General features: G+C 49.5%; 5 protein-coding genes across 8 annotated transcripts; 3 read left to right on the forward strand and 2 right to left on the reverse strand.

Moving 5' to 3' along the window:
* Positions 1-4,210: 4,210 nt before the first annotated feature.
* Il22ra1 (interleukin 22 receptor subunit alpha 1) lies at positions 4,211-29,606 on the forward strand. Of its 2 annotated transcripts, XM_028875249.2 has the most exons (7): positions 4,211-4,347; positions 7,945-8,065; positions 8,862-9,040; positions 11,897-12,072; positions 18,837-18,975; positions 21,765-21,886; positions 26,337-29,606. In XM_028875249.2, exons 1-7 carry the CDS (start codon positions 4,305-4,307, stop codon positions 27,288-27,290), a joined length of 1,734 nt encoding a protein of 577 aa, XP_028731082.1. In that variant the 5' UTR covers positions 4,211-4,304; the 3' UTR covers positions 27,291-29,606. The 2 variants fall into 2 exon arrangements, with proteins under 2 accessions (XP_028731082.1, XP_037058965.1); XM_037203070.1 differs by lacking the exon at positions 4,211-4,347 and having other exon boundaries at positions 7,987-8,069.
* A 7,057-nt stretch (positions 29,607-36,663) lies between these two features.
* Myom3 (myomesin 3) lies at positions 36,664-91,949 on the forward strand. 3 transcript variants are annotated; one of them, XR_005090934.1, is made up of 38 exons: positions 36,664-36,803; positions 39,636-39,811; positions 40,578-40,658; positions 41,898-42,057; positions 42,697-42,854; positions 48,244-48,339; positions 49,112-49,200; positions 51,108-51,152; positions 51,465-51,605; positions 53,746-53,907; positions 55,129-55,270; positions 55,983-56,182; positions 57,443-57,496; positions 57,861-57,988; positions 63,243-63,426; positions 66,261-66,435; positions 68,112-68,233; positions 68,599-68,786; positions 69,002-69,128; positions 70,483-70,661; positions 72,780-72,894; positions 73,974-74,130; positions 74,553-74,662; positions 75,054-75,098; positions 76,249-76,385; positions 79,032-79,176; positions 79,374-79,433; positions 79,738-79,805; positions 80,890-81,000; positions 83,723-83,810; positions 84,270-84,308; positions 84,548-84,656; positions 85,830-85,993; positions 86,796-86,832; positions 87,006-87,028; positions 89,049-89,104; positions 90,509-91,207; positions 91,247-91,949. XR_005090934.1 is itself a non-coding variant. In XM_037203071.1 (37 exons), exons 2-37 carry the CDS (start codon positions 39,651-39,653, stop codon positions 90,770-90,772), a joined length of 4,320 nt encoding a protein of 1,439 aa, XP_037058966.1. In that variant the 5' UTR covers positions 36,664-36,803; positions 39,636-39,650; the 3' UTR covers positions 90,773-91,949. The 3 variants fall into 3 exon arrangements, 2 of the variants coding, with proteins under 2 accessions (XP_037058966.1, XP_028731080.1); XM_037203071.1 differs by having other exon boundaries at positions 90,509-91,949; XM_028875247.2 differs by having other exon boundaries at positions 39,649-39,811; positions 90,509-91,949.
* Positions 91,950-99,870: 7,921 nt separating this feature from the next.
* LOC114697148 (heterogeneous nuclear ribonucleoprotein A3-like) lies at positions 99,871-101,596 on the reverse strand. The gene is given in 3 exon segments (XM_028875246.2): positions 99,871-100,251; positions 100,384-100,722; positions 101,110-101,596. Coding segments are annotated over 3 exon segments (1,080 nt in total). The 3' UTR covers positions 99,871-99,997.
* A 14,538-nt stretch (positions 101,597-116,134) lies between these two features.
* Positions 116,135-116,688, forward strand: LOC114697162 (60S ribosomal protein L27a-like). The gene has a single exon (XM_037203350.1). The coding sequence runs from the start codon at positions 116,200-116,202 to the stop codon at positions 116,686-116,688; it is 489 nt and encodes a 162-aa protein (XP_037059245.1). The 5' UTR covers positions 116,135-116,199.
* A 5,025-nt stretch (positions 116,689-121,713) lies between these two features.
* Positions 121,714-122,398, reverse strand: LOC114697161 (60S acidic ribosomal protein P2-like). The gene is made up of 2 exons (XM_037203351.1): positions 122,388-122,398; positions 121,714-122,104 (listed from the first exon to the last, which is right to left on the reverse strand). Exons 1-2 carry the CDS (start codon positions 122,396-122,398, stop codon positions 121,714-121,716), a joined length of 402 nt encoding a protein of 133 aa, XP_037059246.1.
* Positions 122,399-142,186: the final 19,788 nt, after the last annotated feature.

Raw genomic sequence — 142,186 nt, forward strand, 5'->3', positions numbered from 1 at the left:
ATTCATTTAACCAAAGCCCAAGACATAGAGTGAGTGCCCTCTTGCTCTTGTGGGCTCTATGTGTGGGTACACGTCTGTCTGTCTGTCTTTGCTGTGTCTGTCTGTCTGTCTCTGTGTCTCTGTGTGTGTTTCTCTGTCTTTTTCTGTATCTCTTTCACACACAAAAAATAATGTTTCCATTAACATTATTAAATTACATTTAATAATTTTTAAATTACATTGTTTGTTTGTTTGTGGGGGCTGTGTGTGGTGTGGCACCTGAGTGTGGAGTTCAGTAGACAATTTGGAGGAGTTGGTTCTTTCCTTCCACCCTGGAAGTCCCAGGAATCCAACTCAGGCTGTCTGGCGAGGCAGAAAGTATCTTTACCTGCAGAATCATTTTGCCAGTCCCCCAATTCTTTAACATCTTATTTTCTGTTCTAGTTTGCCTTCCATTACTGTGATGAACACCATGACCAAAAACAACCTGGGGAGATAGCTCAGTGGTTAAGAACACTGGCTGCTCTTCCAGAGGACCTGAGGACCTAAGTTCAATTTCCAGCAACCACATGGTAGCTCACAACCATCTATAATAGGATCTGATGCCTTCTTCTGGTGTGTAGGGATACATGCAGAACACTCATACATAAAATATAAATTAATTAATTAATTAATTAATTTGTTTATTTATATTTTTAAAAAACTGGGGAAGAAAACATTTATTTCAGCTTACACTTCCAGGTCACAGTCCATGACTGAAGTCCTGATTGAGTGCTGAGTGCTGGCTCACTCACTGGCTCATTCTCAGCTAGCTTTCACGTACAGCCCAGGCCCACCTGCCTAGGAATGGTACCACCCACAGTGGGCTGGGGCTCTCCTATATCAATCATCAACCGAAACAATCTTTCACAGACATGGCTGCAGGCCAATCTGATCTGGACAATCCTTCAACTGTGACTCCCTCAAATGAATCTAGGCTATGGCAAGCCCACAGCTGGTGCTAACTAGGACATGTCCCCTTCATTCCTGTGTGACCTAGACAATCAACAGCTAGAATCACATCAGGTTCTGTAGTTATATTTGTCAGGATTGCAGCCTGTAAATAATGACATACAGACTTATTATAAATTATAAAAACTCAGCCTTAGCTTGGCTTGTTCCTAACTAGTTCTTATAACTTAAATTAACCCACATTTTTAAATCTATGTTCTTTCACAAGGCTCATTACCTCATCTCTGTACTGTCTATTGAAGAGTAAATCTAATTAATCTTATCAATAAAAACCAGCTTGGCTGGCGATTTCACCTTTCTTCTCCCAGAGGTCTCTCTGTCCAGAAGTCCCACCTATACTCTCCTGCCTAGCTATTGACCATTCAGCTTTTTATTACACTGATCACAGCAATACATCTTCACATAGTGTACAAATATCTCACAAGAAGGTTCCTTCCGGGCTGGAGAGATGGCTCAGTGGTTAAGAGCACTGACTGCTCTTCCAGAGGTCCTGAGTTCAATTCCCAGCAACCACATGGTGGCTCATAACTACCTATAATGAGATCCGGTGCCCTCTTCTGGCCTGCAAGGACATATGCAGATAGAACACTGTACGTATAATAAATAAATAAATAAATAAATAAATAAATAAATAAATAAATAAATCTTTAAAAAAAAAAAAAAAGAAGAAGAAGAAGAAGGTTCTTTCCTCCTGCACCCAGGAACCCCAAGGAAAGCCTTCCTGCTCCACAGATCTGGTGTGGCTGCCACTTGTCCTAATGGCCAGTTGCCTTGGTCCACCACTGTCTCCTCACACCATGGGTATCTTCTTGGTGCTTTGTAGCCCAGCCCTCTGGATACAGTCTTCCCACTCCAGCTTGTCCCTAAAGTCATCAAAGCCCCCTTCTCCACCAGGGTCCATTCTCAAGGGACTTTACTACAAAGGGTTGGTTCCCAAGGGGCAAGAGACTGTGGGTCCAGCCAGAACTGGGAAGCAGCCAGCATCCCCACAGAAGAGTACCCCAGGACTGCAATACCTGTGCTGCTTAGTTGTTTTGGGGTTTTAGGGTTTGGGGTATTTGTTGTTGTTTGTTTGCTTGCTTGCTTTTGTCAACTTGACATAAAGTCAGGTCATTTGAGAAGAGGGAAATAACTCCATCAGATTGTCCTGAAGAACCATTTCTTCATTAACAGTTGGCACGAGAGGGCCCAGCTCAGTGTGGGCAGTGCCACTCCTGGACAGCAGGATGGTCCTGGGTCTGTAAGAAAGCAAGGCATGGAGGGCAAGCCAGTAAGCAGCTCTCCTCCATGGCCTCTGTCAGCTCCTGCCTCCAGATTCCTGACCTGTGTGAGTTCCTGCCTTGGCTTTCCTCAACGACGAACTATAACCTGTAAGCTAAATAAACCCTTTCCTTCCGGAGGTGCTTTCAGCCATGGTGTTATCACAGCGTGGAAGAGAAATTAGGGCAGTGTCAGAGCTGGTCACATGACAGAGCTGGGAAAACAAAGTTGGAAGAGTCCCAGGAGCGATACAGCCACTGCTAGGGTGCCACCCAAATGGGGTCCCCGTGAGTGAGAAGTACCTGGCTTCTCCAGTGTGCCCCCAGTGCCTCCCATGGGCTCTGCCTGTCAGGAGGCCACTGGCAAATCTGAGGCATGTAATTTCTACAAATTATGCATAGGGTATACCTGGTTCTCAGGTTAGATAACTTTAGCAGAGGTTCAGGATTAAATCATAACACAGAAAAGAAAATTAGCTGGGGGGGGGGATGGTGGCTCATGCCTTTAATTCCAGCACTCAGGAGGCAGAGTGGATCTCTATGAGTTCAAAGGTGGCCTGGTCTACAAAGCAAGTTCCAGAACAGGCTCCAAAGCTACAGAGTAAAACCCTGTCTTGGAGGAAAAAAAGGAAAAGCAGGAAGAAAGGGAGAAAGGGAGAGAGAGAGAGAGAGAGAGAGAGAGAGAGAGAAACCCTTACATCGGAGCCCATTCCATCTAAAAACGCCAATGCCAGGGCTGAGGGCACAGCTCAATGTAACTTACTACGTTCTCATGTGAGGTGGATGGGTTTGATCCCCTGGGTTTGCAGATGACAATGGGGCCAGGCAAATGTGCACAGGGCAGGGTCCTCTATCGTGTGCACCCTATACCTAGCCCGAACAGACTTCTCCCATCATCTCTGGGGCCCAGCAAGAAGGAGAAAAACATTTCTTGAACACTCACACCTTCGATCCCATGAAGTTCAACTTCATCTCCACGGACACTGCTGCCCAGGAGTGCTCTTTGAGGTGGAATAAGAGCTGGGGGAGGAGTCTCAATCCTCACTAGCCCAATCTAAAGTCCTATGGTACTGCCGCTTCTGGCTTCTCCAACGCAGCAGAAAGAACCCCCTTGGTGATTATTACCTTTTTCTCTGCGCATGCGTGTGTGTGTGCATGTTTGTGTGAGTGGGGGCAGGCACAATGTGTGGAGCTTGGAGGACAGCCTCAGCATCAGCACCTGCTTCCACTTTCTGTGAGACAGCATCTCTTGTTGCTCGCTGCAGCATCCTCAGGCCAGCTGGACCACCAGTGTCTGCAGATCCTCCCGCCTCTCGCCCACCCACCTACAGGAGTTCAGGGATCACAGACACTGGAACTGCATGTCCATCCAGCTTCACTGAGGTTCTGGGGGTCTGAACGCAGGCCTTCATGCTTGCTTGAAAGAGTCCTCTCCACCCCAATTTCCCCCTACTTTTTATAGCTTCTTCATCCAAGATTCAAGTTTAAGATCGCCTGGACTTCCCACCTCAGCAGCCTTGCCAGGAGGAGGCTGTTCCAAGGGCACTGTTCAGCCTAGGGGGGGCGGGATAGGTGCCTTAAGCCCCCTGGCATTTCCTCCAGCCAGAATCAAGCCAAGGAGTCATTGCTGAAGGAGCTCTCTGATTGCCCCTCACTTGCCCCACTCTTTTCTTCTTGTAATACATTCTTAGGGCAGGCTTTGATAAGTGCCGAGTGCCGTCTGATAGGACTGTATCTGGGCTTTGCCTTTCCCTCTCAGTGTGCTGATACACCACCGGGGGCCTTGGGATGAATCAGTCACCAGGACCAGATAAACAAGCTCTTCTGCTGCTGCAGCCTCATCAGCACCCAAGAAGGGAACCTCCCTTGGATCTCACCCAGGCCCTGGAATTCCTCAGCACCAGACTAGGTACCTTTGTACTCCTGCCCCCACAGGTCTCCTTTCCCCGCCCCATGCCAGGCGGAGCCAGCTGCCAAAGCGGCAAGACTTCACACACAGCCCAGCCTCCTTGCAGGGTCCAGAGCCGAGGTCCAAAGGGGCCCTGGGGGGACCCAATGAAGATACTACTGACCATCTTAGCTGTGGGAACCCTAACCGGTGAGTGCTTCCTAACCTGTCCTCAAATCCCCCTGCCCCAGCAGCCAAGGAGCACATTTGCCCCAAGAGGCTCCTAACAACCAGTTTCGTTTTCTTCCTTGCTGGCACTGGACTGGGTGCCGGGTGTTTTTCTGGAGACAGAGATGGCCTACTCCAGGTAGCTGGAGGGGACGCTGGAGTACCCCTAGACCCTAGCTTCTTGAAGGGACTCAACTGACCTTCCAGTATGCAGGCATTGGCCAGCTGTCTGAACTGGGGGTGCTGAGTCCCCACCCTTCAGTAGCTAGAGTCTTAGCCTGGGGGTGGGTACCCACTTTGCGTTCAGCTTCTGACTGAGGAGAGGCCGACAGGCTAGACAAAGCTCGAGTTGGGCCATCCATTGCCTCTGCCCTTGTCTCCTCGGGCCCCTCTGGCTGGATCAGTAAAAGCACTTTCCTTCAAGAGTGGCCAGATGGGTTGAACTAACATGCCGGGGTGTCCATAGAAATGAGACCACCACTGTGAAGTCCAATAAAGTGGGGTTCATACCTGTGAGAACTTCACATGAGCTGTGGGCATAGTCTGTTCTCCTGAAATGATCCTCAGAAGTCAGAGCTCAGGCATGATGGAAGGAAGTGGTCCAGCCGTCTCCTGGACCTCCTCCTTGTTTAGTGCAGAATTCTGTCCCTAAAGAAACAAACCTGCTCTGGCTCCTCTCTCCAAACAGTACAGATGGGCCCTTAGCATCAGCATGACTTCCTCACGATCCAGCCTGTGACAGGCTGTGGAGATTAGAAGCAGCAATCCACCACCTCCGCAATTCCCCAAAGCGTGTTCTCTGACGTCCCACTAGTTGTGGTGTGGAGCTGTGACTCTCCTGATACTTTAAGAGGGGTGGGGGCCCAGAAAGGAGCCCTGAGGTGACAGGTCTAACACTAGCCTCAGACACAGGCTCCCAACCCAGCTCTCAGGCTGGCTCCAGGTCACTGTGCATGTTGGCTATGCGTTTGTTTTTGTTTTTGTTTTTTTTCCTTAGCTCCCACACCAGCTGATACATTATTTTTCCACGCAAATGTGAAACCTGTCTTTTATAAAGTGGCTGGACAGTCAGACTCCTCACCGTACATCTCCTCCTTTCCCCAGTTTCACAATGTAGACTTTCAACCAGGAAGTGTAGAGATGACGCAGGCGGGAAGGGGAGAGCAGATGGATTTCAAGAGGGAAAGAGGAGAGAGAGAAGCCTCATTGACCCCCTAAGTTAGGAGGGGCTCTGCCCACGTCAGAAAGCCCACTCGGGTCCTCCCCACCCTGCTTCAATCAGGGATGCTCCCAGTCTCTCCCGGCCCAGACATCCTCCCCGGGGACTGTCCCCGGTAGCAACCTGCCCTGCAGCAAAGTCTAAGCCACCTGGAGGGGACAGACAGACCCCAGCCTTCTCTCAAATCTACTCTCTCCTGCATGGGGCTCACCCCCTCATGTCCACCCAGACGCCTCTACTGAAGTCTTTATTACTTCTGCTGGTCTCTTGTCCCCAGCCAACGATCCACCCCAATAGAGAACTCTAGAACTGGCCTCGAATCTGCCCAGCCCAGGATCCGAGCAGAATGATAGTCACATCTCAGGCTCAGCAGCACAGCCACCACACTGGGTAGAGGCAGTGGGAACACTCGAACCCTGTCCCCAAGGTCCCACTGGGAAAGCCTGGAAAACAAAGATTGCCACAGCTGCTGCCCCAGCCTGACCCAGATTTGGGGAGGTGTAAGCAGGGGACCTGCAGTAATAGGAAGGGGCTGTTCCGATCGTCTGCCCACCCTCACCCCTGCAGCGCACAGATCCCTCTTGAGAAAGCCATGTAGACTTGGACTACCCTCCCCTCAAGCCCTCCCCCTGCTCGTGGCTGTAGTCAGGTGTGGGGGAGGCAGGCACGTACACATCAAAGACATACGTACTCAAGGCCTCCACTCAAAGCTCTGCACCTGTCCCTTTTCCCACCCTCGCCAACCAGGCTGTTCTAGTATGTTCAGAGCTGGAGCAGCTCGGCCGCCATCATCTGCCCCTTCTTCCTCACCACAGGTGGGGTCTGGCGCTTCAGAGGCAGCTAGCCCCTCCCTGGTCACCCTGGGACCCAGGCCTGTCCGGCCCTTTCCTTGTCTAAAGCTGAGCAAAAGGCCTGAGCTGGAAACAATGGCTGGCAGACAGGTTCTGTTTTAGTCTGGGGTTGGGGCTTGGGGGACTAGGGGTTGAAGCCCTGCTCTGTCTCCGAGCTACACCCCCAATTCCCTAGCCTGTCTTCTGTCCTTCTCCCTCCTTCCATCTTCCTTGAACTGGTGCCCCCCCCAGGACTCAGATCACTAACGCCCCCACTTAGCAGAGGTGGAGGAGGACACTCCTTCCCCCCCACACTCCTGCTTTCCAGCCCCTCCCTTACACTCGGGACAGGCAGAGTCCTATGGAGAGCTGGTCACCCACCTCACTCCACTGCTCAGTTGAGCAGTCCGTGTAGCCCTGGGACCCTGTCAAATGCTAACTGTGACACTGGTCAATAGCACTCATGACTAGCTCATTCATGAAATGGAAACAGCAGTAGTCACCATCTCATAGGGTGGGCGTTCAGTGAGTGGAGAGGCTGGGGCCGGTGGCTAGCGGTGGCACATCCTTCCCAAGCGGCGGTGGCGGCGGCTGCTGTTGTAATCGTTGTCTGTTGCTAAGTAAGTCAAATTGTCCCCATCCTAAACTGAAGGAAATGAGATCAAATTGCTTAAACAGTTTCCCCATGGTGACCCTGTCCGTTCGTCAGCATCCTGCGTCCTAGAAGGTCTCAATGTAGAAGGCTCCTTTGCCACCCAACATGGCTAGCAGGTGGGGACTGACATGGGAAGAATTCGCAATACCTTCTTCACCACTGTGTGAAAGGATTGACTTCAGACATGTGCTGTCTTGGGGCTTTTACCTGGAGCACTCTAAAATAAGATTAAAGATGCCAACCTCAGTGTTGAAAAGTGAATGGGACAGTAAGTATTCACAGGGTGTAAAGAAGTCGGACAGCTTGATTACTGCTGGGAGCGGGGGTAGAATTTAATGCTTTAGGAAACCCCTTGGTAATTCCCTCAAAAAGTAAGAATAAAGGCCAAGGCTCAGCAGCAGAATGCTCACCTATCAACATCTCAGACCCTGGGTTCCATTGTCAGCAATGCAGAAGATAAATGAATAGGTAGGTAGGTAGATAGATAGATAGATAGATAGATAGATAGATAGATAGATGATTGATAGATAGATAGATAAATAGATAGATGATAGAGAGATAGATAGATAGATGATAGATGATAGATAGATAGATAGATAGATAGATAGATAGATAGACAGATAGATAGATGATTGATAGATAGATGATAGAAAATGTTCTAGAATAGGTAGTAGTGACAGCTGCACAGTGTGAGGATGATCTCAGAAGACACTGACCTGAACACTTTAATGGTGATGTCTTGGGGTGTAAACCATGGCTCACTAAGCAGGGTGAGAGCAGGGATCAGTGCTGAAGAATGAGGTGCCCCTCTCCTTGAGGGGGGGATCCTCAGTGTGCCAACCTGCTAGCTCACCCTGCTTTCTCCTGCACTGCAGAGGACGCATTTGGTCTCCTTCGATACGTGAAATTCCACTCCAGCAACTTTGAAAACATCTTGATGTGGGACAGTGGAGCAGCGAGCACCCCGGACATGGTCTACAACGTGCTGTATAAGAGGCAGGTATCTCATCCTCCTCTGCCCTCTCCTGACCCTGCTCTGCAGTACCTCACCTCTAGGCCATCCCCAACTCCAAATGTCCCCACACAGAAAAAGCTCTGCTCCTTTTTATATATAGATATCCCTCTCAAAGGGAAGACACACTAGAGTTAATAGTACAGGCAGTGGAGTCGGACTGAGTGTGAGAGCCAGCTCCAACCATGCAGCCTTGGACAGTCAGGGAAGCCTCAGTTTCCCCATCTGTCAAGGGTGGGTAATGACAGTGTGCTCATCACAGATCTCAGGTGGAGTAAGATGGCATCACTAGAGTGCATGCCCTCTGTGTGATAAAGTACTGACAACTGATTGTCATGGGCGCGTCTGGGTCCACGGAAGCCGCACCCATGCCTCCTACCTGCGTCCAGCTCCAGCCCCTCCACAAAGCCTAGGTCTCTTCTTGGTCCTGCCACTTCAACATGTGGCAGGTCACTCTCCATCTCTGAGTCTCTGTCTCCTCGCCTGTAAATTAGGGCCCACGGGGGCTTGTGAAAGGCTAGGTGATAAGGAGCACAGACCAACTCAAGCTGGCAGGGTTCCGTCTGGTCATCAGATGCCCACGTCAAACCCTTGGTCACAGCTTTCTCCTCTAAGTGCAGCTTCCTCCCTTGAGAACAACACAAACACACCTATAAGGACCATTGTGAGAGCTGACCACAGCGCAGCTTTGATGCTGAGTAAATACCAGATGTCCTTATCACCATTAATAAACCACAGGCCCAGTGTGGCTCCTCATTCCCTGCCTGCCTTCACCCACAGGTACGGAGAGACAGAGTGGCTGGCCAAGGCAGGCTGTCAACTGACCAAGCAGAAGTCCTGCAACCTGACTATGGAGACAGGCAACTTCACCGAATTTTACTATGCCAATGTCACGGTTGTCAGCTCAGGAGTTCAAATAACCTCCAAGAGAAGTGAACGTTTCAACTCACTGCAACACAGTAAGGGGGGGGGGTGCTCACTTCAGGGAGGGGAGAGGCTGGCCACACATCTGGGGGGAGGGGAGAGGCTGGCCACACATCTGGGGAGAGGGGAGAGGCTGGCCACACATCTGGGGGGAGGGAAGAGGCTGGTCACACATCTGGGGGGAGGGAAGAGGCTGGCCACACATCTGGGGGGAGGGAAGAAGCTAGCCACACATCTGGGGGGAGGGAAGAGGCTGGCCTACACATCTGGGGGCAGGGGAGAGGCTGGCCACACATCTGGGGAGAGGGGAGAAGCTGGCCACACATCTGGGGGAGGGGAGAGGCTGGCCACACATCTGGGGAGAGGGGAGAGGCTGGCCACACATCTAGGGGGAGGGGAGAGGCTGGCCACACATCTGGGGGGAGGGGAGAGGCTGGCCTACACATCTGGGGGGAGGGGAGAGGCTGGCCACACATCTGGGGGGAGGGGAGAGGCTGGCCACACATCTGGGGGGAGGGGAGAGGCTGGCCACACATCTGGGGGGAGGGGAGAGGCTGGCCTACACATCTGGGGGGAGGGGAGAGGCTGGCCACACATCTGGGGGGAGGGGAGAGGCTGGCCACACATCTGGGGGGAGGGGAGAGGCTGGCCTACACATCTGGGGGGAGGGGAGAGGCTGGCCACACATCTGGGGGGAGGGGAGAGGCTGGCCACACATCTGGGGGGAGGGGAGAGGCTGGCCACACATCTGGGGGGAGGGTAGCGAAGGGAGAGTTCTCAGACCTCCTGGAGTGGATGGGGCCCCAGTCGATCTCTGCACTCAGAGATATGGCTTTCAGAGAAGGTATTTCCAGGCCAGGGCACATCCCGGGGGTTGCTCCTTTTCTCTACCTCTGTTCAGAACTTCTTAGGTCAGAGGAGGCCCCACCACCACAGCTGGGGCTCCGAATTCATTTCCCCACTCTCTTGGTAGCCCTTGTCCATCCTCTCAGGATGTAAAGCCCCCCAGCTCTTCCTTGGCTGCTGAGTCTTAGACAAGATCCGGTTCCGATAGAACACAGGAGGTTATTCCAATTGTTTTGTATCTGTTGAGATTTGCTTTGTGGCCAAGTATGTGGTCAATTTTAGAGAAAGTTCCATGGGGTGCTGAGAAGAAGGTATATTCTTTTTTGTTAGGATGGAATGTTCTGTAGATATCTATTAGGTCCATTTGGGTCACGACATCAGTTAAGTCCTTTATTTCTCTGTTAAGTTTCGATTTGGGAGAACTGTCCAGTGGTGAAAGTGGGGTGTTGAGATCTCCCACTATTAATGTGTGGGGTTTTATATGTGGTTTAAGCTTTAGTAATGTTTCTTTTACATATGTGGGTGCCCTTGTGTTTGGGGCATAAATGTTCAGAATTGAAACTTCATCTTGGTGGATCTTTCCTGTGATGAGTATGTTGTGCCCTGCTTGATCTCTTTTGATTGGGCTCAGTCCGCTCTTGATATATAGCTGTGAGGACTTGGTTTGAATCCCCAGCACCCATGTAAAAAAAGTAAAAATAAAAATTGTCAGGCATGGGTGTACCAGCCTGCAACCCCAGCACTGCGGTGCTGACAGGTGAGGTGTACCGGCCTGCAACCCCATCACTGCGAGCTCAGTGGCCAAGCAGCCTGACTGAAATGACGACTTCCAGTTCAGTGAGAGGCCTAACACAAGACACCCAACCCTCTGACTGACAAACTAGTCAGCAATCAAGAGCACTGGCTGCTCTCACAGAGGACGCGGGTTCAATTCCCAGCACCCACATGGTGGCTCACAACCGTCTGAACTCAAGTCCAGGGGATCTGACACTCTCCTCAGTCTCCTTGGACACCAGGTACACATGTAGTACATAGACAGACACATAGGTGCAACACCCATACACATAGAATAAACCCAATATCCCCTCCACATGTACACACACACACACACTTTTTTTTTTTTTTTTAAAGGTATTGTAAAACAGAGAAGTCATTTGGAAAATTCCATCCTGAGAGAGCAGAGTCTTGGGAGTAGATGCGATAGCATTGGACCGGGTATTATTTAGACTCTGTCTGGACTCAACAGCCATTGATTGTAGCATGAATCTTAAAGGTTCTTACTAATAAAATCAAACCCGAGGCCAGTTATTGGGGTCAATGCTCGTAGATCAGAGAGACAGAACAAGCCACAGCTATCTTACCTTGCCAATTCCTCAGCCTGGTCCTGTTTCCTCAGACTGGAAGCTTCTGTGTCCTCATCCCAATGGGTGTCAGCTGAACTGCTGCTTAAAAGCCTGAATGCTTAACCAGCCAAATGCTGAACCAGCCAAATGCTTCTAGTTTCTGGTCCTCACACCTTATATATCTTTCTGCTTTCTACCACCACTCTCTGGGATTAAAGGCTGGCTTTCTGGGATTAAAGGCGTGTGTCACCATGCTTGGCTATTTCCAATGTGGCCTTGAACTCACAGAGATCCAGAGGGATTTCTGTCTCTGGAATGCTAGGATTAAAGGCGTGTGCTATCACTGCCTAACTAGTGGCTTTTCTGTTCTCTGACCCCAGATAAGTTTATTAAGGTACACAATATTTTGGGGAACACAATACAACCACAATTGACACCCCCAAAATTGTCATTGCAGCAGACTAAGGGGAAGGGTGTTCCAGGCACATATTGGGGATGCCAGGGCTAGGATGCATCGAGGCGGAACTAAAGGCATCAGGATCAGGGCTAGTTCCCTTCCTGCCTGGGTACCTCCCATCCACCCTCTGTCACCCCCAGGCAGCCTCACTCTTGACCAACAGCCACTCAAAGGCCTCTTTTCACATGTTGAATTCATCGCTGCTCCATAAATCATTCCGAGCTTTTCTCTCTCCCCCTTTCTAGCTACCATCAAACCACCAGCTGTGACCTGTATCCCCAAAGTGCGGTCCATCCAGATGCTAATCCACCCCACATTCACACCTGTCCTCTCGGAAGATGGCCACCAGCTAACTCTGGAGGAGATTTTCCAGGACCTGTTCTACCGCTTAGAACTCCACGTCAACCACACCTATCTAATGGTAAATATAGGTCATATCCCAGACCTTCCTGAACCCCCTTCCCTCCCAATAAGATAGATCTGCTTTCGGCAAAAGTGACACATTATATAAAACAGCACTTCCCCAAAAACGTCCTTGTGGGGTTCCTAGAATCCTAGTGGGGTCATGAGCCACGACGGACCTCTGTAGGCTCACATATTCCGTAGCATGCTCAAGGGAGGTCCTCCAGAGCCAAGGCTTCGGTTTTGTACCGTGCAAACTTTTCATATTCAATTTTGTATCGTGTAAACTGTTCATATCTATTGGACCAGATTCCTTTGCTTGGTTGGTACATTGATTGGTGTTTGTTTGTTTGAGGCAGAGTATCACTCTGTAAGCCAAGATCGTCTTGAACTCACTACAAACTCATAGCAATCCTTCTGCATCAGCGCTAGTGTTACAGGCTTGTGTCACTGGGCCTCGTTCAGAAAGCTTTATTATTATTATTATTATTATTATTATTATTATTATTATTATTATTGTTTTTTGCCTAATATCCTCCAATATCCCAGAGAACAATATCGTTCTATTAATATCTCCAGTCCTTCTCTTTCTCTCTCTTTTTTTAAAATTTATTTTATTTATTTTTCAAGATAGGGTTTCTCTGTGTTGCCCTGGCTGTCCTGGAACTCACTACATAGTCCAGGCTGGCCTCAAACTCACAGAGATCCACCTGCCTCTGCCTCCCAAGTGCTGGGATTAAAGGTGTGGGCCACCACCTCCCAGTCAGTCTCTTTAGAAAATGTTGGAGCCATGGGGCAGCAGCCATACCTTTGTTAGTAAAGTCCTTGCCTCGCATGTGCAAAGCTCTGGATTTGGTTCCCCAAACCACAGAAACAAAGTGTGCTGGTGTATACTTATAACCACAGCTCAGAGGTGGAGGCAGGAGAATCAGGAGTTCGGGACCATTCTCAGGCAGCAGGTTTGACCTGTGTGAGTCTGTGTCTAAAAAAGAGAGAGAAAGGAAATTAAAATCCTGGAGTGAGCCCGGAAGTGTTTGGGGAAGCTGTGTGTCGGGGAGTGACTTAAGATGGGTCCTAACAAGAGGTCAAAAGGCCACAGTGGCAGACAGTATGCAAATGATCCGACTGTATACACTCCCCTGTGTACCATTAATCCATGACTCAGTTGGGTGAACCTTCATTTCCTTCTCTGCAGTTCTGGAAAAAAAAAAAAATCCCTCAAAGAGTGAATGACCTAGTGGGTGGGGGAGGGGTTAAAACAAGAATTGGAACAGGCAACGAGGCATGTCAGCTCGGCAGGACCTAAGAGACTGCGGAAAACTATGGGGTGTCCATGCCACTTTCTGAGGCAGGCAAGCATGTCGCTTATCTTCACCACAGCTCCGTGAATGGGAGCTAGCATCCCCATCTTTGAGATGAGAAGACACACACTCAGAGAGGTCAAGACACTCACTGGACAGGGTCACAGATGCGAGCAAAGCCTGCAGTTACCCTGGAGGGCCTCCATCTGTGGCGGCACCATGATCAGAAAGAGAAGCAGGACCATGCACAACGTTTTTGGAAAGCCCAAAGCTGGCTGTTCTGGCTGGAGCATGAAGCCACAGGAGGCCGACTTCCGGCACATGCCTTGGACCAGTGGCGTCAGAACCTCCCAGGGAGCTTGGTCAAAGCCAGCTCCTGTGGGCCCAGTCAGAAGTAACTAAAGGGACAATAGGAGTCTCAGAGGTGTCAGGAGGGGTGTGGCAGAGCTGAGTGCTGCAGGTCACAGAAGCAGGAAACACAGAGAGAGGACACAGGAAGAGGCCAGGGCATGACTCAGGCGGGCTTCAAGGACACACATCCCGTGGCCTCCTTCCCCAGAAGACCACTTCCCACCTCTCACTGCTTCCTAGCGAAGCCATCAGATTACAAACCCATTAAGGGATTGATCCATCCATCAGGTCAGAACCCCAGCAATTCCATCCTGAACACACTCTCACAGACACAGCCAGGGACCGCCTCTCTGTCCCCTAAGTGGCTCTTAATTCAATCAAGCTGATGAGACAGACCATCGGGGTCCCTCCCAGTCTGCTCGGATGTTTCAGCAGCCTGTCTGAGACCCGGATTGTAGTGAGCATCTCATAGGGCACTCCTCCCTCGCCTTGAAGCGGGAGAACCTCGGGTATGGAAGGACTGTGGGAGAGAAGCCTGAGGAGCCTGTTGGGACTGTGCTGTGGGGGCCAGGGGTGCAGGTGGTGGAGGATTCCTGCAGTCGTCATGGAAACAGCTAGAGATTAGCCCGTCATCAAAGCAGCTCCTTCTGATAAATATTTGGGTTGGACTAAAGATTTTATGATTCCTGATTTCTAATTTAATTTGGCCTGTGGCCCATGAGCCTGCTCTATCTGAATTAGTCTTTTTTTTAAGCTCATGAAGGTTTGTTTTATGGCCTGCCATCTGCTTGGCTTCTGAAGAGAGTGAGTGTGTTTGGAGGTGTAGGGCAGTATGCTCTGCACACACGACTAGATAGTGGAGCCCAATGGAGCTTTCCCATCTGTATCTTTTCTGACGGGGGTGGGGTGGAGCGCCTGTATTGTTCTTTTAGCTAATAAGAGTACTGAACTCTTCAGGTAGGCATATGAGCTTACTTATCTCCCCTTAGTTCTGTGCATTTTTCTGTCATGCATTTTGAAACTCTTATTAAATATACGCATGCATGATTCTCACATCTCCCTGATAAGTTGGTCACTGATCACGATGACACCCTCTTTTTGTCTCCTGCTGAAGTCCGCTTTATCTGACATGGATATCGCCACTCCGGTCTCCTTATAGTGTGTATGGTATATACATACATATATATTTAAAGATTTATTTAATGTGTACGAGTATTCTGACTGCACATATGTCTGTGTATCACATGCATGCTTGGTGCCCCTAGAGCTCAGAAGAAGGCATCAGATCCCCTGGAACTGGAGTTATGGATGGTTGTAAGCAATTATATAGGTGTTGAGAACTGAACCTGGATCCTGCAAAATTAGTGGGTGCTCTTAACCACTGAGCCATCTCTTCAGGCCCCCAAAGAGAAGCTGGAGAGATGCGCTCTGACGTGGGTCTCAGGAACCTAACTCTTGGAGTTTTGGTTGTAAACTGTAGCCTTTATGTCTGAGCTATCTATCCAGCTCTGGTGCCTTTCTATAACCATTTATCTTTAGCCTGTGTCTTTATGTTTAAAATACATCTTTGCAGACAATATCCTGACAGCTTCCCTTTCGAGGTTTATTTTGTGCATGTGTGCTCGTGTAGGGGCATGCATGTGTCACGGCGCATGTGTGGAGGTCAGAGGACATCTTGCAGGAGCTGATTCTCTCCTTCCACCACTCAGGTTTGAACTCAGGCCGTCAGCGCTGGCGGCAAGCGTCTTTACCCACTGAGCCACCCCGCAGGCCTGTTTCACTGATAGGTGACTCACGTGCCATAAAAACATATTCTTTTCTCGCTATTTTTGTAGCGTGTGGACTAGAACTCAGAGCCTTGCAGGTACTAGGTGAGTACCTAGCCACATGCCCAGACCTAATGTCACCTTTTTAAGGTAGAGTCCCGGGGTTTTCAGCACGCCACAGAGGGGCACCACTGTCCCTCCTACTTACTGCGGTTCATCCTGTCCATTTGTCTTCAGGCTTCTGTCTTCTCTCCTTCCCAAACCGTTGTGAAGGCCACTCTGCACTTTTTTAAAATAAGATATTGTTCAGTTCCGGTTTCCAATATTTCTATTTACCAGACACTGCTGAGATTTCTTTACTCGCTGCATTTTGTGCGTGTGTAAAGGGGCACAGGCACAAGTATGCAGATCAGAGGACATGCGGGAGTCGGTGCTCGCCTTCCTCCATGGGGGTCCCGGGCATTGAACTCAGATCCCCAAGCTTAGCAGCAAGCACCTTTATCTGCTGAGCCATCTCACCAACCCTCATTTATGCATTATGAACATATTTTCTTTTACTCCCTTGAACACAATTTGACAGCTAATTCAAAAGTGTTGTGTGTTAAGCCCAACATTCTGGCCATGTTGGGGTCACAGTTTTTGCTCTCCTTGTGTGTTGTGTAATGTATCCTGAATATTATGAATGCCACATTGAAGTGACTCTGGATTGTGTTAACACCTCCAAAGGGTGTAGATTAGCTTTTTTCTTTGAAGGGGGGATTTTGTTGTTTGTTTGTTTTTTTGTTTGTTTGTTTGTAACAAAGTCTCCCACTGTAGCCCAGGCTAGCCTGGAACTTAACGTGTAGCTAAGGTTGGCCTCGAACTGGCAGCTACCCTGTTTCTGCCTCCTGACTGCCACCGTGCTCGGCTTCCTGGGGTGTTTTTGCATTAACTCAGCTAAACTTCACTCTCTGATGTCTCCACTCAGTCTTTATTTTATTTAGGCCTGGAGGCTGCCTCACGCATGCAATGTGTATGTGAAGGCATCCAGGGGTAGGGCTGAGTTCACACAGAGAGCCTGGGCCTCCGCCACAGAGTGTTCCCGTCTCCGGTTTGCCCCCACTTTCCAGTCACTGGGATCACCCCAGACTGTCCTCTGGTTATCCTGACAAAATGGCACGGCCTCTAGGCTTCGGCCACCCCACAGAGTGCAGGTTGGAATCTGCCTTCAGGATAAAAGGCATTAAAAGTTCGGCTGCTGTTAATCCTCCCTCATGCCCTCTGTGGCTTCTCCCCAGCACCTTCAGACAGTTCTTTTTTTTTTTTTTTTTTCCCATTTTGGTCATTTTATTAATTACTTTCATCACCATGACCAAAGTACCCAGCAGGACAACTTAAAGGGAAGAATTGGCTCTTGGGCTCACGGTTCCAGAGCACTCAGTCTGAGGTTGCTGGTACCGTGCACTTGGGCAGAATTCATGGTGGAGGAATATATGGCAGAGAAGGCTTTTCATACACAGAAAATAGAGGGAGAAGAAGGAACAGGAGGGGAGGGGAGGGGAGGAGGGCTGGAGAGATGGCTCATGGTTAAGAGTGTGGCCTGCTCTTGCAGAGGTCCCAAGTTCAATTCCCAGTTAGGTGGCTCACAACTGCTAGAAACTCCAGCTCCAAGGGATCCTGGCTTCCAAAGGCGCTGCATTTAGGCGCGCGCACACACACACACACACCTCTAATTTTAAATAAATGAATGAATGAATGAATGAATGAATGAATGAATAAACAGACAAATAAATAAGTAAATAACTATGAACGCAGGGTCAGGGACATAATATCTCCAAGGACCCACCCCTTGACCCTTGACCTACTTCCTCCAGCCAGGTCCTGCCTCCTGAAGTTTCCAGAACCTCTCAAAATATTGCACCCATCTGGGAACCAAGCAGTCAAAACATGAGTCCGTGTGGGACAGCTCATGGCAAGCTGTCAGAGTGTCATAGACATGTTAATAATAGTTGTTAAATCCCTGGAATCAGAGTGAAAAGGGATCAGATATATGAACAGAAGAGCGCAAGGTGGAGAGCCAGAGGGTGACATGCTAAGCCAAGACAGAGGCAGGGAAAGCTTGGGAAGGGCTTGCGGTGCCGTGATGACGGCCCCGGACTTGTACCACAGGATATTTGCTGTATGAGCTCCACAAAAAAGTAATTTATAAAATAAAGCCACATAGTCCACCCACTTCATGCAGACATCCCCGTCCCCACCAGCCCAGGCCCCTCCCCCATCAACCAGCACAGGACCTTAAACCTTGGTTCATGTGTCCAGGAAAGAGAAAGCATGGCTGAAAGAGTTAAAAAAAGAAGGAGTCCTGCTCCTTTAAGGGAAGCTGTTAGCCACAGAGGACGAGTTAAGTTCGGGTCTCCAAGATGAGGGAAGTTAGAAGTTATAAAGAGAATTTGAGAACAGGAAGCAGTGTTAAGGGTGGGGACTGGGAACATCAGGGTGGAGGTGCCTGCCTGGTGCCACCCAGAAGGGGTTCGTTTTGTCCATCAGAGTCTTCATCAGTGACCGTAGAGGCCACAGGTCCCGACAGGATCATTAAGTGACCGACAGAGATAAAGATGGTGAAGAGTTCATCCTGCATGGCACAGAGGGGCAGGCACAGGTGACCTAGGCGCAGAGTGACAGGAGCCCCCGCAAGGGAGGCACCAGGCAGGCAAGCTGGGGGAATCCAAGGTAGGGGAGCTAGAGAAACCTGGGGCGAGAACCACAAGCGGTTACCGCAGTGGGACAGCAGACGGAAACGAACCCCAGCTTAGTCAAGTCAGGGGTTCACCAGAGGCCCAGGGGGGCCCTGCATGCCCAGAGCTTTGAGCCGGGGGCTGTAGATGGGGTTTGACTAGGATGTTGTTGCCTTATGCATACGGGCCGAGCAGCTGAGGCTCTGGAGCAGCTTTTAGAAAGATCACGGTGGTACCAAGATGAATCGTGCCAGTGAACAGGGGCCATGCCAGAGGTGAGTGACCAGCCAGGGGCCACGGAGGAGCCCAGGCTGGGGAGAGCAGGGCAGGAGGGGGAGGAACAGAGAGTGGGGGCGGGGTTGGTGATGGAGGGGGCAGGGGCGAGGCAGGGATGGCCGTGGCAATCATGCTGTCACCACAGCAGCTGGTATCTGTAGGCGCCGCAATGTGACAGACCAGGTTCTCTGAGAAACGATAAAAGAAGATGGAGCAGAATGAAAGAAAGGCCATCAGCTGAGCAGCCCGGTCAGGCCGGCTGAGGAATGAAGAGGGGTGTTTTGTACATGTGTATGGTGTGTGTGTGTGTGTGTGTGTGTGTGTGTGTGTGTGTGTGTGTGTGCGCAGTCACGCTGGGTCCTCTGTCCATTTCAGCACCTTGAAGGCAAACAGAGAGAATATGAGTTCCTGGGTCTGACTCCCGACACACAGTTCCTCGGGTACATCACAATTTTGGCTCCAATGTGGTCCAAGGAGAGCGCCCCCTATGTGTGCCAAGTGAAGACGCTGCCTGGTGAGTTCAACTGAGGTCCTGGGGGGAGGATTCCTGAGCGCCCAACTTAACATCATTCCTTCCTCCCTGTAACCAAGGGGATGCTCGGCAGGCCTCTGAGAACCCTTGGAGACTGGTGGTGTCGTATTAAGATTGATCTTTGTTTATCCATAGCTGAGTTGTCTAGAGGGTTCACTTAGTGAATGTTTAATCACCGCCCTCAGCCAACGCCCGAATTTCTTGCCTCTGGCCGGCTTTGTGTAAACTCTGGCAAAGCAAACATGTGCATTATCAACTCAAGGAGCATATACTAGGGGAGGAGGTGTGCTGGGGTGGGACAGAGAGGATAAAATGATCCTCCATACCTTCAAAGCCAAAGAACCACAAAGGTGATAATGGTAGCTCGAATTTCCGCTAAGCGGACCAGGGACTAGTCACTATGAACCATGACTCCCCCACAGTCTTGGGGGGCGGGGGTTGGGTACTTCAATCTCCTTCATTCTACAGAAGAGGAAACTCAGGTTCAGAGTGGTTACATAATTTACCCAAGGTCACACAAGAATGATGGAATGAGGCCCAATTCCAGTGACTCTGTTCTAAGCACTGTTACTGTACAGATAGTTTTGAGTCATCTACTTGGGGAGATAGTGGCATGGCCCCTTCCTCTAGCACACTTTGGGAACTTGGGCTATGGCTCAGTAGCAGAGCGCAGGCAAGGTTTGGGGTTCCATCCCCAACTATGGGAAGTAAAACTATGAAAAGACATGGAGCATCTGCTCTTTGGTTAGGCTCATGTTCCCAAGCAAGTCAGAAGAGTCGTGATGCTTCAAGCTTCCAGCTAGAGCAGGACAGTGACGTCAGTCAGTGAGGATGTCTGTGAGGGTGGGGGTCCATCCGAACGATCGTGTTCAGGTGACTTCTGCCAAGTGTCGTCTCCCTCAGAACTCAGTTTGAGAACTGGACAGCAGTGCATGGCACTGCCTGAAAAATGGCCCCTGTCCTCCGCTTTGTCTGGAAACTCAGCCCATCAGAACCTGCAAGAGACTAGCTTCTCTGCCTGAATCCCAGAGCATTATCCGGCAGGAGACGCAGCTGGAGGGCAGCCAGCCCTGGCCAACATGACGGGGCATGCCCTTCCTTCGTGAGGGACCCGGGCACCAGAATAGAACCTGGCAAGCAGGAGGCTCGGAACAGAAACCACTTTGCGGGTGCCAAGCTGGGGCGTGTATAATGTGATCTTTGACCTTCACCCCAACCTCATGGAATAAGTGTCACCTGTCCTCAGGCACCCCACCCCACCCTGCTCTGGACAGCAGACGGGCCACTCCTCATCCACCCTCCTGGGGGCTTGATCCCATGTGAGCTGGCTTGCAATACCACACTAGGTTTTGTTTGGGTTTGGCTTTTTTGTTATGTTTTAAAACAGGGTCTCCCTCTGTAGCCCAGGCTAGCCTCTAGCCTCCTGAGATGACAGGCATACTTTCACCTGAGACCATCGCTGCTTTCAGCTGAAGCTTGCTTTTCTTGGGTGTTTCTTGCCCGTGGACCTAAGATGCTTTCTCCTTAAAGAACAAAGTATGTTACAAACTTCCTGCTGTTATGAACGACTCCGTGGCCAACATGCCAGATGCTCTCTTTATACATTCTTCTTTCATCTTTATGATTGCATCTATTTCTTAATTTTTAAAACACTAACTCCCAAATGTTGGTAGCATAATCCTCATTTTACACAGGAGGAACTCTGGCTCAGAGAGGTTAAGTAACTTGCCCAAGGCTACACAGCTGGTCAGTGAACCCAGTTAGCTTTGCCTGACTCTAACCATCTCCTCCTCACAATCTAGTGTACAGCTAGTCTCTTCTGCCTCAGGCTTACTTCCATTCCAGAGTGAACCACCTGCCCTTGACCTTAGTCTAGGTTTGCCCTCTCCCCAGATCCCAGAATCCCCTCTTTATTTCCTCAGGATGCCTGGGAGTTACAGAATAGCATCCCAGCATCTTGGTAGGGGAAAGGGGCGTCAAAGTTGTCTCACCTCATATATTTCACAAATGAGGAAACCGAGGCATAATTGTACATTGTCTGGGACCCTCTACATCAGTGGTTCTCAACCTTCCTAATGCTGCAACACTTAATTATAGTTCCTCGTGTCGTGGTGACCCCCAACCATAAGATTAGTTCCGTTGCTACTTCATAACTATAATTTTGCTGCTGTTATGAATCATAATGTAAATATTGGTCTTTTCTGAAGTCTTAGGCGACCCCTGTTTGTGGCCCACCCCACGCCCCAGGTTGAGAACCACTGTTCTAGAACCTTCCAGACCAAACTCTGAATGGCAGACACTTGGAAGTCCCCATGCCTATGACAGAGCTTGCATCCTGACCAGGCTCACCTCCTGCTGAAGGAAGATATTGGCTAGTATACAGATGCTTGGCCCAGAGAGTGACTAGAAAATGTCTAGATGTGGGGCCTGAATGAACTGACTGCGTGGGCTGGGACATCGGTGGCCATCTGGGACCCCTGGTTATGTGAGTTAGAGCCACACTGAGGAAAGAGACCTGAAAAGAGGCCTTCCTTAGGTCCGACTTTTGTTTTTAAGGCAGGGTCTCGTGTAGCCCAGAATAGCCTTCACTCACCTTGTACCTAAGGATTGCCTTGAGCATCTGATGCAGTCTCTGCCTCCCAGATGCTGAGATTTCAGGCCTGCACCCTGCTTACATGGTGCTTTATTGAGTCCAGGGCTTTGTGAATGCTAAGGACGGGGGGCCAGAGGCCTCCAAGCCTAACACAGCCTTCTCTTGTCCTCTTCTGCAGACCGGACGTGGACCTACTCCTTCTCAGGTGCTGTGCTATTCGCCATGGGTTTCTTCGTCGGCTTGCTCTGCTATCTAGGCTACAAATACATCACCAAGCCACCTGTACCTCCTAACTCTCTGGTGAGTCACCCACCTGGGACTAGAGGTGGGTATCTTGGGAAGATCCTCCAAGTCCCAGAGGAGAGGGGAAGCCCCTGAACAGTGCGGAAAGTTCTGCCACAAAGCAGATTGGGTTTATAAAGATGGTCTGGCAGGTTCCAGGGTGTGAAGAAGGCGTATGATCAGGGCAGTGGAATTGAACGGGGGTGCCCTTGAAAGCATCGGGGCCAAGTGGGAACACAGGTCCTGGGGAACACCAAGGGCTGAGCAGTGGGGCTCTATGGGGCTGCAGAACACCTCACTATTTGACTAGAAAGTCAACGCTCAGTGTATGGGTACAGTCGGGTAATCCCAGGACAAGGGGCCCTGATACAGAAAAATCTCAAGGTCCCGGCCAGCCTGAGATGCACAGTGAGACTTTATCTTACAAACCCACCCCGACCACCAACAAAGAAAAAAATTAAAAAACAACAACGAAGAAATGAATCAAAAACCCAGGCAGAGTGGTAGCTGTCCCAGCACTCAGAAGGTGGAGGCAGGAGGATCGGGGTTTCAAGCTCATCCTTAGCTACAGAGTGCGTAAGCGCCTGTCACCAAGTGTAACAAGGGCTGGGGACGCAGCTCAGTTGGCGGAGGGTTTCCCCAGCATGCACAAGAGCCTGGGTTTGACTCCCAGCACTGTCATCCTAGCACCCACGGAAGGGGACGCCAGGAGGGACTCGAGGTCATCCTTGGCTACATATCAAGTTCAAAACTAGCCTAGGGTACATAAAACCCCGCCTCAAAGAAACAAAACCAGCCAGTCACGATGGCCCACATCCTTAACCCCAGCACTCAAGAGACAGAGGCAAGAGGATCTCTGTGAGTTTACAGACAGCCTTGTCTACATAGCAAGTTCCAGAACAGCCAGGCTGCATGGAGAGACCCTGTCTCAAAACAACAACAACAAAACTAAACAAAAAGCCCCTAAATGGCCAGCCCAGGTCTGCCCTGCAAGGCCACCCTCTGCCACTTTTTTTTCCCCCATGAGAATCCAGGCTTCAGATTGTAACATGAAATCTCTAATTTCAAATACTGACATCTAGTTTTAGCACCAAGTCCCTAGGGAGTCAACACATCTCATCAGCGGCCCCACCTGGCTATGGGCCTGGCCTCGGCTCCAGCAGCAAGGTCACCATCAGAGCCTCAGGCTGAGCAGTGTGGCTCTGGAGCCAACTCTCCATCTGCAGGGCTCAGAGGGCATTTCACATAGTGTCACAGTCCTGGCTGCCCAGTGTCTCTCAACCTCTTCTGGCCCTCCCCACATCCACATCCGTTTCCACCTCAGTCCCTCATAGCCATGCAAGCCACAACCTTGAGGAAGACCAAAATCTGGGGTCATCTACTTCCTGGGCTGTCAGTCACCTAAGTTACTCTACCAGAGATGTAACCCGGACCTTAGATGCCACAACATCCATTTACTTGTTTGGTTTGGTTTTTCAAAACACGGTCTCACGATGTAGCCCAGGCTGACCTCAAACTCAAGATCGTTCTGTATCAGCCTCTCTAGCATGAGCTGCCTCTGTGGGCAGGAATGGATTGTGTACATCTTGAATGGACCTCGGTGGCTTCACAACCTACATAGAGGGCCTTGCCTATCTATATCCCAAAACAGAACATGAAGCTGGCTTAGTGGGTAACCACTTGCCATGCAAACATGAGGACCTATTAGGACCCCTGTGCTCACATAAATGCTGGGAGGGTGTGGCAGCCCACCCTTAAACCCAGTGCCCTAGAGGCAGACACACACGATTCTCAAATCAAGGTGGCTAGTTAGACCAACCAAATTGGTGAGCTCTGGGCTCATTATCAATACCCTGCCTGCTACAAGCCGCAAAAATATATGAAGTAGGATTTCAACTGATTACGACAAAGCTAATACCTGGAAGAAGCCAAGGGCCTTCCAGAAGTCAGGCTGAGGCTCAAGGAGCCTTGGTGATATTTGGCTTTTGATTATCAGCCGTTTCCTACTATGAGTTTCTTGTGTGCTATTGCAGGTTTTCCATCATTTATTGGGCACCATTCCCCTCTACTAAAGGAATATTTAGATAATCTGTGCTGACAACTATGTACAGCCTGAACCCTAGTTCAAGCCTCCCTGTAATTATCATCATTGGCAGCATCCAGCCAGGTCCATCCCCAGACGGAGCAAAGCACCTTATCAGAGATACCTCTGTACTAAGAACAGACTTAAGTGTCCAGACTACCTGTTTGAGAAGGCCTGGCAGATGTGCCAATTAAGTCTAACTTCCTCCTTTCCCAAACCTTACCTCTAGTCCCAGATCTCCCTCTAACTATCACCAGAGGCATCTAGCTGTACAGGTTGCCTAGCGACCGAGCACACTCTCCCCCACTCTGCAGAAAAATGGCAGATAGCTTGGACAGATAGGAGCCACAGGAAAAAAGAAGACAGTTTTATTTTCTCCCATTGACCTAGCAACTTATAGATTCTTAACAATTTTCTACCAATAACGTTTAAGGTTATAGTTGAGCACATAAGATCCCTATTCTTAGGTATTACCTGAATTTAGTCTTTAGTTAATTCATTAGTCACTTCCCTTTTGGGTTGCAAATGATAATTAATAGTTACTGCCCCTCTATGTGATTCTTATCACCCTCCATTTGACCCTGGAAGCCTGGTGGTCACTGCCTGAGGAAACTCTTACCTACCTTTATGATCCTGTAGAATTCAAGCCTGGTGACCTTGCTCGACCAGGGGTCTGCTATTGCTTGGGTTTATAACTGGACTCCTGTAAGACTTGGGGGTTCTGAGGAGGTATGTAGAGAACTGAGAGAACAGAGAGACTGAGAACGGAGAGGAACAAGGAGGATTTTGACCAGAGAGATTGTGTGGACAAGATGGAAGATGAGGAAGAATCAGATGGGGAAGTACTAGCTGGGTAAGAATGAGGTGAAAAGGTCCTAGATGAGGCCAAGATAATTAAGATAGAACTTAGAGGGAGCAGTAGATAAATATAGAGAGAAATCAGGCAAGAAAGGAGCTAGACACGAGAACAGAACTGAAGCTGTGTAAATAGGATGCTATTCCAGAGGAATTAAAGTGAATAGACTAAAGAGCTCGGTGTGCTGAGATTCTATTTTCCCAAAGATAGTCCTCGCTGTTTGTAGTTTCTCTCCTGAGTCCCTGGGATTGTGGTATTAAGGCTGGTCCCTCTAATATTATACAAGACCTGCCTTGATATAGAAGATGAAGAATGGCCAAAGATACTGGGTGTCAGTCTCTGGCTTCCACACACATATGCATGCATACACACTCAAGCACCCATGAGCACACACATCATGTACAAGATCATCAGAGAGAGAGGGAGAGAGAGGGAGAGAGAGGGAGAGAGAGAGAGAGAGAGAGAGAGAGAGAGAGAGAGAGAGGAAGGGATGGAGGGAGAGGGAGGGAGAGATGTGGAGATGTGGTGGTAATCTAATTGTACTGAAATATTATTTTGATTGTATGTTAATAAATAAAGTTGTCTGGGGGTCAGAGCTATTAGAGCCATAGCAAGAGTGTGGCGGTGGTGGCACACGCCTTTAATCCCATAAGATCTCTGTGTGTTCAGGGATACAGTCAGCATTGGAGACATATGCCTTTAAGACCTAGGGGGCTGTACATTCAGACAGTGACGAGGCAGTCATGTGTTTGGGTTTACAACCAATGAGAAGGCAGAACAACATACTATAAAAAAACGAACCGACAGGAAGTAGGCCTCTTTTCGCGAAGCTGGGACAGCAGGAGGAAGGGTGAGATTTTAGCTCTGAGCTCTGACCTCTCGGCTTTCTCTTTTACATTGTTTCTGTGTTTCTTATTTAATAAGACGGTTGGATACATCAATATCTGGCGCCCCACGTTGGGCGCCATTTGTAGCTAGAGTTTTCCTGCCTTGCCCACAGTCAGGACAAATCTTTGTCACCCGCCAGTCCCACAGCTGCTCAGACCCAACCAAGTAAACACAGAGACTTATATTGCTTACAAACTGTATGGCCGTGGCAGGCTTCTTGTTAACTGTTCTTTTATCTTAAATTAACCCATTTTTATAAATCTATACCTTGCCACGTGGCTGGTGGCTTACCGGCGTCTTTACATGCTCTTCTCCCCGCGGTGGCTGCAGTGTCTCTCTCCTCAGCCTTCCGCTTCCCAGAATTCTCCTCTCTCCTTGTCCCACCTACTTCCTGCCTGGTCACTGGCCATCAGTGTTTTATTTATTGACCAAACAGAGCAATTTGACATACAGACCGTCCCACAGCAGAGAGAGAGAGAGAGAGAGAGAGAGAGAGAGAGAGAGAGAGAGAGAGAGAGAAAGAGAAAGAAAGAAAGAAAGAAAGAAAGAAAGAAAGAAAGAAAGAAAGAAAGAAAGAAAGAAAGAAAGAAGGAAGGAAAGAGCAAGCATGCCCTAAAGGGTGGATTCTTGTCTTCCCACAGAATGTCCAGCGTGTCCTGTCCTTCCAGCCGCTACGCTTCATCCAGGAGCATGTTCTGATCCCTGTCTTGGACCTCAGTGGCCCCAGCAGTCTGACTCAGCCCATCCAGTACTCCCAGGTGGTGGTCTCTGGGCCCAGGGAGCCACCTGGAGCTGCACAGCGGCACAGCCTGCCTGAGGTCACCTACATAGGGCAGTCAGATGTCTCCATCCTCCGGCCCACCAGAGCGCCACCTCAGCAGACATTGTCCCCACCATCCTATGCCCCAAAAGCTGTCCCTGAGGTCCAGCCCCCTTCCTATGCGCCTCAGGTAGCCTCTGATGCCAAAACTCTAGTCTACTCGCCACAGCAGGTGATGAAGACCCATCCTTCCACCCACAACACGCAAGGCATTCTGGACAGCTGGCCTGCTTCCTACGCTGTGTGTGGGGAAGACACTGGCAAAGACTCCGCTCCTGAGCTCCTCTCCCATCCCAAACACCCCATGCCAAAGGGTCAGCTTCAGGAAGACACTCTTGCTGGAAGCTGTCTCCCAGAGGACCTTTCTCTGCAAGGAGTCACCTCCTTGGCTCAGGAGGAGATACAGAGACCAAAGTCACTCCCCCTACCTCTGGAATTTTGCACAGACAGAGGGCCTGACCTTCACACACTGCACAGCAGTGCACCAGACACACCACGGTACCTGAAGGGGGCGCTATCCCTCCTGTCCTCTGTCCAGATCGAGGGCCACCCTGTCTCCCTCCCTTTGCACACCTACTCCCTCTCACATTCCCCCTCCAGCCAGGAACCAAGTCCCTGGGGCCTGCTGGACTCCCTCGTGTGTCCCAAGGACGAGGGTCCAGGGACTGAGGCTGAGGCCGTGAGCCACCGTGCTGAAGCCTCTGAGCTGGAACAGTCCACAGAACTGGACTCTCTTTTCAAAGGCTTGGCCCTGACTGTGCAATGGGAATCCTGAAGGGAGATCAGAGCAAGCAGGCCAGGGCTTCCTCCTGCCCGACCCGGCTGACAACCCCACACCCACTAGGCCACACACTCCAAGGCCAGCTCCAGGTGCGTGCCCTGGCGAGAACCAGCAAAAGGAAGATTTGGGGCCCAAGTGGGGATACAAGCGTATGGTGAGGGCTCAAGCGGAGAAACCACAAGCAGGTGGCATGCGCAAATGGCCTGTGCCACAGAGCCAGGCAGGTAGGACAGAGTGAGGTCATGCAGGGAAACCTCCTGGAGACCCACCCCACATCACCCCTCAGCTCCTAGGACATGGGGCTGGAGGCTGCCTATCTTCCCTTGCTTCCTGGCCAGCTCCCTAATGTAGTTTAACTAAAAGTGAGGCACCCACCCTCTCTGAAGGAGCTTGGATTGGAAGCTGGGAGACCCAGCCCAACAGGCACTTCTGCCAAGGCCAGAGACAGCACCGTGACAAAACTTCAGGGCACAGTGTGGCTCGGGGCTCACTCCCTGCCGGAAGGCCCTTCTTTGCTCCTCTGTGGGGGGCTTCACCCCGGAATGGCCTGTTAGTCCATCATAAGGTGAGGGGTGTGCTGCACAGAACTTCTCTGCAGGCAGGGGTCCAGAGAAAAGCATTTCAACGGGGCATGGAGCCTCAGCATGTCCGGGCTCACGTTCCGGCCTCTCCACATGTCTATCATCTGTATGACATCAAGCAAGTGAATTAGCTAGCTCAGACCTCAGCTCCCTCATCAAAGAAACCGGGATCATCACACTTGTCTTATGAGGCGGTGCCAAGGATGGCATCAATGTCTAGGAGGTGCTTTGTGGCAGGGTCCAATGCCCGGCCACCGTCTTCCGCTGGGAGGATTTTTTGTTTTGTTTGTTTTTAAGTCTGGGAACACAAGGGGGGGCTCCTCCCATTCGTGTTGGCTCATGGGCGTTTTCTCCTGGGATGGAGACTGTCGCTGGCAAGGACTTAGCTATCTAGAGCAGACAGGAGGAGTCTCTACAGGGTTTTCTGGAAACAGGCCCAGAGGCAACACATGGCAGGGAGCCTTCTCTTTGAGACTGTGGGGGGAAGCTGTTTGGACAGAGGCCATCTCACAGGGCCTTCTCGGCGAGGAGGAAGCCCCAGGCCTCTGTCTGCCCCATCTCATGACACAGTGGCAGTACCGTACCACCCTGGCCCCTGACCCCGTACCTGTACCCAGGAAGAGGAAGCATCCTTTACTCTCTGCTGTCAGGAAGCTGTGCCCTTTATACCACTCCGTTCTCAGATGGGCCTTACAGGAGGAAGCTGAGGCCTGGGCCCAGCCAAAGGCCTGCCGTGGAGCCCACCCTCAAATGCAGGGTCTTTTGTGTCAAGAGTGGATGCTCTCTGCCCTGTTGAAATTCTGGGGGGCTAAGTCTGGCCGAACACAGAAAAGGAAGGGCCCCTAAAGGGCTCCTGAGAGATAAGCGCCCTCCCCATCACCTTCTTGCCCCAAATTTCTGAGACACAGCACCACACTCCATCTGCGTCATCGTGGCCCTCCAGAAGTACACCGTGCCCTTCCGCTGTGCTCACCTGTGTTTCCCCCCTTTTTCCCCACTACACCCCCTTAATGACACATAGTGACAGGTGGGGCACTTATCTATATATCATTAATATTTAACCTCCCTCTAAGGTCATTGACCCAGTATCTCCGGCCAAAGGTTAACTGCCTTCACTTTGTTTAAGAGTAAAAAGTCACTGAAAAAAAAAAAAAAAAAACCAGGTAGGTCTGTTCTTACTCGGTCAGTGCAACCAGAGGTGCAGAGACGCTTTTATGGAAGGCCATAAACTGGCTGCCAGCTCCCAGAACTATGTGTGTAGCAACCATAACAGGAATGAGGGAGAAACAGGAGTGTCTAAGGAGGAGCCCATGGCCCCCCTCAGAGGGCCCCCCTGAGGGATCACGACACAGACGCTGCTCCCCTGGCATCCCAGGTCTAAAGCTGGGCTGGATCCTGCTAGAAGGCAGGCTGTCGAAGTTCCACAGTGTCTCAGGTGAGCTTGGCTTTCCTGAGAGCCCTACCCTACCCCATAACCTGGAAAGTCTCCAGCTCTGCCTGTGGTGCCCTGTCCCACCCAGAGAAAGGTGAGTCTCCGAGTCGCCTGCCTCACAAGGAATGGCAGAACCAGGAGTACGAGACTAGTGATCACGGCATTCCCCCAACCTTATCCTCCGGGGACAAGTCAAGACCCCAGACCCCTGTCCAGCTGGAACCCACAAGCTTCGTGCAGCCAAGGAAAGACGTGACTGCATCCCAACACGAAATGGTAAACTTACTTAAAACATCACGACATGTTTCTGTCTTTTTTTTTTTTTTTTTTTTTTTTTTGGAATGTAGTTGCCTGGTTTTGCAAGTATGAAGATAACAGTGTCATATCCAGAGGATGCTTGAAAACGCAGGAGCTTCCAAATCCTGCAGATGCTCTGGTGTGTTACATGCCTGTGATAAATCTTAATTTGTAAACTGGGCACCTGAAGAGACAACAAACCACAGGACAGAGTGGCAGCTGTAGGAAGCAGGATAAAAGTTACTTGAACACAATACTTAGTTACCAGTAACCAGTCTGACTGAGTGATGGGTGTGTAGCACATGGAGAGTGGATACACCGGATCACGGGATGATGCCCGTCTATGGCCAGATGGAAGAGGATGGCATGACATCTTATCATGTCAATTGGAATAAGAGGCCACATAAAACTTATAGATTATGGAGCTCAGTGGCTAAGAGCACTGGCTGCTCTTTCAGAGGACCCAGGCCTGATTCCCAGCACCCACAAGGTGGCTCACAACTGTCTCTAACTCCTGTCCCAGGGGATCTAGCCCCCTCCCCTGACCTCTGGACACTGCGTGCATGTGGAGCACAGACATGCATGTAGGCAAAACATCCATACACATAAAATAAAAACGAAAGAGGGGGAGATGTTTTAAACTTATGAATTATTTCCGGAAATTTCCATGTAATATTGTTGAAACCAGGAAAAGCAAAACCATGGATGAGGAGAACTCACTGTAGCAGCTTCGGTGAGGAAGAGAAAGGGCCTCGACCTGTCACTTAGTGGATTTCCGTCATCGTCTATCCTCCTGCTCATCTTCATTCCGTGATGCACTGTGGTGCCCATCCTTTCCAGGGAGGAAAATGTGGCTCAGAGAAGTGAGTTTTCCTCCTCTCAAAACTTGGGACTGAGAGGTAGGGACCTAGATAACTCAGCAGGTAAGAACATTTGCTGCACAATCCTGAGAGCCTGAGTTCAAATCCCCAGCACCCGTGGGAAAAAAAAAAAACGAGTGGACCGGTAACCCAGCTTCAGGAGAGGGAAGCAGAAGAGGAGCCCTGGGGCTTTGCCGGCCGCTAGCCCAGCTCCAGGTTCAATGACAGACTCTATCTGAAGGGAGAAAACAGCCAGTGACCGAGCAGGATGGTTGATGTCATCCTCTGTGTTCTGCACACATGTGGGCAGGGCACACTCACCCACATGAGTGCATTCACCACATACCACACTCACATTCACATACTCACCCACATGTGTGCATTCACCACATACCACACTCACATTCACACACTCACCCACATGTGTGCATTCACCACATACCACACTCACATTCACACACTCACCCACATGAGTGCATTCACCACATACCACACTCACATTCACACACTCACCCACATGTGTGCATTCACCACATACCACACTCACATTCACACACTCACCCACATGTGTGCATTCACCACATACCACACTCACATTCACACACACACACACACACACACACTGTGCCAACAACGACAAAACTTGGCGATTCGGCTCAGTCGGTAGCATGCTTACTTAACATTCACAAACCCCCTAGCACCCATAAACAGGGCATGGTGGCATATACCTGTGACCCCAGCATGTAGGGGAAGAGGCAGGAGGATCAGAAGTTCAATGTTGATTGGGTGTGATGGCCCCCACCTTTAATCCCAGCACTCAGGAGGCAGAGGTGAGCAGATCTCTATGAATTAAAGGCTAGCCTGGGCTACATAGTGAGACACTGTCTCAAAAAGAGGAGGAGGAAGAAGAGAAGTTGTTCAAGGCCATCCTCAGCTACGTAGTAGGTTTGAGGCCAGCCTGGTCTACATGAAACCTTGTCTCAAAAAGGAGAAAGAGGAAAAATTTCTTTTGGCTCACGGATTCTGAAAAATGTTCTGTCGTGGCGGGGAGTGTGTGCTGGAGGGAACAGCAGCTCCTTCTCTCGTGGTGGGAGTGAGGTGACGACAGATGCCCAGGCCTTGTTGAATCAGGAAGTGCAGAGCTCAAGACAGCGAGGAAGAAGATATGCCTCCTCTAAGAGACCCACTTATGCTAGCTAGATCCCATGCCCCCACGGTCCCATAACCCCCCAAAACAGCACCATCAGATGGGGACCTGGCATCCAGGCGCCTGGGCCTATGGGAGGCATTTAGGCTTGAATTTTAACAGGAGTTTGTTGAAAATATAACTTCCCAACATTGCTCTGGGAGAGAGACAGGCAGGCAGACAGACAGACACAGACAGATGACAGAGTGACAGAGAATACACGTTTTGTCATCAGTATTTGGGACAGAGTCTTGCTATATAACCCCAGCTGGCCTGTCTTTCATTACATAATCAGGCCGGCTTTGAACCCATGACAGCCCTCATGAACTCATGGCCTGTGTCTCCCAAGAACTGGGATTACAGGTGTGCAGTACCAGGCCAGGCTTAAGAATGTGTGTGTTAGGCCGGGCGGTGGTGGCACATGCCTTTAATTCTAGCACCTGGGAGGCAGAGGCAGGCGGATCTCTGTGAGTTCGAGGCCAGCCTGGGCTACCGAGTGAGTTCCAGGAAAGGCGCAAAGCTACACAGAGAAACCCTGTCTTGAAGAAGGAGGAGGAGGAGGAGGAGGAGGAGGAGGAGGAGGAGGAGGAGGAGGAGAAGAAGAAGAAGAAGAAGAAGAAGAAGAAGAAGAAGAAGAAGAAGAAGAAGAAAGAATGTGTGTGGGGTTATGTTTTATTTATTTTTCGTGTTCAGGCCACACAGGAGTCCGTTCTCCCCTCCCACCATGTGGTTTCTGAGGATCAAACTCAGGTCATCAGGCGTGGCAAGAGCCTTGACCTCAATGAACCATCTTGCAGGCCCAAGAATTTATATTTTTAACAAACTCTTGTGAGGTTTCCCCTCAAGCAAATTAAAGTAATAGTGTCTCCATCCGCAGCCTCAGTTTACAACCTTTCAACAGCCCATCACAGGACAGCAAGGCTGGGGTGATTAAAACCCTTAACCTCCAAGCCCTCAGCTCTGTGAACAGACAGGACTTGCCTGGGTTTCTGTCCTGAAATAAGGCTAAACTTCTGCAGGTCTCTAAAAGGCCAGGTCCTTCTGTGTTCCTACTGAGTCAGGGTCAGCCCAAGCAAAGAGGCTGTGACCACTTCTTCCTCCAGATCTCCACCTTCCAGACAGTGCACTGGGACAGGCATGACCAGAGAGGGTCCTGTTTGCTTCAGATCCTGGCTGCGTTGAGAATCAGAGCTCTGAAGCCCCAGCCCACACACTCAGCCCGCCCTGGAGACTGGAGTAGATCCAGAATCTCCATGGACCAGGAGGAAGGAGGCATCTAGGTAGGCAATTCTCCACAGCAACCAGAAGTTGGTCCCATCAGCCATGGACAGTTGCTCTCTGAAAACAAAACAAACAAGCAAACAAAAAATGGTTGTAGACTGAGTTGTTGACAGAGATGACAGAGCTCCAGTGACCCTTGGCTTGGTCATGAATCCAAGAAGATAACGGACAAATAAAAGGGAGAAAGAAAGAGGAGAAAGACGGAAATAGATGGGAGATACGGAGCCAAGCAAAAATGCATTTCTTGCGTTTTGATCACAATTTAGTCTTGTAGCTATTCTGCAATAGCTGTGGTCTGAATGTTGGTGCCCCCACCCCACCCCCAAAAAAGTGTGTGTGTGTGTGTGTGTGTGTGTGTGTGTGTGTGTGTGTGTGTGTGTATACATGTGGGGGGGGGTGGCACATGCGAATGTGAGAAGGCCAGAAGTCAGCATCGGTGTCTTCTTCAATCACTTCCTACCTTAATTTCGTACAGGCTCTCATTGAACCTGGAGCTCGATGATTGGCTGGACTGGCCGGTCAGCGAGGCGGCTCCTGTGTCTGCCTCCCAGTGCCGGAATTACAGGCCCATGCCCTGCTGGGGTCCTCACATGTGCTCATCAAGCACTTTACCCACTGAAGCATCTCCGGAAGCCCTCACAGGCTGGCACTTATCCCTTTTGCAGCTGGGTCAAGAGCCGGGAACGTTACAACCTGATTAGGTCCTGCTGAGGGGTCGGTGGGCAGTCCTAACCTCTTCAGCTCTTCTGTCGCATGAAGACACAGCAAGAAGAATTGAGACGTGCTACACTGGCTGGTTTTATGGCAACTTGACACATGCTAAAGTCATCTGAGCAGAGGGAGCCTCAATTAAGAAAATGCCTCCATGAGATCAGGCTGTAGGCAAGTCTGTCAGGCATTTTCTTAATTAGTGATTGATGAGGGAAGGCCCAGCTAAGTTGGTGGCCCTGGGTTCTATAAGAAAGCAGGCTGAGCAAGCCATGAGGAGCAAGCCAGTAAGCAGCACCCCTCCATGGCCTCTGCAACAGCACCTGCCTCCAGGTTCCTGCCCTGTTTTGAGTTCCTGTCCTGACTTCCTTCAGTGGTGGACTATGATGTGGAAGTGTAAGCCGAATAAACACTTTTCTCCCCAACTTGTTTTTGGTTGTGGTGTTCCACCACAGCAATAGTAACCCAACCTAAGACACACAGAAAATGAGACTTGACCTTGAACTTTCATACCTCCAGAACTATGAGAAATAAATTTCTATCCTTTTTAAATGACCTAGTGTATACCAGGTCAAATAGACTGAGACAGTATTTATCCACTCATTTTTTTTGTTTTCTATTAATTAATTAATTAGCTTTGCTTTGAGACAGGGTCTCATGTAGCCCAGGTTGACCTCAAATTTGCTATGTAATTGAGGCTAGTCTTGAACTCCTGATCCTCCTGCCTTGACCTCCAAAGTGGTATGATTATTGGCATGCACCTCGCTTTCCATTCATTTTGAAAGACAAGTTGGGGGCCCGGCTGTACTCCAGGCATTATTATTTCCTTGGGGCTAGGGATAGAGTGAATGTAGGAATGCTATCTAAAAACCTTTTCCAGTCTACAATTAAGGAACCTGAGGCTCAGGAAGGAGGCTGAAGGCTGAGCATGACGCCACATGCTTGTAATCCCAGCACTCAAGGTGCTAGGGCCGGAGACTCATGGATTCGAGGCCAGCCTCAGCTACAGAGTGAGACTTGTCTCAAGATTTAACAATGAACTAAAAACACAGAAAGGAGGTCAAGGCCCCTCAGAGGCCAGGTCGCCCTCGTTAGTGAATAGAGGTTCCTATGACCAGCATCAAGGCCGAGAGCTGTGTAACTGAAATCATCTTCCTGCCACTCTGTTTCCCGTCTCAGGGTTGACTATACTTACAAAGGACCAAGTGATATGGGGCTGCATCACCGTGCATGATGGGCTGAGGGAGACAGGGGAATGGACCCCATGTCCAGATGGATGGGGCAGTGGTGAGACAAGACCTTCAATGTCCCCAGAGTTCAGGAGAGGCCAGTAGAGGCCTCATTTGTCAGCCATCTACGGTATGTCTGGTGCTGTGGGGGAAGCCGAGGACTCTGCCGGGATCCTTTCCAGTTGGAGACTGGAAAGGTCTCACTGTGTAGCCCAGGCTGGGTCTGGATGCCTGGGTCCATCTGCCTCAGCCTCCTGAATGCTGAGATTACAGGTCTGTACCACCACGGCCTGCAGGCAGACCATGGGGCAGCCATTACTGTCCCCTGGAATATAGATAAACCAGAAAAAGGTGACTTGCTAAGCCAGAAAGCCAGGGGACTGGTCAGGATCCTGAACAGTCACTCTGAGGTGCCCCTGACTCTGGCGTGTGTCTGAGTTGTCACTTCCGGCTGCCTCAGAGGGCAGGGACAACAGGGCCTATTTTAGGGCTGTGTTCTTCTGAGAAGAGGTGCATCTCACTTAGACATCACAGCAAGTGTGTGGACCCAAAGAAGCTTTCTAGATGGGAGAATAGGAGATGAGGAGGCAGAATGGTACATACTTGAAACCATAGCACTTGGAGACTGAGGCAGGAAGATTGCCAGCTGCAAACTAGCCTGGTTTACCGTCTCTCAGAATAGTAACAACCTTGTGTCAGAACAACCAAAAAAAAAAAAAAAAAAAAGGGTCAGGCTGAAATGATTTCTCAGTGTTAGAGGCCTGGCTCCAGTGAACCCGGGTTCAATTCCCAGCACCCACAGGGCAGCTACAACCATCTGTATTCTCCAGTTCCAGGGGAGCTGACGCCCTCTTCTGGCCTCTGTAGTTAGCAGGCACACATGTGGTGCCCAGCCATACATGTAAGTAAAACACTCATACACATACATTTTTAAAAAAAGGAAAAAAAAGTGTTTAAAGAAAAGGATGTTGGAGCCAGGCACTCCAGCATCCTCCCTGGGAGCTGCTATGCCCCCGGCCTGGGGAAGAGACAGACTCAGGGAAGCTCACAGAGGGCTTTGCAAGTGCAGCAGGAGATTAAGATTAGGACCAAAGAGCTCAGTGCCACTCACACCCTCTCCCCAGGGAACAGGCTCCCAAGTTCTAGGAAGAGCAGCCCGTGACATAACCCTGGTGCCTGTGGTCCCGTGAAGAGGCCCATAGAGAAGCCATGTTCTCCAACCTAAAGCTGGCACACTCTTCCCAGACCTGCTCACGCTCTGGAGGGTCATGACCCTCCCTCATGGCTCCCCAACTCCTCTTCTGGGCCTGCCTCACCCGCCACACACAACCGTGGGCAACCCAGGAGCAGGACCAGTAGCTGCTAGAATGACGGACCGGAAGAAGCCACACGTCTCTGCCTTAGCCGAGGGAATCAGAGTTTTCACATTCGGGTCACACATCTGCATGGAGCCCGGTACCCGGGCACGCTGTCTCTGCCTTTCAAGAAGGAATTCAGATCAGGGAAGCTGGAAGCCGTCCCCAAGGTACCCTGCAGCTGGAAGGAGAATTGAGAGCAAACTATAGCTGGGAACGCAGCGTGTCCACCTTCCCCAACCCAGGCTGGAGCTCTAGGCGTTACTGTTCGCTCTAGGCAGGGAATGGGGTGGGGTGGAAAGGCTAGAGGTGGGGGAGGGGCAGCGTGAGTAGTGGGGGCCACCCCACCTGTTGCTGCTGCCCAGCAGCGCTGGCAGGAAGGCACGGCCCTCCCCTCTGCCTCCACCCTCACCATACTTCCCATCCATTGTCATCACACTGTCTCAGCGCTGCTATATTTAAGACGGTGCAGGGCTCCAAGATCACATTCTTCACCCGTCCTCACTGAGCCGAGGGCAGGAAGAGACCAGGGACCTTCTTCCTGTCCTGGAGACATTTGTGTGGACACTGCTGTTTCCGTGAGTCACATACAGGGATCAGGGTCTGAGAGAGCCCTGCTGAGAGAGACCCCAAGTCTCTTTCCACAGGGGAAGGCCTATGTGGGGGTTGTATACAGTGTATGTGTAGTGTACATGTCTGTGGTGTATGTGTCTCTATGGTATGTGGGTTTGTGTATGAGTATATGATGTGGGGGGGTAATCTATACATAGGTTTACATGTATGTCTATAATGTGTGTATGTGTTCATGCTGTGTGTGTGTGTGTGTGTATCATGTAGCGAGGGGTAGTATTTGTGTGACTATGGTGTGTGTGTCTATAGTATAGTATGGGGGATATGTGTATATGATGTGTGTATCTATTTTGTGTGTGTGTGTGTGTGTATGTGCTATAGGGTATGTGTGTGTGTGTTTATTGTGTGTGTGTATATATATATATGTAAATATACTGGGAAAGGGGCTTGGGAGATTTGAGCTTGTTAGCACCCCAAGTGAAAACAGGGAACCCCAGAACTCTATGCCTCATTTCATTGTTGTAGCCCTGGGTCGTGAGTCTTCCGGTCCGAGTCCTCCTTGATAGTAAAGCTAAAAATAAAGAAAAGAAAGGCCCTTGGGGGGACACTTGGAACTGGAGCCTTTGCTGCATGAGGCAGCCAGTCAGGGAGCTCAGAGCTGACAGGTCCCACAGGGCATGGAGCGTGCCTGCTGAGTCCTGGTTGTTCGAACCCAAACCCTGAAGTCCTGCAGTGCCAGATCCTAGGGCCACCAGGTTCCTCCGGCACAGGGGATGGGGATGTGGGGCTCTGCTGGGAAAGGAACAGCCTCCACTAACCAGGCCAGATCATCACAGCCCTCCCGGGAGCTAGGAAGCCACTGCACGTCCCGGCCTGTGCCGACCCACTGGGCAGGATACATCCACTCCAGCCCAGCCAATAGAGCTCCTCACAAAGGGCAATGGAGGCCACGAACCTGTTCCCTGCTTTAATCCCACACTTCAGTCAGCGCTTTAAAAAGCATCCATGGCTCACCGCAGAGGAGGGGGTCTGGAGGCTGAGTGCCAGTGGGCCACTGTGTTCCTCAGGGCAGAGTATCAGGAGAGAGCCAGTGCTGACGTCAGAGCACAGGAACCCTTGCTGTTGGGGTCGTGGCCAGTGTCCCAAGACATCAGTGGAGCCTCGCTCCCCAGGTCAACCCTTGTAGCTGAGGAAGAAGTGTGAGATGGGCAGGTCTGGCTAGCTCTCTGGGTGTATAGATTTTTCCTATCCAGGAGATGCCAGAGCCAGCCTAAGTGGGCAAACATCCTTTGGCTCTGCTGAGACACTTAGGAGCCAGGAGACCTTTTAGAGCAGCCCTTAATGGCTGCAGGCTACAGCAAGACACTGTCTTGGCTGATGGTCACAGCTGTGGGCAGCACAGGAAACCAGACCTTAGTGAAGTGGAAAAAGCACAGGTCCATTGACTAACCCCCAGCGGCCTGAGCCCCACCACCGAGTCACATCCGACCTACACACAGATTCTAAATAATCAGTAAGATGGGGCACTTTCTCAATCGGGACCAAATTGTAGGGTAGAGATTTATAACACCAATAGGAGTAAAGGAGAGAAAGTTCTAGAAGGCCTGCTACGCTTTTACAAGGCTTCTAAGGAAGATGGTGGCCATGCCTGACACTAGGGTAGGACTTACTTCTCCAGGCTTTCAGGAGTGTGGTGGGTACATTTTACAGATGAAGAAGCCAAGTTATAAAGTCCAAGGGCATGCACTTGGAAGCAGGAGGGAGAACGAGGTCATGGGATTGCACCCAGCCACTGACCCACAGTCTCTGCATCATGAGTTCACATGGTACCTTCAGATTGGTCTTAGAAGAGTGGCTGGGATGTGGAAACCTGTAGTTCAAAGGCACAGGGTAGGACTCAAGGAGATGAGACACCTGCCCATTCTGGGACCTAGACCCAGCCTCGGACAGCATCATGCTGTCACTCGATGTTGCTTGGATTCTAACCGCTTCCTTGGGGGAGGGGGTGAGAAGGCGTGGCATCAACGACACAGACACAGGGAGTCCATTGAAAGAAAATAATGAACTCATTTATTCAATAACAGGGAAGGCCTCCTCCCAGTGCCCAGTCTGTGTGGTTGTCCCTCATTGGCTGGCCATCATCAGGAACTCTGACATCAATCAGGAACTCTGACATTGAGTGTTGCTAGGTCCTCAGGCAGACTCTGCACAATCAGAAACTCTGTCAGCAACTAGGACCTCTGACAGTGACCAGGGAGGGACTCTGACAGCTCCTGTTGCTAGGCCCTCAGGCAGACTCCAGGTTGGCTCTTAAGGAGTACTTATGTGCATGCTTAGGCAACTGGTCTGAGCCCATTTCCTTGACCCTATGGGCCTGTCCTACTACAACTCATCACCTAGAAAGCCAGTGAAGGGGATGAATGGGACAGGACTGGCTGACAGCTAGGACTCTGCTCCTCAGTGGGGTTCTGCTCACCCACCGCCAAGGCACGTGGGACATTAGAGAAGCCAGGCTCTCTCTGTGCCTGCCTTGATCACCTTGGTCCCTCACCTTCTCAGGCTTCAGTTCCTATGTTCCTCTAGAGCAGCGGTTCTCAAACTGTGGGTCGCAACACCTTTGGGGGACAGTGTCACATAACAGATATTTATATTCCAACTCGTAACAGTAACAAAATTATAGTTACAATGTAATGAAGTGGTAACGAAATAACTTTATGGTTGGGGGTCACCACAACGTGAGGAACTGTATCGAAGGGTCACAGCGTTAGGAAGGTTGAGAACCACAGCTCCGGGGGAAAGAGGATGCCTGGTGGGATGACCGTACACCTTGGCCTTGACAGGTTGTATTCGCAGTCATGACTCTGCCCCACGGTCCCGAAAATGCCGGGGAGCCCCAAGCCTCCCAGGCTGTGCAGGTGCACAGGCTGGAACACAGGCAGGAGGAGGAGCAGAAAGAAGAGCGTCAGCACAGCCTGCGTATGGGCTCTTCCGTGCAGAGGAGGACTTACCGCAGCAGGTGGGAGCACCCTCCGCAGCGGGTGGGAGCACCTCCCACAGCGGGTGGGAGCATCCATCCCTGGTCCCTCCCCGCCCCAGGACCCCAGTTTGAAGCATAGCCCAGCTGTCTGTAGAGCCTGTCTGAGAGGAGACACGGGCTGATGGGGGGAGTGTGTTGCGACTTTTTGTCACATGTCAAAGCACCGAGAAAAACACATTAAGAGTGGGAGTTTGTTTTGGGTTTTTTTTAGGGGGGCTAGCCATTTATGGGTTGCATTCCAGTCTTGACTCCACTGCTTTGAGCCTGAGGTGAGGCAGAGCAAACGGGACAGTGTAGTGAGGAACAAGGAAAGGAGGGAGGAGCCTGGGACATGACAAAGCCCCCAAGACCTACTTCCTCCAACCAAGGTTCACCTCTGGATATTTCTTCTGCTCCCAATAAAACCCTCGAACTGAACCTGTCAGGGGATCCATTGACTGACGAGCACACAGCCCTGTGGTCCAGTCACTTCTCAATGAGTAGATCTGCCAGCTGAGGACTGCGATTTCAACACAAGTCCTTTAGTGGATCCTCAGATCCAGACCCTAACAGGAGGCACAGCGTGTCCTCCGGAGCCCATCTGGGGTGGGCAGACACCCCTGCTCTCTGAGACCCCAGCATGAAGAGGGAGATTCAATATGAGAAGGGAGCTCAGGGGGTGCCTGCTGGTACCCTAATGAATAGCCATGGTCTCAGGAACCCCAGGGAGTCCCCCAAGAGCAGTGACCTCCCTTTCTCCTGGCAGTGAGGAGGAACAGCAGTTCAGCTCCGAAGACTATGCCCTGGCTGCTGCCCTGGCCCTGACAGCCTCCTCAGAGTTGTCCTGGTAAGTCACATGACTGTCCCTGGATGAGGAAGGGCTGGCTGTCTTGACCCTGGTTCCTGTCCCCTGTCCCCCACCTCCCCACTGGGCTCCCACTGATACGCAGTGGACCTGTCCGAAGTCCCTTTTGGAGGAAAAGGGCTGGGCAGGGTGCAAACCAGCCACTTTCTCCACACCCAGCTTCACACACACACACACACACACACACACACACACACACACACTCACACACACGCACACGCTCACACGCTCACACTCACACGCACACACACTCACACACACACACACACACACACACACTCACACTCACACTCACACACACACACAGGAAGAGTCCCCGCAGCAGGAAAGGACTGTCTCCTAGCAGCTATCCTCATTACCCAAAGAGAGGGATCGGCCATGGATTACAGAGCTGGTAACAATTGCAAGTCTCACACAAGGAACGGAAGGTCCCTGAATGCCTCTCCAGAGGTACCACAGCTTTGGAAAGGGCCCTGAGCTTAGAGGTCTGGGACACAGTCCTGCTGTCCTTAAGTCAATCACTAGACCTCAGTTTCCTGCCCTATGAAATGGGGAGGGGAACACTTATCCACCTGGACACAGCAAAAATCAGTCAAGGAAGCCAGGCGTGATGATACACATCTTTAACCCCAGCACTCCGGAGGCAGAGGCAGGAAGATCTCTGTGAGTTTGAGGCCAGCCTGGTCTACCAAACAAGTTCCAAGACAGCCAAGGGCCACACAGAGAAACCCTGTCAATAATAATAATAATAATAATAATAATAATAATAATAATAAATCAGCCAATGTTTATTGAGCAGCCCTCACACACTCCATTCACATGCTTATTAAGTTCTGTTGGTTAGCAGGTCCCCCACATATATACACATTTACATACACACTTTTTTGAGGCAAGGTTTTATGTAGCCTAGGCTGGCTCAAACTTACTATGTAGCCAACAGTGGTCTTGAACTTTTGGTCCTGAGTTCCGGGACTGTAAGCATGTACTACCACATCTGGTTTATGTGGTTCTGTAGACCAAACCCAAGGCTCTGTGCATTTGAGGCAAGCACTCTACCAACTGAGCTGAACCCCCCAGTCCCCTTCCAAGATGTCTGCAGGCAGAAGAGGATGCAAGGCTGTGCTTGGTCCTAAAGCATACTCCCAAGGACCACTAGCATGTGAGGGTGGGGGTACGACTGCTCCAGCCTCCATGGGCCCTGTCTGAGTTCTGACCCTGCAGGGAAGCTAAGCTGAGGTGCCAGACCACCACAGTAGAGCTGGAGGAGCGTGGACAGAGGCGCGTGGGCTTTGGCAATGACTTGGAGCGGATAGAGATGGCCTTCCTCCGGACCCAGAGGCTGCTGCGCCAGAGACGTGACTGGAAAGTCCTGCGTCAACGGGTGAGGCACTGGGGTCCCCCTTCCCGCCAGCCTTGGATCTAACACCCACCACAAGCCCTATCCTCACTCTCACCCCCTTCTCAAAGGAAAGGACTCAGGTCCTGGGTTCCAATCTCAGTACCCCTATGCTTGGCTGAGTAACCTGGGAAAGGGTCAGGCTGTTCTTGAGCCTCAGTTTCCCGCCTGTGACTCGGGTGTGGCTGTAACAGCTCTGTGCTGAGGTAGAAATTAAATGAGCTTAGATTTGTGGAGTGACTTCTCAGTGTCTATACGACCTTCTCAATTGTCCAGGGTCCGATGTCCCTTCCCTACCCACTGTCCAGGTCAGACTTCAGGCAGCTTCTTTACATAACATACGGTGTTTTTCATGGATTGACTCACTTACTCCCCATTACAACCCCAAGGGAGGGGGTGAGCAAGTAGATATCCTCATCATCCTCATTTTACAGGCAAGGAGAATGAGGCTCTGCCTATGATCCCATAGCTGGTCCTACAGCACATTTCCTGCCCACTGAGCAACACTGCCTCAAGGTGGAGTGGATGAGGGCTCAGCCAGTCTGAATGCTGGGGCTGGGGGGTGGCAACATTGTGGGAAACCCATCCCTGACCCCTAGGAGTCACACACCCCTTCACCTCCAGACAGAGGAGAAGGTCCACGAGGCCAAGGAGCTGATTGAGCTGTGCTCTGGCCGCGGCCCCTGGTTCTGGATCCCGCTTCGCTCGCATGCCGTCTGGGAGCACACCACTGTACTGCTGACCTGCACTGTCCAGGGCTCGCCTCCATTCCAGGTTACCTGGTAAGCTCCTGGGGCTGGAGACCGAGTGTTCACTCTGCGCCCATCTCTCTTGGAGGTCTTTGTGGTCCTCCATCTTCACCCAAGCTTCCTCTGTCTCAGCAAGGCCACAGCCCACAGACTCTGAGCTCTGCCCACCCTACACACAGAGCAACGACAGCTGCCTGGGAGCCTCAGGCCACCTCAGGCCTTGGTTATTCTTAGTCACCTTCCAGCCAGCCTGGGCCTGGAAGACTGGCCCCCTGGAGAGCCAGCCCTTGTAAAAATATGATTCTGGTGGTGTGAAAAGGAAGCTGAGCTGAGCTGAGCATCTTCAGCACTGGAGACTGTCTGGGAGGATGGAGAGCTAGCGAGGAGAGGTGGGAGGGCAGGACCCTGCTGGGAGAGCAGGCTCAGATCTAGAGTGTGAGCCTAAAGTCAGGCCTACCATTCCCTCCGCTGAGTCAGAGTGTGGCCTCAGGTGTATGATGTCACCTTCCCGGATCCTCCTGGTTTGCCTTCACCTCCTGCTCATACAATGGGCTGACAATCCCTTATCCAGCTGATGCATGGCTAAGGGTTTAATGTCCCACAGAGGAAGTCCTCAGACCTTAACAAGAGCTGGGAAAGTGCCAGGCATGGTTGCGCATGCCTGCAATCCCAGCACTCAGGAGGCTGAGGCAGGAGGATCTTGTCTTTAAAAGAAAGAAAAATGGAAAGAGCTAGGAAAGCAGGAGACATTTCCAGAAGCATACCAGAACTCCAGAAGCCTCATGGCTGTGAGGGTTCCCCTGAGCAAGGTGGTGGAGATGGGATGATAGTGGCCACTTCCTAGAAGGAGTCACGCTGTCCACAGAGTGGATCCAGTCCCTGTTCACAGGGTCTTAGGCCAATTGCCAGGCATGCTAGCAGATAAGGAGGGGGCTTCAACAATATTTACCATCAGCATAGCCTTCCCAGGCCCTGTCAGGGTCTCACCATCAAGGAACGCTCAGCCCAGGGAGGACTGGCCACAGAGAAGTATATTCATGGTCCTGCTCAGATCAAAGGGGATGGGGAGGGAAGGTAATGGCTGTCCAGGACTGAAGTGTCCAGGAAGGCTTCTCAGGAAGATGTGGCATGAGAGCTAGATGGTGAAAAGCCCATGGTCCAAAAACAGAAGAAAAAGGTAGCATCTTGCTGGGACCCGCTTTATACAGACCCAGAACTCATGTCCCGTTTGAGCCTTATCTAAGGTCACATAACCAAAGTGGACCAGGATTCAAATGCGGGAATCCTTCCAGGAGCCACAGAGCAAGAGACCAATAGGTAAACTCTTTTTTTTTTTTAACTTAAAGCGCACAGTGCTGAGGAGTTGAGGATGGGAAGCATGCAGGCAGGAGATATCACAACCAAGAGTGATATCTCCAGGGAGCTGGCCTCCAGGCTGGCCAGTTCCAGCTGGCACACTTTCAAAGCCAAGCACGGGGCAGTGTGCCGGGCATTGAGACCGAGGTGCTGTGGAGACGAAGGCAGTCCTATGTGCAAGTGGCTGGCCGCAGTGGGAGGTCTGCTTCCAACTCAGACCTGGGCTGAGTGGGGGTTCAGAGCCCCAGCTGTCCATCTGCAGCCAAGCCCCGCCCATCTTGGCTCTTAAGCCCACATCTAAGGCATTCCATGGGAGCCTCTAGGAGGGGGATTGGTTTCTGCTCCAGCCAACAAGGCCAGCCCCACAAGCATTCCTGAAAAGGGAGAAGCCAAGGCCAGGCTGTCCAGCCCCACTGACTCTGGTGGCCCCAGGGGCCCCTGGCTCTGTGATCCCAGAGCAGAACCATGTGACTGGTCTCTAAGGGTAATATCCCTGCTCAAGATCCAGGCTTGTCAAGAGAGTCCATTCATTCAGCAACTATTGAACATTTCCTAGCTGCAGAAGCACTGGGAAGACTCAAGCACACAGCCTTACCCTAGGGAGGCAAACACACTGAGCCCTGGGTTACACAAACTGGAGCTGGTGTCCCTGAGGGTACTGGAGCTGGTGTTGCTGAGGGTGCTGGAGCTGGTGTTGCTGAGGGTGCTGGAGCTGGTGTTGCTGAGGGTACTGGAGCTGGTGTTGCTCACTGAGGTGCTGGAGCTGGTGTTGCTCACTGAGGGTGCTGGAGCTGGTGTTGCTCACTGAAGGTACTGGAGCTGGTGTTGCTCACTGAGGGTGCTGGAGCTGGTGTTGCTGAGGGTGCTGGAGCTGGTGTTGCTGAGGGTGCTGGAGCTGGTGTTGCTCACTGAGGGTGCTGGAGCTGGTGTTGCTCATTGAGGGTGCTGGAGCTGGTGTTGATCATTGAGGGTGCTGGAGCTGGTGTTGATCATTGAGGGTGTTGGAGCTGGTGTTGCTCACTGAGGGTGCTGGAGCTGGTGTTGCTCACTGAGGGTGCTGGAGCTGGTGTTGCTCACTGAGGGTGCTGGAGCTGGTGTTGCTCACTGAGGGTGCTGGAGCTGGTGTTGCTCACTGAGGGTGCTGGAGCTGGTGTCACTGAGGGTGCTGGAGCTGGTGTTGCGGAGGGTGCTGGAGCTGGTGTTGCTCACTGAGGGTGCTGGAGCTGGTGTTGCTGAGGGTACTGGAGCTGGTGTTGCTGAGGGTGCTGGAGCTGGTGTTGCTCACTGAGGATACTGGAGCTGGTGTCACTGAGGGTGCTGGAGCTGGTGTTGCTGAGGGTACTGGAGCTGGTGTTGCTGAGGGTACTGGAGCTGGTGTTGCTGAGGGTGCTGGAGCTGGTGTTGCTCAGCAACAGCTGGAAAGCAGGCTGGAGCCAGACAAGTTGTATGACTGACCAGCCCAGGTACATGGAAGATCTTCAATGTCAGAGACACTGTAAGGGAGAGACAAGGAAAATGCCCACAAACTCCAGGCAGCTAGGGCCCTCGGCCAGGTTGATCAGGTCAAGGGAGGCCCACTCTGGCCATGGTTAGCCCACAGAAATAAACCTTGAATCTCACTAAAGTCACCTAAAATAGATCTTTCAAAGGACCCTCAAAAATAAAATCTAGGGCTGCAGAGATGGCTTAACAGTTAAGAATGAGTACTGTTCTTCCAAAGGTCCAGAGTTCAATTCCCAGCACCCATGCTGGTAACTCACAACTGCCTATAACTCCAGCTCAATGAAGCCAAAGTCTCTGGTTTCTACGGGTTCGAATGCACAATTCCCCCCACACCTCCTGCACATAATTATTTTTAATTAAAAAAAAAAATTAAAAAAAAAAAAAGAGCTGGGTTGTGGTTCCAGGACAGCCAGAGATACGTAGTGAGACCCTGTCTCAAAGTCAATCAATCAATCAATAAAATCTAGCATCAAAATACACTGGGAAGGCTAAGCGCAGAAACACAGGTCTATGATCCCTGTTTTCAGGAGGCTGACTGAGGTAGGAAGGTCACAAATCTGAGACTGGCCTGGGCTACCCAGTCAGACACTGTCCCCAAGAACCATGAGATTTAGGCAAATAGTAAAAGTTTCTCTCGTGAGGCCCCTAGCTGGAAGTGCAGGATGAGGCCGAGGGCCCTTTCGGTGCAGGCCACGCCCTGAGCTACAGCTGCTGCGTCTTGAGAGGAAGGCTGGACAGGCTGAGGTGTCTGGAATGTTCCTGACAGGTGTGGGCTAGGGGCCTGGCCCTCAGAGCTGGTGTGTGCCCAGATTAGGCACTGCCCTCCCCACAGGGGATTTAGCTGGGCCCCTTTCTGAAATGCATACAGCCTGGGGACAGGGTGGGTGTGCCTCTGTTCTGTGACCATGGAGATAAACAGAGCACCCAGGACAGACAGGCCGGGTCCAAGGAAGGCTTGTCCTCAGCCTGGGGCGCCCTCTGTCTGCAACAAGATGCCCTCCTCTTCAACCTTAACTGCCAGCACTGGAGCAGGAAGAGGCGTGTCTGCATTCACCCCTGACACACACACACCACCACCACCACCACCACCACCACTACAACAACAATACTGGGGGTGTGCTCAGAGTTTAGCACTTGCCTAGCATGTATGAGTCCCCAGCAGGACTACAAATACACACACACATACACACACACAAACACTCCACACTGGCATCCAGGTCCTACACCAGAAGTCCTAATTTTATCTGGGACACAGCCTGCCTCCTGAGCATGGAATTACTTTATCTTCCAGCAGCTTAAATAAGGTAGGAATTCGTTTTTTTCTGGTGTCTGAACACAGCACCGGCCACCGGCAGTTCTGCCCACAGTGTCCCAGCCTTCTTCCAGCCATAGGACACAGAGGAGGTCACAGTGATGCAAAGTGTGTTGTCAGCAGCTATGTGGCACCTGTCCTCATTTGCTGTTGACCATTGTCATATGACCACACCTCCCAGAGGGAAGGGCAAGGAGACAGGCAGTATGTTGGGAGGCGCCAAGGTAAATCCTGTTTCTTTAGGACTAATATGAAGGAGCAATGGGTGGTCTCTGACGCAGACCCTACAAAGCGCGTGTCAAACACCATACATAGTGAAGAGCCTCCTGGGCTGCTGAGACAAACCTGGGCCTCATGTGTGGAAGGCAAACGTTCCACGCTGAGCCTGCACCCCAGCTCTCTGTGGAGATCTTGAAGGTTTCTTGGGTGATTCAATAGAGAGCTAAAATTAAGAACAGAAAGCCAGATGTGGAGGTGTACACCTGTAATCCCAACACTCAGAAAGCTGAGCCCTGAAGATCTCAAATTCAAGGCTCATGTGAGCTACATAGTGAGACCCTGTCTCCGAAGAAGATGGAGGAGGTGGGGAAGAGGAGAGGAGGAGGTGGAGGAGGAGGGAGGAAGGGGGAAGAGGAGAGAGAGAGGAGGAAGAGGGAGATGGAGGAGGAGGGAGGAAGGGAGAAGAGGAAGACACGCAGCAGCAACTAGGCTTGGTGGCTGTCCACTCGTGATCCTAGCGCTTGAGAGATGGAGGCAGGAGGATTAGCAACTCATAGTCATCCTTGGCTACATTTCCAAATCAAGGCTAGCCCAGGCTACCTGAGACCCAATTTCAAAGCTTTAATAAATAAACGACAGTAATTATAATCTCTGCCATGGGGAGTTATAGAGAGGGGTTGTGGGGCTTTTGTTGGTACAGTCCCCCCAAAGAGGAGCAAAAACACAAGGCTTAGTCCTTGGTGTGCCCTGGAAGTGCCTCTGGTAGCAACCCCAGACTGGGGTGGATCTCTGAACAGTGAGCAGGGCCGAGGAAGTGATACCCCCACCTCAGGATCACAGCAGTTCTGCATTGTCAGCCCTGTGTGCAGGGCCAGCCCTGTGCACTCCCACTCCCCAGGTGAGGACACCGAGGCTGGCAGTGAAAGTCCCCTGGGTGTTGCCAGCCGGTGAGCCGCCCATGACGGAGGCTGGAATCCAGGCCCAAGAAACTTGGCATTCTTCCTGCTCACGGCAGCTACTCTGTCTCGACAGGTATAAGAATGACATCCGGATTGACCCCCGCCTCTTTCCAGCCGGCAAGTACCGAATGACCAACAACTACGGACTCCTGACCCTGGAGATCAGGAGGTAAACCACAGACCCAACATGGCCCTTCCATGACTCCGGTCCCAACACTGCTGAGACCAAAGCTGGACCCTGGTGCCCGGGTTTAGTCATCCTCAGAAGGCTTGTAAGACCAGGGGAAACCTTAGGGGTATAGTAAGACTGGTCTTTGAAGCAAGAGAGATCTTGCCCCAAGTGCCAGGGAACAGAGGGACACCAAGGGACGCTTGGCTTGCTGATTGGGCCAGATGGACACATCCCACTCCTACTCTGTCATCAAGGTACCTTGGACAGGAACCAGTCCTGCTTTTTTGGGCACACACAGGGTTGATCTGGCTGGTGATGAGACCCAGGCCTGAAACAGAAGATCTGGGCATTGTGCCTGGCTCTGGCATGGACTGGCACTAGTCCTCAGCAAGTCTACTGGCCTGTGTGAAAGGAGGCAACCCTGCTCCTGGTTTTTGACTTGGAGATGTCAATAGGGCAGGAGGTGGTACCTGGAAAGAGGCACAGACAGCTAGCTGCATTGAGTTTCAGTTGCTGTGGGATTCTGGGAGAATCGCTTCACCTTTCTGATCTTCTACAGTCAGTAATGAATGCAGTATGGAACACGATATTTTCAAAGCCCTTGGGCTGGTTTAGGCTGATGAGATAGCCCTAGTTTTTCAGAGAGACCCAGTGATCAGCCCAAAGACGCACAGCCCAGAGTCTTCCCACCAGGCTTCCTTCTCACCCAGCCTTTCCCATCTGCAGAGCGGCGTGTGCTCCTACCAGATTCTCCCTCCCTCCTTTTCAGATGTACGGTTGAAGACTCAGCCACCTATACTGTGCTGGTGAAGAATGCCTATGGCCAGGCCTCTTCCTTCGCCAAAGTCCTCATCCGCTGTAAGTCCACACATCCTCAGCAGGTCGGGTCCTGAAAGCTCCAAACCAGCAGATGGTCATGGACCTACAGTCACACATGAAGAAAGGGTCATGGTGGCTGAGATTGGGAATCCTGGGGACCTTTGGACTGAGAGAGCCTCCTCTCTCAGACTAGCAAGGACAGCTAGGTAAGTTGATGGCATAAGCGTGACAAAACAGGAACCCCTGTCCCTGGAAATTGATGTGAAGAGCCACCAGGAGGAGAAGGAAGGTGCTAACTTCCCCCAGCACTCATTATGCATCGAGGGTATACACTCTCTCTATCCTGTGCCGGCCTTGAACTTAGCTCTGTCTACAGGGTCATAACAGGCATGGCTAAGTCACTAGATTTTGTGTGGACAAAGTAGGTAGTCAGACTAGAAAAGGAGGACTGCCCTCCATGTGGAGGACAAAACAGACTGGGTTCAGGCCCCAACGCCCCTTGACAGCCCTCCGTGGAGAACCTAGTCGACTGTTCCAGGTGACCTTGTCTGCCCATCTCCATGAACATGTTGGAGCCTGACCCAGATGAGAGCCTCCAAGAGGGTGGTCCAGGAGCGCAGAGGATGTCTAAGCCTCCCGACGGCCTGGCCCACTGATGTTCTTGGCTTTCTCGTGTGCATTTTCCTGTTGGTCTCGTCCCCTCCTAGATGTTGCCCCATGAATATTCAAACAGCGCAGCTCACAGCAGGTCAGACACCCAGGCATCAGCCAGACCTGGCTTCCCACCCTGCCTCTGCCCCAGCTAGCCAGGATCCTGCTTCTGCCTCAGACTGCCATACTGCTCCTGGGAGAGGATGTTGTCCTCCGTCCCTCTGTGAATGCCACACCTGGCTTTCAGGGCTCTGGAGTGAGAGGCCCGCGGTTGGTGTATTCTCGCTGTGTGTCTCTCTGTCTCTGTCTCTGTGTCTCTTTCTCTCTCTCTGTCCCCCATCCAAGCAGGGCAGCTGTCCAGCCCTGCCCTCCTTGCTTGTCTCCATCCTTGTTAAACTGTCCTGCGCAATCCTCTGCTCTGGACATTCCTGAGATAGCTCTCGGGAGGCAGCTGTCCCCGTCACCAATCCTGCTCCTCTATGTAGACATCTGAGCTGCCCCCTAGCCTGTGCCCAGAGTGAAGCCCAAGGTCACACACTGGCCATACACTGTCTCTCTGGCCAACCCTCTCTCCCTCCCTCCCTCCATCAAGGCCAGCAATTCAAGGATCCCCGCCCGGGGCATCAGCTCACAGATACTATTGCTGCCCTCTATGTCATCTCCATGGTAACAAGGGGGTACTGTCTCTACGCATGTTCCTGTGCTGGGAGACAAGACCCAAGGGTCTAATACTGAATCTCCCACCAGCTCTGTGTGCCACCTGGAACCTCCCCCTACCCTTTCTGGACCTAACCCTGGGACCAGGGTCACATCATGGCTCAGGCTGCTGGGGTTAGCTGGGTGACTCTGCCTCGGTTTCTCCATCTGTGAGGATAGCTCTTGGCTGGCTGGGGTGGGGGGTGCCATGTCTATTTTACTCTGAACTTCCAGTCTCTGTGACGATACCCCCCAGAAAGCCCAGAGTCTCTGGCCAGGATTGTCCCCTTTGAGGACAGTGTACAATCCTGTCAGGAACTCCAGACAGAGGAGGAAAACCAGCATTTATGAAGCACCTACTGTGTACAGGGCACTGACTGGGGCCAGTTTGTCCACAACCCACATCTTCAAGGAGCACTCACAGCTCCCATTTTACTGGTAAAGAAACTGAGGCACAGGAACATAATGATTTTTCCCCAGGGGTGCTGCAGGGGTCACTGACATGTCAGGACTCAAACCCACACCCAAGGCCATGTCCCCAAATGTATAGGACTGTGGGATCTGAGTCCTCTCTAGCCATGTTTGCCTTATTTTTGCAGCTTACCTGGGAAAGGATGCTGGCTTTGATTCCGAGATCTTTAAACGTAAGTGAGCTGGGGGGTGGGGGGAGTGCACAGGGTGTCTGGGATCCTTCCTGCTCAGAATAGTCACTATTGCCTGCAAAGGCTGTCCACGGAAGGCTGTCTGTCACAGGCACAGATTCCTACTGACATGCCCACTTACGGGGTTCCCTCCTCCCACCCCACGATGTCTTTCCCTGCTGATACCCCTTTGAGAACTGTGAATCTTGACCTAGAGGAAAGAGGACAGCCCAGAAGAGTCCTTGCTCCCATTTAGTCCCTGGGACAGGCTGGTGTTCAAAAGGACTTTGATCTCATGTTTCTGTCCCCACCCAGGATCTATGTTCGGCCCCAGCGTGGAGTTTACATCGGTGTTGAAGCCAATCTTTGCCCGAGAGAAAGAGCCCTTCTCCCTGACCTGTTTGTTCTCGGACGATGTGTTAGAAGCTGAGCAGAGGATCCAGTGGTTCAGAGACGGTGAGACCTTGGCCTTCCAATGCAGAGCCCCACTCCCTCCCAACCAGGGACAACACCCAGTCAGCCATGCCCCTTCCCCAGGCAGCGCCAGAGGAGTGATGGGCACAACCAGGTGGAGTCACAAGTTGTCTCTGCTTCTTTTCCTAGTGCCGAGATACAGCACCCTGACAATAGCAGCTTGAGGGATAAAGGGCTTATTTCGGCTCACGGTTCAAGGGCACAGTCTACCATGGCAGGGAAGTCATGACAGCAGGAACATGAAGCGGCTGGTCACATCCCATCCACAGCTAGGGAAGCAGAGAGCAGTGAGTGATGAACGCTAGCTGCTGCTCGGCGCCCTTTCCCTAGACAGTCCAGGACCCGGTCAGGGAAAGTGCTGCTCTTGTGGATGGGTCTTCCCACCTCAACGAATGCAATCAAGAGAATCCCCCACAGGCACACCCTGAACTCACAGTCTTATTCTTAAGCATCCTTAGTCTGATGGAGGAGGCTCAGCGCTGTCCTTAGGAATCCCTACTCTGAGGGGAAGAAACAGCTAGTCTGATGGAAGGTACCAGACCCATCCCTAGGAGACAGCTGTTCAGGGAAGGGTCGTGGCTGCTGCTTGAGGTGCCCTCAGTCTGAGGGAGGCAATCAGTCTGCCCTGAAGAGCACCATCTCTGGGGGTGCTGAGGGCACAGTTCGCTCAGCCCTTAGAAATCATCCTGCCTCAGATTGCCCCAGCTCCTCTCTGTTTCTATCTGCCCCACTTTGGACTCCAAGACTCCACTCTGAGTTCAGGTCCAGGAGTGGGTAGAGACGAGCATGGCCTTCAGGAATTGTATGTCAGAGAAGCCACCAGAGCCACCGCCAGTGAGGTCTACCCAGGTGGCTGTGATCAGGCACTGGCCTCATGTGTCTCCCCGACCCTGGAGTGAGCAATGATATTTGAGACAAAGGGACCAGAGGCCAAGGTCAGGGGGTAAGACAGGCTGTGTGGCTCATTCCAGGCTTTTTGAAGACAGTGTATGATGTACGAGTGCATACATGTGTACAAGTGCATGCACTTGTGTGTGTGTGTGTGTGTGTGTGTGTGTGTGTGTGTGTGTGTGTTCAAGATAAAGAGCTCCAGACTGGGAAAGGCTAGAGCAGGCTGCTCTGTGAGGACAGGGGACAGTTGAGCCTCTGGTCCTGACTGTGGCCAGGCCTGCAGCCTAAGAACAAGGAACACACAGCCTCCCTCCCTCCCCATGCCCTTGCCTTGAGCCCAGGGAGGAGGCACCTGCTGGGGGGTGGAGTGGAGGAGGAGGGACAGCTGCAATAACAAGACCTGTGTGTTTTCCCAAACCTGTCCATCATTCAAAATAGAGTGCTGACAGGAAGACAGGAAGGAGGAGCTCTGGAGACAAGAAAGGACTGTCCTCTAAGGCAGCTCAGGGAAGGCTGCTCGGAGAGCCCCACTCAAGGTCCTAGTCACAGGTCGCCCAGTCCTTCTGCTGACCTCTGCCCCCTTGCCCAGGCCTCTGCCCTCCTCACTGTGAGAGACCCTGGCCCTTCACTGAGCTCCCTCTCTCTCAGTCCACTTCCTACATTAAAGTGCAGAAGCAGCCCTTTTGACAGGGGACTTGCCTGCCAAGCCTGAAGCCCTGGCTTCCATTCCCAGGACCACATAAGTAGGGCATGAAAGCATATGCCTGTCGTCCCAGCACCCAGGAGGCAGAGGCAGGAGGATCAGAAGTCTGAAGGATACATAGGCTACATGAGACTTTATCTCAAAAAAAAAAAAAAAAAAAAAAATCACTACTTCCATCCAGTGAGTCCCCCATGAGAACCCTCATGAAGGGTTCCCCTCTTCTTCCCACAGAACTAGTTCCTCACCTGCTAATTATCTTCCTAATCCTTTACCCTCTCCTTGAGCCCCAACCTCCCTGAGCTCTGGTCCCATCCTCCAAATATCTTAGAAGCAAGTCCAGAGCCCGAACTGACAGATCTCTGAAAGCCCTCACGATCTACCTCCACCATCAACCTGGACCTCAGCCTTGAGCCACACCAGCTCTCTCTTGCCCCTGGCCAGGGCCTCCAGAACCCCAAGCTGCTGTGAGCTCCTGGGTGAGGCCAGGATCCCCCATGAGCTCACACTGGACCATGTTCCCCTCCACAGGCAGGCTGCTGAGGTCTTCAAGCCGCAGGCAGATGCTCTACGCAGACCGCCAGGCCTCCGTGAGGGTGTCCTGCGCCTACAAGGAGGATGAGGGGCTCTACATGGTCCGAGTTTCCTCCCCCTTTGGGCCACAGGAGCAGAGTGCTTACGTCTTTATAAGAGGTAAGGGGTGGTGCTCAAGAGGAGCAGCTGGAACCAGAGACCACAGCTCGGCAGGGGAGACTTTGTCCAAGGCCCCTGCACTCTTCAAAGCCTGGGTTCCTCTGCTATAAGATGAGGAGCTGGGTTGGGTCCCTGCAGTAGCAACATCCTGTGGATCCTAAGAGACACAACCAAGTCTCCACAGTCCTCAATAGGAGACGCAGTGGGGACCAGGAGGGAGGGCTCTGTAGTGTTGGAAGGTTCTGGTCACTGACTTCTGCTTCTGGTGTCTTAACCCTGCCTGTATTCAGCTCCTGGCTTGGTGGTTCTGTGAGCCGGGTGTCTGTGAATGTATTGCTTTACCTCTGTGAGACTCGGTTCCTCAACTCTAAAACGGACGTTGCTCTGGAGTTCACAGATCGATTGTTCAGATGCCTGGTATAAAATGGCACCTAATAAATGACATGTCGCCCCTCCCCCAGATGCATCTGTCTAGCGGGGGCCAGGTTAGCCCCCAGTCACTGGTCCTCCAGGTCAGAACAGGCCCAGGAGGACTCAGGGAAAAGGAGGTCAGACAGGGGGTAGGGGGCGGTCTAGGGGCCAAATGGTCTCAGAGGATGAGTCCTTGTTGTTGGTTGTTTTTGCTCTTTTTTGGGGGGGCCACCACCCGGCTTCCAAATCACGCATGGAGACTTATTCTTACTTATAAATGCCCCCTCCTTAGCTTGGCTTGTTTCTTGCCAGCTTTCCTTAAATTATGTCCTCTATCTTTTGCCTCTGGACTTTTCCTGTTCTCTTACTTCTGTAAATCCTCCTCCTTCTCTGGCTACTTCTTTGATCTTTCCTCCCAGATTCCTTTTTTTTTATTTTGTTTTGTTTTTTCAAGACAGGGTTTCTCTGTGTAGCCCTTGCTGTCCTGGATCTCGCTCTGTAGATCAGGCTGGCTTTGAACTCACAGAGATCTGCCTGGCTCTGCCTCCCGAGTGCTGGGATTAAAGGTGTGCGCCACCACTGTCTGGCTCAGATTTCGCCTTCTTTTAATTCTCTCTGCCTGACAGCTCTGCCTATCCTTTCTCCTGCCTTGCTATTGGCCATTCAGCTCTTTATTAGTCCATCAGGTGTGTTAGACAGGCACAGTAACACAGCTTCTTCACAGAGTTAAACAAATGCAACATAAACAAAACTAACACACCTTAAATAATATTCCCTAACAAGTCCTTTCTCCCCCCCTCTGGGGTTCAGATGCTGCAGCTGAGAAGCCAGGAGTCCCAGGCTCCCCACTAAATGTCCGGTGTCTGAATGTGCATAGAGACTGCCTGACCCTGACCTGGGCCCCACCCAGTGACACCCGGGGCAGCATCATCACTGGTTACTCCATCGAGCTGTGAGTTACATTCTGGTGTGGCAAAGCCGCTTGGGCAGAATACTGGCAAACAGCTTGTTGTGGGGGTCGGGGCAAGAGGTGGGAAAAACAAACTCCAAGCTGGGTGTCTCACCCCTGATTCTCAGAACAGGGCAAGGGGCTAACAGTAAGACAGCCTAGAGACAGTGCAAGGTGTCCATTTTTCCAAATCTCTTTCCCAGTGATGGCTAGAATTCCGGGACAAAACCGTTACGTACTTTGAAGCCTGAGTCCCTGTGAATTTGGTGGCTAGGTCAGACCCCAGAAGGGGACACACTGAGAGTGGGGAAGGAGGGGTGCAGACACAGAACTCCCTACCTCCTTCATGTGCTGTGGACGCTGAAGCCGGAGCTAAGGAGAAAACCAGGCCTAAGAGAAGAGGGGGCGGTGACTGCTGTGTGTGCCTGGGCCAGTTTTCTAGCTCTCTAAGAATGCAGGGACAGGGGAAGACAAAATCGAAGTGGGGGTGAAGGTCCCATCATGGTGTTGGGGACACAGCTCTCCAGAGGCACTGGACCTTTCCATCATGGCGGTGGATGGTGAAAGGTCTCTAGGCCCAGGGTGGGGCAAGGCCTCTTTCTAAGTGGGAGTAGAGGGCATGCATAGGCAGAAGGCAGCTGCGGCCTGTGTGCAGGAAACAGCCCCTGTAGGGGCTCAGACATGAAGGGCTGAAAGCCAGGGTCTGTTTCCACAGGTGCCAGGGTGATTCTGAGGAATGGGTGCCCTGCCATATGGCCCCTGGGGGAACCTGTCGGTGCCCGATCCAAGGCCTCATGGAAGGGCAGAGCTATCGATTCCGAGTGCGAGCCATGAGCAAGGCCGGCAGCAGCCTCCCTTCCAAGGCCTCAGAAGTGGTTGTCATGGGTGACCATGATGCAGCCCAGAGGAAGACAGGTGAGTATGGAGATCCTGAGGGGACCCTGGAGGGACCCAGTCAGGGCTCTCAGAATAGACTGCCTCAATGGGAAAGAGGTGACCTGGTGCCCGTTGTCAATGCTGCTGTAAAACACCTAATAAACAGAGTGTTTGGGCTCCCAGTTTGAGGGTACAGTCCCTCACAGCGGGAGAGCCATGACCCTGGGAGCACAAAGCAGCTGGTCACATTGTATTCATGGTCAGGAAGCAGAGAGAGACGGCCACCATTGGTGGTCTCAATTTCTTCTTCTTTTTTTTTTTTTTTTTTTTTTTTTTTTTGGTTTTTTGAGACAGGGTCTCTCTGTGTAGCTTTGTGCCTTTCCTGGAACTCACTTGGTAGCCCAGGCTGGCCTCGAACTCACAGAGATCCGCCTGCCTCTGCCTTCTGAGTGCTGGGATTAAAGGTGTGCACCACAGAATGGTGCCACATGGCAGCTCACAACTGTCTGTAACTCCAGTTCCAGGGGACCTGACACCCTCACACAGACATACATGCAGGCAAAACACCTGTGTACATAAAATAAAAATTTTTTTTAAAAAAAGAATGATCACACACACAGTTAGGACAGGTCTTTCCACCTTATTTGACTCCCTCACAGACATGCTCAGAGGTTTGTTTCCATGGTGATTATAAATTCTGTCAAATTGACAATCTAACACTAACCATCACCCAACCTCCAGGAAGCCCCGAGTCTGAGATTAAGAAAAAGAAGAAGAAGATACTGCCAGCCCTAGTTTGATGAGAACTCAATAGTCTGATTCTTGAGTATCCTTAGTCTGGTGGAGGAGGCATGGTCCTGTCTTTAGGAACCCCTCCTCTGAGGGGGAAGAAACAGCTGGTCTGGTGGAAGGCACCAGACCCATCCCTAAGAGACACCTGACCAAGCTCTGATCACAGCTGCTACTTCAGGTGCCCTCAGTCTGAGGGAGGTGACCACCTGCCCTCAAGCCCCACCTCTGGGGGTGTTGGAGACACAGCTCTCCCAGCCCTTAGAAATCACCATGCCTTGGGTTTGCCCCAACTCCATGAACTTGAAGCATGTGGTTCCTGTGTCTGGCTCCATCTGCCCCAAGAACAACAGGGCCCACTTGGGACTCTAAGAAAGCAAGACCCAGAAGGCCCCTTCCTGAAGCTGCATGGCCAGGGCTGCTAGGCCAAGCAGAATCAGGCAGGATACAGAACCAAAGGTGACTAGCTGACTCCTGATCCAATCCCCTGTGCCCCATCCTGCTTCCTAGAGATTCCCTATGACCTGGGCAGCAAGATCACCATCAGCAAGAGTGACTTTGAAGGTATGTGTGACCTTCTCCAGCTCTGTCCCTGGAACCAGCCCCTCACAGTTCCAGGACTTGTGTTCATTGGCTGCCAGAACAGGAAAGCTATTGTGTTCAGAGTCTAGAAGGATCTACTCAGAAAAACCAAACATGTGTCCCCATAGAGTGCCTGGCTGTGCCTCTGTGGAATCAATGACTTCCCAGGAAGACCCTGGGCAGGGCCTCAGGGAACCAGGGTCTGGGTTTGCTGGGTGAGCTAGGACAATCTTCTGCCCCACCCACCACCACCCCCATGCTCCTAGCACCCTCTGTGGAATGCAGGGCTGAGATTAGGGGTCACTGAGGGCAAACTCATCTCTCTCTTGATGACTCTGGATTCCAGATGCTGTGACCATTCCCTCAGCCCCAACCAATGTCCACGCCAGCGAGATCAGAGAGGCCTACGCAGTTCTGAGCTGGGAGGAGCCACGCCCCCATGGCAGAACCCCACTGACTTACTCTCTGGAAAAGGTACAGATGGGACTGAGAAACAGCCCCGGGATAGCCTAAGACATAGGCAGCTATGGGATCTGGGGTGGAGGCAGTGCAGAATGTGGAGAGACCCAGGAACAACTTTGGGGTCTTCAGAGATGGGAATTACTGCCTGGAAAGGCCTGAGCTAAGCCTTACTCTAAGGCAGGAGGATGGATTAAATGACCTTTTTGTGGTGAAAGCCAAGGTAATTACATAGTGCTCCCTAGGGTCAGACAGCTGTAACTACAATGAGATCCGCTGGCTTCCTGGGCACCTCCACACCTCCAGGTCAAGGGCATAGGGCCACACCCAGGGCCCAGCACTCGTGCTGAGTGGCAAGTGAGGCTCACACTCACCAGACAGGGCCCTGAGTAATGGTCCTCCCTAGAGACCGAGATGGAGCCGGGGAGCCTGTGAAGGAGGTGAAAGGAAGATGGCCCTTCTTTCTTGTCCAAGCAGAAGACAACAATGATAGGCTCCAGTCAAATCCAAGCTCTGCTGTCTGGGTCTGAACCGGTTTCCTAAGCTCGCTGTGGCTCAGTGTCCTCCGTCCTGTATTGGCAGTCTGCCTTGGGGGGTTGGGGAGAACACTACACATAGCCAGAGCTCGTAACTGCAGCTCACTCACCTCCCCAAAGGCAGAGTCTGAGTTAATAGATGACGTAACTGTTAGGGTCCTCGAGAAGTCCCATAAAAGACTACCAGTCACATATGCAGTCTGCAAGAGTGTTTAATAAAAAAAAAAAAAATTCCAGCATGCTGGGGTCAAGCCATCTGACAAAGAGGCTAAGGGTGACCCCAAGAGAAGCTTGCAGACTCCTTTTAAGCACAGCTAGGGGAATTCCAGCTGTGGTTAACTGTACTTTGAAGCGATTGAATATAGACCCTGGTACAGGAATCATTTTATGATTGGCTCCTGATGTCTAGTCACCCACTGTGGTTACAGTGTCGGGGTCTGTGTGCTGTGTCAGGGGTCTGTGTGCTGTGTCAGGGGTCTGTGTGCTGTGTCAGGGGTCTGTGTGCTGTGTCAGGGGTCTGTCTGCTCTGTCAGAGGTCTGTCTGCTCTGTCAAGGGCCTGTTTAACTGAAAATAGCAAGAACAATTCCTGCTTGTGGCTGGGTAGGACCCTGATTAGCTACCAGACTGGACATACTTCCTGAGGGTCTGATTGAAGGCAGACATGAGTCAACATGGAATGGGAGGGTAATATGGGGCAGAGGTCTTAGCAAACTGGTCCCTGGGGAAGAAAAAAAAAAAATGGCCCTATTAGGGTCAGTCCTGTTATAAGGGAGGACAGCCGCTTCAATAACGACTTAGCTGAATCCATGAATTTAAAATGTCCAGGGAGGGCTCACTACCTCTGATTCTCCAGAGAGACCCTCATCTCACCTCGCAGATAAACAGCCTTCATTCTCTGGCATAGAGAGCTGCAGATAATTGAGAGTTTGTGGAACTGAGAAGATGGCAGGTACTCACTGCATTCGGATCCCCAGCATTCACATTCACATAAAAGCCATGCATGCCAGTGGCTCTGGGAATCCCAGTGCTGGTGCAGGCAGAGTTAGGAGGCGGCTCCCTGGGCTGGCTAGCCAGTCAGTCTAGCCAGTGAGTGAGCCCCAGGTTCAGTAAGAGCTCGTCTAAAAAAAAAAAAAAAAAAAAAAAATGAGGAAAACAATTGAGGAAGTCGTCCAGTGTCAACATCTGGCCTACACACACCCACACCTGCATGCATGTACACACACACGTAGGCACCCATGCCTAGGCATATCATTCCCTCACACAAACATAAGCACAAAAGAGAAACTTTGTTTCCTGGGCTATGGAGTAAGGGCTGCCTGGGCTCAAAGGCTGCTTCTGCAAATTAGTGGCAATGTTGTTTGTGTTAACCCTTCTCTGCCTCAGTTTCTTGTCTGGTACAATGTTCATAATAACGATACATAATAACATAATAAATAACACACACTGTGTAGGTCTGAGGTGTGTGTCTTCTGAATGTGCAGAGAGGAGCCCAGCACACATTTGCACGTGTGTCCACTGATGACTGCGGTCAGTTTTGGTGGGTTCTAGGCCCCGACAGTCATGTGGGCCTTGGAGAAGAAGGGCCAGGGAGGCAGGGGCAGCAGGTCCTCACTGTGGCGCTCTACCCTCCATCTTCCCAGAAGCTCAGGAGCAGTGGTTGCCTTCTGAGTCCCTGATAAAGCAGAGCCTGAGCTGGGCTGGTGCCGCCCACACCCGAGTTGGCGTGCCCTATCCTCATCTTGCTTGATGGGTGACTTCAGACACGTTATCAAAAAGTCTCAACACCTACGCTCCCTCCCCCGTGTGGAAATTAACATCCACCTTGCATTTCCTGAGAATTCATTTAGTCATCCATTCTCCCCTGGGCAGGGACCGATCCTGGCCCTGGTGATATGGTGAGGTGAGGAGGCCTGAGAGACAAGCTGGGGCTGTAAAATTAAGGACAAGAGTTCATTGACTAGTGGGACTTGCTAAGGAACAAGACAGAAAGTAACTGGAGGCCTCCCTAGAAGGTGAGTTCTTAGTGAGAGCCTAAAGGAAATAAGGAGCCAAGAATACTCCAGAACATTCCTAATACAGGTTGCAGCAAGTACGAAGGCCCAGAGATAGGACCTGGGCCTCTGGAGAGCAACAGGAAGACCTAGGTATAATGTAGTTGGAGAAAGGAAAGTGAATGGTGGCCAGATAGCGGCAAGTCACAGGGAAGTGTCTTGTAACAGGTCAGGACACAGGAGCTTGAAAGGGTTCTGAGCAGACAGGGGCCAGTTGCTATAAAGGATCCCACTGACAGTCACTGAAGAAAAGACCAGAGCGAGACATGGTGGTGCACACCTGTAATCTCATCAAGACATGGTGGTGCACACCTGTAATCTCATCAGACATGATGGTGCACACCTGTAATCTCAATCGAGACATGGTGGTGCACACCTGTAATCTCATCAGACATGATGGTGCACACCTGTAATCTCATCGAGACATGGTAGTGCACACCTGTAATCTCAATCGAGACATAGTGGTGCACACCTGTAATCTCATCGAGACATGGTGGTGCACACCTGTAATCTCAATCAGACATGGTGGTGCACACCTGTAATCTCATCAGACATGATGGTGCACACCTGTAATCTCATCAGACATGGTGCACACCTGTAATCTCATCAGACATGGTGGTGCACACCTGTGATCTCATCAGACATGGTGGTGCACACCTGTGATCTCATCAGACATGGTGGTGCACACCTGTAATCTCATCAGACATGGTGGTGCACACCTGTGATCTCATCAGACATGGCGGTGCACACCTATGATCTCATCAGACATGATGGTGCACACCTGTAATCTCATCAGACATGGTGGTGCACACCTGTAATCTCATCAGACATGGTGGTGCACACCTGTAATCTCATCAGACATGGTGGTGCACACCTGTAATCTCATCGAGACATGATGGTGCACACCTGTAATCTCAATCAAGACATGGTGGTGCACACCTGTGATCTCATCAGACATAGTGGTGCACACCTGTAATCTCATCAGACATGGTGGTGCACACCTGTAATCTCATCGAGACATGATGGTGCACACCTGTGATCTCATCAGACATGGTGGTGCACACCTGTGATCTCATCAGACATGGTGGTGCACACCTGTAATCTCATCAGACATGGTGGTGCACACCTGTAATCTCATCAGACATGGTGGTGCACACCTGTAATCTCATCGAGACATGATGGTGCACACCTGTAATCTCAATCAAGACATGGTGGTGCACACCTGTGATCTCATCAGACATAGTGGTGCACACCTGTAATCTCATCAGACATGGTGGTGCACACCTGTAATCTCATCGAGACATGATGGTGCACACCTGTGATCTCATCAGACATGGTGGTGCACACCTGTGATCTCATCAGACATGGTGGTGCACACCTGTAATCTCATCAGACATGGTGGTGCACACCTGTGATCTCATCAGACATGGTGGTGCACACCTGTGATCTCAATCGAGACATGGTGGTGCACACCTGTAATCTCATCAGACATGAGGGTGCACACCTGTAATCTCATCGAGACATGGTGGTGCACACCTGTAATCTCATCAGACATGGCGGTGCACACCTGTAAAGTCTCGGCACTTAGAAGACAGTGGCAGGAGGATTCAAGAGTTCAAGGCCGCCCTTGAATGAGTTTTATACCAGCCTGAGCTACGTGAGACCTTGTCTCAAAAACCAAAGAGGGCCGGGCGTTGGTGGCGCATGCCTTTAATCCCAGCACTCGGGAGGCAGAGCCAGGTGGATCTCTGTGAGTTCGAGGCCAGCCTGGGCTACCAAGTGAGCTCCAGGAAAGGCGCAAAGCTACACAGAGAAACCCTGTCTCGAAAAAACCAAAAAAAAAACAAAAACAAAAAACAAAGAGGGGGGCCAGGCATGGTGACACACACCTTTAATCCCAGCACTTGAGAGGCAGAAGCAGGCAGATCTCTGTGAATTCAAGGCCAGCCTGATCTACAAAGTGAGTTCCGGGACAGCCAGGGCTACATAGAGAAACCCTGTCTCGAAAACAAACAAACAAACAAACAAACAAACAAACAAACAAATCAGATCAAAAGGGGCTAGAAAAACGGCTCAGCAGTTAAGAATCTGGACTGCTCCATGGGAAGACCAGAGTTCAGATCCCAGCTCTTCACAAAACCTGTAACTCCAGCTCCAAGGGATTGGGTGCCCCCTGCTGGCCTCTGGGTACTCTCACACACAAAATAATAAAATATATCTTAAAAAAAAAAAAAGATAGCAAGAAGTAAAGAGGAAAGGGGGAAGGAGGAAGGAAGAAAAGAAAAGTAACAACAAAAAGCTGACGTCAGAATGAGAGGCATCAGTGAGACTAGTTAGTAATTCAAGCAACAGGTGAAGCTGGCCTGGATCCAGGGTGTCGTGGGGAGCTCACATTGGACCCTGGGTGTGTTTTGAAGGTGGGGTCAACTGGCTTTGTGGCCCAAGTGATTGCAGGTATTGATGCCATTAGCGTTGTGTGAGCCACATCGGAACCCACAGTTAGTACTGGCCACACCTCCCGTGAGGGGCTCAGCAGACATCAGAGCGAGGAGGAGAGATCAGGTACCCAGGAGTTCATCCCAGCTGCAGTCAGCTGCTCTGAGAGCCTTCAGGGGAAGGGCCCAGCCCACAACCAGGCTCCAGCAGCCACTGAACCTACCCCAATCCTTCTTGCTCCCCAGTCCATCATAGGCAGTGGAACCTGGGAAGCCATCAGCTCAGAAACACCCATCAAGTCCCCGAGATTCGCCCTCCTGGACTTGGAGAAAGGAAAATCGTACGTCTTCAGAGTGCGAGCCTTGAACCAGTATGGCATGAGCGATCCCTCGGAACCCAGTGAGCCCATTGCCCTGAAGGGCAAGCCAGGTACCAAGTGATGCTGCTCCATGGAGGGAAAAGGCAGGCTATTCAGGTTGTCATTCCTGGGATTGGAACTCTGGCTTCAGCAAGGAGCATTTCCCTGTCACTGAAGCTGAAAAGCAACATAACATAACCTCCAGTCTGCAAGGTTTTGAGTTAACAGAAATTGCATTTCTCTGGGCAACAGACCTGGGGAGGGATGGGTGTTTCCCCCAGATCAGTGATTCACAGTGGACAGTCACCAGCTGGGTTTAGCACAGGTGTGAGCATGAGGAAGCATCTCACAGTTGTGAAGGTGTCCTGAGCCTCTTAAATGGGTGGACTTCCTGTGCAGGCCCCTACTTCCTCCACAAGTGGCCAGACAGTCCCATGTGAGAACTGCCTCTCCAGGCAGACCTGGTGCTCTCACTTGCCACACTGATGGTTCTGGGGCTCCTGGTGACTGTCCCCCCAACTTTTGACTCCTCCTGAGCTCCTCCATGGGAGTTCCATCCCACCCCAATTTCTCAAGGCCCCTATTCTTTCAAAGCCTCTGCCTTCTGAGGATCTCTGCTCTCCGAGAGGATCTGAGGGCTCCACGGAGTAGCCCTGGATTTGCCCTGCTTCAAAAATTTATGTATATGTGTGTGTGTGTGTGTGTGTGTGTGTGTGTGTGTGTGTGTGTGTGACACAGAGAGAGAGAGAAAGAGAGAGAGAGAGAGTGAGAGAGTGAGCCACTGTTCTATTGCTGTGAAGAGACGCCATGACCAAGGCAACTTTAAAAAAGCTTTTAATTGGGGGCTTGCTTACAGTTTCAATGGTAATCCATTATCACAATGGCGGGAAGCATGGCAGCACACAGGCAGACATGGGGGGGGGGGGCTGGGTCTAGTATGGGCTTTTGAAACCTCAAAGGCCACTCCCCTACCCCTCACCCCCACCCCCGTGACACACTTCCTCGAACAAGGCCACACCTCCTAATCCTTCTAATCCTTTAAAACAGTTTCACTCCCCGGTGACCAAGCATTCAAATAGATGAGCCTATAGGGGCCATTCTTATTTAAAAACCACTACAGTATGTATATACATGGCACATGTGAATGGGCTGGTGGGCAACTGGTGTTTTTGATTCTAGTCTGATGGACATTTCACTTTGATTCTGGGCTTTGCCAGTGAATGGTTTGTGATTAGATGCCCACAGCCTCTAGACCAGCCTGAGAACAAGACACTGGTACAATTCAGAAAAAAGAAAGAATTGAGCCAGGCGTTGGTGGCGCACGCCTTTAATCCCAGCACTCGGGAGGCAGAGCCAGGCGGATCTCTGTGAGTTTGAGGCCAGCCTGGGCTACCAAGTGAGTTCCAGGAAAGGCGCAAAGCTACACAGAGAAACCCTGTCTCGAAAAACCAAAAAAAAAAAAAAAAAAAAGAATTGAGAAGGAAGAAAAAAACAAGAGGCATTTCTTTGTATTATGAAAGTAGATTTTACTGTACAAAATGAAAAGAAAAAAACAAGAGAGAAAAGCAAGGAAAGAGAGAAGAAAAGAAAGGAGGGAGGCTGTGCCAGGCTTTTTCTTTCGGGCCACCAACCAGCTCCCAAGTCACGATGTGGAGGCTTATTAGTTATAAATGCTCAGCCTTAGCTATCTCTTATTTTAATCTGTTTCTCTTTATCTACAATTTGCCTCTAGGGTTTTTCTTTTTTTTAATCTTTCTACCTTTCTGTCTGTCTTACTTTCCTGCTGTCTCCATGGCCGGCTGGAGGCTGCCTGGCTTCTGGCCCCAGATGAGTGTCTCTCCTTCTCTTCTCTCTCAAGCCTAGATTCTCCTCCTACTTATTGTCTCTGCCCACCAGCCCCTCCTATCCCTCTCCTGCCTAGCTATTGGCCATTCAGCTTTTAATTAGACCAATCAGGTGGCTTAGGCAGGCAAGGTGAAATAAATGTGACACATCTTTACACAGTTAACAAAGGCAGCAGAAACAAATGTAGCATACCTTCACATAGGTAAAGTAACATTCCACAACCGGAAGCCCATAGGAAATGCCCTTCTTCCCATGATTCCTCCTCTGGAGGTCGCTGTAATAAGCATGAGAGTTATCAGCTTCTACCCACCCACTCATTCATCAGAGCTCCCACCCACCCATAGGCACACACATATCCAACCATACACACACACACACACACACACACACACACACACACACACATACACACACACACACATCAACCATCCATTCATCCACCTATACATGCTTGTACACCTCCATATATACATACAAACAACCATCTGTCCATCCATTTAGCAAATCATGGGAGTCCCAACTCAAGCAACTTCATCTTTGGGAACCATGAGAATCAGTATAGAATTTTCAAGAAAAGAAAATCAAGTTGCTGTTGTTGTTGTTTGGGGTTTTTTTGTTTTGTTTTGTTTTGTTTTTTATTTCTGTTTTTGTTTGTTTTGTTTTGTTTTTAAGATTGAAGTTAAGCCTGGGGAAAGCTGTTCAAATTGGAACAGGGTGGGAGGAATAGAGAGAGGGAAGGAGCAAAGGAAGGAGGGAGGGAGGGAGGGAGGGAGGGAGGGAGGGAGGGAGGGAGGGAGGGAGGGGAGGGAGAAGGACTGACTGAGATTGGTGTAGATGGCCTTAGTGCTTGAGTGAGGAACAAGGTGCTGTAGGACAGGAGAATGGGTATCAGGCACACTCAGCGTGGATGGTCCCAGAGCCCTGTAGCAGGTCAGGAACCTAGCCACTGCCTTGACTGCTGGGGAAGTCCTCCCAAGTCACCACCCCCCCCATGCTCCTCCCCCCACACACACCTGTCAGAACCATAACTCTGTGCCCTCTCTCCGACCCTCTTTTTCAGCGACTCTTCCTCCGCCAGCTCAAGTTCAAGCTTTCCGAGACACACAGACCTCCGTCTCCCTTGCCTGGGAGCCAGTGGAGGGTGGCACGGAGCTCCTGGGTTATTACATCTACTCCCGGGAAGCAGGGGCATCAGAGTGGCAGACAGTGAACAACAAGCCTGTCCTGGACACCAAGTAAGTCTGTCTCACTGGCTCCTGGCCAGGACACCCCAGGCTGGGCGCCGCTCTAAGCTCTTCCGCTGAGTTCTCCTAGATCACTGCAATCCTGCCTTCAACATGGTTGTTTGTGCTGTTGTCTTAAAGATGGAGAAACTGAGGCACAGAGTCTTAACTTAGACCTAGCCAAAGTTCCTATAATAAGTGAAGGCAGGGGACCTGGACCCAGAGGGTCTGTTTTAACACATCTGCTCATTGAGACCCCTGTTGACAAGAGTCTGAGGGTGGAGGTAACCTCTGTCAGACAGGCACCCCATAGAGCTACAGGAAATGTAGGTGAGGGGAAGGGAGGCCCAGGGTTCCTGTATCATCCAGAGGAAACAGGATAAGGAAGGCAGTTTCCTACAAGCCAGGGTTTCTTTGAAGGGCCTGGGATGATAATTCTCTGGAGGGTCTTTCAAAGGATTCTCAGAAGCTGAGTCACGGCATCAGTGTAGATCATACCAGACACTGTTCTCCAAAGCTGAGCATGTGTCCTGAGCATAAGCATGCGTCCAGCAGCACTGGGTGGGAGGTCGGCTTCCTTGGCCTTGACCCAGCCCCCTTCCAGGCATCTTTGCATCTTTTGTATGTTTGCCAATGTGGTGAATATGTACATATATGTGTTCGTGTAGGTTTGTACACATGAGTGTGGGGGCCAGAGGTTGACATTAGACGGCTTCCTCTGTCAAGCTCCACCTTTCTTTTTGTAAAGTGCGTGTGTGTGTGTGTGTGTGTGTGTGTGTGTGTGTGTGTGTGTGTGTGTACATGTTCATGTCCATGGATGTGGCTGTGCACATGACATAGTAGACATTTGAAGGCCAGAGAATGACCGTTGATGTCGGTCTTCATCTTCCAACTTGATTGAGCTAGGGTCTCACAGCTGTGTGTGCTCAGCTGTGGGCCACGGGCAGTTCTATCTGCCTCCCACCCTGTTAAGGAGAGCTAGGATTACAGACTACCACGTCTGGCTTTCTGTGGCTCCTGAGGAGCAAAACCCGTCTCCTCGGGCTTGCTCCACAAGGACTTTACCCACTGAAGCATCTCCCGAGCCCCACCTTTTAAAGATATTTTAAAATTATGTTTATTCATTAATCTGGGTGCATGTGGAGGTCAGAGGCCAGCCTGAGGAATTAGTTCTCTCTTTCCACCACATGGATCCTGGAAACCAAACTCGGGTGGTCAGGTTGAGCCATCTGTTCAGCATCTCATCTTATTTTTTGAGATAGGGTCCCTCAATGAACCTGGAGTTCACTAATGGACTAGGCTGGCCGGTCAATGAATCTTTCCTTCAGGGATCCCGTCTCTACCCACACACATACACCCTGAGCAGAAGTTACGCATACACATCACCACACACCACTTTGGCAATGGTGCTAGGGACCAAACTCATTTCCTCGGGCGTGTGTGGTACACACTTTACCAACTACGCCACCCCGCAGCCCCTCATCTTTACATGTGGGTGGTGGGTTCTAGAAAAACAGATTCTTTTCAACCCTAGGGACGACGTTCTTCGTATGTCACCAAGAGACGGGGTCAATGTTTTAGACTCGAACCTTCTACGCCTATCTCGCTAGTGGCCATCGAATCCCATAAGCAGTTGAGATTCCGTCAGCTGTTTGGACACCCCTGAGGACTGAACTTTTCCCTCCCAGGTTCACGGTTCCAGGGCTGAGGACTGGGAAGGAGTATGAATTTTGCATCAGGTCCGTCAGCGAGGCTGGGGTTGGCGAGAGTTCGGCTGCGACACGGCCTGTCAGGGTCAAGCAGGCTCTGGGTGAGTCCAGGGCAGGTCCAGCCTGCAATCCTCAGGGAAGCCTGGCCTGAGCGGGAGCCAAGGCCATGTCCCGGAAGGTCTAAACTCTCTCAAGGGACTGGAGCTCTTTTGCTCACTCTTTCCTTCAGGGAGGAAGTGACAGTGCCCTGAGGCCATGGTCAGTGCTGACCCTGGGAAGTGGGAGAGCTCCCAGGCTCAGACATCAGACGCCAAGACACCCTTAAAGGGAGCAGACACTGCTGCTCAGAGCAGACTCCCAGATCGGGGTGGGCACCCACCAGGGGAGGCTTATCAGCTCCCTGGGGCCCCACCGCTCAATTCGGCCACCCCAAGGAGCCCCCTCCTTAGTCCTTGCCTCCCCACAGCTACCCCATCGGCCCCATATGACTTTGCACTCCTATCCTGTGGAAAGAATGAAATGGTCATTGGCTGGAAACCCCCCAAACGGCGTGGAGGTGGCAAGATCCTGGGCTACTTTGTGGACCAGCACGATTCGGAGGAGTCAGACTGGCACCCAGTCAACCATCGGCCTATCCCAAGCCGGGTGTGCAAGGTGAGGCTGCAGCCTCCATCACTACTGCTGTGTAAGGAGCAAGAAGCATGGCAGGACAGCTTCGGGGTTCCCCAGGCCCTGCCACCCAGTGGCCCCCAGAACAGCCGCATTGGAAGCCCCCACAGGTCTCCGGCTCTGGCTGTCCCGCCGCCACGGTATCTCCCACTTCTCTGCCCCAGCCTCAGTTCCACGATCTGACTTTTCCACCTCTGCAGGTCACCAACCTTCATGAAGGCCATTTCTATGAGTTCCGAGCCCGGGCAGTCAACTGGGCTGGTACTGGCGAGCTGTCGGCACCCAGCAGCCTGTTTGAGTGCAAAGAGTGGACGATGCCCGAGCCAGGTGAGAGACCGAGAGCCAATACCCAGACTTGTCCCCACTCCCCGTCATCATAACAACAACACAAATGTCACTGCCCACCCTGGGCGTCCTGCCTTGTTCTGTTGGTCCAGACCCCACATCCTGCACAAGCTGACCCTGTAAACCACTGGTTCTCAACCTTCCTAACGCTTCGACCCTTTAATACAGTTCCTCATGTTGTGGTGACTGCCCAACCATGAGATTATTTTGTTGCTACTTCATAACTGTAATTTTGCTACTAAATCATAGTGCAAATATCCGATGTGCAGGATATCTGATATGTGACCCCTGTAAAAGGGTCATTCAATGCCCCCTTCAAGGGAGTCATGACCCACAGATTGAGAACCACTGAGGTAAACCCTGATGCAGACTATATCTTAATCCCGCCTGAGAGGATCCCTAACTAGACCACGATCTGGTCCCAGCCAAACTGTCACCCACCTTGACACCATCTGATCTCTTTCTGGCCACAGACCTTTCATTAACCCTAAGGCCACACTGTCGGGACAGTCAGGTTCGCCTAGGACTTTCAATCTAGCACCCTCAAACCCAGTCCTGGACAACCAGGGACAGTCAGCCACCCTGAACACAACTCCTGCAACCTTACTGGCTGTCTTACCAGAAGCCTCTTAGCTCTCTACTTCCTAGGAAGAAATAGTCTCTGCCACATCGCCCTGTGTGTCTCAGTTCTGTGTTCCACATAAAACCTTCCCCAGATGCTGGGAAAAGCTCGGCAGTGGAGCACTTACTGGCATGTGGGATGCCCTGGGTATTACAATGATGCCCGCCCCCCCCCCCGCCCCGTTGCTTTCTACAGCTCCATGTAATAACAATTGTTGTTGCCTCGCTTTGAGGTGAGGAGACAGGATCACCAAGGTTAAATAATTCCAAGTCCCTATCACTAGGAAGGGTACAGCTGGGACATGACCCTCCCTGGCAGTCTGGCTCTGGAGGTCATAACCAGTACTCCTGCCATCCTTGACAACAAAGTGGCAAAAGTCTGGGAGGGGTCATGCTGTCTCAGAAGGGGTGGGGAAGGTCAGGGAGGCTTCTGGGAGGAGGTGATGCTGAGCATATTTTAAACAGCGAAGCTTCAGGTCCAAGGTTAAGTGTTGTGTAACCAAGGCTGGGCCAGGTCTCTCTGTGCCCTCAGGAGTCACTTCCAGACTCAGTGATGACTGACAAACTGTCCAGCTTGCACACTTACAGCCCACTGCTTGCACACTGACTTGCACAGCTTGCTGCCCACCTGTCTGGCTAGAAGGCTGACGGATGGTCGGCTAGCTGTTGCCTGGCTGAACAACCCACATCTCTGCCCATATTTCATCCCCCACAGGTCCCCCATATGATGTGAGGGTGTCTGAGGTGCAGGCCACCTCCCTGATGCTGCAGTGGGAGCCCCCACTGTATATAGGAGCCGGGCCAGTCACAGGCTACCGAGTCAGCTTCCAGGAGAAAGGCTCTGAGGAGTGGAAGCCTGTCTCCCCAGACGCCACCTCTGGCACCCACCTCAGGGTGAGTTTCTGCCCCTCTGTCCTCCCAGCTACAGCATTTGGCAGACGTCAGTTGTAATTACAAATACCAAGAAAACAAGATCCTCGGGAACAAATGAAGACATACAGGGAAAGTCTTTTATACCGACAAATGTCACTATCTAATGGTGGCTTCGAAGCTGAAATGTTTAGATGACATTACGTCTTCTAGACACAGGAGTGTGGACATAAGGTGAGACCAGTGAAGAGGTAGAAGTTTGGCAGAGTCTGGGTCAGTCTCCCCACCGTAGGGTCGGCCAGCGCACGGTGGATGGTCTTCTTGCCGCTTCCCGTGTGTTGGCCCAGGCCAGGGCAGATGGCCTCCGGGACTTGGCACTGGTTTCCACCTTGGGACGGTTGGCTGCCACTCACTAACCACTTTTTGACACCTACTTACTGCCAGATCTGGACCAGGTCCCAGACATTTTAAGCTAAACATGCCCTGGGCATTGGTGACAGAAGGGATCAGAGGGATTCTGGGAGCTCCAGGGAGGAAAGTCAGAGCAGCTTGCTGGCATCCTGGCGTCACGACTGACTAAGGACGCCTGGGTTGGAATCAGTTAGACCGAGAAGGAAGTGGGCTGGGTGTTCAGGCGGAGACCTCAGCAAGGGCAAAGGCTGGGGACCCTGGGGGAGCTCTCAAGTGACGGTCACTCACATAGGAGGAAGAGGGCTCAGGTACACTGGCAGACTTTAGGTCATAAACATCAGAAGTGGAAATTGACCCTGAAGACCACTGGAAGATTTAGGCATAGTCAGATTGGCAGGGGTAAAGACAGACTGGAGAAAGGTCCAGGGGCAGAAATATGTTTGAGGGAGCTGTGGGGCTAATCCAAAAGAACAGAGAGAGGGTTTCCATCGAGGCACAGCTGAAACACGGACAGGAGCGCCTCCTTTAAGACGCCTTAAGGAGCCACATTTGGTACTGCCGTCTAATCCCAGCTACCCAGAAGGCCCAGGCTGGAGGGTAAGAAGTTCACAGCCTGCCTGGCCTCCAGAGCAAGTTCAAGGCCAGCCTGGGCAACTTATTGAAACCCTGTTTCAAAACAAAATATTAGAGCTGAGGATGTGGCTCAGGTAGCAGACTGCCTGCCTAGGATGCACAAGGTCCTGGATTTCATCCCCAGCACCAGGTAAGCCAAGCATGGTGGCTTGCAATCTCCTCGCCCAGGAGGTAGAGGCAAAAAGATCAGAAGTTCAAGGTCATCCTTGACTACATGTCTAGCCTACATGACACTGTTTCCAAAAATTAATTAATTGATTAATTTTGAGACAGGGTCTCACTGTGTAGCTCTGGCTGGCCTAGAACTTGGATGTAGACCAGGCTAGCCTCAAACTCAGAGATCTATGCCTCTGTACTGGGACTAAAGGGATGCACCATCACACCCAGCTAACTTTTTTTAATGTTAGGGATGGAACTCAGTGGTAGAGTGTTTGTTTAGCACCCATGAGGGCCTGGGTTCAATCCCCAGTGCCATTAGGAGGAAGAAAGAAAAATAGCTTGTTTAGGGCTAAGAAAGGAGCATGGGAGGTGACCCAGGTCTGTCTCAGAGCCTCTGAGGAGAAGGCAGTATCTGTGAGAGATGAGGAATGCAGGAAGGAAGGGCTTTCTAGATGGGAAGACAGTGAGTTACATCCAGTCAGCGCCCAGAGGATAAAGCCAGAGAGGGAAACCAATGGAAAACTGGAACTGACAGCCAGGCATGGTGGTGTGTGCCTGAAATCCCGGGACTTGGGGAGTACAGACAAGAGGCTGGGGAATTCCAGGCCAGCCCCAGCTGCATAAGCAAGTTAAAGATCAGCCTGAGCTGCAAGAGACCCTGTCTTAAAGCAAACGAAAATTAGAACTTGGAAGCCAAGAACGAGGATACCGGCCTTTAACCTCAGTAGCCCAGAGGGTAAGGCAGGAAAATGGCCAGTTCCAGGTCAGCCTGGGCAGCATGGAGAGGCCCTATCTCAAAACGAAATCAAAACGCACCCTGGATCCCAGGAAAAGGGCATATTCCTGGCCTGCCCCAGCCCAGGCGGGGTCCCAGCAGCTCTGGACAGTGTGGGCCGATGCCCCCTTTCCTGTCCTCATGATCTGCTCTCCCACCCCCAGGTTTCTGACTTGCAGCCAGGAAAGCAATACATGTTCAGGGTCCAGGCCATGAACTCAGCGGGGCTAGGACAACCATCGGTGCCCACTGACCTTGTGCTCCTGGAGGACAAGCCAGGTACGATGACCAGGGAGTGCCAGGCTGCACGGAGGGACTGGGGTCTGGGTGCAGGGGATGCTCAGAGGGAAGACAGGAGACACATGAGGATGCATCTGGAGGCCTGGAGCCATCGGGCTCTGACCCACCCACCACTCTACCCACTGCCAGCTCAACTTTCCCTCGGGCTTGGGCCCCTCACCACCCTCTTCCACAGGCTGTGAGGGCATCTTCCATGCTTTCCATGCCATAAGCATGAAGTTACGCAACAACCTGAACTGGTACCCAGCTCCACCTCAGCCACTCTGTGGAGCTTTGTCTCTCCTGAGCTCTCAGGGCCTGCAGTCTCTCCTGCGATGCATGTCAAGAGTTGCGCCCAGGTCCTCACACAGTAGGACTCACTTTGTTCAAGTGCAAAACAGTTCAACCACTAAGGCCCACAGACAATAGACCCATCTACACGGCTCGCTATAAAGCACATTCTATTAAGGATTCAACCCACAAATACTTGGTGAGGGCCACATGCACCGGGGACGCGGCTGTGGGTGAGGCAGCGGATCTGGGCCCACATGCATGGGGACACGGCTGTGGGTGAGGCAGCGGATCTCTGCTGTTGTGAGAAGGAAGACAGGTGCAGGGAGTGGATGGACAGTAAAGGCAGATGGCAAACTAGTCCATGAGGAAGTTTTAGGATAGCCAGGAGTAAGGTAGGGATGTAGCTCCGTGGTGGAGGGCTGACCCAGCTCTGGGTTTTATCACAGTACTGCAGGGATGAGAAGAAAGCAAAGAGAAAAGGAGTTTTTAGAGACAGGAGCCAGGTGTGGTTGTACACACCCATGACCCTAGCACTCCAAAGGTCAAGGTTGTAGAGTGTGGATAGCCTAGACTACATAGTGAATTCAAAGCCAGTCTGGGCTAATGTAGCAAAATTTTATGTTAAAGAGAAAAATTAAGAGGGGCAGGGAGGAGGAAGAGGAGGGAAAGAGGGAGGAAGAGGAAAAGTCAGTCAAAGTGGACTCAAGAAGTCTGAGCTCTAATCAGGGAACCGATCCAACCCAGTCATAACACCCCCGCTGTCCCTTCCTGGACCTCACCCCCAGATGCGCAGGAGATTGAAGTTGGCGTGGACAAGGAGGGCCAAATCTACTTGGCATTCGAAGCCCCCGAAGCCCCCGACTTCTCTGAGTTTCAGTGGTCGAAGGATTACGAGGGTCCACCCGACCCGCAGAGGGTGGAGGTGGAGGACGAAATTAACAAGTGAGTGGGGCATGGGGGCAGCATCTATGGGGGACAGAACTGGCAGCAAGACATGCAGATTGGCCAGAGCTGCCCCATCTGCCATGGCGGTGCTAGCTGCCAGCTCGGGGGAAGCAAGGGAGGGCGCCTTTACGGGCGGACATGAAGGCATTCTTCAAGGATGCTTTGCCGCTGCCTGCCATCCTCAAGCATGCACGGAGTCACTGGCTGCTTGGTTGCAGATCATGTGCCCCACTGCCCAGCTCCAGAGCTTTTGCTGGCCACAGGGGACCTCAAGAGGGTGCAAGGGAATAGCTGTCCCTGCTGCAAGCTTGGCCAGGACTTGGGACAGGGCACAGGCTGCAGAGCCAAGATTCTCCAGCTCCTGCCCTTCATGAGCCCAAAGCCCCATCACAGAGCATCAGCTCGCCTCTCTCTGCCAGGTCCAAGGTCATCTTGAAAGAACCTGACCTTCAAGACTTGGGTATCTACTCAGTGGTGGTCACCGACGCTGACGAAGACACCTCCGCAAGCCACACGCTGACAGAGGAAGGTAATGGCCTTACTCCCTGCCACCTCCTCAGGGAAACAAATCCTGATCCCAGAGCCCAATCACCAGTGCCCATAGAAGCCAAGTGGACCTTGAGGCTCAGCCTGACCAGAGCTGGGTACTAATGTGGTCATGCCTGCAGAGCCTGGCATGTAAGAGGTGCTTTTCTGAGCAGGTGGGGAGCATGCAACCTTGGGGTGGCCAAGGGTAGCTGCAGCATCTCCCATAGTGCCCCAGGACCAAAGTCCACAGTTCTCACCACCAGCCTCTGTGAAGCATGTGACCCCAAGTTGATGGCAATATGGAGCTCTCTTGGAACGTCTCAGAATGGATGTAGTGGGACCCTGTGGCCTAATGTCACATCTGTTTTCTTTCTTGCCCCTCACTGTCCCAGAGCTGAACAAGCTGAAGAAGTTGAGTCATGAGATCAGAAACCCAGGTAAACACTGAGGTGCAGCTTCCTCTGGTTCCTAAAGGCCCGTGAACATGTGCTGAGCAGAACTGAGTCAGGCAGATGTAACTGAGTCAGTCAGCAAGAGCTAGGGGAACCACAGACTGGAAGACCAGAGACCAGACGCATGTGGATGAGGAAAGGACAGCCAGCAGGGAGCCAGAGATAGATGTGTGAAGAAGGAAAACAAGGCAGTTCCTTACAAGGCATAAGCATCACCATCATCACCATCATCACTACCACCCTTATCACCATCACCACCATCAATATCATCACCATCATTACCACCACTGTTGTCACCACTGCCATCATCACCATCATCACCATCATCACATCACTATTGTCGTCATCACCATCAATACCATCACCATCACCACCATCACTGTTGTCATCACTACCACCATCATCATCATCACCATCCCTACCCACCATCATCCCCACCCATCACCACCATCATCATCATCACCATCCCTACCCACCATCATCCCCACCCATCACCACTACCATCATCACCATCATCACCATCATCACATCACTATTGTCATCATCACCATCATCACCATCATCACCACCCACCATCATCCCCACCCATCACCACCATCATCATCATCACCATCATCACATCACTATTGTCATCATCACCATCATCACTACCATCATCACCATCATCACCACCCACCATCATCCCCACCCATCATCACCATCATCATCACCATCATCCCCACTATCATCATCACCACCACCACCACCACGATCATCATCCTTATGAGCTCTTGAGACATCTGGACACAAGATCATCTAAACCTCCACTTCCTTCCTTTGTCTCTGGACGATGGAATCCTTAAATCCAGTCCAACACTCTATCACGTATTAGAATCACCTTGGGAACTTTTCCAAATCTTGTGCCCAGGCCATGCCTCAGCCAAGTCAGAATGGGCAGGGGTGAAGCCCAGACTCCAGCGTTTAAGGTGCCTTGACGAGGAAATGCTTTTCTGAGGTCAATTCAGTTTGTAGAAAACTTGCAGGCCTCCAGCCAGGCCCAGCTCCTTCAGGCTCTGCAAGCAAGGGTGAGGCTGGGTGGGGCCAGGAGAGTTCAGAGAGGAGAGGGCCCCTCCCCACACCCTACTGTGTCTCCCAGTCATCAAGCTGATCTCTGGCTGGAACGTGGACGTCCTCGAGCAAGGCGAGGTGCGGCTCTGGCTGGAGGTGGAGCAGCTGTCGCCCGCCGCCGAGCTACACCTCATCTTCAACGAGAAAGAGATCTTCAGCTCACCGGTAAATGGTGCCCACAGCCCCGGGGAGCTCGCCTGCCCAAGGCCTCACCTGTGAGCTGGGGCCTGGGGCCAGCTGTCATTTCTGAAATAGCTGCCATTTCTGGGGGGCAGGAGGGGGGTTGCATCCATTTTGTACAAGCCCTGATGTTCCCCGTACATGACAGGCGGGGACAGGAAGAGGACGCAGAGTACTGGTCACTAACCAGTTCAGGGGACATGTCTACAAAGCACTTTTCCACACCCATTGCCACTTTCAAATGTCGTCCCCAGCATCCCTAAGATGGAAAGCCTATGCTGGGGCTGACAGCTTCCCAAGCCTAAGCCTCTGCTTTAGATAGAAATCTACAGCGCTTTCATACAGGCTCACCAGACAGCATCCAGGGAAGAGCAGCTCTTCTCTCAGCTACTTTACACTTGCTTGTTCGTTTTCCTGTTCTCATCCTTTGCTTCCCCCCCCCATTAAAAATCAGAACAAAGGGCTGTGACTAGGTCAAGGGTAGTGTGTTGTATCCAAGAATCTACATGCTGAAATACACAGGGTTTTATTTTAAATGATATTTATACAAGAGTATTGTCTTGTTTTCATTTTAATGCATGGGGAATGTAAATAGGTTAGAAGGGGCTGTGGACATTCAATTGTTTTTACCTGAAAATGTGACTATGAAAATGTCAGTCTCATGACAGTGGTCACTTGCGGATTTCATCTCCACATGGCAAACATGGATTAGGGCAGGGATGCAAGTCAGTGGTAGAGCACACACCTAGCATGGGCAAGACCCTGAGTTAGGGGCTGGAGAGATGGCTCAGAGGTTAAGAACACTGACTGCTCTTCCAGAGGTCCTGAGTTCAGTTCCCAGCAACCACATGGTGGCTCACAACCATCTGTAATGAGATCTGGTGTCCTCTTCTGGCCTGCAGGCAGAACACTGTATACATAATAAATAAATAAATAAATAAATAAATAAATAAATAAATAAATAAATAAATAAATAAATAAATCTTTAAAATAAATAAATCTTAAAAAAAAAAAAAGACCCTGAAAGACCAAGAAAGGAAGGAAGGAAGGCAGGGAGGGACGGACGGACGGATGGAGGAAATCGATCTTCCAGAGAAGGGGATGATGGTTTGGATCAGAGGAAATACCAGACAGATGTGGGGAAAGCATGCCCAGCCCTGTGGGTGCCCTGTGTTCCCTTCTCTACCTCCCTCTTTGTATGTGCACAGCAGGGCACGTTTTTCCAGGGTCAAAAAAGAATAAGCCTGGCAGTATTTTGAAAGCTGTGTGTAAAGAGTACACACTGAGCTTGCCACATGTTATGAGAGGCACTGTAAGGTCTACAGCAGTGGTTCTCAACTGTGGGTCTCAACCCCTTTGGGGGTTGAACAACCCTTTTGTAGGGATCGTCTAAGACTATCAGAAAGCATGGATATCTATGTTCTGATTCATAACAGTAGCATACAGTTATGAAGTAGCAATGAAATAATTTTATGGCTGGGGGTCACCACAACATGAAGAATTGTATTAAAGGGTCACAGCATTAGGAAAATTGAGAACCACTGGTCTAGAGGCTTTCAGTGTACATTGTTTGGATAATCAGTCATCCTTACAGAAAAATACAAGTAGGTCATTCCCTTCAATCATGCTTGCAAGTAAAGCCAGGGGTAGTAAGGACCTAAATCCATGAATGAAACTTCTAAACTGTTAGTGTGCCGCAGAATGTACATGACTGCTATTTCTAGAGAGTGAGTACTAAATTGTAAAGGGAATACTGGGCTTAGGTAGTGCTAGCTTGTGATCTCATCACTTAGGAGGTTCAGGCTGAAGGACCAGAAATTCAAGGTCATCCTCAGCTACAGGGCAAGTTGGAGGCCAGCCTGGGCTACATGAGACTTGGCTTCAAAAAATTATGGGGGCCAGGGGCTGGAGAGATTGCTCAGTGGTTAGGAGCCCTGACTGTTCTTGCAGAGGATGCCCGGGTTTGGCTCCCAGCACCCACATGGCAGCTCACAACTGTCTCTAACTCCAGTTCTAAAGAACCTGATGTCCTCTTCTGGTCTCCATGGGCACTGCATGAGCATGGTACACAGACAGACAGACAGACAGACAGGCAAAACATCCATACCCATAAAATATAAATAAATCAATCATTTAAACAAAAAACTGGGGGTGGGAGAGAGATGGTCCAGTGGGCAAAGGCACTACCAAGCTTGGTGACATCAGTTCAATCCTCAGGATCCACATAATGGAAGGAGAAAACAGAAATGATTCCCACAAGTTGTTCTCTGACCTCCACACATGTGCTGTGGCCTGTGCATTCCCCACCCCCACAAAAACACACACACACACACACACACACACTAAATTAAAATGTAGTAATTTTCACTTAAATTGTAAAAGTTGAAAATAACCAACAATGAGACAGACTGAAGGTACAGAGTTTATTATTAAATTATAATTAATTAAAGCATAGGGTGCTGGGGACCCCAGTCTATTCTCGCAGGAACCAGGAACCCCTCCCCCACTCCCTGGACATTGACAGTTCTGCACATAGCACCCCGATCTTGATCACATTCTGAGGTGTGCCCCTTGGCAGAGCTCCCAGAACAGGAAATGCCCAAAAAAGGACTCGGGGGTTTGTTCCCTCAGAACCGCAAGATCAATTTTGTCCGAGAGAAGGGCCTGGTGGAGGTTATCATCCAGCAACTGTCGGAAGATGACAAGGGATCGTACACCGCCCAGCTCCAAGATGGGAAAGCCAAGAACCAGATCACCCTCACCCTGGTGGACGACGGTCAGCCGGGCCCCACCCCTCCCTGAAGCACCTGCCCGCCAGCTTGAACCCACCCTTCCCTATGCACCCTCCCGAGGCTCTCCGCTCACAGCTCTGGGGGCCGCGGAGCACGCCCCTGCTCGTCTGTCCACCCCAGCGCCCACTCTGGGGACCTTTGTGCTCTCCGCTCATGCCGCTTCCTCCCGATGTCTTCACAGATTTTGACAAGCTCCTGAGGAAGGCAGATGCAACCAGAAGAGACTGGAAGAGAAAGCAGGGTAGGAACCGTTGATCCTCGGTGGAAAATACCAACCCAGCCAGGGACGTTCACCGTGACCTGGTCAAGCCCTGCCCTAGTTGAACGAAACTTCATTTTCCCAGCCCAGAGCCAGTGCCTCCTTGAAGTTCTTTTCATTTAAGGAGCTCCCAGGCTCCTCGCTTCACCCCAGTCCTTTGTCCTGGTCTTGGAGACCAGAGTCTTCAGCAGCCTCCTGCCCAGCTGAGTTTCCCTGACTGACCACCAGATGGCGCCCTGGCTCAGCCTAAACACAGGACTCAAGAATGTGTTCTCGTCCCCTGCAGGTCCCTATTTCCAGGAGCCTTTGAAGTGGAAAGTCACCGAGGACTGCCAAGTGCTTCTCACATGCAAGGCAAGTCTCCACCCATCTCACTCTGCCATCAGCCCAGTGACTCATCCCCAAGCCCAGTGACTCATCCCCAAGCCCAGTGGCTGTCCTTGCCCACTCCATTCTGGAATTTTATCTCCTGTGCCTGGCTGATCCCACACTTAGGAAGTGCCCCCCCCCATACATACATACACACACATATGCACACACACATGCACACATATACACACATATGTAGACACATATACACAATACACATAAACACACACACACAGACACACAGACATACACACATGGGGTGGGGGGGTAGCACAGGATTAGTGTGGCTTGAGTCAGCAGCAGCTTCCCAGCCCCAGAGAGCTGGGAGCTAGTGAAGGTTCTCTGTGTTGACGAGCTTCCTGTTCATTTTAACCCTTACTGGACACTGCTCAGTGCACCGAGGTATGGGTTAATTTCACCTGCCTCACAGTCATCTATACTTCACCTCAGAGATGAGAAACCAAATAAGGAAGTAGCTGAAGACACAGGTCACAGGGGCCGGGTCCCAACCGAGCCACCCTGCCTCCAGAGCCCAGGTCCTTCCAGCATCTTGCAGCTCCTTTGATAACATGCAAGGGCCCCTCACCAACAAACCGAGAAGAAAACCACCAGGGCTCAGGAGGTCTGGTCATACATAGTTCTCTTAGGCCTCTGGGAACCCTCAACGCAAGGCAGAATTACTGAAAAACAGCATGCCTTGTGGTTGACCAGACACAGTCAGGAAATGGTTTAATTATAGGGCAGGAGAGACACTGGGGGCGGGGGGGGGGGGGGGGGGCAGCTCCAGGAAGACTCCCTGGAGGAGATGTCATCTGACTCGTTAAAAAGTGTATACAAGAAAACAGCAGGAAAAAAAAAAAGAAAAAGAAAACAGCAGAAAGGGTCATGGGGGGGAAGTAACTTTAGGAAAAGTCAGGATCCAGAGGAGACCTATGGTGTGAGGAAGGGTCAGCTGACTAGTGAGTCTCAGCGGGAGGAGCTGTGTTTGTGAAGAAGCTATCCGAGTTAGGCTTTTGTTTTTAAATGGAAAGTCCGGTGGACTGATGGCGTCCCCTCACACTGCCCTCAGGTGACCAACACCAAGAAGGAGACCCGCTTCCAGTGGCTCTTCCAGAAGAAAGAGGCTCCCAGTGGGCAGTACAACCCGCAGACGGGAGACGGGCTTCTCGGCATTGAGACGGTAAGTGCGGCTGAGTTCCAGGTTCACCCTGATCAGCTGCCAACCGGGCGGTGCCAAGAGCACTGGGTGGAGCCGGATCACAGCCAGGCACACGGGAGCACCAGAACCCAGCGAGATAAATACCAGGGGCTGGAGAGCTGCCTCAGCGGCTCTTGTGGAGGACCCAGATTTCCAGTTCCCAGAACCCACAGGACAGCTCACAGTTGTCTGTAACTCCAGTTCCAGTGAATCTGACGCCCTCTTCTGGCCTCCATGGGCATTACACTCACATGGTGCACAGATACACAAGCAAACAAGCACTCATACACATAAAGTTTTTAAAGAGAATGTTTTTTAGAAGACAAATACAGGGACTTGGAAATGTAGCTCAGCTGGTAAAGAGCTTGCTTAGTATACGCACAGCCCTGTGTTAACTCCCCAGCACCACATAAACCAAGTGTGAAAGTGCTTGCCTACAGTCCCATGGGGAGGCAGGAGGATCAGAAGTTCAAGGTCATTGTCAACTAAATAAGGTGTCTGAGGCCAGCCTAGGTTACAAGAGTCAAAAAACAACAACAACAAAAAAAAAAAACTTATGCAATTTTTCAAACTCAAAATTAACATTAAAAACTGGGACAGAAATGTTTCAAAAGACAGACCCAGTATTACTTGTTACTGACTTTTTTTTTTTTCCTGTCTTGGAATCCAGGCCTGGTTCTGATCCAGCATTTGCAGCCTTGGGCTAGTCACTGGCCTTCTCCGACCTTACACTTATCTGTTCTCTGTGAGCTCCCTGTCCCAGTCTAGTGTTGAGGACAGGGACGATGTCCTCCAGTGAGGCAGGTCCAGAGAAAAGCAGGTTTGGAGCTGGATTCTTTCCTACACACAGTCCCCAGAGGATTAAGGCAGGCTGGGAGAGAAATCCCAGGCTGATTCCCCACCTGCCAGATGCCTCTGTCTGCTGCTGATTCCCAGGACCTGCTGGCTGAGTGCTGAGGGCACTGGACATTGATCACAGGTTCTGACTAGAAAGGAAGTGATAAGTCCAGGGTCTTCTCCCACACCTTGACCAGGACAGTGCCCTGTCAGCCTTTGTCACTGTGAAGCATTCACCTCAAAAGGGTGTGTCATTCAGGAGGTACTTAATAGTCATGGATTCTTTTTTTTTTTTTTTTTTTTTTTGGTTTTCAAGACAGGATTTCTCTGTGAAACAGTCCTGGCTGTCCTGGAACTCACTCTATAGACCAGGATGGCCTCAAACTCACAGAGATCTGCCTTCCTCTGCCTCCCAGGGCTGGGATTAAAGGCGTGCACCACCATCACCTGGCCTGTGAGGGATTTTCATTTGAATAGTTTACAGAGACTTGAAAGGTCTAATCCTGAGCTGGTTGTAGTAGGATCACATGCCTATGATTCCTAATAGGTTTTCTGCCCACCCACCCCCATAATAAGTTTCTCCACCTATGAAGTAAGCCAAATCAAGCTGAATTGGAAAAGTGTAACAAGAGGTATATTGAGCAAAGAAACTCCCCGGCAGGTTCACTGGTCTCACAGACCGAGACCAGAGAAGTCGGGCGCCAAGAATCCACCAATGGACTCTTGATATAATCACTTGTCCTGTGGAGGTGGAGCTTTCTGGCTTTTGTGGTGTTCATCCCTGGGTCCTCTCAGAACCTGGGGTACAGCTAGGATGTCAGAACTGCTTCACACATGAGTAAACTGAGGCTCTGCCGGGTGAAATGCAAGATGAGGTCAGAAATCACTCTCCAACAGGTGCATCCATGTCTGCTCCACAAGGCTGAGGCGTCCTTGGTCTTCTGTCCACCCCGGTGGCCACTCTAGGGACCTTTGCCCTCTCCAGTAGCACCCCAATATGACTGGGACTTTATGGCCTCCTGTGGGTAAAGAGGATGTTGTATTGTAGGGGAAGACCAACCTCTGCCTTGGATCCTGCCCTAAAGGCACTATGTGGAGGTAGCCTGGGTGGGAGGGACCTTTGAGGAGCCCTGAAGGAGTTGCCTTCTGATAAGATGTCTCTTCTGACCTCTGCTTCTTGCCCCCAAAGCACACCCCTGGACCGAGGCTAGGTCACATGCCTTCCCTAGCATATGAGACACCAAGGTTCCATCCTCGGCAAACATTCTCAAAAGGGCAAATGGTTCTCACTTCGGTGGTTGTTGCTTTGGATTTAATTTGAGGCTGCAAACACAGGCCAGAAGGACCTCCTGTTCTGAGCCAAGGAAAACATGCTTTTTCTGTGGACCTTGTAGGGATCCTTGCATCAGGGCCTCGGGGAGATCTCAGAGCATGTTGGAGAGTTTGTGTCTTCTATAGGCAAGTTCTGCCCAGGCTGAATTGAGCTGGGCTCCAAGGAGCCACCTGGGAATCCAGATAGGGTGTCCATTTCTACCCTCAGTACACACACACACACACACACACACACACACACACACACACACACGTGTGCGCGTGTACATACACACCACATTCACTCATACAAGCTCTCACACATACACACACACACTCACAGGTACACTCACACACACATTTTCACACACTCACAGACACACATGCACATACTTACACACATTTTCATACACTCACAGACACACATGCACATACTTCCTAGACGCACCAACTCCAGAGCTGACAGAGGCCACACAGGGTTGGGACCTGGGACCTCCTGACTTGCTGTCACCTCTCCTTCTGGAACCCTTGCACACACTGTCATCCTCTTCTGCAGTTTTCCAAAGAAGACCAGGGAATCTACAGAGCGGTGGTTTCCGATGACAGAGGGGAGGATGACACTGTCCTGGACCTCACAGGTGAAGGTAGGAGCCAGTGATGTCAGAGATGGGCCACACTGGAGCAAGAGACTGTGGTGTGACTTGTGGCCTAAGATGTATGGGCTCTCCATATCACTTGGGGAAACTGAGGCACAGAGCGATTAAGTTGCCCAAGATTGCCCAGCTAGCCAATAGTAGGGACCTGGTATGCTACTGTGGCATGCCACAGTTAATCCAGGCTTGAAGACACCTCCCCACACACAGAGGGCACTTGCAGTTCTTGAGGCTGGTTGACACAGCTCACCAGAAAGTTATCGGATATCAGTGTTAATGCCTGATCTATCACTCACCACCCAAGAACCCCTCCCACTCCCAAGTCATTCTCCAGAGCTCTCCACCCTCAGAGAGGCTCTGAGTTCCCTCACCCTTCTCCAAAGACACTGCCACCATCCCTGGACATCCCTAAGGGAAGCCACCCAGCTGAACATTCTCTGTCTTCCCCAGCCCTGGACGCTGTCCTCACTGAGCTGGGCAGAATTGGTGGTAAGTGAGCATGCCCCTCCTCTTTGCCTTGTCCTGATGCCAATGAGCCTCCAAGGATTCCCCCAGCAGCCTCAGCTGCGGGCATGGGTCTAGTGTCTGCCCTCGGGAGGGGGACAGAAGCCCTCACACAGTATTGTGTCCCTACCTTATGGCCCAGAGCTGCAGCAAGGGGGCTGGGCCCAAAACACACTACTTACTGCTCCTTGGGGGAGGCTCACCTTTGGCCTCTGCATCCTCAGCTCTCTCGGCAACGCCACTGAAAATCCAGGGGACTGAGGAGGGGATCCGGCTCTTCAGCAAGGTCAAATACTACCATGTGGAGTACATGAAGACCACTTGGTTCCACAAGTAGGTTGGCCTTGAACCAGAGACTGTGCAAGCTGAAAGATCCCAGCACCTCCCCCATTAGGATTCTCCTACTCCCCCCTACCTAGTCCTCCCACGGGTCCCAGACCCAAGGGACCAGCAGAGGGGAAGTTCTTACACAGGTCTGTCCACTGGAATGAGAGGGATAGAAGAGTCTTCCCCCAGGGAAGATGGGAATGCTGGTGGTAGGACCACTTATCTGAGGTCTCCATGACAACAGGATTATGGTCCCAGAGCAGTGTCTGGAAACCAAGGGAGGAGAGGATCCGGGAATCAGGGAGAGCCAGTCACAAGAGTGATGCTGAACTTGTGGGCCTCTGCAAACCCGGGTAGCCAGGCTCAGGAAGCAGGTACAGCCAGACAGAGCTGTGGGACAGTCAGGACAGGAAATCCCCCAGATCATTTGAGAACAGGATCTCCGTAGAGTGTCTTGTCATGTGTATGTCTTGGTCCTGCAGAGTAGCCAAGGCTACACCCATTCCACATCAAAGTCTGGACCAACTTGGGCAAATCTGTACAATGAGAGAGCGTGAGGGCCACAGGAAGCATCAGGATGATGGGGGCCCCTTTTCTAGCCAGAGTTTCTGAGCTCTGTGACAATAAGCCTAGGCAACAGAACCTTGGGAACATGGGCTTGGTGTCTTCAGGGAGGAAATTTAAGCAGAGAAGAGAAAGAGTTGAACCTTCGCTGATTTCTGAGTTAGGAGTGACTGGGCAGAAACCCTAGGAGGGTTAAGATGGGAATGAGGTGGGGGAGTGAATGAAGGGAATGAAGCAGGGAAGTCACTGCTTCAAGAAGGCCATTTGCTCATTGTCCCAGGCTGCAGGTCGTAGGACAGACAGAGACCCAGCTTTTGTATGAAGTTGATCTGCCATGGGATTTGATGAAAGAAGGAAGAAATGAATGGGTGGTTGAATAATGAATGACTAGATGATCTGATGATGAATGAAACCCTGGACAATGAATGGGATGAATGGTGGTCAGATGATGAATGAAACCCTGAACAATGAATTTGTGAATGGATCTATAGCAACTGTCTGGAGGGTGGTCACACTTCTCAGTCCCCCATCTGAAAACAACACCCCAAAAGAGGGGCTGCAAACAGGGAGTCAGACCCACAGTCAGCCTTAGCCATTCTCTGCCTTTGCATTCAGAGATAAGCGTCTGGAGAGTGGCGACCGGGTAAGGGCAGGCACCACCCTGGATGAGATCTGGCTCCATATCCTGGACCCCAAGGACTCAGATAAGGGCAAATACACCCTGGAGATAACTGCTGGGAAGGAAGTCCGGCAGCTCTCAGCAGATCTGTCTGGGCAAGGTAAGCCACCCGCCTGTCTGTCTGTCTGCTGAGAGACCTTTCTAGAAAATCACATGGGGTCAGGCAGCGTGGCACACATCTGTAGCCCCCACGCTAAGGCAGAAAGATCCAGAGTTCAAGGTCATCCTCAGCTCCACAGTGAGTTTGAGACCAGCCCAGACTACATGCAACCTTGTCTCACCACAGAGGATGGAGGGGTGACAAGATGACTCGGGGGGTTAAAAACATTTGCTACAAAAACCAGGTGCCCTGAGGTCAAGTTCTAGAACCCACATAAAAATCAAAGAAGAGAAACAACTTTGTGAGATTATCCTCTGACCTTCACATCTACGCACAATAATAACAATTAAAAAAAAATTAGCTGGAGCGGCTGGTGGCGCACGCCCTTAATCCCAGCACTTAGAAGGCAGAGGCAGGAAGATCTCTGTGAGTCTGAGGCCAGCCTGGTCTACAAAGCAAGTCCCAGGACAGCCAAGGCTACAAAGAGAAACCCTGTCTCAAAAAATCAAAACAAAACAAAATTTTTAAAGGAAAATTCCATGATGAGGTCAGACAGGGAGGCACATACATCCCTGCAATCTTAACACTTAGGAAGTAGAGGCAGGAGGATAGCAAGTTCAAAGTCAGGTCCTCGGCCACACAGTGGGAACTTGTCTTCAAAAGATAAAGAGAAAAGAGGGTCCCAGGGTCTTTTGGGAGGCTCTCTCCTCCTCCAAGCCTGGCACCGCCCTGTGAGAATCCTGGAATGGGAGGGAAGTTGCCAAGAGTCCCCTGAGCCCTGTCCTGCTTCTCTGTCCTACAGCTTTTGACGATGCCCTGGCAGAGCACCAGAGACTGAAGTAAGTGCCCCCCACAGTCTCCTTGTGAATCACGGGGGGGCCCCCCGAAGGGGTGGAGTGACTGTTTTCGGGCCCCTTCCGGGAGGCCTATCCAGCTCCACCTTCCTGGTCTCACAGGGTAAGAGAAGTTACAAGCAACAACACAACCCTCTGTTCCCATTTCTGTCTTTCAGGGCCTTGGCCGTCATTGAGAAGAGTGAGTCCCCAGCGTTCTCCTTCCTCACGTTCCTGAGTCTGAGCTGGCTTCTCTAGAACCCAGGCTCCTGGCAGACAACCAAAGTCCCAGCTCCCTAGCAGGCTCCATGGAGTTCTGGGGCCTCGCTCGGCTACTGGGGACACCTGGGAGCTAGCTGTAAAAAGACAGATGGATAAGGAAGTCATGGGTTAGACAGGCCCGGTGTGGGTCTCGTGCCGAGTGGGTGCACACAACTCTTGGTGGGAACCCCAAAGGCCGGGAACTGAGAGGAATGAGCTAGCCTTTCCAAGTCAGCCTTAAGAAGGGGGTGACCTGGAACTTGAATATGAGGCTTGGGGGGGATGGAGGTGATGAAGGGTCTAACCCAGAATTGCCCCAGGCCCAGAGGATGTGACACAGCTTCTGAGCTACCCAAAACCCCCACTAATCCATGTTCAAATCTGCCCCACTTATGAGGTGCCCCCCCGCGCCCCCCCCCAAGCTAGCTTTGAACAGCCCAGTGTTGGGAGTATAGCCCTCAGGTCTCCCTGACTCAGTGATGGGTGATAGGGATTTCAGTGACAAACAGTGGCAGCAGCAGAGTCCCACAGCCTTGTCAGCCTGACAAGAAAGGGACCTAGATAGCTACCAGTGTCAAGGACACTGCAGGACCATCAACACAGAGATGTTGGTGACCCTCCCTGCATGATGCCATTGTTCCCTACTGTCCCCAAGTGACAGGAAGGACAGGCATTGGATATGTAACTGCAGCCCTGACAAACCAAGGTTCCAAGTGACCCTACCATGTCAGCCAACATTGGGGGAGACAGTACATCCAAAAGCCAGCCTCACATGTGCTCAGGACAGAGGGGACACTCACACCACCACCTAGTTATATGCCCAACACAAATGTCCCCTCCCATCCAGGACTCCCATAGAAGGAATTTAAACTTGACTGCATGTGGTTGCTGGGGCTGGAGAAATCAGTGTCAGTGAGAAAAATGGGTCTGCTTCCTTAGCTGTGGAAAGTTGGTGCAAATTCCTGCTATGGGCGGAGTTTCCTTGTTGTGGGCGGAGTTTTCCTGTCCCATAGCTGCTCTCAAATAATCACTCAGAGGCTTGATATTAATTACGAATGCTCGGTCAATAGCTCCAGCTTGTTACTAACTAGCTCTTACATTTTAAGTTAACCCATATTCCTTATTTACACCCTGCCATGTGGCAGTACCTTTATTAGCATGGCACATTCATCTCCTGCTCCCTCTGCATCTAGCTATTGACCCTCTGACTCCGCCCTTCTGCATCCCAGCATTCTCTGTTTGATGGTCCCACCTAACTTCATCCTACCTTGCTGTAGGCCAATCAGCTTCTTTATTCCAATGAGAGTAATGCATATTCACAGTGTACAGAAGGGCTACTATCCACAGCACCTGCCCAGGACAGTGGCCATCCCTGAGACCTTCCCTGTCTGATTCAGGATCCTCCTCCCTTACACACACTGGACAGCAGCCATATGCACCAAACTTTTTGCACTTCTGGGATGCAGGGTCTAGGTGTCCCCATGGCCTCTGGTGCAGTATAAGGGACACATCCCTAGTTAGTATTTTATAACTACACTGTCTTCCTGTGGCCACCAGGACCCTCCTTGGACCAGAGTCAGGGTGTCCAAAAAGCTGCCACTCTCCCAGCCCTTTCTTGGTTCCCCCCCACACACACACACTCCCCACGGGTCAGAGACAAAGTTTGTTGGGCAGCTTCTGTTAGCTCCAGTTCATAGCAATCCCATTCACCTTCTTTCTCTTGAGAACAAGGCAATCACTGTCACTCCTGGGTACCGCTCATCATAGTGACCTCAACTCCATGGCAGAAGCAGCTCACGTAGCTTATCTTCTGCTACCTGTGCAGACAAGGAGCACAGGACAGGATGTTGAGGCAGAAACTAGAAGGTTCCCGCATACGAACCCTCCACTCTGAGGAGAGCTGCTGGGCAGGAGGGCAGCTGGCAGAACTTCAGCACTCAGGTCTTTTCTTTCCATTCCAGATCGGGCCAAGGTGGTGAGGGGCCTGCCAGACGTGGCCACCATCATGGAAGATAAGGTACCGTTCCCCCCAACCCACAACCAGCCAGCCCAAGCTTGTGTCCCCTCAAGGATTCCTTCCGGGTCATGATAGAGCGGAGTGCTATGGATTCGAGAGCCCAAGGTGACAGGCTGACCAGGGATGTGGACCCACCACAGCTGGCCAAGTGACTCAATGATCACATGTGTATCTGAGCCTGGTGTCAGACCCCTGTGCTCCACCCAGCTCTGTCACATCTTTAGAGTCTTGGTGGGAACCTATGCCTCTGGCTTCTACAACAGTTCAACTAGGGAACCCCTGAAAGCCGTAGTGATTTCAAAAGTCTCCTGTTGGCTTTCTGTTGGCTACTAGTACATGTTAGTACATATCTCCTCGGGGCAACCACTGAAAATAGAGTATTGGTTCTAGTCCCTCTTGACAGCAAGGGAAACTGAGACCTAGGGTGGTTAAGGGGCTGATAAAGGTCACACAACCTGATAGAGCCGGGGTTCGTACCCCAGCAGCCCAATTCCAGAGCCTGTGAGCTTCATCATTATGTTGTAGTATTCTGCCTTAGACCTCACTCAAGAACTTCCAAATTCAATTCACAAACCTTTGTGTTAAAGCGATACACTCTTCAGGGATGGGAGATGGCTCAGCAGTTAAGAGCACTGGCTGCTCTTCCAGAGGAACCAAGTTCAATTCCCAGCACCCACATGGTGGCTCACAAGCATCTGTAATTCCAGTTTGAGGGGACCCAATGCCCTCTTCTGACTCCTGAGGGCACTGCACGTATATACACACATGCAGGCAAACGTTCATACACAAATTTTTAAAAACAATGTGATCTTATTTATATGGTAAGGTCACAATGGCATATATCTTACCAAAAGCAAAAATGCAAAGCGCAGGCCATTCTGGGTGGGCCATTGCTAGAGAATCATCTAAGATTCTACCTAGGAAGGTTTCCTGTAGAAGGTTGAGGGTTGGAGAAGGGGGTTGAAATAAAACATGTCTCCCTTTATGGGTTACAACAGAACACTGGAAGAGCTGGGGACGTAGCTCAGTTGGTAGAGTGTTTGCCTAGCATGCACAAAGCCCTAGGGAGTGTTTTCTTAGCATGCACAAAGCCCTGGGTTCAATCTCCAACAATACATAAGCTGGGTATACGTGTATCCCAGCTCTGAGGATGTAGAGGCAGGAAGAGAGAAGTTCAAGGTCATACTCAGCCACCTGGCAAGTTCAGGGCCAGTCTAGGATACATGAGACCTTGTTTTTAAAACGCACAGGCAAACACGCCCATGCACACATGCATGCACGCACACATACCCTTTGTTCATAGCAGCTGCCTGTACTGGGAACTCCCTATGTGCAGCTTAAAGGCAGATGCTGAGTTCAAGTTACAAGGAACTAAAATTGCTCTCTTCCTGTCAATCAAAACAGACCCTGTGCCTGACCTGCGTCATCTCAGGAGACCCGTCCCCTGAAATCTCTTGGCTAAAGAATGACCAGCCTGTCTCCTTCCTTGACCGATACCACATGGAGGTGAAGGGTACTGAGGTCACCATCACCATTGATAAGGTCACCAGTGAAGACAGTGGGCGCTATGGAATCTTTGTCAAGAACAAGTATGGCTCAGAAACGGGCCAGGTCACCATCAGCGTGTTCAAACACGGGGAGGAGCCCAAGGAGCTGAAGAAGATGTAATGGGAATGTCCAGGGACAGCCTGAGATCCACCCTACACGACCAGCAGGCCAGCCAGCGGGTGTCATAACTTAGCACAGGCTATGGGGGGGGGGGGGACAGGGAAAGGGACAAGGACATGACAGAGCTGGACCCAGTACACCAAAGAATTTCAGCAAAGATTTTGCTGGGGTCCTCAGAGGACTCCGAGATGTAGGGTAAGCACTGGCCTTAGAAACCGGAAGCTGGGGTACAGGACTCAGTTTCACAAAAGCGCTTCACAAGCCTTTCTCATCCATCAGATGGGTATTCCTAGCCACTCCGAGGGGCTTTATGAAAACCCCTTATCAATCTGTATCAGTGGGTCACAGCAGGAGGCACCCTTGCTCTGCAGGGGACAGTTGGTAAAGCTGAGGGTTTGGTTGTCACAACCGGAAGTGTTTACTGGCATTGAGTAGGTTGAGGCACAACCGGAAGTGTTTATTGGCGTTGAGTAGGTTGAGGCCGCAGATGGTGGCGAGCACTTCAGCTCCCATGGCACAGAAGAGATCCTCTTTTAGGACAGGGTTGTTACAGTTCTCTAAGTCCATCACTCATTGGAAGAATAGCATACACAAGGCTGAGGAAGACCCTGGAGCTACAAAGGTAAACATTACGCAGCAGCCCCGCCCACACCCCAGAAATGGACTTGGGTGCAGGTGACTCCAGGGCAAGGCAGGAGATAATAAAGGTCACTAAATGGGTCCACGTAAAGTATCTTCACTGATCAGAGGAAGTGGGCAATGGCCGACCCAACTGGGAGATGCAGCGCTTTGCAGTGCCCTTCCACACTGGGTGGGACGGGGCCCTGAAAGGTGACTTCAGTCCGGCCGTGGAGCTGGGAGGAGGACACCGCAGGAGCAAAGGTGAGGAGAGAAGAGAGCCTGCCCCTGCCTAGGTGACCTGGAATGCCAGGCATGCAGCTGATGATCTTCAGGGCTTCTTCCAACATGGAGCCTATATGACCTGTGACAGACACTTTGGCTGGCCTTACGCCGTGGATCTCAGTACACAGCTGGATATTTCTCTGCCTTCCAATTTCCCCTACTGCAAACAAGATGTGGGAGGCGTTATAAAATTAGAGCTGTTTGTTCCTAAAGCTTCGATAACTTTGGAAATTATAAAGGAGGAAATAAAAAAAAAAAATCCGTATTCTCGAGATCAGGAGGCAGCGCCTGCCTGTGGGTTCTGAAATGACCTTAGAACTGAGGGACAAAAGCCCTCAGCCCAGCAGCTAGTCACCCAGCAGGATATGTGGGTGCCTGCAGCCCCCAGTGGCTCATGTTCTGGGCTCCATGGTGCTTAATGAGATCTCTGCTGAGGAGAGGTAGGGATGGGGGTGGGAGGTCTTGATGAAAGTTTGGGGATCCATGCAGGTCTTTCTTTTATCACTAATGTTTAAGTGTGCGTGCGTGCGTGCGTGCGTGTGTGTGTGTGTGTGTGTGTGTGTGTGCGCGTGTGCGTGTGCGTGTGTGTGTGTGTACGCGCGCACCATGGCATGCATGCGGAGGCCAGGTGACTTATGAGAGCTGGTTCTCTCCTTCCATCATGTGAGCTCCAAAAATCAGACTCAGGTCATCAGGTTGCGGGTGTGTTTACTCTGAGTCATCTCACCCACAAACACCTCAGCTTCAAATACCTCTCTGTCCACTGACCATGGGTCTTGCAAGTATTTTTCCTTTTTTCTGAGCCTCAGTTTCCCATCTATAAAACAATAAAACTGTCAGGTAAGGTGACACGTGCCTGTAGTCCCAGAACCTCAGAGGTGGAGGCAGGAGGATCATGAGTTCAAGGTTATCCTCAGCTTTATAGTGAGTTCAAAATCAGCCTGGACTACATAAGACCTGTCTCGGAATTTTTTTTTTTTTCCGAGACAAGGGTTTCTCTGTATAGCTTTTGGAGCCTGTCCTGGATCTCACTTTGTAGATCAGACTGGCCTCAAACTCACGAACTCCCTGCCCCTGCCTCCCAAGTGCTGGGATTAAAGGTGTGTGCTACCATCGCCCAGCAAGAATTTTTTTTTTTTTTTTTTGGTTTTTCAAGACAGGGTTTCTCTGTGTAGCTTTGGGCCTGTCCTGCATCTCACTCTGTAGACCAGGCTGGCCTCAAACTCACAGAGATCCACCTGCCTCTGCCTCCTGAGTGCTGGGATTAAAGGTGTGCGCCACCACCGCTCGGAAAGAAATAATTTTAATTAATTTAAAAGGCAGTGAGCCAATAAGATACCTCCATGGGTGAGATGCTCAATGGACAAGCCCAACAACCTGAGTTCAATCCCACGTAAAGGCTAAAAGAGAGAAATGGCCCCACAAAATTGTCCTCTGCCCTCCCATGTGCACACATCCACGTGCACCATACACTGGCATGCACATACATACTAATAATAACGATTAATAAAAATAGGGGATAGTGAAATGACTCAGTGGCTAAAAGCATTTACCACACAAGCCTGACAACCTGAGTTCAATCCTGGCAGCCTCATGAAAAACCCCAGCATCTTAACATCAGGATGGGAGGCGGAGACAGGAGGATCTTCCAGAAGCTAGCAGGCCAGATCGTCTAGTGTGTGCAATGTGGTTGAAACAAGAGAGACCCTACTGTAACAACATGGAGACAGAGAACCAACTGCCAGAAGTTGTTCTCTCCTTGTATGTGCTCTGTGGCACACAAGCATCCCCTGCCACACAATAATTAATAAATAAATAAATGCAAATTTCCAAGCCAGGCTGTGTTGGCCCATGCCTTCAATCCCAAGACTTGGGAGGCAGAAACAGGCAGATCTCTGTGAATTCGAGACCAGCTTAGTCTACAGAGTGAGTTCTAGGACAGCCAAGGCTACACAGAGAAACCCTGTCTCAAAAAAACAACACAAAACAAAAAGTAATTTCCAGGGCCTGTCCAACTGACACTAAATTTTTTAATGTATTATTATTATTACTATTACTATTATTATTATTATTATTATTATTATTATTATTATTATTATTACTTTCCACAACTCTATTCTCCTTTGCTTTTCTTTCCTATAAAAATGTGGTGTAGAGCCGGGCGGTGGTGGCGCACGCCTTTAATCCCAGCACTCGGGAGGCAGAGGCAGGCGGATCTCTATGAGTTTGAGGCCAGCCTGGACTACCAAGTGAGTCCCAGGAAAGGCGCAAAGCTACACAGAGAAACCCTGTCTCGAAAAACCAAAAAAAAAAAAATGTGGTGTAGAAAAAAAGCTCCCTCTTGGGCACACTCCCATTCATTCACATATTCAAAATCTCTAAAAGGAATCTTCGCGGCTTTCCTGTGTCTATGAAGAGAGCAGCACTTGGGTGATGTTGAAAAGCCTAGTAACCACAAAGGAACAGGGTGTGAGCGCCCCCTATTGGCATGGTTTGTGTTGCAGTCTAAAAAGCAGATACAGGAAAGCCTACCCCGGGGAAAATGGGAGCGTCTTATTTAGGTGATAAGTCCATTTGGGGACAGAAGCTGGCCCCTGCTGCTGCTTTAGAGTCTCTGTAGCACATTAATCATAGATGGGTTGTTTTTTTTTTAATCCCTGATCTGATCATTCCAATATCCTGGGCATCCCTGAGCCTGTCTCTGATACCTTGTGTGGTCTGCCTTCTAGCCTGCCTTTGTATTCCTGTGGAAAGACAGACCAGGTAAAAAGAACCAGGTAAAAATAACTGTCGTAAATAATAAAACACCACATTTTTATGGGAAAGGTACAGGCTTTTAATTATTATTTAAATCTAATTTTATTAAATTTATTGTATAAATAATCGCTTCTCGGCCTTTTGGCTAAGATCAAGTGTAAATTTATTGTATAAATAAATTGGCATAAATAAGAGGGAAAATAAAGGCTTTTAATGCTGAGGGAAGGTATAAAGTGTGGAAGAAGAAAAAATATTATCTGATGTGTGACTGGGTCTCAGGTTCTCAGGTTTTAGGGGAAGAGCAGTCTCAAGTAGCCCAGGCTGGCCTGGAGCTGGCTATGTAGCCAAGGCTGACCTTGAACTCCTGATCCTCCGGTCATCACTTCCCCAGCACTGGCATTACAAGCACACCCAGTTTAGGCAGTGCCGGGAATTGAACTCAGGGCCTGTGCATGCTGGGTAAGCCCTCTACCAGCTGAGCTGCATCTCAGGGCCTGAATCTCAGGCTTGGGTGAACCTGTGCCCGGTCCCTGAATTCCACACACACCCCTCAGGCTTTTCTTTCCTCCCTAAGGTGGGACAGGAAGACTCCATGGCTGGCAGTAGGTGTTTCCTTCAGCTGCCTAGGACCTGGTAAAATGGTTGTCCTAAGGTCAGGTTCCAGCGGGACTAGAATGCTCTAGCATGTTAAAAGCTGGTTAATCTTTCCTCCTCCTGTTGGACATAAGAGCGGATTTTTCTCAGCTATTCACTGTAAGGACATGGTCTGGCTCCTACAGGTAAAACTCACAAAAGTGGGGGAGCCCCCAGAAGGCTGGGTCCCCTCAAATATTCCCTCAGACTTGGTAAACTGGGTCTCCAGCACTGCTTCCCATGTCCCCATGAGGTCCTGTGTTCACCTGTCTGTCTCTCCACCGCTAGAAACGGCAGCGTGCCTTGTGTCCCCAACTCCTAAGACAGATGGGTCTAAGAAGAGAGGTTCGGTACTTACTAGACCAGACTGCCAAGCAGAGGCCCCAGCTCTGAAGAACACAGCCTCCTGTGGAGGCTGGAGAGCTGTCTGAGGCTCTTTTCTGGTGGTTGGGATACAATATCCTGACAAACGCAACTTAAAGGAGAAAAGGTTAATTCTAGCTCACATCTCAGGGACTAGTCCATCACGGCAGGGAGGGCAAGAGAGCAGAGACTTGGTCACTTCTCATCTGTAGTCAGGAGCAGAGAGCAACAAAAGAATGTGGGGGGGGGCAATGAATGAATGTGTGTGTGTGTGGGAGAGAGAGTAATGAATGAATGTGGGGGGGCAATGAATGAATGTGTGCGTGTGTGTATGGGCAATGAATGAATGTGTGTGTGTGTGAGAGAGAGAGAGAGAGAGGGAGAGAGAGAGAGAGAGAGCAATGAATGAATGTGTGCGTGTGTGAACAATGAATGAATGTGTGCATGTGTGAACAATGAATGAATGTGTGTGTATGTGCCAGGGTTTAGCAGGACCCCTTTTTACACAGCACTGGATCTTCTGTGTAGGGAATGGTGCTACCCACAGTGGACGGGTCTTCCCAGTTCAGATAATCCCTTAGAGACATTCTTGGCGGCCCATCATCCAGTTCATTTCAAGCTCATCAAGTTGACAATTAGCACTAGTTATCACAAGGACTCCCATCCTCACTCTGACCTCTTGCACTTAGTCCTAAGGAGATCTCCAGTACCACAGGGACAGGGCCCAGGTGAGGAGAGAGACACGAACCAACAACCTGCCCATAGGTCTTTTCCATCTCCAGCTTCTATATTCCTTGAGCCTGGGGTAAGTGGCCCTTGTGTGCTATGGCCCATCTTCATCTCTAACAGCTTGGAAGCCTGGCCTTCCCTGTACTCTCCCTTTCCAACCTGCTCCAAGACCCCCTGACTCCTGCCTGCTCCTCCCAGCATCCTCAGCTATGATTCTCATCAGCCTCTCCTACCATTCTTGGCCTGACTCCTCCTGGGAATAGCTCAGTTCACCCAGTCTGAGTCCTGGTCCCCTGTGTGGAACACTGGACATGAGGAACCTTGACTCTTACGTGACAGGAACCCATGAGCAGCACACAAGCAAGAATCTCCAGAATACCCTAACAGGGGATCTCCCAACATGTTATTCTTTCAAATAAGCAGCTCCAGACAGGAAGAGCACCAGGTACAGGAGCCTGACTGGCAGGAAGCGGCAGGTGGGTGATAACTACTGCTAGGACTCCGCTGAGGCTCCAGGTGGATACTTTTAATACTTAGCGCCCCCCCCCAATTAATTAACTTTTAAAAATTCCAAATAGCTTTAAGCAATGTAGGTAACATTTTCACACACACACACACACACACACACACACACACACACACACACACGCAAATAGTTTCTGAAGCAACATTCCTCAGATGTCTCTAATGACAGGAAGCCAGATATTTGATTTTCAGCATTTGAGAAAACAGAATTGCAGAAGCTGGAGACATTTCAGCAAAGGAGGGCCCTGGGTAAGGAAGGGCAAAACAAACTACACAGCCTGTGAGGAATGTACCCCGCCCCCCTGGGCCTCCCAGAAATCTACTGTGTCTCTGAGCCGACCTTCTCCAATGACCTGTCTGTCCTGTGCTAGCCGGTCTAGAGAAGAAGAAACTCAAAAGTCTTTTCGTTCCCGATGAGGATTGTCCGTGAGGAAATGAGTCTTCTGGGGTTTTGCTTTAAATGCTCCGGTGTAAGACGGAGTAGGAGGAGAGAAATGGGAAAGTTAATGGTGGAGTTTCTTAGTGGGACGTGGTGGCTCACGTGGTAATCCCAGCACGAGGGGGGCTGAGGCAGAAGGGTTGCTGTGAACACAGGGAAATGGGAGCCACACAGTGAGTTCCAGACCAGGGTACAGAGTAGAGACCCTGTCTCAAAAAGTATATGTATTTAAAAAAGGGGGGGGGCTGGAGAGATGGCTCAGTGGTTAAGAGCATTAGCTGCTCTTCCTGAGGTCCTGAGTTCAATTCCCAGCAACCACATGGTGGCTCACAACCATCCATAATGAGATGTGGTGCCCTCTTCTGGCCTGCAGACAGAACACTGTATGCATAATAAATCTAAAAAAAAAATCTTCTTCTTCCCCCCTCCTCCTCTTCTCCTCCTCCTCCTTCTTCCTCTTCTCCTCCTTGTCCTTCCTTCTTCTCCCCTTGCTCTCTCTTGTTCCCTCTTCTCCCTTCTTAAAAAAAAAAAGAAAGAAAAAAGCAGGTTGGTGGTGGCACACGCTTTTAATCCCAGCACTCAGGAGGCAGAGCCAGGCAAATCTCTGTAAGTTTGAGGCCAGCCTGGTCTACAGAGTAAGTTCCAGGACAGCCAGGGCTACACAGAGAAACCCTGTCTTGAAAAACCAAAAAAAAAAAAAAGTATATGTATTATACACATCTAATAGAGATAATTCTTAGAGCCTGGTGGTAGTAAGCTAGTTTGTATATGTTCAACATTTTTTTCAAAGTAAACTTAAGGAACCCCAGGGGGAAAGAAACCCTCAACTGTCTTTTCATCTGAAGTTCAAGTATTATTTTAGGGTACTGAATTCGGGCACATGAGTGCAGACTCCCTCTCTTGGGATTTACGTGGCCTGGTTTTGTGCAATTTTCCTAACTCTAATTAACAGAAGCTCTACCGGAAACACTTCTCTGGCCACTGAGATGCCTCTGCAGGTCAAGGAGGCTGCCGGGCACTCCCCACAGTGGCCTTTCCTGAACACACAGGAGACGGTCTTCCAGCTGACATGGGATGTTTCCCCTGGCATCTGTCATAGCTGGGTCAGAGTTGAAAGTGGAAGTGATGAATGTGGGCTGGAACCCACACTCCAAGGCTACGAAAAAGTCCGTGGGAACTACACCATATCTGTGCAGGGTTGCTCCAATTCAAAGCTGCCTAAATCCTCTTCTCTTACAGGATTTTACTTTGTTTTGCTGTTTTAAACAGTAAAAGGCCCGGCCTTTAGCAAGTTACTTAATGTGTCTTCTTTTAAAATATTGCTTTACATTCATTTATTTTACATTTTATTTACTTATATATTGTGTGGCGTGTATGTATGTGTTTGAGTGAGGGTACATGTTTGAAGGCCAGAGGTCGAGTTGGGTGTCTTACTCAGTTGAGTTCCACCTTACTTTTTGAGACAGGTTCTCTTGATGAACTGGAGCTCACCAATTCCACGGGCTAGCAAGCCTCAGAGATCCTCCTGTCTCTGTCTTCCCAATGTTGAGACTATGAGTTCGAGCTGCCATGCCTAGCTTTAGCACATGGGCAGTGGGGATCTGAACACAGGTACTCATGCTTACAAAGCACTTTGCCTGCTAAGCCATTTCCCCACCCCCTGGACCAGGTTCTTAGAGAACAAGAAATGTCTTCCCCCTTGGGGAAACTATTTCATGACCAACTGAACTATGACATAATTAGGTTATTTTTAATGTAATTATCTGTTCCAGAGCAAACCGCAGCCTGTATGTCCCTGAATGCACAGCTAATTAAATGTAATTAATGCTAGACTGAAGGGCATTCACAGCTTGAGAGCAAGGTAGCAAGCTCTAATTAATAGCCTTGCATTTTCCCCTCCTACTGGGTATAACTTTTGGCCACTTGAGTCCTTTTGTTTGTGTCAATGGGAAGTTAAAATTGTGGCTAACTAGGAAGTTAACTAATCGATTGTTTTGTGCCCATCAGATAGCACATGGCATCATGGCTCACCTCAGTAACAGATTTGCTGGTGGGAGGGCAGAGGCTAAATTCTGTGAAACATTATTTTAATTAAAAAAAAACTTTTTAATTATGTGTACCTGTGTATGTCTGGGGGGGCGGTATATGCACATAAGTGCAGATTCCTGCTGAGGCCAGAAGAGGGCACCACATTCTTTAGAGCTGGAGAGTTACAGGTAGTTGTGAGCCACCCAACACAGGTGCTAGGAACCAAAGTCCATCCTTTGTAAGAGCAACAAGGGCTTTGAACTGTCCAGTCATCCCTGTATCCCCTCCATGATTTATGAAGCAAAGCTACTAATAAACATGGAAGGTGCAAACGCAGACATATGTTTGTTTGGTTCCAATAGCCTACTTCTCATTACATTCCCACATAGAAGCCCATGGATGCTATCACCTTACATTGTGTTAAATGGCCCATTGTTTTTTGGAAGCCATTAGGCATTTGTGTGTTGTAAAAAAAAAAAATTATAGCGCTTTTTTTTCTTTTTCTTTTTTCTTTTTCTTTTCTTTCTTTCTTTTTTTGATTTTTTTTCTTTCTTTAAATTAAATTTTATTCTTGGTACCACTACCACAATTTACAGGGCAATATACCTGATGTAATGAAAAGAAAAAGAAAAAGAAAAAGCTACAACAGATAAAAGACCTCAGGAATGTACATCTGATTGACACTACATTGCATGAATCAATAGCTGCACTTTTTGCAAACTGTGGCTATGACAGTCCTGAACAAGAAGGGTTTCCTGTTTAAGCTGCAGTAACTTTTCTGACTATGGATCATCGCTCCTTCTGTGACAGATTTTTACAGTTCCTCTAATGCATTTAGGACAACTGTCTCAAAGTAACCTGCAGCTTTCCTGACTACTCCTCGCTCTCTCTCCTGCTAAGAACTGTAGCCCTTTTCTGCTTTTTTTTTTAAACCTTCTGCTACCATACCCACCACTTCCACCACCAGATCCATCGCCACCACCATAGGGACTGCCTGAGCTTCTTCCACCAAAACTGCCCCTTTTCATGGGCCCATAATTTGATTGCTGTTGTCCACTATAATTTTCAAAGTCATTATAGTTCCCACCACCACCATAGTTACCTCCACCAAAATTTCCTCCTTCATTGTAACCATCATATCCTCCTCATCCACCACCTTGGTTTCCATATCCTGGTCCACCACCACCATAGCCTCCTCTACTACTGTAACCAGGACCACCCCCATAGTTGCCACCATCACCTCCAAATCCATTATATCCACCATCACCACCTCCATAACTACCTCTGCTGCCACCACCTCCACCACCATAGCCTCCGCTTCCACCAAAGTTTCCACCACGGCCAAAATTACCTCCACCACCTCCAAAGTTTCCTCCACGACCCATAAAGTTGCCAGATCCACCTCCACAACCTCTCTGTGATCCAGCAGATTGCATCTCTTGTTTAGAAAGGGCCTTTTTCACGTCATAATTATGTCCATTAATAGTGTGGTATTTCTGAACAACAATTTTATCAACTGTGTCATGATCACCAAAAGATACAAAAGCAAATCCTCTCTTTTTTCCACTCTGTGCTATGGGATGGTCTGTATGTCAAATTGCTCTGATTGGTCAATAAATAAAACACTGATTGGCAAGTGGCTAGGCAGGAAGTATAGGCGGGACTAACAGAGGGGAGAAAAGAAAGAACAGGAAGGCAGAAGGAATCACTGCCAGCCGCCACCAGGACAAGCAGCATGTGAAGATGCTTGTAAGCCACAAGCCACATGGCAAGGTATAGATTTATAGAAATGGATTAATTTAAGATATAAGAACAGTTAGCAAGAAGCCTGCCACGGCCATACAGTGTGAAGCAATATAAGTCTCTGTGTTTACTTGGTTGGGTCTGAGCAGCTGTGGGACTGGCAGGTGACAACAATTTGTCCTGACTGTGGGCAAGGCAGGAAAACTCTAGCTACAACTCAGCCTGTCTTCCATAACTTCTGTGATTTCGATTTTGCCATACTTTTCAAAGTAGTCTCTCAGATTATATTCTTCTGTATCTTCTTTAATACCACCAACAAAAATATTCTTCATGGTTAAATGGGCACCGGGCTTTACAGAATCCTCTCTAGAAACAGCTCTCCTTGGCTCCACCACACGCCCATCAACCTTGTGTGGCCGAGCACACATTGCAGCATCCACCTCTTCAACACAAGAGTAGGTCACAAAACCAGAGCCCCTGGAACATTTTGTTTGGGGATCTCTCATTACCACACAGTCTGTAAGTGTGTCCCATTTCTCAAAATGTTCTCTTAAGCGATCATCTGTGGTTTCAAAGCTCAGACCACCAATAAACAGCTTCCTCAACTGTTCTGGTTCCTTTATATCATGGCCCTCCTTCCCCTAGTGGCGGCGGCGACGGCCGGAGTCAGGATGGGGGCGACCGAGTGCCAGTTTTACCTCCATTTTGAGACCGCTGTTTTTTCTTTTTGAGACAGGTTCTCATGTAGCCTCTCAGTGAAATATGTAGCTGAGGATGAACCTGAACTCATGACCTTCCTGCTTCCACCTCCCAAGCACTGTGGTTACAGGTACACACCACCACATCCAGAGTTTGTTGTTGTAGGCCAGCCTGTCCGGAAACTCACTATGTAGCCCAGGCTGGCCTGGAACTCAAAGGTGATCCTCCAGGGTGCCTCAGCTTTCCCAGTGCTGGGATTACAGTGCCATGGGGGCACACCTGGCTAACTTCCACTTTTAAGCCCAAATTCCAGACTCAATTAGACTCTGGACAGCTTGAGAAGAGATGCAGAGTCCCCATACTGACACCTCATGTCCTTCCCACTCTAGAGTCCTCATCACCCTGACAGTGGTGTCCTTCCCGCTCCAGGAAAATCACAGAATGGAAAAAACCGCCAGGCAGTGCCTTTGATCCCAGCACTCGGGAGGCAGAGCCAGGCGGATCTCTGAGTTCGAGGCCAGCCTGATCTACAGAGCGAGATCCAGGACAGGCACCAAAACAACACAGAGAAACCCTGTCTCAAAAAAAAAAATGGAAAAAACCTCTTTGTTGGAAGCAGAGAATGGGGGCAGAAGTCTCAAAAGCAGTTATCAGCTGCAGGGACTTGGCTGAAGGTTCACTCAGGGATGACAGTTGTCCTCGGGGCCTTGTGCTAGGCCTGGGGTGGATGACTCCACCTCTTCTCACACTGTGTGGAAGACTGCCGGTGTGATGTATGCTCAGTTCATTCCAAGAACAGGCCCTGAGCTCCAGCTGCTTCTGGCATGTTCTAGGTGCTGACATCTGTTTTCTTGAGGGAGGGAGAAAACCAACATGGACAGCTGAGCACAGCCATGTCAAGTCCACTCCAAGTGCCTTAGATATTTGTCTCCCTGCTGTGAATAAAGACCTTAAGTAACCACTTAAGGGAGAAAAGCTTCTTCCGGCTCACAATTGCAGGACACAATCCATCCTGGCAGAGACTGAGGAGGCAGAACCATGAGGCAGCCACGGTCAGGAAGCAGAGAGCCACTAACACTGATGGTCAGCTCACTTTCTCCTTTGTTTTGTTTGTTTTGTTTTTGTTTTGAGACAGGGTTTCTCTGTGTAGCCCTACCTGTCCTGGAACTCACTCTGTAGACCAGGCTGGCCTCGGAACTCACAGAGATCCTCCTGGCTCTGCCTCCCGAGTGCTGGGATTAAAGGTGTGCGCCGCCATGCCTGTCCTCACTTTCTCCCCGACCATGGCATAGTGCTGCCCACACTCAGAATAGGTTCTCCCTCCACAATTAACCCGTTCTAGAAACTCTCTCACAGGCACACCCAGAGATTTGTGTGCTAGATAATTCTAAAGCCTGTCATCAAGTTGACAATCAAGATTAAAAAAAAATCACACTTAGTAATATGCTCAGAATGGTGAACAGGGAGTTGAACACATACTTACATACCAACGTATGGAGCTGTATTATTCACAACAGCCAGAAGGTGGAAGCAATTCCAGTGTCTTTCAACAGATGAATGGATAACTCACGTGAAATACATACATACATACATACATACACACACACACACACACACACACACACACACACATACATATATTATTGAATATTAATTGGTCTTTAAAAGGGATGAAATTCTAGCACATTATGACAGGGATAAACCTTAAATGCCAGACTAAAAGGAAACAGACAGTATGATTCTCCTTAAACGAGTGACCTAGAATAGGCAAATTCAAACAGAAACAGGACTGAGGTGGCCAGAGCCTCTGGGGAGGAGGGACTGGGGAAGTTATTGCATGGTGTAGAGTTTCTGCTTGGAGTGGTGAACATTTTCCAGAAATAGACAGTGGTGTGATTGCAAAACACTTTAAAACAATTAAATCAGGCAAACTTTATGTTATGTATGTGTCACCACAATTTAAAGAAAATCAGTGGAAACAACCATCTTGAAACCCTGGTGGCTCTGAAGTCCTTGACACCTGTGAGGGGGTGGGGCGGCAGATCCTGAGCGAGGCAGGAGGCCTCTGGCCACGTTGTCTGGACTGGGCATGGAGGAGGTGATGTTCTGGCCTGAGACTTGAAACGTGAGAGAGGGTTAGCCTTGAAGAGAATGTCCCAGGGGAGGAAGCCACAGGCAGGGAAGACAGCCACAGGAAGGCTGATGGTGTCCGGGGTCACCAGCCAGCAAAGGGACCGAGCTCCAGAGGTCATGCTGAATGGCCAGCCACGAGAGAGTCCCAAACAATGATGCCCTGGAGACCAGAGAGGCCAGAAACAGGAGCTAGGAGACAGTTAAGAGACTACTGCCAGGCCAGAGATGGCTTAGCGCTAAGGAGCACTTGTTGCTCTATCACGAGGATGGGAGTTTGAATCCCAGCATCCACCTTAGGAAACTCACAAAATGCTTGTAACTCCGGCTGCAGGTGTGTATTTGCTTAAGGTGCAGCCACTGTATTGAATGTAAACAACACAGGCACACACTTTTTTAAAAAGGGGTGTTGGGAAAGTGACTCGGAGGTTTAGAGTTACACACTGGACCTGAGTTCAGTCCCCAGCACCCACATCTGGTGGGTCACAAGTGCCTGTAGCTCCAGCTCCAGGGGATCTAGTGCCCTCTTCTGGATTCTGCAGGATATTGCACTCACACATGCACATAATTTAAAAAATAAAAACAAGAGGCTACCACCAGCCAGACTTCCTTCACTTAGTCTTACCGTGGTTTCCCTAAATACACAGTTTCTTCTTCTCCTCCTCCTCCTTCTTTTTCTTCTCTTCCTTCTTCTTTTTCTCCTCCTCCTTCTTCTTTTTTTTTAAAGACAGGGTCTCTATATTGCCTTGGCTGTCCTAAAACTAGATATGTAGACCAGGCTGGCCTTGAACTCACAGAGAAGGTCTGGCTGCCTCTGCCTCCTGAGTACTGGAATTAAAGGCACGTGCAAGGGTTGGGGGATTTAGCTCAGTGGTAGAACATTTGCCTAGCAAGCGCAAGGCCCTGGGTTTGGTCCTCAGCTCCAGGAAGAAAAAAAAGAGTAAAGGCACATGCCACCATGCCTGGTTAAACACCCAGCTTCCTAAACTGTGTGACCCCCACAAGGAGCTTCTGTAACTAAATGTGGGGGCCTAATGTGGGGATTTAACAAGGCAACTCCATGTAGTTAAAAAGGAGGTTTATTTTGGGGTAACTTACAGCCAGTGAAGGAGTTGGTTACAGGAGAGGAGGGTTCTGAGAGAGGTGAGGTGCAGTCCAGCAGAGTTCTCTGGAGAACTCTTGACTCGGTCTGCCATCCATCATCCAGGATCACGAGGAACCAAGAGGCCCGGCATGTATAGATCTCAGCTCTTAAGGGCTCCCGTCTCGGCCCCACTCCAGAGGCCAGTCATAGGTAGGCATGGTAGCTACCAGAAGCCTCACTAGGGGTAGTACTTCCAGGTCAAAGCTGGAACAGCTACCCACTACAGGGGCCATGAAAAATCTGGCAACCACAGAAGTTTTTGAACCCATGACAACAAATAAATTAATTCAGAATCTAACATAATGACCCCATGGTGTTTCCGGTGGCCTTCACACTGCCATATTGCACCATGATATTCACTGCAGCCTTCATTTGGAAACACAACACGTGTACTTCAAACTGCTCTTGCTCTCACACCACAGCCCCCATGAATGCTGCCCGAGACATTCATGAGGAACTGCGGGATCTTTACTGTACTTACTAAGTTTTCTGCTCTTGGGACACATAGTGGCTTAAATACAGAAAATAATGACTGCTCATAATTCCCTGCCATCATTCCCTCAGCATGTAGGTAACAATTGAGTCGATCTTTGTGCCTCAGCCCTCATGGCTCCAGTCCTGGAACCCTGGCTAGGAGAAGCAAGGAAATGAAGAAAAGACAGACACACGTACAGTACAGCTGGGATCAGGTGGGGATGGCTACCTCCTCGACCCAGAACCCCAGCCTGCTTATTACGTACAGCACAGCTTATTACAGTGGCTAGTCTTGGTAACAGGTGTCTGTAGGGGAGCAGGTTGGGAATGTAAATCCTGGAGGAGAAAGTTGCAGTTGCTAGTCTTTGTACACACTGACCTGTTACTGGCCTTTGGACTCCCTGAGAAAGCTTTGCCATCCCTGCTGAGCCTCATCCAGGGAAGCCTTTGCCCTGACATGGCCACGCTCATGGCAACAATACACATTCAAGTTCACTCAGGACTTCACTCATCCACGGCTTCCTCTGCTCCCTACATCTTTGGATGATATTGTGCAAAAATGTTTGATTTTCAAAATCAATGTTCAGGCTTGGATGTCTAGAACCCCAGTACTCTGGAGGTTGAGGCAGGAGAATCAGTTTATGGTTACCCTCTGCTATATTTTGACCTCAAGGCCAACCTGAGCTGTGAGACTCTGTCTCAAAATTAAATAAATAAATAGATCAGTGAGTAAAAGCTGCACCAAGCATGAGGACCCAAGTTCGGATCTAGCACCCAGGTAGGATCCATCCCTGGGGCTTGCTGATTGCCAGCTTCAGGGAGAGATACTGTCTCCAGGGCATACGGCAGAGAAAGTACAGAGCATGCACGGTATATCCTCCGCTGGCCTGTGTGTGTGTTATGCACAAGCACATACACACAATCACTCATATGCACACACAGAACAATCACACAATGGGCTGGACTGAACGGTAGCTCAGTGGAAGAGTGTTGCCTAGCATGCAGAGGGCCTCAGTTCCACCCCCAGCAACGCACGTGCGCACCATTACAAAAAAAAATCTGGCTGGGGTGGCGCATGCCTTTAGTCTCAGGAGGCAGAGGAAGGCAGATCTCTGAGTTCAAGGGTCTACAGAGCAAGTTCCAGGACTATACAGAGAAACCCTGTCTCAAAAAACATAAACAAAAAAATTAATTAAAAATAATTTGTTTTAGCAAGCTCTTTAAAGCAAACTATGGAAGTTGCCACTAAAAGCAAGCTTTACACATATTAAAGAAAAGCTACCATCCGTCCTAAGGCAAGGGGGCCTGAGGACTCCCTTTCCTCCATCTTTCTCACCCACATTACAGATTTCCGGGCTCTGTTCACCACACCAGAGTTCATCATCCTCCAGTCGCCCTGCAAGTGAGAACTATTTCAAGCCTGAAGGCAACATCCTTGAAAACTTCTCTGGAGAATGTGCGGAGATCACCATGGCAACCCGTCCCAGGCCTTGCCTGGCAGGGCTCCAAGGCACACAAATAAAGCCACTGGAATGTGGTGCAGGGCTCAGGGTGGGGCGGCTAGAAAAGCTGCCAATTTTCCATGAAAACCATCGGTGAGAGGCCTCAGTCTCAGGACGGTGTCAGTAGAGAGAACTGGCTTTTCTCTGAGACGTGCAGATGGACGCACGCATGCGCAGAAACGCATCTCCCCACCCCCTCCCGCCAGCTTTCCTTTGGGGCAGGATTGCTTGAAAACTACAGACAGCCTCCAGTTTTGTGCAGCTCAGGGGTAGAGCCCTTGCCTAGCATGCACAAGGCCCTGGGTACGATCCCCAGCGCGCGCGCGCGCGCACACACACACACACACACACACACACACACACACACACACACACACACACGGAGCCCCGATAAGAAGAAAGGGAAGAAAAAGAACTCCAGCCCTTCTTCCTCTAAGACGCTTCCACACACCCCCAAGTCTTTGCTCTAAGGCTGTCTTTTCCTTGAGACCTTCTCCTATCTATCGCCTTAGGCCAAACCGCAGTCTCCCCCTTCACCCCAAGCTCGGTATGACGGTTAATGTTTGGTTACTTTTGACACACGCTAGCATCATTTGGAGAGAGAGAACCTAAACTGAGAAAAATGCCTTTGTCAGATTGGCCTGTAGGCAAGTTTGTGGGATAGTTTCTTGATTGATGATTGACATGGGAGGACTCAGCCCACGCCCACCCCCTGGGCAGGTGGGCAGGATTGTGGGGTTTTTTTTTTGTTTTTTTTGTTTTAAGTAACTCAGAAAGGCAGTAAGCAGCATTTATGGCCTCTGCGTCAGTTCCTGCCTCCAGGTTCCTGCCCTGACTTTCCTCAATGATCAACTGTGACCTTGCTCTGTAAGCCAAATAGACCCTTTACTCCCCAAGTTGCTTTTGGTCTTGGTGTTTAACAAAGCAAGCCAAGACACTTCACCTTTGCTTCGCTTTTCTCCCTACACCCAGCAGCTCCTGGCAGCCTCTGTATTCGGTTTCCTGTGTGCTACCCGGCGGCCCTCAGCTCCAGGCTGTGATTTTTGTCCATTTCATCCAGGCTGCATCTCTGCCACCCAGAACAGCATCCAGCAAATAGTGGGTACACCAGGAGCACCACACAGGGAGATATCTGGGTTTCTCTGGCCTTCAGTTTTCTGGATAATTCTACCTACACGGTTCATGTGAACCCTGGAAGAGGCCTTGTGCGTTAAGGACCCAGCGTGGCTTCTGCCCTAGCGCCTCTGGGCAGCCTACGGGGACAGCTGACCTTGAGCAGACCCTATTGTCATTCTTTAACACTTCACTCACGTTCAAGAACAACTTTCACAGGGACTGAAGATGTGGAGGGGTTCAACTCTCCCACCCTCACAACTGAGTTCTCTGAGAAGGGCAAACAGGTGTCTTCCCATCAAAGGGCCATTTACCGACAAGGCCCTCACATTCAGGGATGAGGGAAGAACAAACACAGAGGTCTAAGTCAGCCGCACAGAGTCTCAAGGACAAACCCAGCAGCCCCCTCTGAGTCACGTCCACGTTTGTGCAGATGTGTCCAAAAAACGATAAGACTAAACCTCAGCCAATTAAAGATATACTAATGTAACTGCTGCTTACTTAACCAATTATGTAGCTCTCCCTGAAACTTCCCTTAGCTGTACATAAAAGGGAGCTTACATGTCCCTCTCGGGGTCATCGCCATTTTGCACAGGTAAAGGACTCCACGTGCATGTGGTATAATAAACGCACTTTGTTCTTACATACTATTTGAATCTGGGGTCTTCCTTCAGCATTTCCTTGGACCCTAGGCTGATAGAGCACTTGATGCAAGCTGATAGAGCACTTAGCTAGTATACACAAGGCCCTGGGTTCCATCTCCACAAATGAATGACCTTTATGACATCCTCCCTGATACCCAGGTGCAGAATGACAGTGAAATAAATCAGAGGTTCTACACACGGAGAGATCTCCTGTCTCTTGATATGTGTTAAGACACTGAGAAGTCTTTTCCCATTAATAGATGCAAGGGCTTCCAAAGAATGAAGGAAAAACAAGGTCTCATGGCATATACCTGTAATCCCAGGACAGGGAGGTGGTGGGGATGCTCCTGTTTCACAAGTTTGAGGGAAGTCTGAGCTATAAAGTGAGACCTCTCAAGGAAAGGTGGAGCCAGAGGCGTGGGAGATTGCTCAGATGGGAAAGTGCTTCCTGCAGAAGCATGGGGACCTGAGTTTGATCCGAGAAGGCACATTTAAAAAGTCAAGTGTCAGCTGGTAGTGATGGTGCACCCCTTTAATCCCAGCCCTCAGGAGGCAGAGGCAGGCAGATCTCTGAGTTCGAGGCCAGCCTGGTCTACAGAGTGAGTTCCAGAACAGCAAAGACTACACAGAGAAACCCTGTCTCAAAACAAACAAACAAACAAAAATGTTGCGTGTGGTGGCACACACTTGTAATCCCAATGCCGGAGGTGAAGACAGGTGAATACCCGAGGCTCAGTAGTCAGCCATTGTAGCCTAATTTGTAAGCCCTGGGTCCCAGTGAGAGAACCTGTCTCCAAAAACAAGGTGGATTGTTCCTGAGAAACAATACCTAAGGTTGACCTGTGGTTTCCACATGCACAGGCATGCACACACACATATTCATGTCTATGTGTACATAGACACACTGGGGTTAGCTTTTATTGTTGACACAATTTAGAATCCCTTGGGACCATTCCCATTGTCTCAGTGAGGGATTATTTAGGTTGGCTTTGTGAGCATGTCTGTGGAGGATTGTTTTCAATATGTTAATTGAGCTGAGAAGATCCACCCACTGTGGGTGGCACATTCCCTAGGCAGGAGATTCTGAACTGCATGAATGGAGAAATCAAGCTGATCACTGCCATGCATGCATTAATTCATTGTTTTCTGCTCTAGGTGGATGTGATAAGGACTGGTTCCTTCTTGTTCCTGCTACCTTCATTTCCCTACAATGGTAGACTGTAACCTGGAATTGTAAGCCACATAAACCCTTTTCCTTTAAGTTGCTTTTTTTTTTAAATCACAGCAACAGGAAACTAAAGCACACACACACACACATACACACACACACACACACACACACACACACGAGAGAGAGAGAGAGAGAGAGAGAGAGAGAGAGAGAGAGAGAGAGAGAGAGAGAGAACAAGCATGGAGAAATTGAGGCAGAGAAGAGATGTTTGAAAGCTGGCCTTCGGTCTCACCACAGTAAGTAGTCAGACAGAAGTGGAGCCCAGAATCAACTAAGCACTAAGCTCCAGAGCTTGTTTTTTTTTTTTTTCCTGCCATCCCACCTCTGTTCTTTGAATACTTATTTGGTAAAAGGCCTGCATGCTCAGCTAGCAAGTTCAGAGTGTTCCATAAGTAACACTAAAAATAAAAACGCAACTGAAGATAAGAATGGGGGATATCTACCAAGGAAAGAGGAATTATTTTTGGTTGATACAAATGCAAAAGTCTGCAGGCAGGAGGCAACTCTTTCACTGGCCTGGCGAAGGTTTTGGGATTCATGTTTCCATTTCATTAGCCCTCTCTGTAGACGCCGTTGCAGATTTGGAGTCGCACATATGATGCTCAACAGAGCTTTCTCTTTAGACGAAGTTTCTGTCTTATATTTTTCAACAAGCCGCTCCTTTGGGATGCTTTTGATCTTATTTATAACCTATTGCTTCATCACATGGCCAGGGGCTGACACATCTTGGCAACAGCTATGAGATGCAAGAGCCTCCAACACGAGCCACCCTTCCAGAAAGAGAGCGCAGAACTTTCAGCCAGAGCACACTGACCTGCAACTAGAACATTCCGTGCCAAATGGAGTGGTGTGATGGATTGGCTTGCACTGGTGCTCTGCACAGTGCCTGCCCACGGGGCCTTGAGATCAGCCTGAGGAGAATACGGTCTGGACAGGACTGAAAACGGTTTCGTTTTGTTTTTTCCCCTCCCAATGCCAGATGTTAAACATGTGCCTGTGCTCAGCCAGATTACTTGAAGTCTCACTTATTATAAAAATGCAAAAAGGATTTTGTGTCCAAAATCAGAAAGAAAAAGAAACTATTTAAGGGATAGTGAAGTAACTCGGTAGGTAGAGTGTTTGCCTCCTGTGCGTGAGGCCTAGGGTTCATCCCCAGGACCACATAAACCAGACAGAAGAGCTGACAGAAGCCTGTAATCACAGCATTTGGGAGGTGGAGTCAGAAGGGTCAACAGTGCAAGGCCATTCTTAGCTATAAGAAGACTTTGAGGCCAGTTTGGGATACATGAACCCTTGCCTCAAGACTAAAAATTTAAGAAGAGGGGGAAAGGAGATGAAGAGTTGGCTCAGCATTTAAGAGCATTGACTGTTCTTCCAGAGGACCTGGGTTCAATTCCCAGCATCTGTATATTGGATAACAATGACCTATAACTCATCCTGGGGATCTGATGCCCTCTTCTGGCCTCCACGGGCACTGCATGCACATAGTGCACAGACATCCAGGCAAAACAGCCACACAACATAAAATTAAAAAATAAATTTTATTTTAAAAAAATATAGGAAATCTATTAGTGTAGAACTATTTTTAGCCCATCAGTTTTTTAGTTTAATGAATGAGTGTTGAACGATAGTCCCTTGCCTCCATTGTACTAACGATTATTATGTCTTTTTTTTGTTTTTGTTTTTGTTTTTCTAGACAAGGTTTCTCTGTGTAGTTTTTGAGTTTTTGTGCCTGTCCTGGATCTCACTCAGTAGACCAGGCTGGCCTAGAACTCACAGAGATCTGCCTGGCTCTGCCTCCCTAGTGCTGGGATTAAAGGTGTGTGCCACCACCGCCTGGCTCGTTATTATGCCATTTTTATATCTGAGAAAAATCTAGATCCAAGTCAGGCATGGTAGAGCATGCATTTAACCCCAGCACAAGGAGGCAGAAGCAGAGCAGGAGAATTGATGCAAGGGTGCAAGTTCAAGGCCAGGACTGCATGAGTGACTGCATCAAAAAGGTACAAAGAAAGAGCCGGGCTCATGCCTTTAATCCTAGCACTCGGGAGGCAGAGCCAGGCAGAGCTCTGTGAGTTCGAGGCCAGCCTGGTCTACAGAGTGAGTGCCAGGACTGTTTCACAGAGAAACCTTGTCTCGAAAATACAACAACAACAAAAAAGATACAAAGAAAGAGAGAGGGACGAAGGGAAGAAAGGGGAGAGGGAGAAACGGGGGAAAATGGAAAAGAAAATCTAAGACAGAGACTGAATCAATTGCCCACGATCACCGAGCTAGTAAACAGGCATCTAGGAGCACCTGGCTCCAAAGCCCACGTTCTTAATGATACCAGCTCCCAAAATCCTTCAGTGAAGGAGAAAAGAAGACAGCGAGTGCCCTATCTGGGTCCTAATAGAGTTCAAACATCAATGGACTTTGTGGAGGGGCCCCACAACAGCTTGACCACACAGCAGCCATGACAGGCTTAGGGACCTAGACACAGCTTCTGTGACAGGAAAAGCCTTAAGCTGATACCACCCAGGGATGAGGAAGTAACTGACATCCCAAACATTCCAACCATTAGATAAGGTGGTCAGATGTTCTTAAGTCTAAGGCACACCTATTTTTGTTATACAGATACACCTAGACAATTGTCAGTCAATCGGGGTCCTGGACTCTGGAAATCCCCTCACCCCAACCTCTGCCATGATAAAAACTCTGCCCCACCTGAGCTCAGGGTTCTCTGCTCTCACCGCTGTGTCAGACAGACAGAGGGACCAAGCTCAGAGCTTGAAGAGAATAAAGGCTCTTTGCTTTTACATATGGGATTTGGTCTCTGTGGTGGTCTTTTGGGGGTCCCCGTGATCTGGGCATAACAGTGTTCAGCAGCAGCCCGGAGAATGAGAGCCCCTCACCCACCTCCTGACCCTGGGGCATCTGAGAAGTGAGCAGCTCAGAGCGCTGCAGAGAAAAGCCTGGGAGGAGTCTCAGGTGTCTGCTGGACAAGAAAGAGAGAAGCTTCCCCGAGGAGGGCCCATTTCTAGAGGCATTTGCTTGGCACACGGTAGGGCATCTGTGAATGCAGTGGTAAGTGCTGGAGCAGCCAAGCAACGGGAAGAGGGACCTGAAGAAGACAAAGCCCAGGAAGGGCTTGGCTTTGAGCGTTAAAACAAGATGGAAGCCATTCTGAGGAACAGCAGGTTCAGTTGGCAGCGAAGTTTACAAAGCATCTGTTCTAGCAGTGTGCCGATAGGCAGGAAACATTCAGAACGTTCTGGAAGAAGTTCATCCTGTCCTAAGCCGGTTGTGGAAGATGTTCTCTAGGGGTGAACTGGCCAGCAATAGCTGTTTGGTCCCTAGAACTCCATTGGCTGGAGAACACAGCAGACGGAGGGAAGAGGCTGACAGACTCAGACCCAGGCCTCCAGGAACAGGTCAGCAATAGCCTAGGAGGAACAGTTTCTGACATAAGGCTATCCTCCCTGGGGGTCAGCATGGAAGTACCTGGCCAAGAAAAGCCATGCTCACACGGCTCTGAAACTCCAGCATATAACAGGTCCCTCAATAAATGCTTATCAATTGGATAAATTAATAAATGCATCTACTGCTGGGCAGTGGGGGTGCACACCTTTGATCCCAGCACTTGGGAGGCAGAGACAGGCAGATCTCGGTGAGTTGGAGGCCAGCCTGGTCTACAGAGCGAGTTCCAGGACAACCAGGGCTACATGGAGAAACCCTGTCTCACAGAAGCAAAAAGAAATGCATATACTGCTTCACAATTTTTTTTTTTTTTTTTTTGGTTTTTCGAGACAGGGTTTCTCTGTGTAGCTTTGTGCCTTTCCTGGGACTCACTTGGTAGCCCAGGCTGGCCTCGAACTCACAGAGATCCGCCTGGCTCTGCCTCCTGAGTGCTGGGATTAAAGGCATATGCCACCTCAATTTGTATTAAGTCTGGATCACTTTCCCCTCTTCGCCTCCCCACTCCCCACCTTTCATTGTTAAACTATATCTATTTCCTACACAGGAGAACGTGTCCGAGGCTGCCCCTACAAATCCTACAGACTGCTTGAACTTGGCTGAGCAGAACATTGCGGAGAGCGTGGAGAGACAGAACAGAACCGTTAGCAGCCAAATGATCTTGGGCTGTCTTCAGGTTCTTTAAATAGCCGTTTACTCTCTGCCTCTGGATGCAACCAAACGGCCCTGTATTTTCTTTGGCACCGTAGCTAAGTGTGACACAACCAGCCTCCACCCACTCCAAGCTAAACCTGTGAAAGGGACAACCCCACAAGTCTCCCACCTCGCCGTAGCCCCCAATTTGATGACCCCAGCTATATGTACTATATCTATATTGATTTGTGGCTTTCTTTCCCATGACATAAAAGATCACATTGGTGGACAGTACTCTGGTTTCCGCCCAGCCCGCAGCCCTCCGGCAGTGTGTACTCCTGAACTATTTTTTCTAAATAACTATAAATACATAACGTTAATGTAAGGCCAGGCCTGGTGGCTCACACTTGTAATGCCAGCACTCAGGAGACCGAGGCAGGAGGTCAAGGACATCGAGGTCAGCCTGAACTACATCAGTGAGAGACCCTATCTCAAAACATGAAAGTTCATCCTAACTGGGTGAGCACATCCCTTTAATCCCAGCACTCAGGAGGCAGATACTTGAACCCATAGGAACATCAGTAGAACTTTCCTGGTGAATTCCCTTTTGGTTCTCAATGCCTAGTTTAATATTTTATTTGATAGACATTTTATTTGGGGCTGGCAAGATGGCTTAGATAGGATTTGTGTAGCCCAAGGTGACCTCAAACTTACTATGTAACCAACAATGAATGACCTTAAATGTCTGATCTTCCTACCTCTACCTCCACCTCCCAAATGCTGAGATTACAGGCATGTACCACCATGCAAAATGTATGTGGTGTTGGGGGTCAAATCCAGGGCTTCCCAGTGCTAGGCGAGCATTATATCACGTGAGCTACCTCTCCAGCCCCTTCGGTTCCTTTTAATAGCCATCTGGTATCACCTCCAGTATCTGACCTAGCACCCTCTTAACTCTTGGAATATATAGACAAACTTAGACAACCAGCACACTGGCTTAGCCCTGCAGCTACAACATGCTAAGAACACCTGAACCCTAGCGATTTCTCCATCTTGCTGCGGCCTCCTACCTGATGATGTATTTTGCAATGCCTGACTTTCTGTTCTGTGACTACAGAAGCTTAACTCTTTCTATGGTAGAAGGTCGTTCAGGGCAACTTGAATCCATGTTCACGCATACTTGGCTCAGAATAAACAGTCTTCGTATTTCCTGAAAGTAAAACCTTAACACTTGCTACATCAAAAGAGCAAAGAGACCAGAAAAGAATACCCTTATTGTGGGGAAGAAAACAGACTGTTCACATGACCAGGCAACTACTCAAGGTAAACTGACATTTTCACTTAAAAACCTTCTTTCTTTGCAGTGTTGGTTTGGAAGTCAGCCTGCTGTTACTCTAGACTGCATTCCCCAGGGAGCTCAGCATAACACCTGTGCTTTGATTTGACACAAAGCAAAGGCTGTGAAAGAGTGTGGCCCTCATCATTAAGGAATGGCATTAAGCAAAACCAGTGACAGTCATAGTTTAAAAGTGCCACCTGAAGTCGAGCATGGTGCAAGCCATGCTTCCAGCATGTGGGATGCAAAGGCAGGCAGATCTCTGAGTTTGAGACCAGAGATCTAGCCTGGTCTACATAGCAAGTTCCAGGACAGCCAGGGTTACATAGTGAGACCCTGTCTCAAAAATAGTAATACAAGGGACTGGAGAGATGGCTCAGAGGTTAAGAGCACTGGCTGCTCTTCCAGAGGACCAGGATTCAACTCCCAGCACTTACAGGAAGGTTCACAACTGTGTGTAACTCCCGTTCCAGGGGATCCAGCACCCTCATACAGACACATATACAGGCAAAACACCAATGCATATGAAATAAAAATAAATAAATAATTTTTAAAAGTTTTTTTTAACCTGTTTCCTTCTACCAAAGGTATGGTTGAGGGGAAGGTTTTTTTTTTTTTAAAGATTTATTTATTTATTTATTTATTATGTATACAGAAGAGGGCGCCAGATCTCATTATAGATGGTGGTGAGCCACCATGTGGTTGCTGGGAATTGAACTCAGGACCTCTGGAAGAGCAGTCGGTGCTCTTAACCTCTGAGCCATCTCTCCAGCCCAGGTTTTTATTTTTTATTTATTTATTTTTTTTAAGTTCACAATTCAGTGGCATGGGTTACATTCAAGATATTAATTACACTTATGTTATTCATTAATTACACTCATGATATTAATTACATTTGTGGTATTCGTTGATTACATTCACAGTATTCATTCAATAACTATATTTATGATATTCAGCTCTTTCCATTCTGCTGCCGCCATGCCATCCAGACTGAGGAAGACCCGGAAACTCCAGAGCCACATGAGCCACAGCCACGGCCGCATCGGTAAACACCGCAGGCACCCAGGAGGCTGCAGTAATGCTGGCGGCATGCATCACCGCAGGATCAACTTCGACAAATATCATCCAGGTTACTTTGGGAAAGTTGGTATGAGACATTACCACTTAAAGAGGAACCAGAGCTTCTGTCCGATGGTCAACCTGGATAAATTGTGGACACTGGTCCATGAGCAGACACGCATCAGCTCTGCAAAGAACAAGACTGGAGCTGCTCCCATCATTGATGTTGTGCGATCGGGCTACTACAAAGTTCTGGGGAAGGGAAAGCTCCCTAAGCAGCCTGTCATCGTGGCAGAAGAGCTGAAGAGAAGATACAAAGGGTGTTGGAGGTGCCTGTGTCCTGGTGACTTGAAGCCACCCAGGGAGGTTAATTAAATGCTAACATTTTCAAAAAACAAAAACTATATTTATGTTATTCATTAATTACATTAATTGTATTGATTTATTACATTAATGATATTATGTCCTGATACTACTGTCCATTTGTGGGGCTTTTCCATCACACCAAAAAGAGATTCTGTACTGAGGAATCATTGCTCTATATTCCTTTCTTCTCCATCTTGAGATAACGTCTGATCTTTCTGTTTCTATGAATTTGTATAGTCTATATATTTCATGTAATACATTCTATAGTATTTGTCCCTTTTTAATGTAAAAAGATTTTATGTACAACTGCAGGAGAAATAATACACAGATAGCTTGAACATAAAAACAGGTTATAATTCAAAAGTCCAGGGTTATTTGAAACTGGAAAATATTTTCTCTGTAGAAAATAGTAAAAATAATAACATTTCCCAGTAAGCCCTTTTAAGCCAAATAATAGCTGAATTATACATAAATCATTTTTTTTAAGTTTTTAAAATCATATTCAATTATTTGTTTAGCCATGCTGGTGATGGAACTTAGGTAAGTCTGTACGGCAGCCATGACTGGTTTTCATGTTGCCCAGGCTGGCCTCAGACTCACTATATAGCTGAGGATGATCTTAAATTTCTCATCTTTTTTTTTTTTTTTTTTGGTTTTTCGAGACAGGGTTTCTCTATGTAGCTTTGCGCCTTTCCTGGAACTCACTTGGTAGCCCAGGCTGGCCTCGAACTCACAGAGATCCGCCTGGCTCTGCCTCCCCAGTGCTGGGATTAAAGGCGTGTGCCACCACCGCCCAGTGAATTTCTCATCTTCTTGATCCCTCTCTCCACCACGAAGGGTTGGGATCACAGACCTGCACCACCATGCCCAGTCAATGCAGTGCTGGGGATCAAACCCAGGGCTTCATGCACGCTAGGCAAGAACTCTACCAACTGAGCTACAGCCACAGCTGTACTTTGTTTTCTAAGACAGAATCTTGCTGTGTAATGCTGACTGATGTAATCCTTACTTGTTTTGTGGCCTATGATAGCCTCAAACTCATGGAAATCCTCCTGCCCCAGCCTTCTCAGTGTTGGGACTGTTCCGTTGGAGACTCTGGCTCTCCCTTATATTGCTTCAGAAGCCCCATTCCTTTCTCTCTCTCTCTCTCAATCTCTCCCTCCCTCCCTCCCTCCCTCCCTCCCTCTCTGCCCAGTTCTGCATTCTTGGCAACTGTTCCAACTTTCCCCGCCGATGCCGCCAGCTGCCCAAGTGTCGGCCTAAGTGCTCAGCTTTTGACCATACTTGGGCACAAACCTGTTTGTGGCAGTCACATCATCACCCCTCACCATCAGTCTATAAAACCTCACATCATCACCCCCCACCATCAGTCTATAAAACCTCCCTGCCCTTAGTCTTGGCGCCTGACTTCTCTGGTCTTGTTCTCTGCCAGGGAGTTTCTTTGCTCAATATACCTCTTGTTACACTTTTTCAATTCAGCTTGATTTGGCTTACTTCATAGGTGGAGAAACTTATTATGGGGGTGGGTGGGCAGAACGCCTATTAGGGATCATAGGCATGTGATCCTACTACAATCAGCTCAGGATTAAACCTTTCAAGTCTCTGTAAACTATTCAAATGAAAATTTCTCACAGGCCAGGTGGTGTTGGCTCATGCCTTTAATCTCAGCTCTGGGAGGCAGAAGAAGGCAGATCTCTGAGTTCAAGGCCAGCCTGGTCTACAGAGTGAGTTCCAGGATAGCCAAGTCTACACAGAGAAAACCTGTCTCAAACAAAACAAAACAAAAAAGCAAAGTATAATAAACTGGAACTGACTGTATTAAGTGTTATAGGTTGAATATGAATTGTCTCCCACCACATATCTGTGAACATTTGGTCTCCAGCAGGTGGCACTGTTTACAGAACCTTAGTTGGGGCCTAACTGAAGGAAATGAGATACTGAGAAGCAAGCCTTCTGGTTTATAAACCAGCCAAGGCCAAGCTTCTAGCCCTCTCCCTGCTTCCAGACTAATCCAGATTGGAGCAGGTTCCCGCCACCACAGTGAAGAACTACTTCCTCTGTGATTCCCACCACCATTGTGGTAGTTTGAATAAGAATGGTCCCTATAGACTCATATATTTGAATGCTTAGTCATTCAGGAGTGGCACTACTTGAGAAGGATTAGGAGGTGTGGCCTTGTTTGAGGAAGTGTATCATTGGGGGTGGGCTTTGAGGTTTTAAAGAGGCCCAGGGTCACTCTCTCTGCTGCCTGTGGATCTGGATGTAGAACTGTCAGCTACTTCTCCAACACCATGTCTGCCTATGTGCCACCATGCTCTCTAACTTGATGATCTTGGGCTAAACCTCAGAAACCATAAGCAAGCCCCAATTAAATGCTTTCTTTCTTAGAGTTGCCATGGTGTCTCTTCACAGCAATAGAACACTGATTAAGGCAACCATCCTGCCATAGTGAACTGTATCTCCTCAAACTATGAGCCAAGGTGAATTCTCCTCCCTTCTGTTGCTTCCTTCTTTCAGGACTACTCAGAGGTTAGTACTTACAAAACCTCAATGCTGGGGTGCAGAAGGAAGGCAGTCACCCAAAGCTCAAAGGCACATGGTCCCTAAAGCTTGTGTTGGCAGAAACTACCAAGTTCTATACTTCCAAGCCATTGCTCTTAGTCCCGCAGACGCCTCCCTGTGGGAGCCCACGGAGGTTTCCTAATGAGATCTGAGCTTGCTTTACCCAGCAGCACTGCATTAGGGGATGGCTTGACCATGTGCGTGGTTACCAGGTGTTTGGGATGGTCTGCACTTGGTTGTGCTGGGAGAGGTCTTTTGCTCCAACCCTTTGCATTTCCTTAAAAACCCTTTAGCAGAGACAGAAGGGGCTGGTGGGTTTTGATCCAGGCCCTCCTGAGGCTATCCTATGTTTCTAACTCTCTTTCTCCTCTATGTTTCTATCCAAATATTTCTCACTTCTCCCTCCTCAAGAGTACCCTGGGGGGAAAGTGGGAGCTGGTCTCCCTCACCACCTTGAGAGGCAACACTGTTACTGTCATTTCCCACTGCTACCAAAGATACCACTAGAATCCAGAAGCCAGAAGAGAATCAGCTTCCTTTAAAAAAAAAAAAAAAAAAAAAATCATAACTATGCTTCTTGTCATCAGACTCTAAGTAGAAGGCAGCCAGGCAAGAGCTAGGAAAATACAGTTTGTCTTTCTCCGATGCACAGCGGAGTGAGGAGGTAGACAGGTAGGGTGGAGAGCAGCAGACAAATGACCAGAGTGATCTGTTCCTGTGCTCAGCCCAGTGTTCTACCTCATTAATCTACAGATACTTCTTATTACAATTGTAACAACCCACAAAAGGAGGCAGAAATCCCTCACACAAAGATCCATTCTCTCCCTGCCAAAAATGAGAAACGAAATTCATCTTTGAAGGCTGGGGCTGGAGGGCAGTGATCAAGCATGTGCTTAACACACAGAAGATCTTGGTTCACTGGGCGGTGGTGGTGCACACCTTTAATCCCAGCCCTTGGGAGGCAGAGGCAGGCGGATCTCTGTGAGTTCGAGGCTAGCCTGGTCTCCAAAGCGAGTTCCAGGAAAGGCGCAAAGCTACACAGAGAAACCCTGTCTCGAAAAACAAAAAAACAAACAAACAAACAAAAAGATCTTGGTTCAATCCAGCACTGAACAAAAAGGATGGATTGTTGTTGTTGTTTACATATTTATTTTTATTTGATGCATATGTGTATGTACCCATAGAGGTACACATTTGTACCCACAGAGGTCCAATAAGGGCATCAGATCTCCGGGAACTGGAGTTACAGATGGTTGTGAGCTGTCATACAGGTGCTGGGATTGAACCCAGGTCTTCTGCAGGAATAACAAGCGCTATTAACCACTGAGCCATCTTTCCAGCCCCCAAAATTTTTTAAGGGAGAAAGTAGACTCTATCTCGTGTTTATCATTGAGTGATAAGTCCTCATGACAATCCATCTTTCTTGTCAGCTTAACTGAACATATAGAATCACCATGGAAACACACAACTGGGTGTGATTGTGGAGGTTCCTCCAGAAAGGTTCAGCTGACAGCAAAGATCTACTCTAAATGATGGCACCTTGCCATGGGCTGGGGTTGGAGACTAATACCAGCAATTATCTCTCTTTGCTTCCTGATTGTGGATACAATGTCACCCACATTGTATGACAATGTGTAACCTCATGTTCCTGCCAACATGCCTTCCCCACCATGATAGACTAAATTGCTTAGAACTCTGAGCCAAATATGGGCTGGAGAGATGGCTCAGTGGTCCAGAGCACTGACTGCTGTGGAACAATCTTTGCACACTGTAAATATGTATCACTCTCATTGGTTAATAAAGAACTGAGTGCCTATAGCTGGACAGGAGAGATTGGGCAGGAGAGCCAGACTAGGAGGATGCTGGGAAGATGGAGGGCAGAGTCAGAAGAGTTGCCAGGAAATGCAGAGGGAGCAAGACATGCTGAAGGACAGGTAAAGCCACAAGTCACATGGCAGCACATAGATTAATGAAAATGGGTTAATTTAAGTTGTAAGTGCTAGTTAGTAATAAGCCTGCACTATAGGCCAAACATTTGTATATAATATTAAGTCTCTGTGTCGGTTATTTGGAAACTAGCGGGTGGGAAAGAAAAGTGTGCCTACAACTGACTGTTCTTCCAGAGGATCTGGGTTCGATTCCCAGCACCCATATGGTGGCTCTCAAACCACCTGTAACTCCAGTCCCAGGAGATCAGACATCCTCTTCTGGGCTCTCAGCGCACCGGGCATGTATATGGTGCACAGACATACAAACTGACAAAATAACCATTCACATAAAGTAAATTTAAAAATAGAAAAAGAAAAAGAACTATTAATCAAAATGAACCCTTCCTTCTGTGAGTTGATTTTGTCAGAAAAGTAGCTACAGCCCCCGCTCTTGGCCCAACCGCACTTCCGTCTGGATGGTCTAAAATTCAAAGATACACTGGAGTCGGGCACCATACTGTCTTCGTAGCATTCTTTTCTTTTTTCAGGCTATATTAAAAGGCCTTATTTGCACAGGAGCAGGAATGTCATTAAACCAGCCAAATGCCATGTCCTCGTCTGACTCCTCAGACTCCTCTTCCTTCTTGTTTTTCTTCGCCTCCGCTTGCAGCAGGGCAGAGCCGCTGGAGGAGCTGCGTCGGCAGAGGGAGCAGAAGTCAGCCGCAGCCCCACCAGCAGCCCCACCGGCCAGCTTCCCAACCTCCTGGGCCCTGACCTCGTCAATGTGTCTTTCATTCAGCTCACTGATGGCCTTGTTGAGTTGGTCTATGCCCACGCTGTCTAGAATCTTCTTGACGTCCTGGGCACCACGGGAGGAGGTGGCCCCAAGGGTGATTAGCAGGTAGGAGGCGAACTCAGGCAAGTGTGAGAAGATGCTGACGCAAGGGGCAATGAGGGTTTGAAACCACTTTTAACGTTCTTTCTCAGGAGCCTTTCATGAATCCCTTTTATCTTCAAAGACAAAAGCTGCTGAGGTCAGCGTCCCCCAAAGGTGTGGTTGAAGCCTTGGTCTCCAGCCTGTTGGAAGTGGATGGAACTAACTTTCTTTCTCTCTCTCTCTCTCTCTCTCTCTCTCTCTCTCTCTCTCTCTCTCTCTCTCTCTCTTCCTTCCTTCCTACCTTTCTTCTTTCTTTGTTATTTTTTAAGATAGAGTCTCACTGTACAGTCATGGCTAGTGTGGAACTCACTCTGCAGACCACCCAAGCCCTCAAATTCACAGGGATCCTGCCTACCTGTGCCTCCAGAGCACTGGGATTTACATGCCACCATAGCCAGTGTGGTGGAATTTTTAAGAGGTGGAGCTTGATTGGAAATTAAGTGATGGAGGGCATGCCCTTGAAGGGGATATTGGGACCACTCCTGCTCTCTTTGCTCCCTGGCTGCAGGAAGTGAGCAGCTTCCTCCGGTGTATGCCAGGCACCATGCACTGCCCCACCCCAGATCCAGAGCAAAAGAGCTGAGCAACCATGGTCTGAGCCTTGGACCAAAAGCAAGTATTTGTCGTGTGGAGGGGTGGCACACACTTGCTATCCCAGCATCTTGAGAGCAGTGGTTCTCAACCCTCCTAACACTGTGACCCTTTAATACAATCCCTCATGATGTGGTGACCCCCGGCCACACAATTATTTTATTTCTACTTCATAAGTATGCTTTTGCTACTGTTATGAATCCTAATGTAAATATCTGTGTTTTCCAAGGGTCATAGGTGACGTTTAGAAGATAAAGGCAGGGAGAGCAGAAGTTCAAAGTTGTCCTTGTCCACTAAGTGAGTTATAGGTCAGCCTGAAGTACATGAGACCCTAATCTCCAAACAACAAAAACCAGGGATGGAGATGACTGTTCTGTTCTTCTGATCACGTGCTGCAAAACCATGAGAACCAGAGGTCAAATGCCAGAACTCCTGTGACAGAGGGGCATATTGCCATCTCCTGTCATTCCAGCTGTTGGAGAGCTGACACCTTTGCTGGCCTCCATACATTTTCATACATGTGCACTGGTACACATATATGTATACATGCTCCCACAGATAACAGACATACATAAATAAATAAAATAAATATATTTTAAATTTTTTCTTTTTTGTTTCTTTTCTTTCTTTTTTTTTTGGGGGGGGTAGTTTTCGAGACAGGGTTTCTCTGGCTGTCCTGGAACTTGCTCTGTAGACAAGGCTGACCTCAAACTCACTGAGATCTTCCTGCCCCTGTCTCCCAAGTGCTGAGATTAAAGGCGTGCGCCACCACTACCCAGCTAGTTTTTTTTTTTTTCTTGATGGTGTAGTGGCACATGCTTTTAATCCTAGCACTCAGGAGGTAGACACAGGCAGATCTGTGTGAGTTCCAGACCAGCCAGAGCTGCATAGTGAGAGTCTGTCCCATTTTTTTTTTCCTTTTCTCCTCATAAATTAGTTATCTCATGTATTTTAACAGTAATGGAAGTCTGACTAACATGGCTTCAGATTTAAGGCCTTACTAAACTAGACCAAATGTCCTTCTGTTATCTCTGTTAGCTTCAGCTGAGCCCAGAGTCAATCTGAGGAAGCCTCAGTTGAGGAACTGCCTGGATCAGACTGGCCTGTGGGTGTGTCTAGGGGGGGGTAATTTCTTGATTGCTAATTGATATGCAAGGGCCAGGACCACAGTGGGAGGTGCCCCCTGGGCGGTGGGGGGTGGGGGTGGGGGTTGGGGGAGATGGAGTGGGGGAGGGTCTGGGCTGTTTAGAAAGCTGGCTGAGCTCCAGTCAGAGGAAACAAGCCGGTAGGCACTGTTCCTCCATAGTCTTCACTTCCTCCCTCCAGATTCCTGCCTTGGCTTTCGTCCACGATGGACTGTAACCTGGAAACTGAAATAAACCCTTTCCTCCCCAAGTTCTTCTGAGTCTGGTTGTTTAGTCCAGCACCAGGGATGCATGCCACGCTCCTCACTGTGGAAACCACACTGATTTAGAGTTCCCTTCCCTAACACACCTTGTCTGCCCCTCCCTCTAAGCTTTTCAGTTTCTCTCCCGAGCCCCACAGTGACTCATTATTCAAGGCCTGGCTCCAGTTCAGGTCTTCCACACAGCCCTATCCTAAAGGCACAAGCCCTCCAGAACTACCCAGGCTCCCTGGGTTTGCTTTTTCCTGGCTACCCCACAGCACCCTGGGGGATAATGTCTCCTACGTCTCCATTTATTGATGACTGGCTGGCTGTGGAAGTCGGGGAAATGAATTGGCAGTACACAGCGGGCTATTCATTTGAAGCCCAAGATACTAACTGCCCAACCTCTGCTTCCGGTAGGCTCCCTTAGTGCCCACGAAGGCTATCTGATTCTGAATGATCTAATTCAATATCTCGATTCACCATCAGAACTTCCAAGTTCAGCTGGCCCTCAGAGACACTGTTTGCAGATTATGACCAAGCTAGCCGCTGCCAGGCTGAGGTGGTTAGTGATCACCGGGGCTCGCCAGCCAATATCAAGACAGCAACAGAAAAAAATGCTTCCCAGGGGGGCTGCTGGATGACAATTGTTCACCCTAAGAAAAGCTAGGACAGGTGGCCAGAAAACTTTAAAGACCCCAAAAAATAATTTTCTGATTAGCTGTCCTGGGATTGGTCATGGCAAAGGTTAGAGGAAGGGAAATAACCATAAATATTCCTTTTCGGTAGTGGTGTTGGTTTAGATTTGGTTTGGTGTCCTAAGGTGTGGTCTCATGTAGCCCAGGCTGGACTCATACTCTCAATGTAGCAGCGAATGGTCCTGAGCATCCTACCCCCACCTTCCAAATGCTAGGATTACAGGTACGAGTCACCTCGCTTTTTAGAGGGTTTTGGTTTGGTTTGGTTTTTTGTTTTGGTTTTTTTTTTTTTTTTTTTTGGTTTTTTTTTTTTTTTTTTTTTGGTTGTTGTTTTGGTTTTTTTTTGAGACAGGGATTTCTCTATGTAGCTTTGCACCTTTCCTGAAACTCACTCTGTAGTCCAGGCTGGCCTCGAACTCACAGAGATCTGCCTGGCTCTGCCTCCCGAGTGCTGGGATTAAAGGCGTGCGCCACCACCGCTGCCGCCCGGCCGGCCTTAGAGTTTTTAAGAGATGATTAATATACAAGTCTCTCGATTTGAATCCCAGTTTTTCAGAAAAGAAGCCAGCCTTGGAAGTACACACCTATAGTCTCAAAACTTGGTGGGCAAAGACAGGATTGCCTCAGATTCAAGCCCAATCTACTTTATATGGCAAAACTCTACCTTTTTTGTTTGTTTGTTTGTTTTTTGTTTTGTTTTTGTTTTTTCGAGACAGGGTTTCTCTGTGTAGCTTTGCGCCTTTTCCTGGAACTCACTTGGTAGCCCAGGCTGGCCTCGAACTCACAGAGAGCCTCGAACTTGCCTGGCTCTGCCTCCCGAGTGCTGGAAAACTCTACCTTTTAAAAAGTAGAAATGAGCCAGGCAGTGGTGGCGCACGCCTTTAATCCCAGCATTTGGGAGGCAGAGGCAGGAGAGGATCTCTGTGTGCTCCAGACCAGCTGGGTCTACATAATGAACACATAGTGAGACACGCACGCACCACAGGCAGAAACAAAGCAGGGCATACTGACACACACATGTTAATCCCAACTAGCTCTCAGCAGCAGAGGATCAGAGTTCAAGGTTATCCTCATCTTCATGGAGAGTTCCATGACAGCCTTGGCTACAGGAGAGCCTGTCTTATAAAAAGAAAGGCAGGGAAAAGCCTAGGCATACGGCTCCAGTCAGCAAGCGGCTTGCTGCTCCAGCATAAGGAACTGAGTTTGGATCCCCAACACCCACATAAAAAGCCGGGCCCAGTGAGGCATGCCTGTAATCCCAGCAGAGATCCCTGGGTCGCTGGTCAGCCAGTCTTGCAGCATCTGTGAGCTCAGGGTTCCATGAGAGACCTTGTCTCAAAAAATGAGGTGGATGGCTGGCAAGGTAGCTCATTGGGTAAGAAGGGGTTTTGCCACCAAACCTAGGACCCACACAGACGAAGAAGAGAACTGACCCCTACAAGTGGTCTCTTGTAGCGGTAACGCCCGCATTACCGATACCCGTTCACCATGTCCGAGCGAAGGGCTGCAGATTAAAAATAGAGACAAGAGACAGCGAGTCATTCCTCACGATTGGATGTTGAATGCCATTTATTGAAAGAGGGAAGAAACCTTAAATACAGGCTTACAGCACAAATGGAGGAACCCCCAGAGGGCAGAAGTTCGCTATCAATGGTCTACATTCTAGACCCAATGTTCTACATTCTTACATCTAAGTAGTTAACGCCCAAAATGCAGGATACACAAACAAGGAACTTCCCTTAAGCATTCAGAAGGGTGGATACCGGCAGGGAATCTGAATAGGGAGGACATCTGATCAAGGTCAGCAAGCAAGGCCGCAGCCACTCACAGTCAGGGGCCAGGGCCCATGGCGCCCACAGGTCCCCCCTTTTTATTAAATGAGCTTCTGTCTTAGGTTGCGTAGGACCAGCAGACCACCTTACCCGTCATAGAGACACCTGCCCAGGCCACACAAGTGCTCTGTCTTAGGTTGATGGCAGCCCTCCAAGCATTACCCGTCTCTGAATACTCATTATCATACAGACTCAACCATGTGAGCTGTAGAGTGACTGCTGCCAAAGATCTCAAAGTGGCACTGGGCTTGCAATCTGTGCGACACAGAAAAGACCAACAGAAGTCCTAACCCACCCATAGCCAGGAGGCTAAAGGCAATTGAACCATTCCCTTCTTAAACGAGCCTTACTGCAAATTGGAGTTCTTGTAAGGTGGTATCCCATAAGCAAATGGAACTTGAGTTTCAATAATTTTTTACAACTTACAAAGCCAATTATAATGTATAAAAGTGGAATTAAATTTATCATGCCCAATAAGAAGAAAGATTAACTAACTGTGGTAGCTACTTTTGCTGCCAGGGTCTCCATTGTGCTAGCTGTAGTAACCAATTATGAAATAGCAATTCCAGAAACAATAGCAGCAGTGGCCACCACTGCTATAACAGCAACAACGGCAACAGCGATGTCAGAGTCTCTTCTGGAGCGTGTGAGCATCATCTGTGTCCAGCTGCCACGGTCCACTGGCATGGACACGGCTCCAGGAACACGAACCACCAAGGCCCATTTTTCTTGATCCCAGCACTACTTAGGCTGGCAGGTCTGCAAGAGAACAACTGAGAAACATAAAGAAAACAGAAAACAAAAAACAGCAAACAAGGAGCAGAACTAATGGCCTCAATAATGGCTACATTCAGGCTCACAAATTTTGAGGTATCTTCAAAAAGGCTAGATGAATTTCAGGAGGCAAATAAATGTTGCACAGAGCCATTCCTGAAAAGTAGGTACTACATCAGCTTGAGGGGGGTTGCAAAATGCGAAAAAAGCTTAGCTGGCATGCTACTGTTAGCAAATGAAGTTTATTGACCTTCAGAGTTATCCTTAATCTCCAAGGTGTGATACATTCTCAATGTTTTTTGAAAAAAGTTACCATACATTACCTTCTGAAGAATCCAACCACATGGCTACAGTTCCTAGGCTTACAATAATGTTTGCCAAGGCTGGCCGTATTGGGCTCTCAATCCCCATTGGCATCAGAAGGGGAGAGTTTTTTACGAAGGCCCAATAGGTCTCTGCCATGTTGGGATTCAGCAGCAGCCACAGGGCGCACACAGCGTTCAGGAACCCAAAGAGGAATTTCATTGTCCTGCGGAAAGACACAAACAGATCCCCGGGCCCACACCAACACTGGATCGGGTCCCCTCCAAGTGCCAGTAGAAAGATCTTTCCATCGCACCAGAGGATGATTTGCAACAGGAGCCCTCCAGTGCTTATCTGCAGCAGATACTCCAGCAGAATCCACCGATAAAAAAATTTAAAATATATAAAACAAGGGAAAGAATAGAATGTGGAGAGGAGAGATGAGCCCCTACCTCCCCCTTTTTTACTTTAGCAATATAAGTTTTTAAGGTACGATGGCAGCGTTCTACTATAGCCTGCCCTTGAGGATTACAAGGAATACCAGTCTTATTAACAATAGAAAAATCTTGGCAGAATTTTGAAAATCCCGTACTACTGTAGGCGGGACCATTATCAGTCTTTATGCATTTTGGCACTCCCATGTAAGCAAAAGCATGAAGACAATGATTCTTTACATCCTTAACCTTTTCCCCTGAATGGACAGAAGCAAAAATTAGAGAAGAATATGTATCAATAGACACATGGACATATTGTAATTTTCCAAAGGAAGGCACGTGTGTGACATCCATCTGCCACACATGATTAGGTAAAAGTCCTCGAGGATTAACTCCCAAATGAGGAACAGGTAAAAATTCCACACAAATAGGGCATGATTTAACTATCTGGATGGCTTGTTCCTGGGTTATGTCTGTATGATAACGGAGAGATCCAGCATTAAGATGATAACGCTGATGTAACTGAGTAGCCTTATCAAAGGCAGAACAGACTAATGTGACAGCCATACGAGTAATGGCATCAGCCCTCTGATTACCTTTACTTAGAGGTCCAGGCAATTGAGTATGAGCTCTAATATGGCCCACATAAAGGTTATGTGAGCGAGACCATAAAAGTCCTTGTACTTGCAATAAGTATTCATGAATGGAAGAAATGGATGGTATGTAGGCTGTTGTTTCCAAAGGCATAATGGCATGTGCCACATATTGACTATCAGTATAAATATTTACACTCTCATCAGAAAACATTTGTAAAGCAAGCAACAGCGCCTGTATCTCTGCCACCTGGGCAGAAGTGCCCTGGACTTTTATTGTCTTTACTATGTTACCAGAAACCACCACAGCAAAACCACGTGAAGTGCCATCAGTAAATACCACACGGGCCTGAGGAATAGGAGTCATTTGTACTATCTTGGGAAATATAACAGGATGCAATTTAAAAAATTGACACACATCATTGGAGGGGTAGTGAGTATCAAACTGACCCTGCATGGAGCATGTCAATATGGCCCAATCATTATCATTAGCTTGCAACCATGCTACTTGAGACTGGGTGTATGGGGTCACCAAAATATCTGGCTCCTTACCAAAAGTTTGAACACTGATCTTGATTCCTTTAAATATAATCTGAGCGACAGCCTGTGGATAAGGAGTGATGATTTTTGTTGGAGAAGCTGGGGAATGTACTCATAAAATAGGACCTGTTTGCCAAAACACTCCAGTAGGTGAATGAGTAAAACAAAATATCAAATACAATAAGGGAGAATTAAGATCTATATACTGTATGTGAGCCTGTTCCAGGGCCTCTTGTACACGTTGTAGGGCTACACGTCCTTCAGCTGTTAATTTATGGGGAGATGAAGGGTCAGGATCGCCCTTTAAGACATCATACAAGGGGCGAAGCTGACCTGTTGGAATTTTTAAAGTGGGCCGAAGCCATTGAATATCTCCCAGAAAGGTTTGGAAATCATTAAGTGTGCATAGCTGATCCATACGCAGAGTAATCTTTTGTGGGCGTATGCCCGTGCGTAACAATTCATGACCTAAATAATGATAGGGAAAAGATATCTGTACCTTTTCTGGGGTTATCTGTAAATTAGCCAGGCTAAGAACCTCTTGTAAATTAGAAAAGGCATCAAAAACAAGTTTTTTATCTTTAGCAGCCATTAATATATCATCCATGTAGTGAATTATATAAACACCTGGAAAAGCTTTTCGAACTGGAGCTAGGGCCAAAGACACATAAATTTGACATATAGTAGGGCTATTGGCCATTCCTTGAGGCAATACCACCCACTGATATCTCTGATAAGGTTCCTTAAGATTTTCTGAAGGAACACTGAAAGCAAAGCGAGGACTGTCCTCGGGATGCAAAGGAATGGTGAAGAAACAATCCCTCAAGTCAACCACAATTAAATGCCAATGCTTAGGAATTGCCACAGGGGAGGCAAGCCAGGCTGTGTTGCTCCCATGAGAAGCATGGTTTTATTTACAGCTCTAAGATCCTGTAATAGCCTCCATTTTCCTGATTTCTTTTTAATAACAAATATAGGTGAGTTCCAAGGTGAAGAGGAAGGAATGATATGTCCAGCATCTAACTGCTCCTTAACCAACGCATACGCAGCCTCCAATTTTTCCTTAGTAAGGGGCCACTGCTCCACCCATACAGGGTCATCACTCTTCCAAGTGATTTTTATCGGTTGTATTATTGAAGGCTGCTGTGCAGTGACCCCTATGGAAAAGATCCTAATCCTCTAGTATCGCCAGGACCCCTAGTGACACAGTTTTTGTCTGCCGCAGGGAGCGGGTCTCCTTGCAACATTTTCCCTAAGCCTTTGCCCGGGCAGTAGCCCTGACTCTTCAGCATCTGTTGTACAGGCTGTGTAGTAAGCACCGCTCCCATGCCATCCAACACATCCCGTCCCCACAAGTTTACTGGAATGTCAGGTAGCACAAAGGGTTGAAAAGTTCCTGCATGACCTTCCTCATCCTTCCAATTTAAAAGTAGCTTGCTCTGTAATGGCGTCTGAGCTGTGCCAATACCTTGTAGGTGAGAGGTAGAATCTTTAAGGGGCCAAGCTTCGGGCCAATGTTTTAAAGAAATAACTGAAGTGTCAGGGCTAGTATCTAAAAGACCCCGAAAACTGTGATCATTAACTTTTAAATTTAGCATGGGTCTTTGTTCTAAGGTGGAAACCCAGCATGCTAGAGGGCCCGTAGAGCCAAATCCACCCTCACCTCTGTGTGGTTTAAGAAAAGGATTATTAGTATGAAAGCGGGGCATCAAAAGCAGTTGTGCTATGCAAGCACCCTGGGGAATAATTGTCACCCCTTTACCAGCCTCAACCATAATTCTAATTTTCCCTTCAGAGTCTTCATCTATCACTCCTGGAATTACTCTAATACCTTGCATAAGAGCGCTACTCCTGCCCAGAATCAGTCCTAAAGACCCTGCAGGTAGTGGACCCATAACTCCAGTACCGAGAGCCTGGGGACCCATCTGAGGTGTTAATATTGTTCTGGTGGAGGAGCAGAGGTCCAATCCTGCGCTTCCAGGGGTGCCTCTGATAAGGTCTTGGACAAAAAGGGGTTCCTTTGAGGAACAAACTGGATGGGATGGTGGGAAACTGGGGGTGGGACAGGTGTATCCAGGGCTCCGTACACCTGGCTTCGGGGGATCCGGAGTGGACCCCGCTGTCCGTTTCCCGATGGCGGTAACATATTTTCCTGAGCATAAACCTTAGATCGGCACTCATTACTCCAGTGATGCCCCTTTTTACATCGCGGGCAAAGTCCCGGTGTCTTTGCCGTTGCTTGGGCTCCAGGACAATTTTTCTTAATATGACCTTGCTGGCCGCATCCAAAACAGGTTTTTGGGCGGTTTCCTCCAGAATTAATCCCCCTCATGGCTGAGGCCATTACCTGTCCCATGATGTGATGCCCATCTATATCTCTACATAGTTTAAGATAATCATTTAAGCTCTTATTTTTATGAGGCCTAATGGCCTCCTTGCAATATTTATTGGCATTTTTAAAGGCCAGTTGCTTTACTATGGGCATGGCTTGATCAACATCTCCAAACATTCTCCCTGTTAGTTGAAGCAGGCGATCTACAAATTCTGTAAATGGTTCTGACGGCCCTTGAATGACTTTAGATAGTTGTTCACCAGCAGCTTTATTAGGTAGCCCTTTCCACGCTCTGGTAGCGGCCACACTAATCTGTGCATAAACTGCAGGATCATACAAAATCTGTGCTTGTAAAGTGGCATACTGCCCTGTACCCGTGAGCATCTCAAGATTACGAGCCGGGAAGCCTGCAGCAGCATTTCTATTAGCTGTAGTTTGACATTGTTCTTGAAACTCACTCCTCCAAATTAAATAATCCCCCCCAGAGAGAGCAGCACGACACAACTGCATCCAATCGCTAGGGGTGCAATTTAAGGCAGAAAAAGATTCAAGTATAGCGGTGGTAAAAGGAGCATGGGGCCCATATGACATCACAGCTTCCTTGAGCTGTTTGATGCTTTTAAAATCTAGAGGATTGTGCTCCCTTTGTCTCTGCCCTTGAGCATTTTGAGTCTCTATATCCGGGTAAGCAACTCCCCCTGTCAATCCCTCCATGGGTGCGGAAGGAAGGACCTCCGTGTTGCAAAAGTCAGGGTTATGGGTTGGAGGTCTATCCTTGCGAGAAATCTGTGATTTCCCTCTTAGGCATCTAGCATCCTTTTCTGATCTGACTTCTACATCATCACCCTCTGAAGATGACTCTGCAGAATCGGAAGACGACTCTGTCGAATCAGAAACATCAGAAGTTTGAAGGGTTCTGAGAGCCTCCTCTATCTGAGACTCCTCCAACACAGCTTTAGCTTCATTTAAGTGTTCTTGGACTTCAATATCATCACTAAGCAATGCATCCTTAACCAAGCGCCACAAAGAAAAAGTAGCTAAGGATACGGAATCAGGTCCTTCTTTATGCAAATATTTCTGTAAGTCAACCTTGACCTGTTCCCAATCTGGTATATTGAATCCTCCGGAGACCAGAAACCAAGGACTAGCATTCTGGAGGATTTGAACAAAATCTTTAGCCGTCTTGCTCTTAATGATAGTGCCTTGCCGCCTCAACAGTCCAATTAATTGTTCCTCGAGGAGTGACTGTGAGCTAGCCGCACCCATTTCAATCCACTCTTACCTTTAAAATGCCGGCCGACCTTCCAAGAGTGTCCGTCAGCTGGTCCTTCCTTCTCAGATCTCGGTAGGAACCTCCATTTGTAGCGGTAACGCCCGCATTACCGATACCCGTTCACCATGTCCGAGCGAAGGGCTGCGGATTAAAAATAGAGACAAGAGACAGCGAGTCATTCGTCACGATTGGATGTCGAATGCCATTTATTGAAAGAGGGAAGAAACCTTAAATACAGGCTTACAGCACAAATGGAGGAACCCCCGGAGGGCAGAAGTTCGCTATCAATGGTCTACATTCCAGACCCAATGTTCTACATTCTTACATCTAAGTAGTTAACGCCCAAAATGCAGGATACACAAACAAGGAACTTCCCTTAAGCATTCAGAAGGGTGGATACCGGCAGGGAATCTGAATAGGGAGGACATCTAATCAAGGTCAGCAAGCAAGGCCGCAGCCACTCCCAGTCGGGGGCCAGGGCCCATGGCGCCCACAGTCTCTGACATGTGTGTGTCCACACAATCGCACACACATACACTTGTATACCCCGAGGAAGGAGGGAGTGATGGAAGTAGAGGGCAAATGTGTTCAAAAACAAAAAGAGCCTTGCCAGGCGGCGGCGGCGGCGGCGGCGGCGGCGGCGGCGCGCGCCTTTAATCCCAGCACTCGGGAGGCAGAGGCAGATGAATCTCTGTGAGTTCGAGGCCAACCTGGTCTCCAAAGCGAGTTCCAGGAAAGGCACAAAGCTACACAGAGAGAACCCATCTCGAAAAAAGCAAAAAAAAAAAAAAAAAAAAAAAAAAAAAAAGAACCTGTAGATATGGCTCTTGTCACGGTCATACCCAGATCGAAACCAGTTTCTGTCCCTAACTACAGTTCAGTTTTCCTCATTGGGAAAGTGAGGAAATTGAATTAGGTAATCTCCCAGGAACCTTCCAATCATAAAATCCAAATTTATCGCTCAGTGCTTTCTGTTCTTGTTATAAAGTATCTAACTACTCATTGATGAGCTGTCTGCCATGTTTGAGGCCACCGCATACGACTGAACACATCCAGAGAGCACAGCTGATGTCATAATCTGTGTAAACTACACCCTAGTGTTGGGTGTTGTCTTAGTCACTTTTCCCGTGACCAGATACCCTGACAAAAGCCATTCAGAGGAAAGAGAGTTGCTTCTGGCGTACAGTTTGAGGGTGCAGTCCACCATGCTGGGGAGATGGAGCTCGATCCTAAAAACTCAGAGTCAGATATTGGACTAAAACTGAAAGATCAGGGAATCTAAGGAACAGCCACAGTCACTGCTTCCCTCCCTGGATCCTCTGACTAAATGAGTCAATTCTGTCTGGGCAAATCCTCAGGCTGAATGGGCGAGATCCTGTCTCTACCCCCATTATATTTCTGTCTCCACCTCCCTAGCACTGGGATTAAAGGCTTGAGCCTCCCGTGAGCTGGGATCAAAAGTGTGAGCCGCTGGGCGGTGGTGGTGCACGTCTTTGATCCCAGCACTGGGGAAGCAGAGCCAGGCAGATCTCTGTGAGTTTCAGGCCAGCCTGAGTTACAGAGTGAGTTCCAGGAAAGGCGCAAAGCTACACAGAGAAACCCTGTCTCGGGGGAAAAAAAGTGTGTGCCTCCACTGCCTGGCTTCTAGGATTAACTCGTGGCTAGCTCCACCCTCTGAGCTCCAGGCAAGCTTTATTTGTCAGAACACAAACAAAATATCATACAACAGAGTCATGGCGGCAGGAGCTGGAAACAGCAGCTTATATCACGTTCACTGAAAGGAAGCCGAGAGCTTCTGATGATTGCTTTTTCCTTTTTCTTCAGTCCTGGATCCCAACCCATGAGCCCCTCACAGTGGGAGGGTCTTCCCACCTCAGGTAACCTAATCTAGAGAATCCTCCACAGGCATGCACAGTCTTGTCTCCTCAGTGATTCCGGGTCCTGGGAAGTTGACAGTCAGTATTAACCAACACAGGTGGTATACAACCCGATTATGCTCTTCGATTGGGTAAATAAGTAAGATCATATAATTATATAATAAGTATATATATGTATATATGTTTAACTTTTCTTCTTTTCATGAGTTTGTTGAGGGATACATGTGTATGTGTGTTCACATCTATGTGGGTTCAAGTGTGTATACAGGTGCACATACATGCATGTGGAGGTCAGAGGTTGATGTTGGAAATCTTTTTTTTTTTTTTTTTTCTGAGACAGGGTTTCTCTTTGTATCCCTGTTGTTCTGGAACTTGCTCTGTTGACCACGTTGGCCTCAAATTTAGAAATTCTCCTGCCTCTGGAGTGCTGGGATTAAAGGCGTAAACCGCCATGCCCGGCTAAATTCCTCACAAACCTTTTGAAAATGTGAGGGGATTGGATTATTCAGGTTTGGGGTGGGGGTTGGGTTTTTGCTGGTGTTGTCTATTTGTTTGGGAATGTTGTTCAGGGTTTTTGTGGATTTCTTATTTGATTGTTAAGTATGGGTGTGTCTCTGTGGGGGTGCAAGCACTTGAGGGCAGGTGCCTGTGGAGGACAGACGGGCGGTCAGATCCTCGGAGCTGGAGTCACAGGCAGTTGTGAGCTGCCCAGTATGGGTCCTGGGAACTGAACCTGGGCCCTCTGCAAGAACAGTATGTGCTCTTAGAGCTGAGACACCTCTCTAACCTCCCTGTTTGAGATTCCTGAGATACCGTCTCAAACTGCTGATCCTCCTGCCTCTGTGACAGTGAAAACTGGGTCAGCTAAAGTGAGTGTTGGGTTGAGACGGCCAGGCTGGGAACCCCAGAGACAGGAAGTAAAAGGGCTTGCAGCGGGAGATGAGGCCGCCAAGCTGACTAGAGAAGAGGTCGGAGAGGACCCTGTGGGAAACAGCAAAGCCCGTCTCGACAGATCTGGCTGGCTCCCAGGAAGCTGCCCTGTGGAACAGTCCCGAGGCACTGATGTCATTTCGCACTTTTTTTTGCACCCAATGTAGGTAATTGCAGCAAACTAAATAATAAGAACGGCTTCCGCCGGGCGGTGGCGGCGCACGCCTTTAATCCCAGCACTCGGGAGGCAGAGCCAGGTGGATCTCTGTGAGTTCGAGGCCAGCCTGGGCTACCAAGTAAGCTCCAGGAAAGGCACAAAGCTACGCAGAGAAACCCTGTTTCGAAAAAAACCAAAAAAAAAAAAAAAAAAAAAAAGAACGGCTTCCAAGAAAACTGTCACTGTCCTGGGAAGGAGACCACCCCAGGCCCTCCATAGGCAAGGAGTTAAGACACTCCAAGACAGAGACGTGGCCAAGAACTTTTTGAATAAAAACCCTAATAGTGCAGGTAACGACGCTAAGAATTGACCAGTGGGACTGTACTCAAAGCAAGGAAACTAGCAGATAGGATAGACACACCACAGAAGGAAAGGATCGCCAGCTATGCTTCAGATAGGGGCTTAACATCTAGATATGTACAGAATTAAACACACACACACACACACACACACACACACACACACACACACACACAAGGCCGGGCGGTGGTGGCACACGCCTTTAATCCCAGCACTCGGGAGGCAGAGAAAAGTGAATCTCTGAGTTTGAGGCCAGCCTTGTCTACAAAGTCAGTTCTAGGACAGTCAGAGTTGTTACACAGAGAAACTCTGTCTCAAAAAACCAAAACCAATAATAACAAAACCAAGTTGGCAATGTGGCTCTGCCCATAAAAGTGCTTACCACGAGACAGTTGATTGGCTGGATCTGTTTGGGAGGCATCTAGGCAGTGGGACCAAGTCCTGTGCTCATTGCATGAGTTGGCTGTTTGAAACCTGGAGCTTATGCAGGGACGCTTGGCTCAGTCTGGGAGGAGGGGACTGGACCTGCATGGACTGAGTCTACCAGGTTGATCGCAGTCCTGGGGGAGGTTTTGCCCTGGAGGAGGCGGGAATGGGGGGTTGGCTGGGGGAAGGGGAGGGGATGGGAGGGGGAAGAACAGGGGAACCTGTGGCTGATGTGTAGACCTGAATGGTATTGTAAAATAAAATAAAAGGAAAAAGAAAGAAAGAAAGAAAGAAAAAAGTGCTTACTACAAGCCTGGCTACCTCAGTTTGATCCTCAGAACCTACATAAAGATGGAAGGACAAAATGGACTCCACAAAGTTGTCCTCTGACCTCCACACATGCATGGAAGCACACTCACTTCACCCTACCCTGCACACCATGCACATACTCACAAAACAAGAAATTTACATTTTTTTCCCTCAGTGGGAAACACACATAACAACCTGACAATCAGTAAATGGACCAATGAGTTGAACAGACAATTCTCAAGAAATATAAAGAGCCAATAAGTATTTTTATACAGTGTTGGGCATCCTTGGCCATCGAGAAGATGCAAATTAAAACTACTTAGGCCAGGCAGTGGTGACACACGCCTTTAATCCCAGCACTCGGGAGGCAGAGCCAGGCGGATCTCTGTGAGTTCGAGGCCAGCCTGGACTACCAATGAGTTCCAGGAAAGGTGTAAAGCTACACAGAGAAACCCTGTCTCGAAAAAACAAAACAAAACAAAAAACAAACAAAAAACAATTACTTAGAAACTAAACATGGTGGTTCAAACACCTTTAATCCTAGCACTTGGGAGGCAGAGGCAGATAGATCTCTGAGATCGAGGCCATCCTGGTCTAGAGAGTGAAATCCAGACCACTGGGGGCTACACAGAGAAACCCTGTCTCGGAAAACAAAGCAAAACTACTTGGAGATTTCATCTCATACTAGTCAGAATGGCTATCATCAAGAATACTGTGGTAGCTCACAGAGGCTTCCTGGTGAGACCTTACTCAAGGTCAGAGAATCTGGGCTTGTTTTAAAGGGTCTACACTTGGCTGTACGTTGTACTTTGATCTTGATAGGGGGAGGTCTTTTGCCTCACCCCTTGGCATTGTATAAAGAGCCCTTTGGAATAAAGGACTGGGTGACTAGGGATTGACCCAGGGCCCTCCGAAAGCTATCCTGTGTCTCTGTCTTTCTTATTGTCTCTTTCTATCTTTCTACCTACTATTTCCCCATTCCTCTCTTCAATAGGTCAGAGCTGGACTCCGACAGACTCCCACAGACTACAAATGAAGGACCAGGAGTAGTGGCGCAGGCTTTTAATTTCAGCCCCGAGGAGACAGAGGCAGGCAATCTCTGTAAATTCCACGCAAGCCTGGTCTACATAGAAAGTTCCAGATCATCCAGGGCTACAGTGTTAAAAGAAAAAGAGAGGGTAGGGTGGGGTGTAGTTTACTTTTAATCCCAACACTTGGGAGGCAGAGGCAAACTGAGTTTGAGGCCAGTCTGGTCTGCATAGGGAGCTGCAGGCTAACCAAGGCTACATAGTGAGACCCTGTCTCAAAACAAACAAACAAAGACGACAAGGAAACAAATGGCAGCAATTGCAGGTCAGGAACCAGGGAAACCCTTATTCTGTCGTGGGAGTGTATACTGATGCAGCTGGTATGGAGGTCTCTCAAGAGATGGCTCTGTGGTTAAGAAGAGCCCTTGTGGCTTGTGTTGGCTAATCTTGGTGGCCAACTTGACTATATTTGTAATCACCAAAAACCCAAGCAGCTGGGCACACTTATGAGGGGTGGTCTTGCTTGGATCATGTGAGATGGGAAGACCCATCCCAAATCTGGGTCATACCTTCTGGTAGCAGCCCACACAAAAGGACATGGCAGAAGGGGGCCTTTGCATCTCACCTGCTCGCCCCCCACTCCCACTGGCAAGTTCATCTATCCTACTGCCGAAGTGTCCCTTCGAGGCTATTAGAACTACTTCTCTGGGATTCCAGTGTAGATCTCCAGCACTAGAGAGGGACTGCTGAGACATGTAGACTTGTGAATTCTTGGCCTTTCTATCCAGAGACAGCCATCGTGAACTACTTGGACCACAGCCTGTCAGCCACTCTAATAAATGTCCCTTTGATATTGATTTTTGTTCTCTTAGTTCTGTTCCTTTAGAGAACCCTGACTAATACATTGTTCTTGCACAGGGCCCAGGTTCAATTCCCAGTACCCCATATGGTGGCTCATGACCATCCTCAACTCCAGTTCTAGGTGATTCAATGCCTTCTTCTGACCTCTGAGGGTACAAGGTATGCATGTAGTACAAGACATAGATGCGGGTCAAAACACTCATGCACATAAAATAAATCTTTTAAGGCTGTGGATATATCGTCATTGTTTGAGTATTTATCTACCATGGAGAAGGCCCTGGGTTCAATTCCTATCCCCAGCTTTAAACTGAGCCTGTGGTGGATCACTGAAATCCTAACACTTGGGAGGTAGAAGTTGGAGTTCTAGATTGTTCAAGATTGGCCGGGCTTGGCGGCACAGACTTTTATCCCAGCACTCAGAGCACAGGGGCAGGTGGATCTCTGTGAGTTCGAGGCTAGCCTAGTCTACAGAGTGAGTTCCACAACCACCAGGGCTGCACAGAGAAACCCTTTCTTAAAAAAAAAAAAAAAAAAAAAAAAAAAAAAAAAAAAAAAAAAAAAAAAAAAAAAAAAAAAAAAAAAAGCTCAAGGTCAAGGTCATCATCAGAAACACTGTGAGTTCAAGGCCAGCTTAGGTTTCAAGGGACACCATTTCAAAACTAACGAACAGACCAGGGCTGGGGTATGGCTCAGCTGATGACATAAAACATAAACTAAGCCTTGGTTCAGTCTGCAGCACTGCAAATAAACAAATTGATGACACTGAAATAAAAAGATGTGCTTTCCCACTGCCCTAAGACAGCACTAAAAAAAAGGGTTTTTTTTTTTCCAGTGTGTGTGTGTGTGTGTGTGTGTGTGTGTGTGTGTGTGTGTGTGTATGTGTCTATGTCAGGGTATGTGTGCATGAGTGTAGATGCCCTCAAAGCAGACACGGGTTAAAAGGAAGAGTGTGAGTTGACCTATGGGTGGGTATAAATATGTATGTGACCCAAGTTTCCAACTCACAAGTATCTAAAGAACACTAAGTCCTCATTGTGAGAAACTGGCGCATTGGCTTCTCACCAGTGAGAAGGCCCATTCACAAAAAACACCAGGTACATCTTAGCAAGCAAAGAAAATGAATGTGCTCCAATTGGTTGGTCACCCACAAAGAGACACGACATGAGTCGCTGTCACTGACAAGGGTCTGAATTAAACTGTACCAACAAGACCAACATCGCTGTCAACCCAAGACAGAGACACTCGTGATCGACCCTGAGGGTCTACTTCTAACATTCAGCCTGTGGTATCTGGGCCATCACCTATCAAATAAGAGGAAGCTATTCATTCCCAAACCAAGGAAATGAATAGGCATCTAGCTCTCAGGCGAGTCTTAGCTCTATAGTTTTGAGAACAATACCCATGAGAAGTGTTTATTTGTTGGTTTATATAATATCACGTATGTAGCATTTTGCCTGCATGCCTGGTGACTTCAAAAAGCCAGAAGAGGGCATTAGGTGCCCTGGAACTGGAGTCATAGACGGTTGTAAGCCATCTGCTCTAGGTGCTGGGACTCTAACCTGGGTCTTCTAAAAGAGCAGCCACTGCTAAAATTGCTGAGCCACCTCCTCAGCTCCAGAAAGTGTTATTTATTTAGAGACTGGTTCTCACTCTGTAGCCCTGGCTGGCCCAGAACTTGCAATGTAGAGCAGGCTGACCTGAAACTCAGAGATTCACCTGTCTCTGCCTCTCACATGATGGGATTAAAGGTGTATGATACTATGTCCAGCTACTTTGTTTTGTTTTTTTTTCAAGATAGGGTTTCTCTGTGTAGCTTTGGAACCTGTCCTGGATCTCGCTCTGTAGACCAGGTTGGCCTTAAACTCACAGAGATCCGCCTGGCTCTGCCTCCTGAGTGCTGGGATCAAAGGCGTGAGCCACCACCGCTCAGCTTACATTCAGCTAATTTTTAAATTTTTTTAAAAAATATTTATTTATTTTTTATTTCATTTGCATTGGTGTTTTGCCTGCATGTATATCTTTATGAGGGAGTTAGATCCCCTGGAACTGGAGCTACAGATAGCCGTGAGCTGCCATGTGGGTACTGGGGATTGAACCTGGGTCCTCTGGAAGAGCAGTCAGTGCTGTTAACCGCTGAGCCATCTCTCCAGCCCTTCTCAGCTATTTTTTGAAGATATTATTTTTATTTTTAATTGTATGTGTGTCTGTGAGTGGGTATGTGCACAAGAGTGCAGTGCTCATGTTGGTTTAAAAGGGGGCATCAAATCCCCTCCCTGGAGCTGCGTTTCCAAAGGTTAGGAGACTCCCTATGTGGTTGCAATATGTGCTCTTAACTGCAGAGTTCTAGAATAATCCCAATCACATCTTTAAGAAGTGGTTCTCAGCCATCCTAACACTGTGACCCTTTAATAGTTCATGTCGTGGTGACCCCCCAACCATAAAATTATTTCCTTGCTACTTCATATCTGCAATTTTGTTGCTGTTATGAATCATAATGTAAATACTTTTGGAGACAAAGGTTTGTTAAAGGGATCATGATCCACAGGTTGAGAAGTACTGTCTTTAGGGATTGCATACAGTAGTACCCTTAGAGTCTCTAATTCAGAGACTAACATTGGAGCCTTTCAAAGCTAACTTCGGGGCTGGGCACAATGGAGTGCACTCTAAATGTAGCACAGGGAGAAGCAGGATTCTAGCAAATTCAAGCCCAGCCTGGTCTACATAACAAGTTTCAGGCCAGCCAGCGATACCTCAACCAAACATAACAAAGAAGCTAGGAGCTGGAGAGATGGCTCAGTGGTTAAGAGCACAGACTACTGTTGTGGAAATCACTTTAACTATGTAAAGATGTGTTAAATTTGTTTATGCTGTGGGATATTACTTTAATTAGTTTATCCTGCATTTGTTTAACACTGTAAGGATGTGTGTTTAATGATGTAAAGATGTGTTGCTGTTTCACCTTGCCTGCCTAAGGCACCTGATTGATCTAATAAAAAGCTGAACAGCCAATAGCTAGGCAGGAGAGGGATAGGCAAGACTGGCAGGCAGAGAGAATAAATAGGAAGAGGAATCTAAGCAAGAGACAGAATGAGAGAAGAGGAGAGAAAGGGGGAGAAAGAGAGGGACATGCCCTGGGCCAGAAGCCAGGCAGCTGCTAACCAGCTAGACATGAGAAGCAGTAAAAGTAAGATGTACAGAAGGAAGAAAGGTAAAAAGTCCCAAGGCAAAACATAGAAGAAGAAAAACAAGTTAAGTTATAAGAGCTAGCAAGAAACAAGCCTAAGCTAAGACCAAGCATTCATAACTCAATAATAACTCACCATGTCATGATTTAGGAGGTGGTTGGTGGCTCAAAAGAAAAAGCATGGTACAGGC

Source organism: Peromyscus leucopus, chromosome 2, assembly GCF_004664715.2.
Source record: "Peromyscus leucopus breed LL Stock chromosome 2, UCI_PerLeu_2.1, whole genome shotgun sequence".
NCBI classification, from domain to species: domain Eukaryota; kingdom Metazoa; phylum Chordata; class Mammalia; order Rodentia; family Cricetidae; genus Peromyscus; species Peromyscus leucopus.

Excerpts from the sequence above, each read along its gene's own strand:
- Il22ra1 (XM_028875249.2), top strand. The coding sequence starts at position 4,305 with ATGAAGATACTACTGACCATCTTAGCTGTGGGAACCCTAACCG. Across the intron at positions 4,348-7,944 it reads AGCTGTGGGAACCCTAACCG|AGGACGCATTTGGTCTCCTT; the intron begins GTGAGTGCTTCC and ends CCTGCACTGCAG. Across the intron at positions 9,041-11,896 it reads TTTCAACTCACTGCAACACA|CTACCATCAAACCACCAGCT; the intron begins GTAAGGGGGGGG and ends CCCCCTTTCTAG.
- Myom3 (XM_037203071.1), top strand. The coding sequence starts at position 39,651 with ATGACTCTGCCCCACGGTCCCGAAAATGCCGGGGAGCCCCAAGCCTCC. Across the intron at positions 48,340-49,111 it reads CTGACCCTGGAGATCAGGAG|ATGTACGGTTGAAGACTCAG; the intron begins GTAAACCACAGA and ends CCTCCTTTTCAG. Across the intron at positions 70,662-72,779 it reads CCTCTGGCACCCACCTCAGG|GTTTCTGACTTGCAGCCAGG; the intron begins GTGAGTTTCTGC and ends TCCCACCCCCAG.
- LOC114697162 (XM_037203350.1), top strand. The coding sequence starts at position 116,200 with ATGATATTCAGCTCTTTCCATTCTGCTGCCGCCATGCCATCCAGACTG.